The 144,179-nt window shown below is 36.9% G+C and overlaps 2 protein-coding genes across 9 annotated transcripts; both read right to left on the reverse strand.

The window, feature by feature from the left end:
* Nucleotides 1–3,581: 3,581 nt before the first annotated feature.
* On the reverse strand, nucleotides 3,582–71,148 carry ZNF143 (zinc finger protein 143). Of its 7 annotated transcripts, none has more exons than XM_079104281.1 (17): nucleotides 71,059–71,146; nucleotides 58,133–58,247; nucleotides 57,504–57,596; nucleotides 56,592–56,675; nucleotides 55,797–55,880; nucleotides 55,088–55,284; nucleotides 53,928–54,002; nucleotides 46,578–46,697; nucleotides 44,367–44,442; nucleotides 43,223–43,348; nucleotides 40,285–40,464; nucleotides 29,924–30,151; nucleotides 25,998–26,146; nucleotides 23,220–23,381; nucleotides 5,149–5,295; nucleotides 4,565–4,613; nucleotides 3,582–4,321 (listed from the first exon to the last, which is right to left on the reverse strand). In XM_079104281.1, exons 1-16 carry the CDS (start codon nucleotides 71,098–71,100, stop codon nucleotides 4,608–4,610), a joined length of 1,884 nt encoding a protein of 627 aa, XP_078960407.1. In that variant the 5' UTR covers nucleotides 71,101–71,146; the 3' UTR covers nucleotides 3,582–4,321; nucleotides 4,565–4,607. The 7 variants fall into 7 exon arrangements, with proteins under 7 accessions (XP_078960407.1, XP_078960409.1, XP_078960406.1 ...); XM_079104283.1 differs by lacking the exon at nucleotides 4,565–4,613 and adding an exon at nucleotides 64,873–64,930 and having other exon boundaries at nucleotides 58,133–58,251; nucleotides 71,059–71,132; XM_079104280.1 differs by lacking the exon at nucleotides 4,565–4,613 and having other exon boundaries at nucleotides 55,797–55,877.
* Nucleotides 71,149–78,226: 7,078 nt separating this feature from the next.
* Nucleotides 78,227–133,873, reverse strand: IPO7 (importin 7). Of its 2 annotated transcripts, XM_079104277.1 has the most exons (25): nucleotides 133,618–133,873; nucleotides 117,695–117,776; nucleotides 113,880–114,033; nucleotides 112,456–112,614; nucleotides 108,208–108,364; nucleotides 105,507–105,596; nucleotides 102,745–102,839; nucleotides 102,544–102,628; nucleotides 100,310–100,444; nucleotides 99,465–99,564; nucleotides 98,639–98,715; nucleotides 98,375–98,491; nucleotides 95,241–95,330; nucleotides 94,673–94,838; nucleotides 94,168–94,328; nucleotides 92,561–92,689; nucleotides 91,068–91,134; nucleotides 90,859–90,984; nucleotides 90,071–90,168; nucleotides 87,869–87,964; nucleotides 87,035–87,255; nucleotides 86,743–86,948; nucleotides 84,084–84,290; nucleotides 82,098–82,214; nucleotides 78,227–80,317 (listed from the first exon to the last, which is right to left on the reverse strand). In XM_079104277.1, exons 1-25 carry the CDS (start codon nucleotides 133,699–133,701, stop codon nucleotides 80,220–80,222), a joined length of 3,117 nt encoding a protein of 1,038 aa, XP_078960403.1. In that variant the 5' UTR covers nucleotides 133,702–133,873; the 3' UTR covers nucleotides 78,227–80,219. The 2 variants fall into 2 exon arrangements, with proteins under 2 accessions (XP_078960403.1, XP_078960404.1); XM_079104278.1 differs by lacking the exon at nucleotides 100,310–100,444.
* Nucleotides 133,874–144,179: the final 10,306 nt, after the last annotated feature.

The following is a 144,179-nucleotide window of genomic DNA, read 5'->3' on the forward strand; positions in this document are numbered from 1 at the left end:
CTTGTTAGCCTGACAACTGCCAGGATTCCCTTCCTGCCAGGATCCCCTTCTCTCCCCTTCCCACAGCCTGCCAACTTAGTCCACAGTAAACAGGTTCACCCAAGTATCTTTAAAGCTCAGAGTTGGGATGCACTTAGAGAAGGGGTAGGCCAGGGGCCCAGGGTAGGAACGGCCACCACCACAACTCACTCCACAGGGTTCCTGCAGAGGGTGGCAGCAGTTGTGGGGTGAGAGTAAGAAGTGGGAGGCCAACAGTGGGAAGGGAAGTATGGTGAGAAACCTTCCAGGAGTAAGACTTGTATGAGCCCAGGCTCCAAGCCCCCAGAGCATGCTCTACTATTGCACAGGGTTCCACAAAACAGATTCAAAGATAAGACTAGTAAGAATTTCAAGATGGGGCTGGGGTTGTGGTTTAGTGGTAGGGCGTTTGCCTAGCATGTGTGAGGATGGGTTCAATCTCAGCACCATATTTAAATAAATAAATAAATAAAATAAATATCCATCCACAGCTCAAAATATATTAAAAAAAAAAAAAGACGACTTTCAAGATGGCAGGCAGGTGCATTAAACCCTAAATGTAGGGCCCCTGTGAGTACAGGTTCTGATTCAAACTGTACTGACAACACACTCATGAAGCCAGCCCTCTTTCTTAGGGAAAAAAAGGTGTTTGGCTGCAATATTCTTTGACAGACTCTTTTATCCCCAGAGGAAACTGAAGTAGAGAAAATACTCTCAATGAAGGGGGTAGAAGCAGTTCATCTCTACTTTCCATATGTTCCCTTTTGCTCCTTGGCAACAGCCTTCAGCTATGCCCCTTGCTTTTCACCTCCTTGCTCACTGTTGAGTGCTCTGCTCATAGTTCACTGAGCATAGTTCTCTTATCTGAGAATATATTGGAATGTAAGTTGATAAACAAATCCAGTCAATTTCAACACTGAGGGCAGTTTCCCAAGTTGCTAACCTAGCCCAGGGCTGCCATACAGGGAGCCAGGCAGCGTGTGAGACTGGCCAAAGTTAGTTTCTGAAAGCCTGGGAGGTGGGCAGGGGGGAAGAAGAGATCTGGCTCTCTGGGCAGCTGCTACCTGTAAAGCAATATGGAGGCCATCATCCTCACTATATTTCTTAAGTTCTTACAAAGAGTGCAGACTGTTGACAATGAGCTTTTTCTTTGTAATGGCCTCAAGTTGTGCCTGGGGTAGGGTAGAGTGTTCTACTTGGACTGAAGGGTTTGCCTTAAGCATTGTCTGGATCATATTGCAGAGGGTTATGCTCCAACTGGCTCCATTTGCTCAAATGTACTCTTGATTCAAGTGCCTTTCTGGGATTTTTCAACTTTGGACTCCTTTCAACATCTCATATTTGAAGAGACCCCTCAAGAACCTCACTAGCAACTATCGGCACAGCAGTGGGAGTCTGGGGAAAATACACCATCTCCCTAACAGGTTGGAGACAACCAGTAGCATGTGATGCCCTTTTATTTGGGTGCAGTGGGATATAATCAAGTCCATCAACTATTCAACTCAGCCCTGCCCTATCTAACTGGCAAAGGGGCTGGAGTTTAAGCAAAGAAAGATCTAAGGGGCCAAAGGAGGCAGATAGCTTGGGTTTTAGTCTTAGGAAGCAAAGCACAATAGCCTGCCTAGGCCAGTTGAGCAGCTCCTGTCAGCAGTCAGTGACCAACCCTGGTGGGATGAGGCCCCACCCTGTGATTCACAGGTTGGGTCTGTCCCACCATGCCAGCCCTTGTTGGGACAGCCTTAGGGAGTAGTTCTGTGGGTGCTTAAATGTCTCCATCAAGAATGAAGGCTGTCAGCAACTTGGTGAGGTCCTAAGCAACTCAGCAAGACCCTATCTCTAAATAAAATATTAAAAAGGACTGGGAATGTGGCTCATTGGTTAAGTGCCCTTGGGTTGTTCAATCCTCCATGCCAAAAAAAAAAAAAAGAAAGAAAGGAAATCTGGATCTGTGGACAACTAGGACCTTTTCTTATGCTATTTATTTAGAAAGGGCTTTGAAGGGAAAGCAACCAATTCTTTCTCTGCCCAACCTTGAAGTTTTTCTCATATTAAATGACCGTCATGATCCCGTTTAGCAAGAGTTCAAAGGACTCAATCAAAGATAAAATTTACATTGAATAAAACAGCACAATGTTTTCCCCTTTGTGTTGTAGAGCTTAAAGTGAAACATAGCCACACTACAGTGCTCTAGCAAACAATGCTGGGTAAAAGACAGTGCAGGAGTGGCTAATGCAGGACTGTTCTTTACCTTTTCTTTTTACCTTGATGGACTGAATTTGACATAATAATTTTTAAGTGCTCAGGTCATTAGGAAATCAGAAATGGCCAAATTGCATCTGGATAATCTCTGCTACAAATAATCATTTGAGGAGGTAGTGTGGTATAGTGAAAAAAATTCTCTGGGTTTGGAGTCAAAAGCTTGGGTTGTCCAGTCATAGCTTAAAGGCCTGGGTAGGACAGTTAGCCTTGTGGGTGCTGTTTCCTCATGTATAAAATGGATAGTAAATCCCAAATATCTCACAAGAGGTTGGCTGCAGTGCCTCTTGTGAGATACACACCTGTAATTGCAGCTACTTGGGAGACCGAGACAGGAGAACTGCAAGTTTGAGGCCAGCCTCAGCAACTTAGCAAGACCCCATGTCAAAATAAAAAAAAACTAAAAGGGCTAGGAATGTATCTCAGTGACAGAGTGCCCATGGGTTCAATCCCCAGTATCCCAAAACAAAACACCCAAGTATCTCATGTGATTGTCATGAGTACAATATAGAAAATATAGAAAAGTACTTATTTTGTGTTTATACACAACATACCCTTAACCTATGTATACCAGGTTATGATCTGTTACATTTGTGGCACTTTGGTTTTTATGGTATTAGGGATTGAACCTAGGGGCACATTATCCCTAGTCCTAGAAGGACAACCCTAGTCCTTTATTTAAATTTTTTGAGAGAGGGTCTTGCTAAGTTGCTGAGACTGGCCTCAAAATTGCAATCCTCCTGCCTCAGTCTCCCAAGTTGCTAAGATTTCAGGTATGCACCACTGGACCCAGCTGTATTTCTGGTACTTTCTTCAATATTTCCCTACCCACACCAATTTAACAAAACAAATATAAAGGTAACATTTTAAAAATTGCTGTATTCAAAATTAATAATAAAATTAAGGGTAAACAGGTCTTAAAACAAAAGCACATAAGCAAAAAGAAATAATTTACACCAACCTATTAACCTAATTTTCAGAGTAAAGCCATTTCTAGTTACAGCACTGGGCACCAGTGTTCAAACTTTTTTTTTTTTTGGTACCAGGAACTGAACCCAGGGACACTTATAAAAATAAATTTTTATATTTTATTTAGAGACAGGGTCTTGCTGAGTTGCTTAGTGCCTTGCTAAGTTGCTAAGGCTGGCTTTGAACTCTTGATCCTCCTGCCTCAGCCTCCTGAGCTGCTGGGATTACAAGCATCCAATACTGTGCCTGGCTTCTGGTCAAACTTGACAATTCATTATTAAAAAAACAAAACAAAACAAAAAAAGAAAAATAGTAACAAAAGACTGAACACTAAGTAAAATCTTTAACAAAACCCAAATTTTGGATTTAATGTTTTAATTTTTAAATAACCAAACTTTATAATTTTATACATAATCCAATGTAATGCTAATAAAATTAGCATTTCAGCTCCAAGCGTTGGTATGTAACAGGGATAGTCTTCAAACCATGAGATACAAATAAAAATGAAAAAGAATATAGCAGAACAAAAACTGCAGACACTAACTCAGGGAAATACCTGAAGGCTTTACATCCTTTATTGACCATGATGGCTTTTGGAATTATGATTGTTTGACATGTAGAACCTTCGACATTTTAGATACAGCCTTTATTTTTTTTTTCACAGTAAGTTAAAAATCCATCGTAACACTCCGTAAGACTTCACTGGTCTTGCAAGTAGATTCTAGGAGTTTGTGATCTGATAAAAGAGTAACATGAAAATTTACTGTATTGCCCTAATTTCATACTTCCTTGTACACAATGAATCACTTTGGGAATCTATTCCAAGGGTTATATACACAAAAGTGTCAAGAATAAAATGTTCTCCACTCTTGCATAAAAATGTGTACAGTGTATTAGGAATGGAAAACTGGTTTTCCAGGGCCCAGGCTTCAGGGATTTCTGCTGCCAGAAGATGAAAGGCTCCTTCTGCTTTATTGCTTCTTTGTTCTGAGGATTAGTCATCCAACCCTGGCGTTTCCCCTTGTTGGATCCTAGATGCTATTCTAATGGCTTCTTCCAGAGATGGCTGTTCTCCAAGCTGAAACAGGAACATAACACATCAAACACTAACAACCTAAAAGCCACAGCCAAGAGAATGCTGAAAGGAAATGTTATATTCCACAAGTGAAATGTCTCTGTAGTTTTGGGGCTTGTTAAAAATATTATTCTGACCTAATCATTAAGAACACAAAACCAAATTTCTGCAGGGGAGAATAATACAGTTTCTTTATTTGGGATTTTGATAAACTGTTTATACATGCAAGGGACAAAAGGTAGTCACCTTGGCCAATCTGGAGATGGAGAACTTCTGGAGCTGTTAGCTTCTACACCTATAAATTAAAGAAAACCAACCTGGCATTTTCCTGAGTGCATTCTAACCCTTTATCAATTAAACATATGGAAGAAAATCATCCTTAAGGGGAGGGTATCTGCACCTAGCATCTAGGATTCTAGATTCTCTACTTGAATCCAGTGACTCTTCTCAGAGAATGGCTCCTTGCAGGTCTTCTGACATTCCCCACTCAATTTAGGCTCTGTATTTATACTAGGTTCATCTCCAAGAGTAGCTCTTAAGAGCTTTACAAAATACTGCCTAATTAGACTTTTATTTTGAGAGTAAAGATGGCTGGCTGGGTACACACAGGGACACATGCCTGAGATATTTTTCTTGCTATAAAATTTTCAAGAATATGCAGAGGGAGTAAAGAACAAAATGCTGGTCTTATTGAAATTTTTTAAAAGTAAGTTAGGTACCCAAATAAGTCTGTCCTGCTTTTGTGTGGGTTACATACAAAGCACAGTTCCTGAGTTGAGGGCTATTAGTAGCACTTCCGTCAGCTGAGAAGAGCTTGCCCTTGTACTCACCTGAACTGCAATCTGGGTGCCATTGGATGTTGCCACTAAGGTCAGAGGTCTTGTTTCTGTGGTTACTAAATGATGGCTGTGCTGCTGGTGCCCTATTTCTGATGAGGCTGTATGGAATGCTGCCAGGTCTTGAGCCACAATTGCAACCTTAAGTAAAACAAATAAGCAGTGCACACATGAAGAATTAAATCTATGACTCAAATAGGATAAAGTCTATTTAATGTGAGGGACTGTCTTCAAATTCAAAAGGAAACAGACTTGTGATCATAGACTTGTGAAGCCTATCACTAGAAGAGACCTTATACTATCCATTATGGACTCTTCTTTTTTATTTGAGGAAATTCAGGCTCAGAGAGAAGGGATGTATCTAAGTTTATGAAGCAAACCATTGGCAAAAGAGAGCAGAGGACACTGGAGAGGTAGACCTGCTATGCCAGGGATATGTGGTTGTACTTAGGATCTATTACCTGGAAGTGGTTGCTTGGAAAATTGTATTGGTAGACTACTTCACATTACAAATGATATTTACTTCTGAGTTTGGATCAGTGGTAGAGAATAGACTACTTTCTCCTGTTTACCTATTCCATTTAAAATTAGATTTCCATTTAACTAGGAAAAGTGGAAGGACCAGTAGCATTATTAATGAACCACATCATTTCTTATACTCATTTCCTATTTCATTCATTTATTTAATTTTGGTACTATGGATTGAACTCAGGGACACTTTGCCACTGAGCCACACTCCCAGATCATCTTACTTTTTATTTTGAGACAAGGTCTCTCTAAGTTGCTTAGGGCCTCACTAACTTGCTGAGGCTGGCTTCAAACTTGTGATCCTCCTGCCTAAACTTCCTGAGTCACTGGGATTACAGGTGTGTGCCTCTGTACCCAGCCTCATTTCCCATTTTAGACTCCACAGAAACTTTCTATATTCCTCCTGAAGCCTATAGCCAAATATGTTAACAGTGCTTTTGTGACTCTTACACCACAAATGAAGCTTTTCTCTTTTATTTTTTCAGTATAGGGGGCTAAACCAAGTAGTGATCCACCAATGAACTATGCCCCCAGCCCTTTGTATTTTTTATTTTGAGACAGGGTCTCTGCAAATGACCAAGGCTGACCCTGAATTTGTGATCCTCCTGCCTCAGCCTGCCAAGTAGCTGGAATTAAGGCACGCTCCACAGCACATGGCATAAACGTAACTTCTTTTTAAATTTTATTTATTTGGTGCTGGAGATTGAACCCAGGGATGATTTACTACTGAGTTACATCCCCAGCCCTATTTTAAATTCTGAGACAGGGTCTTATTGAGTTGTTTAGGGCCTAAGTTGCTGAGGCTGGCCTCAAACTTCAGATCCCTATACACCACTGTGTCTGGTTAATGTAGTTTTAAAAAATGTATATGATATAGAAAATGACAATTACTTTTGTTACATAATATTCTGAAATTTCTGGGCTGGGTATAGCTCATAACAGTATAACATTTGATTAGCATGCACTAGGCATTGGATTGATCCCTAGTACTGAAAATAAATAAAAGTTTTTTTCAGCCAAATTCAGAGGAAAAAACAAATTAAAACTTAAAATTGCTCAACCACAAGACTAGGATCCTAATTAGAATATACTCCATGTTGTATAAATATGTCAAAATATACTCTATTGTCATGTATATTCACAAAGAACAAATAACATTTCAAAAAATTAAAACTGCTGTTTTACTTGGCAATTAATCTACTAAAAATGGTAGATTTTTAAGCTATTAGATATTTAGCTTGCATCAAGTCTGCTAATGTTCAAAAAACACCCCAAAAAACCAAAACCAGATTTCAGTTCAACAATAGTAGTCGCATATACTGTTTGTTTTGTGCGGTGTACCTAGGGCCTTACACATGTTAGGTAAGTGCTCTACCACTAAGCAACAACCCCAGCTCCTGGAGTAGATTTCACTAGACTAAACCTCCTGAAGATAGTAATTATAAACTCTCTGACAAAAATATAAAAAAAAGCAAATTTGAAGGCATTGGAGAACCATAAAAAGCAGGGAAAAAAACTAGAGGGGATTCTCAAAAGAAGGGAACTGCCTGGGTTACATCTATATTTTAGATAGATTTTCCTCTGATGTACGAATCATCTTTTTAGCATTGAGTAACTTAGGGGCTCAGATAATGGAATCCAAGGCTGCCAGAATAGCTATCCATTGGAGGGATATATAAGAAAGGAGAGAACTAGAGATAGGACCCTCAAATCTACTCTTCTCAAATCCTTAAGATATATAAACCACAAATATGTGCAGTTTCCAGTAAAGTACCAATAAGCAGCTGCCAGGGGCCAAGAGATTTAAGTAACACTCATCAGAAGAAAGGCAAAATTTGCAATTTCAATCCTACCAAGTTGTGAGGGTTGGTAAACACCTCAGGCTTTTATATTGAAAAGCTGAAAGCTTAAAGCCCACACTCTTGAAGTAAAGATTATGTCAGGACTACATCGTGTACAACTGTAGAAATGAAAAGTTGCACCCTATTTGTGTACAGTGAATCAAATTGCAGTCTGTAAAAATAAAATAAAAATAAATAAATAAATAAAACAGCAATAAGTTAAAAAAAAAAAAAAAAAAAAAAGGCTCTGTCAGGACTAAAGATTCACTCTACGACCCAATAGCCAAACTGAAATAGACCTGCTTTCACAAAGTACAAAGTCCATGCTTGAAGATAAAGTGGTACAACATTAAGTATAAGAAGATTGATAATTTAGGATGAATATTGTAATTCCTAAATCAACCGCAAAAAAAGAAAAGAAAAACACAAGAGGATATAGGTAGGAAGTCTTTAGAGGAATTGAAGTACATATGCACCTAATAACTGAGTTCAAAAATCCTTAAAGAAGTGCTGGGAATGGGGCTCTGGTAGAGCACTTGCCTAGCATATATAAAGGGCCCTGAGTTCAATCCCCAGTACTGAAAAAAAAAAAAAAAAAAAAAAAAATTAAATCTTATAGAACATGCTGTAAGCACAACAGATTTAAAATAAAAAATCAAAGCAATATCTAGAAAAGTACCACATATTCAGAAATTAAAAAATATGTCTAAGTAATCCACTGTCAAAGAAGAAATGACCACAGAATAACATAATGTATCAAAATTTGTGAATTGAACCTAAAGCAAGTCTTAGAGGGAAATTTGTAGCTTTAAATTCTTATATTAGGAAAAACATTAAATAATTTTAGTGTTTATCTTATATCAACAGAAATAAAAGAGAGAGAAAAAATTAAACCAAAAGTAAATAGAGCCAGGTGCATGCCTGTAATCCTAGTAACTCGGGAGGATGAGGAGGAAGATCACAAGTTTGAGGCCAGTCTCAGCAAATTAGACAGACCCTCAGCAACTTGATGAGACCCTATCGCAAAAAAAAAAAAAAAAAGAAAAAAGAAAAGGATTGAGGATGTAGCTCAGTGGTAAAGTTCCCTTGGGTTCAATCCCTAATCTTCCTGGCCCCCGCAAAGTAAATAGAAGGCCCAGTGCAGTGGCATTTTTCTGCAATTCCAGTGTCTTGAGAAGCTGAGGCAGGAGGATCATAGAGTTCAAAGGCAGCCTCAGCAATTTAGTGAGGCCCTAAGCAACTCAGCAAGACCCTGTCTCTAAATAAAATATTTAAAAAGGGCTGGGGATGTGGCTCAGTGGTTAAGTACCCCTGGGTTCCATTCTTGGCAATAAATAAATAAATAAATGAATAAATAAATAAATGTAAAAAGTAAATGGAAGGAAATAATCAAAGTCTGAACAGAAATTAATGAAATAAGCCAGGTGCATGCCTGTAATCCCAAAGACTCAGGTGGCTGAGGCAGGAAGATTATAAATTTGAGGATACCCTTGGCAATTTAGCAAAACCCTATCTCAAAAAGTCTACAGGGTATTAGAACGATACTATCAATCACCGGTACAGCACTTCTGGTACCATTACCAACACACACACACATACACAAACAATTTTAAAAGAAAAATTTTAAAGATAAAGGTTTGTTCTGTGTAAGATTTTTTTCTGAGAATGATTAATAGTAAAATTCATGAATCCCTAGAAAGATGATCAAGAAAAAAGATACAAATTATCAGAATCAAGAATAGACAAGGGCTGGGTTGTGGCTCAGTGGTAGAGTGCTTGCCTAGCACGCATGAGACACTGGGTTCAATTCTTAGCACTGCATATAATTAAAATAAAATAAAGGTCCATTGACAATTAAAAAAAATATTTAAAAAAAGAATAGAAGAGCAACATCATTTCAGATCCTACAGACATTAAAGAATTAATAAGGAAATACTATGAATAATTTTGTGTCAAAAAATAAAACTGGTTTACTGGTTTGTATGTGCCACCACATCCAGCATGGCTATGCCATTTTACATTTTTACCAGTGATACTTTAAAGTTCCAATTTCTTTACATCTTTGCTAACTTTTTTTTTTTGGGGGGGGGTGTATAATAATTATTCTAATGGAGGTGAAGGAAGAGCTCACTGTAATTTTGATTTGCATTTCCCTAATGATTGATATTGAACATCTTTTTATGGGTTTATTGGCCTTTCTTGGGGGGTGGGGGAGTAACCAGGGATTGAACTCAGGGGCACTCAACTAATGAGCTACATCCCCAGCCCCTTTTTTATTTTATTAGAGACAGGGTCTCACTGAGTTGCTCAGTGCCTCACTTTTGCTGAAGCTGGCTTTGACCTCGAGATCCTCCTGCCTCAGCCTCCCGAGTCACTACTGGCCTTTTGTTTTAAATGTCTACTTAAGTCCTTTGTTCATTTTTAAGTTGGGGTTTTTATTGTTGTGCAAATCAGATCTATGATTTGCAAGTATTTTGGAGGTTATCTTTTCACTCTCTTGGTAATATCCTGTGATGCACAAAAACTTTTTTTTTTTTCTTCCTACAGTTAGGGATTGAATCATGTTTAGGCAAGTGCTCTGCTGCTGAGCCACACTTTGACAAAACCCAATTGTTTTATTCAGGTTTTTCCCTGCTGCGACCAAAAGACCCGACCAGAACAATTGCAGGAGAGGAAAAGTTCAGTTGAGGGCTCATGGTTTCAGAGGTCTTAGTCCATAGGAGGCGGATCCCATTACTCGGGGCTCTTCATGAAGGAAGAGTGTGGCAGAAGGAAACAGCTCACATAGAGATCAGAGGGCAGAGAAAGAGGTCTCTACTTGCCAGACACAAATAAATATCTCATAGCCATGCCCCCAATTAATCACTTTCTCCAGCCACACCCCACCAGCCTCCAGTTACCACTCAGTTAACCCCATCAAGGATTAATTCACTGATTAGTATAAGGCTATGTGCAGCCCAATCATATCTACTCCAAACCTTTGTGCACTGTCTGACGTGAGCTGTTGGGGGACACCTCATATCCAAACCATAACACCAATTTATCTAGTTTCTCCCCTTTTACTATCTATGCTTTTAGTGTCATGTGTAAGAAATCATTGCCTAGTCCAAGGTCATGAAGATTTTCATCTATTTTCTTCTAAGAGTTTTACAGTTTAAGCTCTTAAATTCAGATCTTTGATCCACCTCGAGATACTTTTTGTATATGGCATCAGGTAAGGGTACAGTTTCATTCTTTTGCATGTGGATATCCAGTCTTCCCAGTACCATTTGTTGAAAGACTGTCCTTACTCCTTTGAATGGTCAATTTTTAAGACAAAGGCAGCGGGTATAACTCAGTGGTAGAGTGTGTGCTTAGCATGCATAAGGCACTGTGTTTGCTCCTATGCACTGACCCCCAAAAATTAAGAATGAGAAACCCAATTGTGGGAGGGGAAGGGGGAAAGAAAGAGGAGGGGATTGAGTTAGGAAGGATTTCCCAGTGCATGCAGAGAAATAGCTGCAGCCAATTTAAGTATAAAAGCAATTCACAGGTTGAGTCCAAATATCCCAGAAGCTAACATTGCCCAAAGGCCTACCACTGCAGCAGAAGGAGTAGTGGCAGCATCTGGTCCTGAAGTGAAACCCCCATCCCTTGTATTATTTCCTGTTGCTGGAAGCTGCCTGGTTTCATTCCATCTTTCTAAGCCTTAAGTCCTGATTAGTTTCCAGACCCACAACCTACAGACAGTTTACATAAGAATGCTTGCCTTAGGGTCAGACTTGCAATTGTAATTGATACAAGGTATATTTACCTAAGCTGGGCTATAAACTCATCCTGGAATCTTTGAACCATGGAAATGACTGCAAACTGATTAGGTGGGACCATCCTGTCCACAAGATAGCCTGAAGGCTAGTATCTATGTTTTGTTTTGGTCTCTTTTAAAATATAAAGGTATAATTAGCATATAGTAAAAATGAATGAAAAAAAATGCAATAATGTTAGGTAGTCTGTTGAATTCTGACACTTAAATACATCTCTAAAACCACTACCTAAAACAAAATATGGAGTAATTTCTTCATATTCTACTTAATTTCCCTCCAAAATGGATTAATTCTGTCTATCCATAGATCATATAATTGTTCATATGTATCCTAGTGGAATTGCTATGTCATAGAGATGTTTGACTTTATTTTTTGGTACTCAAGATTCAACCCAAGAGAACTTTACCACTGAGTTATATCCTCAGCCCTTTTGATTTTTTATTTTGAGACAAGGTCTCACTAAGTTGCTGAGGCTGGCCTCTAACTTGCAATCCTCCTGCATCAGACTCCCAAATTACTGGAATTTCAGGTGTGCATGCCTGGCTAAATAGAATCATAAAATATGTGTTCTGGTTGGAGTTGCTGAATCATAAGTACAGGTTTTTTTTACTTTATAAGAAACTACCAAATGATTCTCAGAGATGGATGTTTTATTTTATACTCCCATTAGCTGCTTCACATCCTTGTCAACATTTGGTTTTAGATTTTAGCCACTGTGTTGGGTCTGAGATGGTATCTCATAGCAATTTTCATTTGTTCTTTCTTTCTTTCCTCCCTCCCTTCCTTCCTTCTCTGCTGGGGATCAAACCCAGGGTTTCTGCTAGACAAGCATTCTACTGATCTACATACCCTTAGCCCCTTATTTTGCATTTCTTTGATGACCAAAGATGTGAACTTTTTTTTTTTTTTCTTTTTTTTGTCTTATAGGCCATTCATAGACTATATCTTCTTTGGGGACAGGTCTATTCAAATAAACAACAGAAATGATAGAATGATCTATACATTTAAAAAGTTCATCTGGTGCACCCACACATGCCTGTAATCCCAGCGACCAGGGAGGCTGAGGCAGGAGGATCACAAGTTCAAAGCCAGCCTCAGTAACTTAAGAAGGCCCTAAGCAATTCAGTGAGACCCTGTCACTAAAATATAAAAAAAGGCTGGAGATGTGGCTTAGAGGTTAAGTGCCCCTGGGTTCAATCCCCAGTACCCCCCCCCAAATATATTTGTTGTTGTTCATTTTTAAAGGGCTGTCCATCTTTTTATTGTTGATTTGTGGCTGTTACATATTCTCAATGTAAGTCTGTTGTTAAACAGATGTATATATAGTGTGTCTTTTCCCTGTCTGAGAGATACCTAATCCTTACCTTACATTGTCTTCAGCGAGCAAAATTAACTCTAAATCCAATATATCTGGTTTTTTCCTTTCCTTTTCTTAGTGCCTCTTCTATTCTGTCCAAGAAATCTTTACCCTGATGTTCAAAAATATTTGCCTCTCTTCTGGAAGTTTTATGATTCTGAGTTTTGCATTTCAACGTAAATAAGACCTCTAACTTTGTTCTGTGTTTGAAGATTGTTTTTGCTAAGCCAGGCAAGGTGGTGCAAACCTGACGTCCCAGGAGGCTGAAGTGGAAGAATTGCTTAAGCCCAGGAGTTAAGAGAACTACCTGGGCAACATAGCAAGATTCTGTCTCCCTGTCTCCAAAAACAGACTGTTTTGACTTTTATAGCTTCTTTTTGCATTATCATGTGAATTTTCATATCAGCTCAGCTCATTCCAAGCCAGGTGGTATGGTGCACATCTGTAATCCCAGTGACTCAGGGTCGAAGCAGGAGATTGCAAGTCTGAGGCCAGCCTGGCCAACTTAGTGAGACCCTGTCTCAAAAGAAGTTAAAAAGGGGGTAAGGGTATAGCTTGGTGGTAGACTGCTTCTCAAGCATGCAGGAGGCCCTGGGTTAAATCTCTAGTACTGTGGGGATGTATTGTTAAGGTAGTTCTGGGGACCATGACACAGTCTTTGAAGATGAAGTCTTTGAGATCAGTAGATCTGAGCTGGCTCAGAGACATTTCTTGCATAGGGGGCTAGAGTTAACTAGCTGGGTGTGTATGGCTTTGTTCTACTGTTTCTCTTTTGGGTTTAGGCGTATATCTTATCTCACTGAACATAACCTCTATGTGGGCACAGACTGTCCCTTTCACCATTTTACTCCTTGTATGTAATGCAGCTGATGTGAAATAAATACCTGTTGAAAGACTAGGCCCAAGGATTCTTTCTATGCTCCCAAAAATCTTTCTCTGATAGATGAGTTCATTTCAATTTTTTTTTTTTTTTTTTTTGTACTAGGGATTGAACCCAAGTGTGCTTAATCACTGAGCCATATCCTCAGCCCTTTTTATATTTTATTTTGAGACAGGGTCTCACTGTTGCTTAGAACCTTGCAAAATTGCTGAGGCTGGTTTTGAATTCACAATCCTCCTGCCTTAGTCTCCCAAGTCTCTGGGATTACAGACATGCCTGATATCCATTTCAATCTTAATAGTAAGAAATGGGGAAACAAGATGGTGGAATAGAGGTACCCTTCATGTGACTCTACAAGTGAGAAGAGTCAAGACAACAAAGGAGAAATCATATTCTGAGGAGAGAAAAAAAGGAAGAACTTTGGGAACCAAAACAGTAGTGACAGGAAACCTAAACAACAAGGTTTAAGAGAATTGAAAAGATAGCTTAAAGAAAAGTTCAAAGCAATTTGCAACAACCCTAGTTCCCTGGCCAGGGATAAGGAACACAACACTTCAAACACAATGTAAGTTAGAGAATGCAAACAACCTGGATTATAACAGCAGACCAGCAGTCCTAACTGTAAGAACTGTGGTTCTTACAAGCTTTAAACCCATTTTTGAGATTCAGCCTGAAAGTGATTTCTCCTGCACAACAAGCTAGCTTACATTATATCATCACATCATTCAGCAAACTCTGAGTGCTATAACCAGGAGCCATATTGAGAAGGGTCATGTAGGGACTAAACTGCTCTAGGGATCAGCAAACTAGGAAAAATCAGAACTGAGTTCCTGCAGACACCCTTTGCTTTGACTGGGTGGGAGACAGTCATGCGAGACTGTCATGGTTTGGGAGAATGTCTGATGCAAACCTGAGAGGTTTAAAATCTGGAAGCACAGGCTGTGATGGGGAAGGGAATAGATGGCACAGCAGTTTGTGATTCTACCCTGTGATAAGGAGACCATCGCTTATGGTTTCCCAAGGAGGCCAGGTCCAAGAACTCAGAGACCAATGCTGGCAGAAAACTACAAGGCCAAGGTGGGCAAGCTGTTCAATTCCTGTGTCCCCACTGAGCACAGAACTGGGAGTCTGACTGCTTCCTCAACTCTTGGAGGCATTCCCGGAATATACAATAGTTTGGTTATTTGCTATAGCTTCAGATGCACAGACTAGAAACCTCTGGACTGATGTGGTCCACATGCCACTGAACCTCAGTCAGCAAGAAGGGCTCTTGGTAACCCCAATGTTCACCATGCCAATGAGTGCAACATACAGTTTCCAGAGGGAATACAGGCCTGGTGCAGTCAGCATTTCCTTAACCTGCCCTGTGAGAAACTTAGGGCACACCTGCATACTCCCAAAACTTGTTCTTATATGAGCCGAGAGGAACACAACAGGCTTCAGCTGCAGCACACTAGCCCCCATATCTGGTAGTCCAACATCAGAAGACCTGGAGAGAATTATCAACAATCCAAGCACCTCAGTTGGGAGGAATTTTTGACTCCCTCTGCCCTCATTTATCCTTTTATATTATTATTTAAGATTATTTCTCATTATTTTTTCTTACTTTATTTTATTTTAATGCTTTAATTGGATTTTTTTTCTTCAAAATTTTCTTCTTTCTTCTGTTTCCTCCTCTTTACTATTCTGTTATCCTTCTTTTTTTTCTTCTCCCCGCCCCCCCTGTTATACTAGAGATAAAATCCAGGACCTCACATAGGCTAGCCAAATGCTCTACTAATGAGCTACATCCCTGACTCTATTTTTCAAAAAAAAATTTTAGTTGTTGATAGGCCCTTATTTTATTCATTTATTTATATGCGGTGCTGAGAATTCAACCCAGTGACTCACACATGCTAGGCGAGTGCTCTACCACTGAGCCACAACCCAGTCCATATCCCTGACCCTTAAGTCTTTTTATATTTATTTATTTATTTATGCTACCAAGACTTGAATCCAGGGATGCTTAACCACTAAGCCACATCCCCAGCCCCTTTACTTTATCTAGAGACAGGGTCTCACTGAGTTGCTTAGGGGCTGGCTTTGAACATGCAATCCTTCTGCCTCAGCCTCCAGAGCCACTGGGATTACAGGCATGTGCCCTCACACCCAGCTTTATTTTGTGTTGACACTGTGTTTTGCCAAGTTGCCCAAGCTGGCCTCAAACTTGTGATCCTCCTGCCTCAGCCTCCTGAGTAGCTGGGTATACAGGTGTGTGCCACTATGCCTGGTCCTTTTTTATTGTTATCAGTGTTGTGATTCTTGTCTTATTTTTTACTGTGTTTCTATATATAGTTTATTTTTATGTTGTTGTTACTGTTGTTTGTTTTCTTCTTTCTGAGTGGTCCTGGGGGATTGAGTCTGGAACCCTGAGCACACTGGATGGGTGCTTTGTTACTGGGCTACACCCAAGCCCAGCTGGGAGAAATTGTACCTTACTCCAGCCATGACCTCACCCCAATCAAACCTTGGTAGATACTTCAACTTAAAGAAGACCTGGTCCCAAGAAGGCATGGCTAAGGGGGTCCTGAAGTCCTGCTTCTGGACAGTCATTGTCAGCAAAGAGAGTAAAACAACAATTGTGGATATCATATCCATAAGGGACCTCAACATAGGTTGCTCCATACACTGCTGACAACACTGTAGGAATAATCATAGAGTGTACACCCCATATACTCATTTTTCTACAACACACCTGTCTGAACTACCAGAGGAACCCTACTCCTGTGAGGCCTACAAAGAAAGTGAATCCCTCAGCCTCCAATACAGAACACACTGTGTCAAAACCCACTAATCACAGCCAAAGAAACCATAGAAAAACTACATTATAAAGTTCATTTGCAAACTCAAAACTACTCAACAAACTGATATGCCAGGGCTCACTGTCAAGGGAAGGATGCTCACTAAGAAGAGCCTCACATAAAATTAGAAGAGATATCTATCCCAATATATGCTTAAATCTCAACACAAAAAAATATGAAAAAACAAGGCAACATGACAACTCCAAATATTCATAACTCTAATAACTGATTCCAAAGATAATGAAAGGGATGAGATGCTGGAAAAAGAATTCAAAAGAATGATTTTTTAAACGATTGAATTAAAAGATGATACAAATAAGTAGCTGAATGAATTAAGAAAGATAGTGTAGGCATAAAAGAGCAATTCAATAAAGAACGAGAATTTCTGAAAAAGAACCAAAGAGAAATCTTAGAAACAGAGCTTAATAAGTCAAATAAAAAGCTTAGTTGAAAAATCTCACAAATAGACTAGATCAAGTAGAAGAAAGAATATCACAGCTTGAAGACAATAAGCTTTGATATTATCATATTCAGACAGTAATGAACAAAATAAGAATGAACAGAACATACAAGATTTATTGGACATCATTAAAAACTAAGCACACATATAAATGGAATAGGCAAGGGAGAAGTATAGGTTAAAGGCCTCAAAAACTGTAATGTGAAACAACAGCAGAAAAATTCCTAAATCTTGTGAAAGATATGGACATGGAGGGATAGAAGGCATTTAGAACCCCAAACAGACATGATCAGAAAAGAACTGCTTTATGACATATTATAGTTACAGTGCCAAAAGTATAGAATAAAGAAATAATATTAAAAGCTGCAAGAGAGAAGCACCAAATCGCATATAAAAGCAGACTTGTCAAAAGAGCAGCAGATTTCTCATCAGAACTGTAAAGAGTCGTAGGGCATAGAATCATGTATTTTAATCCCTGAAAGTAAATAACTGCCAACATAGATTACTACATCCAGCAAAGTTATCCCTCAGAATTGAAGAAGAAATAAAGATTTTCTAGGGTAAGTATATACACTACAGGAACTAAACCAACATTACAGAAGACACTTGAAAGAATCCTACACCCTAAATAGGAAGCAAGATAAACAATCACGAGCTAATAGGAAAGAATAAATGTCATTAGAAGAATAGAGCACTAAATGAGAATTAGAAAAAAAAATCAGACATTAGAAAAACAAAACGGGGCTGGGGAGATAGCTCAGTCGGTAGAGTGCTTGCCTTGTAAGCACAAGGCCCTGGGTTGGATCCCCAGCACCTCAAAAAAAAAAAAAAAAGAAAAAAAGAAAAACAAAACAAAATGACAGGAATTAGCATACACTTTTCAATAATAACCCTATATATAAATGGTCTTATTCTCCAATTAAAAGATGCAGACTAGCTGATCAAATTAAAAAAAGAAAGAAAGAAAGACCCACTGTGTGCTGTAATGACTCCCTGAAATCCCAGCTACTTGGGAAGCTAAGGCAGAATGATCAGTAGATTGAGGCCAACCCAGGAAGCTTATGGAGGCGCTCTCAAACTAAAAAATAAAAAGGGCAGGGGATATTGCTCAGTGGTAGAGAGGGCCCCTGTATTCAATCCCCAGTACTGACAACAAAACAAAACAAAACACATGATTAAATCAACAGATGCAGGAAAAGTCTCTGATAAACTCCAACATCCCTTTGTGATAAAAGCCCTGAATAAACTAGATAAAGGATGATACCTCAATATAATAAAGGCTGTATGTGACAGTCCCCCAGCCAACACCATACTTGAATGGGGAAAAAATGAAAGAAAGTATTTCCTCTATAATCAAGAATACGACAAAGGGCACATGCCTGTAAATTCAGCAACTTGAGAAGCTAAGGCAGGAAAATTGCAAGTTCAAGGCCAATCTCAGCAATTTAGGCCCTAAGAAACTCTGTAAGACCCTGCCTTAAAATAAAAAAGGGCTGGGAATGTAGCTCAGTGGTAACCTGGGTTCAAAAAAAAAAAAGAAAGAAAAGAAAAAGAATAAGCGTGTCCACTTTCACTACTCTTTTTTTTTTTTTTTTTTTTTTTTTTTTTTGTGGTGCTAGGGATTTAAACCCAGGGCTTTAGTGCTTGTGAGGGAAGCACTCTCCCAACTGAGCTATATCCCCAACCCCACTTTCACTACTCTTATTCAATATAGTACTTGATATTTTAGTTGGAGCAATCAGATGGGATTGCAAAAAAAGAAATGGGATACAAACAGAAAAGGAAGAAGTTAAATCATCCCTGTTTGCAGATGATAGAATTCTATACTTAGAAAATCCTAAGGACTCCACCAATGATTTTTACAACTGATAAATTCAGCAAAGTAGCAGTATACAAAACCAATATACAGGGCTGGGGTTGTAGTTCAGTGATAGAGCGCTTGCGTAAGCACGTGTGAAGCACTGGGTTTGATTCTTAGCACCGCATTAAAATAAATAAGTAAAATGAAGGTACTGTGTCCATCTACAACTACTAAAACAAACAAACAAAATACAATATACAAAAATCAGGCCAGGGCTGGGGAGATAGCTCAGTTGGTAAAGTGCTTGCCTTACAAGCACAGGGCCCTGGGTTCGATCCCCAGCACCACAAAAAAAAAAAAAAAAAAAAAAAAAAAAAAATTAGGCCAGATACAGGAGACCTAGACAGAAGGATCACAAATTTGAGGATGGCCTCAACAACTTAGTGAGGCTCTCAGCAACTTAGTGAGACCCTGTCTCAAAATAAAAATTAAATTAAAAAAGGGCTGGGGATGTGGTTCAGTGACAAAGTGCCCCTGGGTTAAATCCCCAGTACCCAAAACAAAAAACAAAAATCAGTAGTTTTTCTATACACCAATAATGAACTGTGAGAGAAAGAAATCAGGAAACTAATCCCATTCATATTAGCACCCCCACATCAAAATATAAAAATACCTAGAATAAACTTACCCAACAAAGTGAAATACTTCTACAATGAAAGTTATAAAACAAAGAAGAAAGAAATTGAAGAAGAAAGACACTAGAAGATGGAAAGACTTCCCATGTTCACGTACTGGGGAATTAATATTGTTAAAATGGCCATCATGTGGAGTTGGTAAGTATGCCCAGGCCAAATAGTCAGGCTGGATACGTGGGCAGTGACTCCAAAAGAGTGAATTTCTACTGCACATGCTTCAAATATGCTAATCTTAAGGGTCTAGATATACATTCTCTAATCACTGAACTTATCCAGGTGAATGAAGCACCCAAGATGGGCTGCTATACTTAAAAAGTACATGGTCTTATTAGCCCATACATGAGATTCCCTGGTCCCCTGCCACACTGAGATGATCTTTACTGAAAAGGAACAAATTGATCCTAAGCCAAAAGAGGCTGCACAAAAGAAAAAGAAATCCCAGAAGAAACAAAAATTCATGGCACTGGAATAAATTCAGCATAAAAGAAATGCAAATAAAAGTTAAAAAAAAAAGTCATACTATCAAAAGGTTGTCTACAGAATCAATGCAATCCCATCAAAATACCAAAGACATTTTTAACACACACACACACACACACACACAAAATCAACCCTAAAATTATATGGAAGGACAAAAGGCCTTGAACAACTAAAGAAATCCTGAACCAAAAGAAAAAAAACAATGTTGGAGATATATAATACCTTATTTCAAAATACACTATAGAGTCACAGTAACCAAAACAGCATAAAACAGACATGTGCCATCAGATGCATTGACATATACCTCAATACAGCGATTCAGGAGGCTGAGTGAGGTAGGAGGATTTCAAGTTTGAGTCCAGCCTCAGCAACTTAGTGAAGCCCTAAGCAACTTAGTAAAAGCCTGTCTCAAAATAAAAAATTAAAGGTTGGGAATGTAGTTTTGTGGTAAAGCACTCCTGGGTTCAGTCTTTGGATTCAATCCCAAGTATAAAACAAAACAAACAGAAAACAGACATGTAGATCAAAATACAAAAGGGAAGCAAAAATAAGCCCACATCCCAACCATCTGCTTCTCAAAAAAATTGCCAAAAGCACGTCAGAGAAAAGTCAGCCTCTTCAACAAATGGTGCTGGGAAAACTGGAAATCCACATGTAGAAGACTAAAACTAGATCTCTATCTTTCACCCTGTATAAAAACGAACACAAGGCTGGGCATGGTGGCGCACACCTGTAATTAAAGTGGCATAGGAGGCTGAGGCAGGAGGATCACAAGTTCAGAGCCAGTCTCAGCAACTTAGGGAGGCCCTAAGCAACTCATCAAGACCCTGTCTCTAAATTTTTTTTAAAAAAGGATCAAAGGCCTTAATGTAAGATCTGAATCTGATAATATTAGAAGAAAACATATGGAAAATGCTTCAAGATACTGGCACAGGCAATGACTTCCTGATTAGAACTCCAACAGGCCAGGAAATAAAAGCAAGAATTGGCAAATCAAATTATATCAAATTAAAAAGCTTCTGCAAAGGAGAAGAAACAATCAACAGAGTAAAGAAACAACCTATAGAATAGGAGAAAATCTTTGCTAGCTATTCATGTGATATAGGATTAATATCCAGAGTATATAAAAAATTCAAGAATAGCAAAAGAATAATCCAATCAATAAATACACAAATGATCTGAATAGACATTTTTCAAAAGGTGTACAAATGGCTATGTGAAAAAATGCTCAACATCTTTGGCCATCAGAGAAATGCAAATGAAAATATGCTGAAGCCAGCATAGTGATGCATGCTTGTAATCCCAGCAACTCAGGAGGTTGAGGTAGGAGGATCCTAAGTTTGAGGCTCGCAAGGCCCTTCAAAACAAAAAATCAAAAAGGCTGAGGATATGCTCAGTGGTAGAGCTCCCTGTGTTCAATCCCCAATACCACAAACAGAACAAAACAAAAAGTAACAAATGCTGGTGAGGATGTGAAGAAAAAGGAACCTTTATACACTGTTGGTGGGAATGTAAATTAGTACAGCCACTATTAAAAACACTAAGGAAATTCCTTAAATTAAAAACAAAACTACCATGATTCAGCTATACCACTCCTGGGGGTACACCTGAAGGAAATGGAGTCAGCATACAAAAAAGATCCCTGCATATCCATTTACTGTAGCCAACACATGGAATCAGCCTAGGTGCTGATCAATAGATGAATGAATAAAATAATATGGTATATATGCACAATGGAGTATTAAAAAATTCTCATAGAAAAGAATGAAATCCTGTCATTTGTAGCAAAATGGATAGAAATGGAGGCCATCATGTTAAATAAAATAAGCAAGACACAAAAGGACAAGTATTGTATGTCTTCTCTCATATGTGAAAACTAAAAAGAAAAAAATACATGATCTGAAAATAGAAGAGGTACTATTAAGGAAGAGAGGGAACCAGAGAGAAGAGGGAGAGAGGCGAAGACAGTGGAAGGTAGATATGATGAAAGCATGATATATGCACATACAGAAATGACACACTGAAACCCATGAATCTGTACAATTATAATGTGTTAATTATAATAAAAACAGAAAAAAATATGTATGTTGAGTTTATTTAATTCTTTTTGTGGCACTAGGGATTACACTCTACCACTACACTACAGCCCCACTGCCCCCACCTTTTTAAAGGATATTAACAATGCGAATCTTTTAAAAAATACCTTTATTTATTCATTTTTTTAAATGTGGTACTAAGTATAGAACCCAGTGCCTAAAGGCAAGCACTCTACCACTGAGCCACAAACCCAGCCCCCAGCCCCTTTTATTTTTATTTATTTATTTTTGGTAATAGATTTAAGAGCCTTATACTTCTAAAGAACGATCAAATGAAAGATCTAGAGATAAATATTGTATGGATATAATGGAATCCTAGTACTAAGACCACAAATAAGACTTGGCCCACATCTACTTCCAATGACTCAGATGTTTCTTTCAAATGAATTGATGATTAAATTTCCAAAGTTCTGAAATGGCCAACAGACTATAGAAAGACATTTAGGTACCTGCTCAAATCACCAGTTTCAACAAACTGCTAGCCTTGATTCAGGGCCAAATTATTTTTAATTCTGAGACAGGGTCTCACTGAATTTCCCTTAAACTTACAATCCTCCTGCCTCAGTGTCCTGAGTTGCTGGTGCACACCACCCAACCCAGCTTATTGTTAAGTTTAAAAAACAAGATGCAGAAAAGTATCATTTACTGTCATTTAAAAAAAAAGAAAGAAGGGAAGGCAACTATTTATTTGTATATGCTTAATAAATTACTAGAAGAACACGCAAGAGATTAATAAAAGTGAATTATTTATAGGGGCAAGAACTGAGTAGAAAAAAGGGAGGGATGGGAGAAGACTTTTCACTATAGATCTGTATATATATTTTTTGACCATTTTTTTTTTCTGGGGTAGTGCTGGAGGTAGAACCCAGGGCCTCATGCATACTAGGCAAGGGCTGTACCACTGAATTATATCCCCTGCCCCTATATATATAAGTTAATTTTTCAAATGAATTAATTTAAGTATATGATGATGATGATGGTAATAAGAAGAGCTACCAGTGAGGAACACTTAATATATAGCTGGGCTGAGTACTTTACATGCATTATCTCATTTAATCCTTATATCAACCTATGGGGCAGATGGAACTCACTCCTAATTAAAGATGAGCAAAAAATCAGACTCTGAGGGTTAATTAGGCAAGAAATTGCAAAATTGGATTCAATATGAAGTTTGTATGCCTAACCACCATCCTATATATTTGTGTAACAGATTTTTTTTCCATATGTGTAACAGTTTTAATATGGGTATATGTATTGACTGATATAACAGACAAAGGTAATTACCTGCTGCCCTTCTGAACCCTCGGCGGTGACCATAGCAACAGAGTGTGTTCCTGCTGAAGAGATGACTGCGTCATGAGCAGGTACTGTGATGGGTGTGCCATCCTGCGTTACCATTGTGATGGTGTTGCCAATGGCCTGCATGTCAGCTTGAGATATGTTGACCTGTAACACAGTGCCTTTTACAAATCAATGCTTCATGTTATATTTGGCAATCTTAGTTAAGGACTGGGCCTAACCTTACAAAAGTTTACTCTGTGGAAGCAAATAAACCTTTCGTAATTGAATAAATTCTTCTAGTCATCAGACAAATCAATCTTTTTCTTTTCTTTCTTTCCTTTTTTTTGGCATTAGAGGCACAGAGGCACTTTACCACCGAGCTACATCCCGAGCCCGTTTTATTTTTTATTCTTGAGACAGGGTCTCACTAAGTTGCTAGGACCTTGCTAAGTTGTTGGGGCTGGTTTTCACCTTGCAATCCTTCTGCCTCAGCCCTGAGTCACTGGGATTACAGGCATTTGCTACTGTGCCCAGCAGTGTTTCTTTTTTCTTTTCTTTTCTTTTTTTAATACCTTTATTTATTTATTTTTGTGTGGTGTGTGTCTCACATGTGCTAGGCAAGTGCTCTACCACTGAGCTACAAGCCCCCTCCCAGCCTACAGCAGTATTTCTTAAATGATCTCTTCCTCTCCATCCCTGTTGCTAATTAACAACCTTATTTTTCTCTCATCTGAATTTCTTCAGCAATCCAACTCCTTTCCAGGTATCCAGCATAACTATTTCCTTAACCATCCTCTACCTTAACACCTTTCTAAAACAAAGCAAATCAAGTCTCATTATTCTACCTGCTTAAATCCCCAGTTATTTCCTATTCCCCAATGTCCAGACTTCCTCTATGGCATTCTTTTTTTTTTTTTTTTTTTTTTTTGTGGTGCTAGGGATTGAACCCAGGGCTTTGTGCTTGCAAGGCAAGGCAAGCACTCTACCAACTGAGCTATATACGCAGCCCCTCTATGGCATTCTTGACCTTTCATGATCTAGCCTTTACCAACTTCCCCAGATCATCTTCCACTGCTTCCAAATCTGTATCTGACTCTCCAGTCACAAATGATTCCCAGTCCTAGACAGAGTCAATTCTATTTTATTTTCATGACTTTGTCCTTCCCTTCATTCTTAGCATGACAAGCTTATGAAAATTCTTCAAGAACCAACTGAATGATTATTCTCTATGACATTCTCCAAGATTCCTTACTTTCTACTCTAGGTTACCATACCACTTTATATGCCCATCAATTATATATCCCTCATTACGAGAAACTGTTCATTTTAGAAATGGCTCTCTCCTAGACTGTAATATTCCCTTTCCTGTACTCCCAGTATTGTGTACCAACATGTCTGGCATGGAGTAGATGGTCAATAATGTCTGTTGTTTGACTGACGGAAGGAATGGAAAGGAATGGAAATCTAATTACTGAAGGAAATGAGAAGGTTGAATCTAGAAGAAGTACAACATTGGGATGGGGAGGGAATATAGTTGTTTTGGAATTTAAGAGAGATTAGATTTATTCCGTATGGTCAAAAAGGAACCATGAATTGACAATACAGGGGTGGGTACCCTATAAATATTAGCATTATCGAACAATGGAACAGGCTGCCTCTTAACAAAGAGGCTAACCAAGCTCAGTAGAGGCTATTTCAGAGTTTCTGTAGAAGGGATTTCTCCTGTATAGGGAGGAAGGGTAGATTAAATGAGGTCCAGAGGTCCTCTGTATGTGATGATCTCATTCAAGAAAAAGTATTAGGGCTAATGAATTAAAACTAGGTTAAGTAAATATGTTTAATATTACATGCCAGTCCGTGGGCAGAGTACTGTGTAGAATTCACAATGTCAAAGTGGGGGTTGGGGGGACAAGCATGTGATGGTATGAATGCTTTGTATTATTCAATCCTGAATATGTTCTGCCACCTACCTAACATTGGTATGTTAATAGTTATCAAAACTGTTAAAAGGGCAGATTAATTATTGAAGGTAAAGGTCTAAGAGAGATGAATAAGGAGTAAGTTAACCATAGAAGAGATAGATAAAAAGCACATTATACCCCAATGTTCCTATTTCCCCAGGTACTAAGAAAACCTTAGCTAGAACTCAAAAATAAAATCAAAGTTGAATTATTTTAAGCTAGTAGCATCTAGAAAACAATGACAAGTTTGGCTTTCAGAGAACAGCCATTATACTGTGCATTTTCTGGGGGAAATCAAGATATCTGTTCTATTAATTCTGTGAAGCTAGTTGAGTAAACTTCCATGATTTCTGGAAAGGAGTTTGGAAATTTGTTTGCCTGTCACTTACTTCCCAGGATCTTTTAATGAGTCCATCATATCCTGCTCACCTCAGCCAACACTCTGCTGTTTTCTGAGTCTCATCTCTTGGACCTAATTAGCCACCAAATCTATCCCTTCTCGGATCTATGCGTCACATGGATCCATTACTTTTCAAGCCCTCAGTTTCCTTGTGGTTTTGACCTTAATCACCCCTCACCTTTGAGCTATACCAGTAACACACCATTCGGATTTTACAGGGACGTAAACATTCTCTCTCTACTAAACACACTGCATGTAATCTCTTTCAGCAGGAGATATGTTACTGCCTGCCTACAGGTTGAAATCCAACCTTTTGCTCCTTGACATTTCAAGCTTGCTTTAATGAGAACCTGGACTGTCTTTCAAACCCTGTTGAAGAGAAATATGATTTAACTTGATTAGCTTTTGGTAGATACTTACATGCTGGGTCCCATCCTGGGATATGAGTGTAACTTGTTGACTCAACCCAGACTGGGTTACTGTGGCTACTTGTGTGGATACAACATCATCTCCTTCTACACCTGTAACATATGTGATCTGGGACCCTTTAAGAACATCTTCACCTTGACCTGTTTGAAAATAAATAAATAAAATGACTTCATTGTAACCAACTAATTAAACTGTTAAGAAAACTGAGACTATTTTAAATATTAAAGAGAAAATTATATACAATTTATATATAGTGTATTCTAAATCATGACAAAGGTTTCTAGGACCTCCTTCTACTTCCTCCACCTGTACTTTTTCAAAGCCAAACCAAATCAAACCTTTCTCATCAAATTTAAGTGTTCTAATTTTTAGGAACCTCTTTTTAATTCTTAGTTGGAATAATTATGTGATACTGTGCATATGTGTTGGGGAAGGGAGGGGAGAAACTCTACAGAAAGACTAGCAAATAAATAATCATTCAATACAGCAAGAATGCACTAAGTTCTTGGAGTCACTTAAGTGGTCATACAAGTTGGGGAGCGGGGTGAGAATAGGAATGACATAACTTTGGACATAACTTTCCTATGTTTATATATGAACACACGACCAGGGGCTAGGATTGTGGCTCAGTGGTAGAGCACTTGCCTAGCACTTGTGAGGAACTGGTTTGATGTTTAGCACCACATAAAAATAAATAAAATAAATGTACTGTGTCCATCTACAACTAAAAATATTAAAATATATTATATATATATATATGTGTGTGTGTGTGTGTATATGAAGAAAGGACCAGTATAATTCCACATCATGTACAAGCACAAGAATGGGAAGTTATACTCCATGTATGTACAAAACATCAAAATACATTCTACTGTCATGTATAACTAAAAAGAACAAAACAAGCCATAAAAGTAATAAAAGAATCTTCATAAACATTAACCACAAAACGAGCATAGTTTGCAAACACAATCTACTGACTTAGTCTTTAACACAAGTGACTGATTGTAACTTATCAGTAAACAATGACATCATTGTGTAAAGCCAATGTAATGGCTGGGTGAGGTTAATCATTTAAGAAGTAATAGAAAAGGAACCTCCTCACTTCTTTTTATTTTATAAAGAACTAGCAAGTAAACAGCAGTTTTAAGTCATTACTACTATACTTGGCAACCAGGGAGATTACTGATCTCTATTCTTTCAACATTTCCACTTCACATGAAGCGAGAAAGAGAGCAAAAAAAATATTTTCCCTTCAAAGAAGTACTCTAGGGCTGGGGTTGTAGCTCAGTGGTACAGCACTCACCCAGCACATGGTAAGGCCCTGGGTTCGATTCTCAGCACCACATAAAAATAAATAAATAAATAACATAGAAGTATTGTGTCCATCTACAACTAAAAAAATATATAAATATATATATATATTTATATATATTTTTTTTAAGAAGTACTCTACAAGTCTTCCCAAAGTCAGTAGGTTGATGCATGCATGCATATGGCTATAGTCATCAAGGTGCCATTTCCATGATAGCATGACTTCATTCTTTTTTGTTCCTGTTCCACAGCTATTTATATATCATTATTCCAATCAGTTACAAAACCCAGGGAACCATGTGAAAGGAAACAATTCTAAACTTATTCTTAGAAAAGAATTCTCCCCTCCCCTCTTTCTCCTCTCTCTTTCCTTTCTTTCTTCCTTCCTTCTTTTCCTTCTTTCTTTTTGTACTATAGATTGAACCCAGGGGTGCTTTACCACTGAGCAACATCCCCAGCCCTTTTTTTTTTTTTTTAATTTTAAGACAGGGTCTCACTAAGTTGCTTAGGGCCTCCTCACTAAATTGTTGAAGGTGGCCTTAAACTTGCAATCCTTCTGCCTCAGCCTCCAGAGTTGCTGGTTTTACAGGCTTTAGCTACTGTGCCCCAACAGAGTTTAGGTTTTTTAAAAAAACTAAGTAATCACAAGTTCAAGGCGAGCCTCTGCAATTTAGGAGGTCCTGTCTCAAAATTTAAGAGGACTGGAGATGTAGCTCAGTGGTAGTACACCCCTGGATTCAATTCTCAGTACTGGAAAAAAAAAAACCAGGAATTTCTAATAATATGAAATATTAACATTTAAGAAAGATTTTAAAGACCAAGCATGGTGATACACGCCTGCAATTCCAGGGATTCAGGATTCTGAGACAGAATTGCAAGTTTGAGGATAGCTTTGGCAACTTATCTTGACCCTATCTCAAAAAATAAAAAGAAATGGGGTATAGTCAGTGGTAGAGCACCCCTAGGGTCCATTTCTGGTAGGGGGAGACGATGAAGAAAAGAAAGAGATTAAGGGCTTAAAAAGTGTAAGAGTCTTATAACTACATTTGACATCATTAAAACCTGCTTTCTAACTAGATTCAGCAGTGGTAGTATCTATTTACTTCTTTCTTCTTGGAACTTTTCAAGTATACAGTACATTACTATTAACTGTTGCCACCATGCTGTACAATAGATCTTTAGAACTTATTTCTCCTAACTAAAATTTTGCACCCTTTGACCAATATCTCCTTAAGTGTTATAACATCTAACTATGCATAATTGCAATGTTTTGGCTTGAAAATAACATAGGACTCAAGATTGAAGGAATTGTTTTCCTACTATCACCTGACAAATACATGAAAGGAAAAAATAGAATTTCAAGAAATCATTTGAACAGGTGATTTTTCTTTTTTTTTTTTTTTTGGGTGCCGGGGATTGAACCCAGGGCCTGTGTTTGCAAGGAAAACACTCTACCGACTGAGCTATCTCCCCAGCCCCCAGTGATTTTTCTTTCCTGATCTCTCCAAACAACTTTTTCAACCAAATATTTTTAAATTCTTTAAAAATGTGAAAAGATGTCTTCTAATTTTCAAATTTACTTATTTCATTTAGGAAGTACTAAATGAAATGGTAATACAACCTATGTTTTGCTTTGTGTTTGACAAAAACCCATTTTACCTCTTTTCCTCTGCTTAATTATTTAACTGAAATCCCTAAATGTAATTTTTTTTTTTTTTTTTTTTCTTTTTGGGTACCAGGGTTGAACTCAGAGGCACTCGACCACTAAGTCACATCCCCAGCCCTATTTTGTATTTTATTCAGAGACAGGTCTCACTGAGTTGCTTAGCATCTTGCCATTGCTCAGGCTGGCTCTGAACTAGCTATTCTCCTGTCTCAGTCTCCCAAGCCGCTGGGATTACAAGCATGTGCCACTGCAGACAGCTGAATGTAATTCTTTAAAATATTTTTTCAAAGTTTTTTTCTTATTGAAATGAGTTATTTTGTTTCTTGCAATATACCTAATAGCACCTGAATTAATAAAGAGTTATTTGGAGCACTTCTCTAATCTTACCATTAAGACCAAAATCCTTATTGAACCGAAATCATCTAGCTGCCCCTACTTCACTCTCCAGCCTCACTTCACATCATATTCCCAGGCAGAACCACCATCCTGACCAGGCTTCTTTCAGTTATCTTTAGTTTACTTTGCTCTTTCCAATCTCACTGCTTTTTGAATGCCCTCTACTTGAAAGTTCTCGTCTTTGCTGTTTCCCTTCCCTGCGACCCCTGCATCTCACCTAGTTAAGCCTACGAGAAGATCACCCTCCAGATCCTCTCCAAACACCATTTCCTCAGGGAAACCTACACCCTCCCAGATAAGACCAAGTTCTTCTCTTCACAACCCAGAGCTCTAGTACCTTTCTTCAATTGTACTTTTCACAATTACGAATTGTATGTTTGTATATATAAATGAAACTTTATATTATATTGTATATTTGTATATATATATATTTGTATATATAGATGAAATTTTATGATTTGAGAAAATGTTATGAATCATCAATTAAATTCATAGTTGTTTGATTCTCAAACTCAGAAACAGATATAATGGACAACAACCTCACCTGGGGGAGGCTCAAAGAAGGCTTCTTGCTCCTCCTCAATGGGCTCAGTGTCATTGTGGGCTGTCCGTTTGTGCATAGCCAGCGTGGAGATCTGCTTGTATGTCTTACCACAGTGATTACAGTTGTATGGTTTGGAGTGAGTGTGAACGACATGGTGTTTGTACAAACTAGAATATTCTGTAAACCTTTTGTCACACCCAGGAACTGTACAAACATATGGCTTTTCCCCTAAGAAAAGAAGAGCACACAAAAATGTCATATTTTACAGAGGTAGACAAACTTATTCCATTATGGGGTGGAGGACCTCTAAAAATAAACAGTTCCAAATCTGGGCTGGGGATCAGTAATGAAGTGCTTACCCAACATAGCAACATAAACACATAAAGCTTGCCAAATCCTTTCATATCCTGCCATAAGCTAGGCAGCACATAAGGGAAAAACTCTATAACTATGATTTTGACTTGGCTCAAAAGGTAGTCTACATCCTGAGTGTTGTCCTTGAGCATAAATCCCAATGTTCCCTTAATTTCAAGAGATGAGAAAATTAAGGATAAAGTTGTTACCCAGTTTAACTCTAACTTTGATGAAACTATAATTTATTGTTTCCTGTAACTAGATAGGTATTTATTAATACTATACTAATAATAACAAGTGCAAGTATTATTATAACTAATGCAGCTTACCCAAACTGTTTTATAAAGACAATGAAAAGGGATTTTCTAAAAAGTCTATGGACAAGTTGGACATGTCAATATTCAACTATATATCTAAATACATCTAAAAGGATATCTATGTTTTAACTTCACTAGACTTCATAGATATAATCAAAAGCTATTCTTTATTAACAAATAGCAAGTAGTCAGAACAAATGGAAGTATAACCTATTAATTCCTGTTTTATGAAACAATCTGAAAACACTATGAGCAGTACATATTTTTAGAACCTTTTATTATGGAAAATTCCAAACTTACACAAAGTAGAGAAACGGTATAACAAAACTCCATGTACCAATCACTCAGCTTCAACTATTAATTCATGACCTTTATTATTTCATTTATTTACTACATAATTCTCCCTTCTTTCTACTCAGGATTGTTCTGAAACAGTTCCAGATAAATTCCATATTATCAGTAAGTGTGTGGGATTATGTATTTGAAAGATGGGTTCTGTTATTTTTAAACAAAATGTAAATAAAACTAAAAATAATTACTTAATATCATAAAATATCTAGAAAATGCTAGTATGTGGTAGTATAGGGACCTAAAACTGAAAGCAAACTAGAAAAAATTAACCTAAATATCATTTAAATGAATACTTTTATCCACACTGAAAGGGCTGGGGCATGGGGTAAATAAATTATTTCCAAGTAACTTTTTTTTTTTCCCCTGTAGTGGTAGATGGACAGAATGCCTTTATTTGTTATATGGAGCTAAGGATCAAACCCAGTGCCTCACACGTGGTAGGCAAGCACTCTGCCACTGAGCCATGCCCCAGCACCTCAAGTAACTTTTACATATAGTATTTAATTAATATTTTATATATAATATTTAACTAATACCCTCAGCCTTGGGCTAGGTGGCAAGGATGAGGGGAAGAAGTGCAAACAAACCTTGAACTCTTCAGTAGGCTTGTGCATTGTAGTGGTATGAGTGAAGTGATACTAAAACTATTATAGCTATAATTAAAGACAGAAAATGAGTAAATATTTCAATGTTATAGAACCCAGGGTTCTCAGTGTGGAAGAGACACACAAATATGGAATCGGGAGGAAGAGCCCTGTGGGATGAACTAGAATTGGAAGTATTAGTGTAAACTCTTCATTTCTGATGTGCACACAAGCGTAGAGATGCATGTTCCAGTTAATTCTTATTTTATAACTTCCTTGTTTAACTGCATTTTTTTCCCATGACTTTAACCACAGTAATACCACCCACAGTAAAATCTCTCACTAAAATAATACAATGTCGGGCCTGGGGCTCTAACTCAGTAGCAGAGCACTTGCCTAGCATGTGTGAGGTACTGGGTTCGATCCTCAGCACCACATAAAAATAAACAAAATAAAGGAAGTCTGTCTATCTACAACTACAAAAAATTAAAATAAATAAATAAATTAAATAATACAATGTTAAGTTTTACACAGGAAACTAATGGGAGATGGTTTCCTGTCCTCTTTCCAACATCCATTTTCAAAGGAGGCAATATTAAGTTCTTATCTTGGTGGATGGTTATAGGGAAGATGTAGTGAGGGAAAGGGAAGTGGGAGTAGATTTCCTAGGCAGGAAAGTGGCAGCCAATTTCAACTTGGAAAATCAGCCTATTTTCAACTAAGAGCAGAAATCACCACTAGGTGACACCAAACAACAGCCAAAAAGTGAATGGAGCAGGATAGAGTAACAAAATCCCAGCAACTTGAGGCTGAGGTTGGAGGATGGAAAATTCAAGTTAGTGAGATGCTATTCAAAATAAAAATAAAAGAACTGGGGACTGGGGATGTAGCTCAGTGGTAAAGTACCTCTGGGGCCAATTCCCAGTACACCCACACCCAAAAAACAGAGAGGGAGAGGGAGGGAGGCAGGGAAGGAGAGGGAAGGAAGGAAGGAGAGAGAGAGAGAGAGATTTTGCTTGAGTTTTTGAGTTCCTTTCAGCTAGTTGCATGGCTTCACATGGGTCACCTGATAATTAACCTTCATGATGGATTGCATTTTATGTTTCTGGTGTGTGCTACAGGGGTGGAGGGTGGGTGATGGTGGATTCAAACCCAGGACTTCATGCATGTTAGACTCTACCACTGAGCTACATTCCAGCTCTATTCCTGAATATTTATACTCCATTTATAGCATTGGGCAAGGGCTGGGGATATAGCTCAGTTGGTAGAGTGTTTGCCTCGCAAGCACAAGGCTTTGACCATCAGTTCATCTTTTCTTTCAGCCCAGACCTACCTCTTAGGTCAGATCAATATTTATAACTGCTTACAGAAAACTCTACATCAGTGATTCTCAACTATGTCTACATACAAAACATCTATCCTGATGCCTGGGCCCATTCCAATATGATTAGGTCAGAATCAATACAGAGAGGATATAGGGAATTAGTCTCTTTTTAAAAGGAAAAATCTATTGTGCAGCCTCATTAGCACTGCTCTAACTAAACATTCCAAAGTCACTGGTCACTAGGGTCAAATTTAATGTATGCCTCTCTCTTATCAGATTTAATTTGCTGCTTGGCATGGTAGTGTATGCCCGTAATCCCAGCAACCTGGGAGGCTGAGGCAGGAGAATCACAAGTTCAAGGCCAGCCTTAGCAACTTAGTGGTAAAGCACTCCTGGGTTCAATTACCAGTAAGCCCCCACAAAAAGAAAATCTAACTTGCCTATAAAACACTGAATGACAAACTTTCACATAAACTATATTCCATTGCTTTAAGTGGGAAAAATGATGTTTTCCTGGCCCCTCCAAAAATCTCAGCCAATTTCTCCAAATATCACAGAAAGGCTTTTAGGTACCTGTTTTATAATGTACCAAGAATGTCTGCTTAAAAAGAAGTACTTAAAACATCAGTTATCTACACATACAGAGGGAAACCAATTCAGATCTCCGCTGATTTTTCAACCCAGACACTCAAAGCTAGGAGGTCCTGAAATAACATTTATCAAGTTCTGAAAGAAAATGGATGCCAACCAAAAATCATCTATCCAGCAAAATTAAGCTTCAGATTTGAAGATGAAATAAAAACCTTCCATGATAAACAAAAGTTAAAAGAATTCACAACTAGAAAGCTTCCAGTAGAGAACATTCTCAACAAAATATTCCATGAAGACGAAATGAAAAAAAAAAAGTGAAAACCAGCAAAAGGAGGAACTACACTGAAGGAATAGTCAATTAAAGGAGAAACTAATTCAATTTAAAAACTAGAAATAAGACAAAATAAGAGGGAATATAAATCATATCTCAATAACAACCTTGAATGTTAATAGCCTAACCTTATTAATCAAAAGACACAGATTGGCAGATTAGATTAAAACCAAGACCCAACAACATGCTGTCTCCAAGAGACTCACCTAATAGGCAAAGAAATCCAGACTGAAGGTGAAAGGATGGGAAAAAACATCACTCACATGGATCGTGTAAACAAGCAGGGATTTCTATCCTCATATCAGATAAAGTGGACTTCAAGTCAAAGTTAATCAGAAGGGACAAACAAGGCCATTTCACACTGCTTAAAGGAATTACACATTAATAAGACATAATGGTTGTAAATATTTATGGCCCAATGGAGTGTCTATGAACATCAAACAAATCCTTCTCAATTTCAAGAATCAATAGATCACAATACAATAATACTGGGTAACTTTAGCATGCCTCTGTCACCACTGGACAGATCCTCCAAACAAAAACTAAATAAAGAAGTTGTAGAAGTAAAAAATACAATTGATAATTTAGACGTAACAGACATACATAAAATATTTCATTCATCAGTGACTGAAAACACTATCTTCTCAGCAGCATATGGATCCTTCTCTAATACAAACCATGTTATATAAGTTATCACATATGTTGGCATAAAATTATAACATTACCATATGTAGGATTATTTTGATAGCCCTCTTTCCATTGATATTAATTTTTGTGTTCTTGCTTTTTCCTTGATTAGACTTGTTTGATTTTTATCAAATTTTTGCTGTATTATTTCTTCTGTTTCATATATTTCTACTCGTCTTAATTTTTTTCCTTCCTATTACATAATTTGAAAATAATTTGATTGTTAACCTAGCTTCTTTCTGATACAAGTACTTTAAGTTATAAATGTTCATCTGAGTACTGTTTCATCCCAGAGATCCTGATATTTTAAGCTTTTATTATCACTTAGTTCAAAGTACTTTTTATTTATTTTTCTTGTGCCTTCTTCCTTGACCTCCAAGATATTTATAAGTCTGCTATTTAATTCTGAAATAGTTGACATGTGGGGGTGGGGTTCTATATATCTTAAAGTGATTGATTTTTTTTTTTTTTTTTTTTTTGCAGTACTGGGGATCCAATTCAGGGCCTTGTGCTTGCAAGGCAAGCACTCTGCCAGCTGAGCTATCTCCCCAGCCCAAGATGATTGATTTCTAATGTAATCAATCATGCCTGCATGATTTGAAATTTTAAAAAAAGTAATGACAATGCTTTTTATATTGATTTTATTGGTTACATACATGTCAAAACTGATCAAATTGCATACTTCAAATATGTGCATTTGGGCTGGGGTTGTGGTTCAGTGGTAGAGTACTTGCCTGGCATGTGTGAGGCACTAGGTTTGATTCTCAGCACTGCATATAAATAAGTAAAATAAAGGTCCATTGATGACCAAAAAAAAAATTTAAAAAATACATATTTTATTGTACTTCAATTTTATCTCAATGAAGCTACAGGGGAAAAATAAGACATCAGTGGGTATATATTTAGATTTAATAAACAGTATAGTATCAGAGAGAAATTTTGTTTTCCTTATATATTTTATTATAATTTTAAAGTGAATACCTTAAAGATACAAAAGAAATGCAAATTATATTAGCAAAATGCAATTTTTTTCCCTCATACATAGCTTTCTTTTCTAGCCTTCTTCGATTTTCACAGGTTTTCCAATTTCTTAGACATTTTAACTTAATGTAGGGAAGCTGATAGCAATTATGCATAATACACTTACATGAAATATGATTATATTAGAAATGACTTCAGTGCTATGTTCTCTCACTCAGACTAACAGAAATAAAGACTTACATGAAACTTAAATTTTCCTCTTTTCATGGAAAAATCCATGTACAAATAAATTCATTATAGAGGGTGTTCAATTTGGATTTTAAATTTTAAGTAAAAATTGTGCAGATTATAGCAAATATAGAATAATGAGGGATACCTCCAGACTCCATTATCTTCCCTTTCCAACCTGTCCTTCCCCATTTTAGCATTATCACCTAACCTATTATTCAAGGTACAATCCCTCTTTTTTGTTCTCCATGATTAACTTGAACACTAAGTCCTTTGTCAGTATCTCCTCAATGTGTTTCATTTATACCCTTCTCCATCTCATTCATTTTATATATACAGTGCTAGGGATCAAATCCAGGGCCTCGAACATCCTGAGCACTGAGCTATATCCCCAGCCTTCATTTTGAATATTTTAACAGTCCTTAATTAGCCTCCTTGTTCATGGTCTCATTTCCCTTTAATATCTTTTTTTTTTTTTGGTACCTGAGATTGAACCCAAAGGCACTTTACCACTAAGCTACATATCTAGTTCATTTTATTTTTTTCTTTTGAGACAGCATCTTTTTAAGTTGCTTAGGGTGTCACTAAGTTGTTGAGGCTGGCCTCGAACTTGCAATCCTTCTACCTCAGCCTCCCTAATTGCTGGATTTACAGATGTATGCCACCATGCCAGGCCTTTTACTGTCTTTCTGTATGATTCCTTGAGGGCCTTCCCCCCACCCCCAAAAAAGAAGCAAATTTATTTTTTTAACTATTTTTATTAGTTGTTGATGAACCTTTATTTATTTTGTTGCAGTGCTGAGAATCGAACTCAGTGCTTCACACATGCTAGGCAAGTGCTCTACCACTAAGCCACAATTCCAGCCCACAAATTTGCTTTAAATTCTCATAAGACTTTCCCCCTGCCCATAACAGTACTCAAACTTGCCAATATACCCTTTTTAAAGGAAAGAGGTTCCCTAAAATTTTTTCCAAGGATCCTCAAGGGTCTGAGAAATGCTAACTGAAATTCCATTCTGTAAAAATATCTTCTAATTTTATAACACAGTAGTAAAAACAACACATTAAAAATTTTCACCAGATATAATAGTGTACATCTGTAATACTAGCAACTAAGGACGTTGAGGGAGAAGAATGTAAGGCGAGCATGGGCAACTTAGTGAGACCCTGTCTCAAAACAAAAACAGTTGAGTTGTAGTTCAGTGGTAGAGTACCCTGGATTCAATCCCCAGTACCACACACAAACACACACACACATACACACACACACAAGTTAATGAGAAAAATGTCAGATGAACCCCAATCAAGGGACATGCTACAAAATACTTGACCAGTAATCCTCAAAATTGTCAAGGTTACTAAAAATAAGGAAAGTCTGAGAAACTGTCATAACCTAGAGGAGACCAACCAGATATGACGACTAAATGTAATATAGTATCCTGGAACAGAAAGTGGACATTAGGGACAAACTAAGGAAATCTCTAACTAGAGTACAGCATTTAGTTAATAATCAAATAACCATATTGGTGCACTAATGGTAATAAAATATATCTTTTTTTGCCCTTTAAACATTTTTTAAATTTTTAAAATTTGTTTTAATTAGTTGTTCATGACAACAGAATTCATTTATACATTTTGATAAATCATACATAAATGGAGTATAATTTCTCATTTTTCTGATTGTACATATTATAGGATCACATTAGTAAAATATATATCTTAAAGATATTAATATTAGAAGAAACTGATATGGGGTTCATAAGAACTCTATGTACTACTTAGGCAATAATTTTATAAATCTAAAACTGCACTAGATTAAAAGGTATACTTAAAAATATTCTCATAGAATTATTATGCATCCTGCCCTACCCCCAGCATTTTGTCTTTCCATTTATATACCCAGTAAAAATATATTCACAAAATAGAGCATCAGAATTAAAAACTGCAGGCAGGCACAATGGCATACACCTATAGTCCCAGTTACTCAGTTCTATAAGGTGGAATGATTACTTGAGCCCAGAAGTTGTAGACCAGCCAGGGCAACACAGAAAGACCCTGCCTCGGAAAAAAAAAAAAAAAAAAAAAAGGTGTTATGGTACATGCCTGTAATCCAGCTACTAAGGAGGCTGAGGTGGGAGATCACACGTTCAAGACCAGCCCGAGTAATTTAATGAGACCCTGTTTCGATATAAAAATAAAACAGGTGGGGCATCTAGCTCAGTGGTAAAGCGTTTGCTAGTGTGCTTGAGGCCCTATGTTTGAGTCCTAGCACCACAAGGAAAAAAAAAAAAAAAACCTACTCTTATGCTATAAACAATACCATGAAGAAATTGAAAAGACAAACCACAGAATGGAAAAAAAAAAAAAAAAAAACCTGCAATTCTGTCTGATAAAGACTTGTATCCAGAATAATAAATAATCCTTATAACCCAATTTTAAAAAGCCAAAGAATTTGAAAAGATATTTCTCCAAAGAAGATATACAAATAGCCAATAAGCACATAAAAAGATGCTTAACATCATTAGCCATCAGGAAAATGCAAATTAAAAGACATCACACACACCAGGAAAGCTATAATCAAAAAAGATAACAACTATCAGGTGTGGACCAAATGGAAGCATCATACATTGCAGGTGAGACTGTAAAATGGCACAGCTACTTCAAGAAAACAGTTTGGCAGTTCCTCAAAAGTTAAAAAACAGAGTAACCATTTTGACCCAATAATTACACTCCTGGTTGGTTGTTTGTTTTTTATATTGGGAATTAAATCCAGGGGGTGCTCTACTGCCAAGTTACAGCCCCAGCACTTTTTTTTTCTTCTCTGTCTCTTCCCACCATTTCCCAGCCCTTTTAAATGTTTTATTTTGAAACAGGATCTCGCTAAGTTACTTAGGACTTCACTAAGTTCCTGAGGCTGGTCTTCAATTTAAAATCCTCTGCTTCAGTCTCCTGAGTGACTGGGATTACAAGCATGCATCACCATGTCTGGGAATCATATGCTTTAAATGGATAAATGTCTAGTATGTGAATTTTATCTCATTATAGTTGTTTATTAAAAAAGAAGTCAAATGTTTACAGCAGCTCAATTCACAGTTGCTAACCTATGGAACCCCAGGTGCCCTTCAACAGATGAATGGATAAAGAAACTATGGTATATATACACAATGGAATATTATTCAGCCTTAAGGAAGAATGAAATTATGGCATTTGCCGGTAAATGAATGGAAATGGAGAATATTATGCTAGGCGAAATAAGCCAATTCCAAAGAACCAAAGGTCAAATGTTTTCTCTGATATGCAGATGATAATTCACAATAAAGGGTGGAGTTGGGGAGAGAATAGAGGTATTCTGAACTAGACAGAGGGGAGTGATGGGAGGGGAGGGGGCATGGGGTTAGAAATGATAGCAGAATGAATCAGACATTATTACCCTATGTATGTGCATGTATGATTAGACAACCTGTGTAACTCTACATCATGTACAACCGTAAGAATGAGAAGTTATAGTCCATTTATGTATGATGTGTCAAAATGCACTCTACTCTCATGTATAACTAATTAGAAAAAATTTTTTAAAAATTTTAAAAATAAAAAAAAAAAAGAAGTCAAGCATGGTGCTGCACACCTATAACCCCAATGACTTGGGAGGCTTAGGCAGTAGAATCACAAGTTCAAAGACAGCCTGAGCAAACTAAGTGAGACCCTGTCTCACTCAAAAAAAAAAAAAAAAAAAAAAAGAGGGCTGGGAATGTTGTATACCGGTAGAGCACCCCTGGTTTCAATCCCCAGTACTGCGAAGAAAATGGTGACTGGTGACTGTATCCACAAATCATTCCTCTTTTTCTACCCCCACAAGCTCCACAAAGTTCAATTTAAGAAACATCCTTACCATGACATCACAACACACAAGTCCCCTGACTAGCCCTACCACTTCGCTTTGTATAAGTCTTTTACATGTACTTCTATGGCTCTAGTTATACAGATCCAATATTATGCTTTTTCATATATTTGTGCCTATATCCATTATATTTCCCCTGCAAGGAATAATCTACTTGGAAAACTGCAGGATTCAATCTAAAGTCAAGTTCCCCAGTAAAGTCTTTCAGAAACGTTTTTCCCATTCCTGCAGAAATGACTGTTCCTGCCTCTGCTCCCATAGCATCTTATTTACATTAAGTTAGAACAACTCCAGAATCCCTTAAAAGTTTGTTTCAGCAAGTCTGTGTCCACTATCTCTCCCCAACTAGACTGCACTTGATAATGTCTTATCTGTCTCTGAATCTATGGTGCCCGGTAAAAGAACTCACAATAGATGTCAATAATTGTTGGATAAATGAACATGCAAAAAAATGGTTAAGTTGAAAAATTTTAAAGTTGTTAACTTTTTTCTTCCCATGCCAACTGGTAGGAAGAAAGGAAGATATTAGGCTGGGGATATAGCTCAGTTGGTAGAGTGCTTGCCTTGAAAGCACAAGGCCTTGGGTTCAATCCCCGGCACCGCAAAAAAAAAAAAAAAAAAGAAAGGAAGATATTAGCTAAATATTATTTCTAGAAGCAGCAGGATTAAACTAAGCCTTCAAAGAAAAAAGGAGCAAAAGATCAGTGATTATTACCTGTGTGTATCCTCACATGATTTTTGTAATTGGTTGCACTGGCGAATGCCCTCCCACATCCTGGTTCTGTGCAATAATAAGGTCTTTCTCCTGTATGTGTCCTAATATGCACTTTTCTGATATTTGATGTTGTAAAGGATCGACCGCAGCCTTCAAAGGGACACTTAAAGGGTCTTTCTCCTGAAAATACAAAGGGAAATAAATTAAATAGTACAAAAATACATAGAAAATTGAAACTTAACTTTAACTTATCTTAAAAATTAACTTATCTTTAATTCTGCCTGGGATCAAGTTCAAGACTCAAGCCTTGTGTTGTTTCCCTTTCAGGCTTCCTCCTCACCCCCAGAAAAAGTATTTTCCACTCCAAACAAATTTGCCTAAGAAAAACTGCAGTATTCAAAACTCATCAGTGATTACATGACTCTCCAAGATGGAATTATTCAGTTGTGCGCATTAAAAATTGAGCTGAGAAAAGCACAGAAATGTCAGAAAAAATACGTAAGAAAAAAATAGGGTCAAGAATAAGGATTAAGTTAGAACAACCCCAGAATTCTCTAAAAGCTTACTTCCTGCTTTATTTATGCTATGATATCTGGCAGAAAAATAATTTTTAATCTTTTTAAATCTAATGCTTATCATGTTATATATATCAAAATACTTGCTAAACATATCACTATTCTAACAGTCCAAGTTTATAAATGAAAAGTCTACTCTGGCAATGACATTCCTTTCCTTCCTATTTGCTTTATACAACCTTGAAAACTCAAAAGTCCTTTGAATAGTCAAGCAGGAAATAGCCTTTGCCTTCAATATCTATGTGCCCTTTTCTATAAGGAACTCAAGCAAACAACTTCTGGAGCAGGAAAAAACCTCTATCTTTATAGACACACACAGATATTTCACTACACATATATATAGAGTAAGTCTGTTATTTTTCTTTTGGTCAAAGGAAATTATGGTTTCCCTGTTGGTAGAGACCATTCCAAAAGATTTCTGTCCTCAAGTATGAAATAATTAAAAAAGGAACAGGAATCTTTCTCTTTTCTTCAAATGAATTTTGTTCCATATGTTCATGAAAGGAGAAAAGAATTCATATTGGGCAAGTCCCTTCTCCTCTGAGTCTAGACAACCTCTAAAGTCTTCCCGGCAGTGACATGCTATGATAAGTGTCAACTGTTCTAGGAAAATGTTCATTGTACTATATATATATATATATATATATTACTATTCTGTAGCACCTGATTTGTTTTTGACTGAAATCACCTAAGTTCCTTGGTCCCTTATTCAACCCAACATTGTACCATGTTAAAACATTATGCCATTACAACATTTTAAATGATGAAAATGTCATGATTTGAAAACTGGTGTGTGGGGGCTGGTAGTATAGCTCAATAGTAGGGCTCATCTAGCATGCAAAAGGTCTTAGGTTCAATCTTTGGCACCATCATAAATAAATAAATAACATAACATAACATAACATAACATAACTTAAAACTAGTGTAAGACTAAATGGCTTGATGGATGAATCAAAAGAACCACAATTCCAAGTCAGGCAGTGATGGTCGCCTGTAAACCCAGCAATTTGGGAGGCTGACACAGGAGGATCCCAAGTTCAAAGTCAGTCTCAACAACTTAGTGAGTGAGGCCCTGTCTCAAATTAAAAAAAAAAAAAAAAAAAAAAAAGCCTGGTGATATGGCTAAGTGGTTAAATGTCCCTGAGCACAATTCCTGGTACAAAAAAACAAAAACGAAAACCATAATCCTGATATTTTTGCTCAATATTAATATTAGGACCTAAATTACTGGTTGTACATAGTTTTACTACAACAAATTGGCTTTATATTGCAAATCCAAACAGAATTTGTAGGAGCTTGGAAACACTTGCCTTCAATACAATGAATAAAAACAAGGTACAAGAATGAGATGCAAGCAGAGACCTACAACTATTCCTAAGCATTACAAAGTAAAGCAAATTTAGGATCATGTTTGTACTAAACCTTAACAGCTAGCAGAATCCTCCCTAGAAATTTGCTAAACTATATCAGAGTACTTAGAAGTGCAAAAATTGCAACATTTGGGGACACAATTATCACACCATGTTTAAAATACCTGTACTAAAAATCTCAAACTAAATTATTTTATGCTATATTACTAAATCAATAGCTTAAAATAGTATCTCTTCTCAACAGTTTCTGGGGGCTAGGGCTGTAGCTCAGTGGCAGGGAACTTGCCTAGCACATATGAGGCACTGGATTTGATCCCTAGCACTGCATAAATAAATAAACATATAAAATAAAGGCATATTGTCTATCTACAACTACAAAATAAATTTTAATAAAAAGTTTCTGAATTTTTTTCAGCTGTGATCCAAAACAAATAATTAAGCCAGGCATGGGCACATACCTAAAATCCCTAAAAAGTCTTGAACTTGTGATCCTCTTCCTCAGCCTTCAAGTCCCCAGGATTACAGGCATACACTGCTGCACCTGGCTACATGTCTTTCTTTCTGTGGTGCTATTAGGGGTTCAGGTTATTTATTTATTTTTTTTAGTAGCAGCTTACTGCAAGAGAATTGATACTAACTCAGGCAGAACCAGGTGCCTTCAGTTATGTTCTCAAGTTACTAACTAGGTGTGTGTAATCCTAGGAAAATAAGCTTGTTGCTCAGATAATTTCAGCAAACTGCAAGGGATGGTGGTCTAGGGCCATTGTTCATCTCTTTTGGAACACAGACCCTTTCCAGAATCTAAGAGAGTGTTGGGCCCTCATCCTGGTAAGAAGCATACAAACACAAACAGCAAACTGCATGAAATTTCAGAAATTTAAGAGAAGCCCTTGATACTGATTCCCTGAAACTTTTCCAGATACTCTTTCCCCAAATCCCCTCCCTGAAGATTAAGAATTCCTGGTCTAGATATGACAATATTTATAATGGTACCTGTATGAGTTCTAATATGTTTCTGTAGATCTCCTGACGTTTTGAAAGATTTGGTACAATTATCTTCTGAACACCGATATGGCTTTTCTCCTGTATGAGTTCTGACATGACTTTTTAATCCATAACCTTTAAGGAAAATTTAAAAGAAATTTAATTACATAAGGCCCCTTTAAACATGCACATTGAGATTAAGGTACTGAAAAACATAATAAATTGCAAGAATAAAATACTAGGCATATACAACAGAATAACTATTAAAAATGTTATTAGATGGCTCAGGACTATCACACTAAAAATTTAATAGTTTCATCTCCATTTAGAAGAGAGTGTGTAGTGCAGGCCATATAGCCCATCTAGAAGAGAGTGTGTGTTTCTTTTGTAAGAAGTGTCCCAACTGGGGCTGGAATTGAGGCTCAATGGTAGAGCACTTGCCTGGCATGTGTGAGGCCCTGGGTTGGATATTCAGCACCACATATAAATAAATAGAATAAAAAAGATCCATTGACAACTAAAAAAATAATTTTTAAAGTGTCCCAATTATATTAGATGATGTTCACAACTCATATCCCAAGAGTTTAAATTGGACTAAGACAAGAAACAAAAAATGAATGTCAGGAGGACTGGTACCAGTGTTGGCCCTGCCACATATGTCCCTGGGCAGGCTCTGTCCCACTGTTAAGTTCCAGTTCTTTGTGGTTCCCTAAGGTCTGTATTAATGTTAAATATTCAGTCAGCTTTTAAAGCTTGGCTTTTATTTTTCCTGCTAAAATAAAGCAGAAAGTGAAAAGCAGAAACAGGTCTGTGGAGGGAAAAAAGAACACAAAAAGGGGTCCAGAGCAATCAGGCTAAGGAGTTAAGAAAACCTTGGGGTTGGGGTTGTAGCTCAGTGGTAGAGCACTTGCCTAGCATGTGTGAGGCACTGGGTTTGATCCTCTGCACCACATAAAAATAAATAAATAAAATAAAGGTATTGTGTTCACCTGTAACTAAAAAAAAAAAAAAAAAAAAAAACTTAAAAAAAAACAAGTTAAGAAAACCTGATCATGTGCTCTGGACTCAAAGATGAGGGGTCAGTTTCTGCCTATGGCTTATCTCTGCTTGACCTCCATCAGAATCTAGAAACAAAGAAAATTTATGTTCTTACCTGTTGCAAATGCTTTCCCACAGCCTTGATGCTCACACTGATAAGGCCGGTCTCCTGTGTGTGACCGTTCATGGACCTGTTATTAAAATACAAGCATGATTCCACTTCCTCTATGCACTCCTCAGATGACTTCAGCATAGACCTATTTTTCCCCTATTGCTGAATGATTTTGTTGTAAACTTTTTTAAGAAATAAAAGACAACTTTTCCACAAAAACTATAGCCCAGGGCTAGGAATATAGCTCAGTGGTATAGTACTTGCTCAGCATGTGTGAGATCCTGGGCTAGATCCCCAGTACTGCAAAAAAGAAGACAAAGGACTGGGGTTGTGGCTCAGTAGCAGAGCACTTGCCTAGCGTGTGTGAGGCACTGGGTTCGATTCTCAGCACCACATATAAATAAATAAAATAAAGGTTCATTGACACCTAAAGAAAATTAAAAAAAAAAAAAAAAAAAAGGAGAAGAAGACAAAGAGAAGCAAACAAAAGACTATAAGGGGCTGGGGACATAGCTCAGTTGGTAGAGTGCTTGCCTTGCAAGCACAAGGCCCTGGTTTCAATCCCCAGCACCACAAAAAAAAAAAAAAAAAGACTGTAGCCCAATGATTCTCAGTAAAGATCTAATGTTACAAATTAACCCATTAAGTTCCATGCTTTCAGTTTGCTTTCAGTTTGCTTTCAGTTCTGTGAATATGTCAATGAAACTGATAGAGGTATATTAAATTAGGTTGGAAATAATAATTTAGAGCTCATATATTATGTTAATCAATATGACTATATTTTAATCATATTCTTATTACATAATTATATATTATGGACTACATTTCAATTTGTTTTGTTTTGTTTTGTAGTACTGGAGATTAAACCCAGGGTCATGTTCATGCTAGGCAAGCATTCTACCACTGAACCCTATCACTTTTTATTATGTGTTGAGACAAGGTCTTGCCAGTTGCCAAGGCTGGCCTCACACCTGCAATCCTCCTACTTCAGCCTTCCAAATAGCTGGGATCATGGGTGTGAACCACTATGCCCAGCTTAAGTTTTTCTATACATTCCACATCTAGGATGATGGGACAAAATGGGTCTAAAGTACTCATTTTAATAAGGAACAGGAACATCTGAGGTCTTAGTTTTTCCAGAGTGATTAAAGGTATCTGCATGACACATGCACGAAGAGAACTAGAACAGAGGGCAGGGAGCGGTAACTCAATGTAAAGAGTGTGGAGGTTGCTATTAGAGGAGTCTGGGTCTGAGGTAAGGTTCCATCACTGCCTGGTGGTGTGGCCATGAACATCTGCCTTCTCTAAGCCTTGAAGTCCTCTTGGTAAGGTGGGGACATAATAGTATCTGGTCCACAGTGGCCAACATTCAATGAACATTTACCACATATCAGGTCAATTTTCTTGGTTCTTTACATGAAAAGCATTAACTTATTTAATTCTTATAACCACTCTGTGAGAGTGGTTTTTCCCCAATTATAGTTGGGGAAAATGAAGGACCAAGAAGTCAATTACATGCTAAGGTTACACAGTTACACAATAACAAGTAATGAAGACGGACTCTAGAGTCACTATTCCAAATATGATAAGTGTACACTTCCTGACATAGTTATCGAATACATCTTCGATATTAATGAGTCATAGTATGTTCCATTGTGTTCACCTACAATTAAAATAAAATATTTGGCCCAACGGCTGGGGTTGTAGCTCAGTGGTAAAGCACTTTCCCAGCACATGTGAGGCCCTGGGTTCAATCCTCAGCATCACATGAAAATAAATAAAATAAAGGTATGTGTCTATCTACAACTAAAAAAAAAAAAAAAAAAAGATAAAAAAAATACTTTGTCCAAAACTTTAAAAGACAGAACAAATTACAGCAATTTTTGCTGGATTCTGGTGAATCACTATTATCAGAGTGATTATACATATCTCTCATATAATTATATAAATTTTCTATTTGACTAAATGCTTTGAAATATACAGAGTACCTCCCATGTGCCAGGTAATATGCAGGACATTAGGGATATAGAGATGAAGAAAACACAGTCCAGGCCCTTAAAGAACTAACAGTTTCTAGTGTCTGAAAAGGCTTTTGTGTGTCTGAATGTGAGCATATGTCAGTATTGTGATAAGCATTTGAATGCTATAAGCATATCACATTAGTATTTAAAGTACTAGGTATACATATTAACTAGATAAAACACTTATATGTACCTTGAGATGATGAGCTGTTGTATATAATTTTCCACATCCATCATATTTACATTGAAATGCCTTTTCTCCACTCTGTTGAGATTTAGCAGTTACTCTAGTTGCATGTCCTTGTAAGACAATCTAGATAAAAAAAAAAAATAGATTTAAATCATTCATACAGAAATCAAAAAGCTGAAATTACTAGTCTTACAATAAAAAAAGATAAAGCTGTAATGTGGGTTCCAGACTCAGATCTTCACTTTATAAAGAGTCTATCATTCTAAGTCAGTCATGTTCTGTTCCAAAGTTGAAGTAAGCAGTTCTGCAACAGTCAAAAGGAGAGCTACAGTTGAATGCATAGCTATTACATAAATCTATTTTTCCCCTCGAAAATCAACCCAAGTAGCATCTCCATTGTATGCAGGTATTCCTTGACACACTACTGTGTAAGTATGCTTTTTTTAAAGAACATATGCCTTAAAAACAATGTCAAATGCATTTTCGATTTCAAAAGTACTTCAAAAGCAATGAGAAAAGCTGGGCTAGTAACATACTCCTGTAATCTCAGCTACCTGGGAGGCTGAAGGAGGAAGATCCTAAGTTCAAGGCCAGTCTGGGTGATCCTGTCTCAAAATAAAAAATTAAAAGGGCTGGGGGTTTGGCTCATTGGTGGACACCTCTGGGTTCATCAGTAAGAAAGAAACAGACAGAGAGAGGTAGGGGGAGAAAGAAAAAAAAAAAGAAGGGAGGAAGGAAGAGAGAAGGTATGTGCAGGCATTAGGTCATTTAAGTCACCTATAGGAGATAATACAATCGATATCACATTCTGTACTTACATTCAGCACAAGATCATTTTTCTAGATATAATACTATAAGAATTCAAATAATAGCCCTGTGCTGTTAAAAGGCTTTTAAAAACTGCTGCCTATTTTAGAAATTATGATACCATAAAAATTGAAGAATGACTGTCTACTCCGTGGGTCACATAGTGTTAGTGTTGCAATAATCTTATCTGTGCAGAATGTCACTCAAGGTTCAAAAATTACTCTTTCAGAGGTTTTTTTTTATATTGTAAAAAATTCAAAATGAAGCCAGGGGCTGGGGTTGTGGCTCAATGGTAAAGCACTTGCCTAGTGTGCCTGAGGCCCTGGGTTCAATCCTTAGCACTACATAAAAAATAAAATAAAGATACTATGTCCATTTACAACTAAAACATTTTTTAAAAAAGTAATGAAGCCAAAATCATCACTGAGGTGATACTACAGACACTGCAGGCTCAAAAAGAAATCTGAAAATAAAAGACATAACAAGCACATGATCCTGATGACTTTTTCCTCAAAGATCTGTTAGACACTCTGGTTTTTGAGAAAAATATCTGATTTATATAAGAGATTCTGCCCTACCTCACCACTTGCAAATACATATGAAGTTTTTGGTAAATAAATTTTCATATTATATTTTTAACTGCTTGCTACTTTTTATCCTCATTCTTAAGAAAATAAATTTCATATCATCTGGTTTCTGGGGTAAGAACTGATCAATAAAAATTATTTTGGGTCTTGGGATGTAGCTCAGTGGTAGAACACTTGCCTAGCATGCATGAGGCCCTAGATTTGATACCTATTATCATAAAATTTTTTTAAAAATATATATTACTAAATAGTTAGATTCTAAAGTAATATGTTTCCTAATTTTCAGGTAACCTCAAATTTTTCTTTTTTCTTCAGTCCTGGGGATTAAAATCAGAACCTCATGCATGGAAGGGAAGCACTTTACCAATGAGTTACATCCCAGACTTTTTTTTTTTTCCCGGCTGACCTAGGAAGTGAACCTAGGGGTGCTCTACCACTGAGCTAAATCCCCAGCCCCTTTTTTAATTATTCTGAGACAGGGTCTAAGTTGCCAAGGCTGGCCTTGAACTTGCAATCTTTCCATCTGGGGTCTGGGGATGTAGCTCAATCTTAGAGCATACACAAGGCTCTGGGTTTGATCCCCAGTACGAGGCAAGGGGAACAAATAGATATCTAATAATTTTTTCTAATTTATACCATATGGATTTTCTAAACTTAAACCTTTATTTTAAAAAGTATATACAACAGCTATGTGTATGGTAAGATTATGAATCATTTTGGGCTTTCTTCTTTGAACTTCTAAAATTAAAAAAAATACACTAAAATATTAATATTGAATATTGGTGCTGGGGATTGGACCTAGGACATCATGCATATTAAGTACACACACTACCACTGAGATATACCTCTAGCCCTTTTAAAAAAATCCTAGAGATGATAAATATTTGAGGTGACGGATACATTAATTACTTTGATCTAATCACCACATGCTGTCTATCTATATAGAAATATCCCACTGTGCCCCCCCAAATAGGTATGACTGGTTTTTTTGGAGGGGTATTGGGGATTGAACCTTTGAGTACCCTAGCATTGAACTATATCCCCAGATCTCTTTATTTTTTGAGAAAGGGTTTCTCTAAGTTGAGGCTGGCCTCAAACTTGTGATCCTCCTCTTTCAGCCTCCAAAGTGACTGTGTGTATCGCTGTGCCTAGCCCCAAAATATGTCCAACTATTATGTCAACCTAAAAAATCCTTTGCCCCTAATAATCACTGATCTAATGAATACCTTTAAGAGATGAAAAAAAATGACTAAGAAAAGCAAGGTTTGGACTGGGGATGTGGTTCAATGGGAGAACATGTGCCTAGCAGGCATGAGGCCTGGGTTCAATCCTCAGCACTGCAAAAAAATTAAATAAATAAAGTTTCACTTGGCTCAAGGTCATATAGCTAAATAAAAATACATAAAATAAAACAAAAATAAAATATGATCCACATTTAAACTGCCTATACTAAACAGGTTTGGGTTAATTGTTTAACCCACAATTTGGGAAAATCAACCATCCACAGACTCGGCTGACCAAAGAAGACTGTACATCTATAAGCTGGCCAATGATCTATCAATGCTTATGGGGCCAGGCTTAAAAAGTTGGGCTGAGTGCCATGCTATGTGCCTCTGTAGTCCCAGCACTCAGAAAACTGAGGTTAAGAGGATCATATGAGCCCAGAAATTTGAGGCCAGCCTAGGATACATAGAGAGACCTGTTTAAAAAAAAAAAAAAAAGTAGTCTGGCTGAGTGTACAATTCTCTCTGGAATCTGACCTAAGAAATAAAGGGAAATCCTGAGTTGGTCACGGGTGGTGAACCTGAGAAAGCATGGTTATTATGAGTCATGTGCAAACTCAATGAAGACACAGAGAAAGTCTATCTGCAGAGAAAAGGGAGCAGAGATGCCATGGAAGAGACCAGCCCTTTGTGGGAGGTAGGAGAGAGAAGAAAGAGGAGTGAAATCAGCCTCCTGATTCCTTTGTAATTCTAGTTCCTGTGAGAAAGAGATGTTTAGCAGTTCCCATTCTGGGCTTCCTATAAGCTCTGATACATCCTTACAATTGCTCTCTTTTTTCCTTGAGCTAGCATGACTGGTCTTTGTGGGTCTTCCAACTATTACAGCTCTGAATAAAATACTGTCAAACCAAAGTACTTTGATCTCTCTCTCTCTCTCTCTCTCTCTTTTTTTTTTTGGTGAGGTGCTGGGATTGAACCCAGGACCTTTTGCTTGCCTTGCACTCTACCAACTGAGCTATATCCCCAGCCCTTACTTTGATCTCCAATGTAAATAAAAATTAGTTTTGAATGATAAAAGGGTGTGTAAAGTATCAACAATTATTAATGTCTATGTAATACTTACAGATTTATAAATAATAGTCTCATGTGTTACCCTAAAATATTAATCAAATGAAAATCTCACTTGGTTACCATAAACTCATGAGATAGGTAAAGCAAAGATTATTACTCTCACATAACAGATAAAAAAGTCTCAGATCCAGAAAAGTAATTTGGTCAAAGTCCCACTGCTACTATATAGCAGAGTAGAACTCAATCCAGATCTTTTAAAGTATATACTACTTTAATACTGTTTTCTATTTAATTAAGGGTGCTGCAGCATGAGGGCAATGACAATAGCTATAATCTGCCACAAAGGCTTCCCCGCAACCCCCCACCCCACCATTTTTACCATTCTTACAAGTGAACACACAGGTATTCTTAGAGATTACTTTATATTAGGGTTTTAAATTCAGCACTGTTGATATTTTCAGAGGGTAACTCCTTGTTGGTGGGGCTATCCATTGGTGGAACCTCTATACACGCAGTTTCAAGTAGTATTCCCCAAATTGTTGACAAACAAAATTGTCTCCAGACACTGCCAAATGTCCTGGGGCAAAACTGCCTCCACCTGAGAACTTCTGCTTTAAGTACTCAAGGCTTTCCCTTCTCCTGTGATTTTTCATGTCAGAGATGAGTTTAGTGGCGTCTTCATGTTACAGATTAGAAAAATTCTAAACTGTAAACCTCATAATAAAAAAAAATCTAGAACACAGAAACAAGACTATTTACAAAAAAATCTGTTGCTTTTTAGCTACCAATTTTTTTAAAGTTCAGGAAAATGCAGTGCTACAACTTCATAAGTAAAAATGTAGAAGGAGCACAAAGGGATGAGACTAGAAGCTACAGGTTCTGCTTATCTGCTGTGAATCCTTGGAACAGTTTGGCTTTTTAATACCACATACTGGGCCCTTGAGCTCAAATGTGATGCTTAATTGTTTTAAAGAAACAGGAAGTTTTGGTTTAGCACTAAAAAAGAGAAAAAGACTAAGTCGCAAATACAAGCCATGTATATAATTAAAAATTTTGTTGCCACAATGAAAGAGGGAAAAGAAACAGGTCAAGTTAATTTTATTTAACCCAATATAATAGGTCCAAAATAATATCCTTTCAACATGTAATAAATATGAAAAATTATTTGAGACATTTTACATTCTTTTTTTTCATACTAAGTCTTAAAAATCCACACCTTAATTCAAACTAGCCACCAAGTGCTCAATAGCTACATGTGGCTAGTAGTTACCTTATTGGACAGCACAGATCTAGTCTGCAAGAAAAAGGACAGAAAATTAGAGTAAAAAAAAAAAAATTCTATTTAATTGTCTTCTATTCTTTGTCTATTGTTACCAATAATAATGGTTTTATGTCTGCAGATATAAAGTAATGAAGTTGCCAGCCATGATTACACCTGTAATCCCAGCGGTTTGGTAGGGTGAGGCAGGAGGATCGAGAGTTCAAAGCCAGCCTCAGCAACTTAGCAAGGCCCTAAGTAACTCAGTGAGACCCTGTCTCTAAATAAAATATAAAAAAGGGTTGGGGATGTGGCTCTGTGGTTAAGCACCCCTGGGTTCAATCCCTGGTACCCCCCCAAAAAAAGTAATGAAGTTTTTTATGACATTTTGCCTTAGCAGTTCTCAATCCCTACATTTTTGGGTCCAGAAATTAACAACTGATGTTAACAGTCTTTTATAATAAAAGTATGTTAATAGGTTATGGAGCCTGATGATAAATTAATTTATTTTTTGACTAAGTCTCATTCTACATTAGTTTATTACAAGTACACTTGTAACTTCCTTCCTTTTAAAATATTCTATTGGTGCCTCGTATGGTGGCACATGCTTATAATCCCAGTGACTTGGGAGGCTGAGGCAGGAGGACTGCAAGTTCCAGGTCAACCTCAGCAATTTAGTGATGAAAAATAAAAAGGGCTGGGGATGTAGCTAAGTGGTAGAGTGCCCTGGTGAAAGAGAGAGCAAGGAAGGGAGGGAGGGAGAAAAGAGGGAAAGAAAGTGGAAGAAAGAAAGAGAGGAAAGAATGGGAAAAGTACAAAAAGGAATAAGGAAAAAGGGCGGGCGGGCTGCAGGTATAGCTTACTGGTACAATATCCTGGGTTAAATTTCCAGTACCATTCCCCGTGCCCCCCAAAAATCTTTTGGCAGCCTGGTGGTACAGGCCTGTAGTTGTGACTACTTGGGAAGTTGAAGTAGGAGGATCACAAGTTCAAAGCCAGCATGGGCAATTTAACAAGACCCTGTCTCAAAATAAAAAATAGAAAGAGGGATGTATATAGGTCAGTGATAGAGTGCCCTTGGGTTCAAACCCCAGTACTGTAAAAGAAAAAAATTCTAAAACTCTACTGCTTAAGTATCTTATTATTTGGTAGTTACCAGTAAGAAAACCTATTAGGCCACTGCAAGTCACTGACCTATATCTCTTGTATATATATTTACGTTATCTTTCCATTTCAGTAGAATTTCACTTAGATAGATACGACATAAATTTAAAAATATTAAAGTCTCATTTTATTCATAATAAGTGAAAATGAATTCCAAGACTTGAACCAAGTTTCAAAGCTCATGGGCTAAGTAAACATAAAACTGAATTTATATTATTGTTACAAATGGCACCATTTCAGCTATTAAACAGATAGACTGGCTATTTAATCATCAAACTTCTATCAGAGATGTCAGTAATTCTTGTTATTTTATCATTTACTAGTATTATAACTGACAAAATCTCTTGATAAGACCTAATTATCACTAAATGCTATTAAGTGGTGATGTTAATGCACAAGTTAATGCTTAAAAATGTGGCTCTGGCTGATCACAGTGGCACATACCTGTAATCCCACCTACCTGGAAGGCTGAGGCAGGAGGACTGAATGTTCAAAACCAGCCAGGGCAACCTTAGTGAGAACCTATCTCAAAATAACATTAAAAAGTGGTTGGGGATATAGCTTAGTGGCAGAGCACTTGCCAAGCACATGCAAGGTCTTGTGTTTAATTCCCACTAACAAAGGGACAAAAAAGATGGTTACTTGGGTGGTTACTAGGGTGTTATTTAGGCAAGGGGTAGCCAAAGTTTTGCTAAGTAGGAATAATAATAATTAGCTTGGCTGGACCTTTCCTTCAGAATTTGAAAAGAAAAATACAAAGGGAATCAGTTGGAAGTAGAAGAAACTTTTAAAACATACAAATGGCAAAGTAGCAAGGATTAGTCACAGTAATGAGTGAGTCACAGAGAAAGGACTAACAAAATTCCATGGATGGGACAGTATGCCTGGTCTCCATAACTGCCTTGGATTCAAGAACACAAGGCTCAGCTGGATTTCTAGGATATTTCTATTTCTGTAATGTCACTTTGAACTACTAACAAACCTTAGGGCCTGAGGTAATTTGAGAAAGTTGCTGCCTAACATATATACTGTTTTTCTGAAATGGTGCAATTTTCCTGGGAAAGTAGTGCATTCTCTATTGTTGCTTAGAAAATGTTGAGAGATTCTTTTACGTGAATGGTGTGAATCTGCATTGTGTACAACCATAGAAATGAAAAATTGTATACCATTTGTGTACAACGTATCAAAATGCAGTCTATAAAAATAAAAAAGATTTTAATTAAAAAAAGGGGGCTTTACATACCTGCATTTTTTTCTCTTGTTCATTTTCTCCAATTATTCCAGTACCTGTTACACTTTCACTTCCATCAATGGATACCTATAGGAATAAAATAAGGCTTAAAGAAGTTTTACCTTTTCTTTTCTGCAAAGTGGGAACAGACCCTGGAGTTTTATACCTACTAGGCAAACCCTCTTCTACTGAACTACACCCTTAGCCCCAAGTCTGACATTTTGATAATGGTTTTAGGTGGGGTGATCAGAACATGGGGTTCATTATTATTTTTGTGTGTCTGTAAATTTTCCAAATAAAAAGTGAAAAAAAAAAAAGTTAAGTTATATGAGAGAAATATGTTCAAGGCAGGAAAAATACCCATCCCCACCCACTTTAGTGCTGGGGTTTTGGTACACTGGTTGCTCAGGCTGGCCTAGAACTCTAAGACTCAAACATCTTGTCTCAGCCTCCCAAATAGCTGGAACTATAGCCGCACACGAATACACACTGATCAAAACTCAGCCCCCACCTCTTTTTTTTTGGTACTAGGGATTGAACTCAAAGGCACTTTACCACTGAGCCACATCTGCAGCCCTTTTTTATATTTTATTTAGAGACAGGGTCTCGCTGAGTTGCCTAGGGCCTTCCTAAGTTGCTGAGGTTGGCTTTGAGCTCATAATCCTCCTGCCTTAATCTCCTGAGCCACTGGGATTAGGCATGCACCACCAAGCTGGGCACATCTATACTTTACTACTACTTTTATAGCATTCATCCTTGGGTATCTTTTTGTGAATTATCTGCTAATCCATTTAATTTCTAAATCCTTACCCCATTCCCTTATTTTTCTTCCAATACATCTTTTTACATTTCACTTCATTTAAGATAAATGTGGTTCTCTTTAAGGCTAAATGATTTTGGTTCTGAATTGCTATTTTTGTTTTTGTTATTGTTTTTAAAAAAATTTTTTAGTTGTAGATGAACACAATACCTTTATTTTATTTATTCATTTTTTTTTTAATGTGGTGCCAGGGATCAAACCCAGTGCCTCATACGTGGGAGGCAAGAGTTCTACCACTGAGCCACAATCCCTGCCCTGAACTGCTAGCTTATTGATAAACTGTACTTATATTTTCTTTTCATGAAAAATAAAGAGGTTGTACCTGGGACAGTACTTAAGTAAAATACTATACCTTCGCTGCATACTGTTCCAAAGCACTGATGGTGTCAGGGTCAATTGTGGCATCCCCAGTGTGCAGTCCTGCCACTGTCCCATCGGCTTGAATTGCCAAGATGGTGTCAGACTGCGGGACTTGCACTGCATGGTGGATATAGGCTGTGGTGCCATCTTCCAGCTGAACAGCCTGTAATGCACTCTGGTCATAACTATCTGAAGGAATAGAAGAGAAGGGCCTTAAATTGAAGTTTTACCAACAGTTATATATTTAAAGGAAGAAGGGAATGAACTTTTACTGAGTAGTACTATGAACACCAGATGATGTGCTTTATGTTATTTCATTTGATCCTCACAAAACTTCTATGAAGCAGGTAGATTTACCACCTCCAGTATACAAACAGGGATCAGAATTTGAGAGAAGTAAAATCACTTTCTTTAGGAACAAGGAAATTTAAAAAACTTAACAAGTAACAGTCAAAATCAGTATTTAAAGAAACCAGGATTTGAATTCATGTATTATGAATTCAAAGTCCATGGTGTTTACTGTTCCAAATGGCTCCCGGCAGCTCAAACTATGAGAAAGTTTTCCCTTAAACTGTGTGCAAGTCTGGTGCCTTGAACTTCAAAGGACAAACACAATTTTTTCACATGACAACACTTCAGTAGATCTTATTTTTCCCATACTCTCACTTCTCTCTTACTTCATATGTTCAGAGTTAATGTACCTTTGGAGGTATGGTGAATAAATGCTGTGGTTCCATCTTCTAACTGCACTGCTTGACCATCCTCTAGACGCAAACTGTCCCCTGCTCAAGAACAATTGTTTACGTTTAGGTCCCATGTTTTCTAACGTTCCAATTAACTAACCTGGCAATGAGAATCAATTAGCCATTAAATGCATCATGACAACCAATAGCTGCTTTATGAGTCAGTAAAGCTGCTTTGAGAAAGCACTGAAAGAAATAGAATACTTATTTCAGGAATACATACCTAAAGGAGAGAGTTGAAAGTAGGGGCAAAAGAATATGAGTGACATGTAGGATTCAGTTCAAATAACAGACACGTTCACTAAGGACTGCTACTCACTAATTTCTAGAATGCAGTCTAGGAACTTCTTTTCCATTATCTTTGAGAGACAGTCTTGGTTAAGCTAAAATGATCTTTAAGACAGATGTAGTGGTACACATCTATAATCCTAGCTACTGATTAGGCTAAGGCAGGAGGATTGCAAGATTGAGACCAGCCTGGGCAACTTAGCAAGACCCTGTCTCAAAATTTTTAAAAAAGGGCTGGAGTTGTATCTTAGTGCTGGAGCAGCCCTGGGGTCAATCTTCAGTACTGGAGAAAACAACAACAAAACAAAAAGGTCTTTAGGTCCTATCTTTGGCACTACTGATCTCCCTTTTCAAAAGGCATACTAGAAATCAGGACCAAATTTAGGTAATGGGAGGGAGCTGGTGGCAGCAAATACTGCAATCAGAGATCAGGAGGGTTTCCTATGTTGTATTTTAAATACTTACTACTTTTAGGTATGGGCACATGTTGAACATAGGCAGCAGAACCATCTTCCAACTGAATGACTTGGCCATCAATGAGCTTCCCATCTGGAACAAGAGATTCAAGCCAATAAATTAGTACAAACAAAATTTTTTTAACTTTATACAATTTCAAAATGATATCAACTATAAAAACATACACTACTTAAGCTCATGTTCATCTTGATTCTTCCCTCAACGTTCTGAGGCAATTCAATAACACATCCAGTGATCCTATAGAAAGCAGAAAATCCTCCCTCAGCCATCCTTCCTCCCCTCCAATTTGCAATCAAACAAGTACAAGAGGAAGAGTGGCTCATCACAGCAAGCTACATGAATTGAACCTCTAGGTACTTTTCAGAGCCACTCAGAATCAGTGACCCTGACTATGGGGAAGCTGAACAGTAGGTCAGCATATATGAAGCCAACTGTCACTGTCACCCGGGGAAGTATGCAGACCCTTGTGTATGTACAAGTGTGCTCAGTAGGTTCCCATAAAAACAAAGAGTTTTAGAATTGGGCTATTTCCTGGAGCAAAGTAAACACTGACTCAGAGACAATGTTATAAAAGCAAAAACAAATGTCTACTCTTATGTTTAGTAAACACATTAATAAACTTAAGTTAAAAAAGAAAAATGATTTTGATAAAAATAGGAAATAGTTCAGACACACTCCTTTGTCCTCCTCTCTCCCATTAATTTTAATACCCTAGAATATCTTCCTATTCTCTCAAAGGGTGCCCCCAAATTATCAAGTTATCAAAATTTAAGTTAAAATTATTATAAGCAATCTAGTATCTTTATGAGAGACTGGGAAGGAGGTATAGTTACCAGGGGTTCCAACTCTATGGTTATGAATTGCTGGTACTAACCAACTGGCCATTTATGAAGTACATACCTTTAGAATTGTGTTGTATATAAGCAGTAGAGCCATCTGCAAGTGTTACTGCTTGCAAGCTTACACCTTCCATATTTTCTAAATTGTCACCATCTATTGTAAAACAAAATTATTTTCTTTAGATAACTAACATGTGCATGCAGATTAATTTTTTTTAATGAAGATTATATACAAGGCAGGTTGCTTTTTTTAGTTTTTAAAGAGAGCAAAGTGGAATTCCTTTTAGCATTTACAAAAAATATTTCCCTGCCCTATTTTACACAGCACCCACTTCAAGGAAAACATTTTCATAATAGCCAGGCATGGTGGCACACCCCTGTAATCCCAGCAACTCAGGAGGCTGAGGCAGGAGGATCACAAGTTCAAGGCCGGCCTTAGCAACTTAATGAGACCCTGTCTCAAAATAAAAATTAAAAAGGGCTGGGAATGTGATTCAGTGGTTAAGTACCCCTGGATTTAATCCCAGTACCAAACAAGAAACAAAAAAAGCAAAAAACCTCAGAAAGGCCTACGTTTATGTTACCTCTACCTAAATGAGGTACAGGTAAGTAAACATAGTGTTATAAGTATGTCTTTAAGATAAATGATATTACCAAACTCACGTGATCCCTTCAAATATGACTGCTCACCTGCCACAGTTACTGCCTCTGTGAGGCATAAGGTAACATGTTGAGCCTCCATTCCTCCTCCAGGAAACTCTGTCATCCCTTGAGAATCCCGATTTATTTGGGCTAACAACATTTTCTACCTTGAAGAAAAATACAGGCACTTGAGGATAAAGAATGACACACATGAAACAAAAGATAGAAATATATTTCTGAACCACAAAAAAAAGTAACAGTATTTGATATTTGATATAAGATGCAATCTCACTTAATATGCAGGGTAAGAGTATTAAACTACAAAAATATCTCTTAAACCTCAAGAAAGTAGCACTAATGACATGACTTAGTAAGGGCACACCTGCACCAAGCTAGAGGTAAGTACACCCTACTTTGCTTTCAGTGAGAGTTTGAGGAATGGCAGCAGAGAAAAAAGAAAGGTTCTGATATTCCAAACACAACTTCTGAAGTTGCTCTATTAAAAAGCATGTCCTTTGGCCAGGCCTGGTGGCACATGCCTGTAATCCCAGCAGTTCAGGAGGCTAAGGCAGGAGAATCACAAGTTCAAAGCCAGCCTCGGCAACTAAATGAGACCCTGTCTCTAAATAAAATATTTAAAAGGACTGGGATGTGGCTCAGTGGTTGAGTCCCTGGATTCAATCCCTGGTACCAAAAAAAAAAAAAAAAGCACGCTGTTTCAAAATTCACAATGGTAGATTGTACTTTATTTCCTCCAAGATGAATATTGTATGTGTTAACATTTTGTTGTTGTTGTTTTTTCTTTATTGGGGGCGGGGTACCAGGAATTGAACTTAGGGGCACTCAACCACTGAACCACATCCCCAGCCCTATTTTGTATTTTATTTAGAGACAGGTCTCACTGAGTTGCTTAGGGCCTTGCCTTTGCGGAGGCTGGTTTTGAACTCCTCATCCTCCTATCTTGGCATCCCAAGTCGCTGGGATTACAGGCGTATACCACAAAAACTGCTCATCTTGTCATGGGTGGGAAAAGCAAAGCACTGTTAGACAATTATAAAATTCCTGACACCCAACTCAACATTTCTAACAAAGCAGACCTTGTTCTATAATACTGAATGGGACACTACACATCTATAGCTGAAACATCCATCTTTAGTCAAAAATAACTGAGTAAGACTCATATTTACTTTCTGGATCCAATTGCCTTATTTGATAGTGTTAAATGAAACAGTCCTAAGGGGCCATGAAAATTTACTTTTCCAACATCCTCCAAATCCCTCACTGTTCAGCAAATTTGTTTCTTTGTTTCTTCAGGGTGACTATTTGAAATATCTTCCACTTGCTACAAACCTTTTGCTGAACTCCCTATCCTTCACCATCTTACTATCAGCAAATTAATGTTTCACAGAAAATACAGAAGTCATCCAAGGGGAACTCTCTACAAAGTAATTTATCACTTGACTATATTCCCACTAGCAATTTCTCCACACCCTAGCTAATACTTATTACAGTCCTTCATTATAGCCATTGTAGTGAGTATGAAGTAGTATTTCACTGTAGTTTTGATTTGCATTTCAACAATGGAGAATGATGGATAATAACTCAGAAGGCTGAGACAGAGGATTCAAAGTTAGAGGCCAGTCTCAGCAACTTTGCAAGACTGTTTCAAAGTAAGAAATAAAAAGAGCTGAGGATGTAGCTCAGTGGTAAAGCCCCCCAGGGTTCAATCCCCAGTACTAATAAATAAATAAATAAATACATAAATACATAAATAAATAAAATAATGCTGGACATCTTTTCATGTGCTTATTGACCTTTGGTACATCTATGTCTACACAGATTCTGTCTCTATTTAAAATCAAGCTATTTGTCTTGTATTATTGAATTGTAAGAGTTCTTTATATATTCTGGGTATTAATCCCTTATAAGATATATAAACTGTAATTATTTCCTCCCATTCTAGGGGTTATCCTGTTTAGGTTTTTTTGTTTTTGTTTTTGGTTCTGGGGATTGAACACAGGGGCACTTAACCACTGAGTGACATCCCTAGCTCTTTTTTGTATTTTATTTAGAGACAGGGTCTTGCTGAGTTGCTAAGTTCCTGGCTAAGTTGCTGAGGCTGGCTTTGAACTCACAATCCTCCTGCCTCAGTCTCCTGAGTCACTCCCAGCTCCTTTTTAGTTTCGAGGTAGAGTTGTAAAAAGTGAGAGTAAAAGAACTTCTTGAAGAATCTAGATTTTTTTGTTTGAGTGATATCCCTACTGAGTCAATCCCATTTTTCAAGCTACCATCTCAGTCTATCAGACTGCCCCCATTTTTAACAATCAGAGCATATTATAAAAGTTTTCAAATGTTTATTGGCAGTAGAATCTTTTTTTCAAATAAACATACACATAATCTTGAACCCTAAAAAAAAAGAGCTAAAAGTGGTATTTTATTATAAATGCATTTTAAGTGTAACCTTTTGTTTTCTTCTTTTTAAAAGTGTAATATTTTTAATTTTATTCATGAGAACCACTGCTTAGACGAACCAAAACTTTAAATCAAAACAAAGGTGATAATAGCAGGTTTATGCATTCAATTTATCACAGAGCCAAGAGAAGAAACAGAAAGGTAAAGCTGATTTGCACTGATTAATTCGGAGAACAATGACTTTTTAAAAATCCCCTAATATGCTTTAATACATAGATCTACTGGTATTAAAGAACAGTAGCAGGTAATATGTTTTAAGTTTAATGACTAATTATTTATAAGATATTCAGAGTAAAGTACTTGAATACTAGAGAGGACTGAAGCTGTATCTAACAAGCACCAGTTCATCCTCTCTGTGGAAAATAACTATTTGCATGAAACACAAAAGTAGAAAATATTTCTTTATATATTTAGACTCTTTAAAGCTTCATATTATCAACTTAAGCCTGAAAGTGAAAAACTGAACACAACTTCAGCATACTAGGAGATACACCAGTTGTGTTCTAAGCAGTTAAATATACTAGAAATGAATTTTAGCAGTCTTAATAACTGTAAATAAGATGCCAAGGTAAAGAAACCAGGCATTTGTTCCCATGAGACAATTTTGTTCCTACTTCAGTTTCTTGTTTAAACCAAAAAGAGTAACTTACCACCACAATCTTACCTTAAAAACTATAAATCTAAGTACATTTTATATGCAAGGATTTGCTCATAAGAGTTTCATCACAGGTGCACAATAAAAAGGCTCCAGGACCTGGGTTCAATACCAAGTACTAACAAAAACAAAAAACAAAAAAATTACACAAATATGGGCTGGGGTTGTGGCTCAGTGGTAAAGCACTTGCCTCACATGTATGAGACACGAGTTCGATCCACATCACCACATAAAAATAAAGATATTATGTCCATCTACAACTAAAAATATTTTTAAAATATATACATAATGGAATATTACTCAGCCATAAAGAAGAAAAAATTATGGCATTTGCTGGTAAATGGATGAAGTTGGAAAAATATCATGCTGAGTGAAATAGGCCAAGCCCAAAAAAACCAAAGGCCAAATGTTTTCTCTGAAAGTGAATGACGATACATAACGAGGGGCGGGTGGCAGGGGGTAAGAGAAGAATGAAGGAACTTTAGATGATGTAGAGGAAAATAGGGTGGGAGGGGGTGGGGATGGAAAGATGTAGAATGAACCAGTAATACCCTATGTATATTTATGATTACATGAGTGGTGTGAATCTATATTATGTACAACCATAGAAATGAAAAGTTGTACCCCATTTGTGTACAATGAATCAAAATGCAGTCTGTAAAAATAAAAATAAATAAAATCAAAATGGAGTCACGGTAAAGATGCATGTCACCAAGCTGAAACTAAGCTGACCTTGTGAGAAACTAAGATACCCAGATTTCCCAAACAGATCAGTTTCAATTGGCATGAAAATGATATTCCCTCTGCTTTAAACTTACACAAACAATGTAACTTGATGTTAATTGATCAGTTATTTTCCTATTGTCCTGGCACCCTGTCCCTGCTATTTATAAGGAAAGTAATTTTGAAATGACTAAACTGGTTTTTTGTTTCTATTTTCTTCAAACACTTCTGTCTATAAAGCCAACCTCCTTTGTTTGGACCACTGGAACACTTATTCTTCATTTCATTTTTTGATGAACATATAGTAATTGTACATATTAGTGAGGTTCAGTGTGATATTTCTATATATGCATAGAGCATACACAAATCAAATCAGGGTGATTTAACATTTACCACTCATCATTTCTTTATGTTTGAAGTCTTCAAGTTTCTCTTCTTTAATAAAATATATAATATTCTTAACTATATTCATCCCACTATAATATAGAACACCAGAACTTATTCCTTCTATCTGTTTTATAGTCATTATCTACCCTCCCTTTATCAACCTCACCCTTCCCAAAGCCTAGTAATTACTTTTCTATGCTCAGGTCAACTCTTTTTTTTAGTTATTGAAACATTTATTTTTTACGAAATTAAATGTTATTCTATTCTAGAATTGAAAATAAAGCCAGTCAATTGAGATCTTTAAACTAAAAAATATATATATAAATTAAAATGTATATATATAACATGAATATATACTGTGTGCGCATATACATGTATATAAATAATCCTGAGTGTATACTACTGTATATATAACTATGTGTATACATGTGCTTGTGTGTGTGTGTGTGTGTGTGTGTGTATTGTTTTCTTTCCAAATAAACACAACACATTCCATTAAAGTTTGCCAATTCATCTTTCTGCTCTAAAATAAAAGGTTTGCCATCTGGATTTGCCTATTTTCATCAAAGTAAGATACCCAGAATAAAAATTCTCAAGTCACCCTTAACTAAATTCTCATTTTTAAATTTAATTTTTTTTTATGGTACTAGAGAACCCAGGAACACTTAACCACTGAGTTACACCTCCAGTCTTTATTTTATTTTTTATTTTGAGATAGGGACTTGCTTAGTTGCTTAGGGCCTTGCTAAGTTGCTGAGGCTGGTTTTGAACTTGTAATCCTCCTGCCTCAGTCTCCAAAATGGTTGGGATTACAAGAGTGCACTGTGACCCTTGGCTTAAATCTTGATTATAAGACAGCAGTTGCCAACATCATGATATTTACTCTTCAGAACTTTTCCATCTCATATCTTAACTATTGGAATAATCTCTTTACTGTTCTTTTTGCACCATTCTCATCCTTCATACCCATAACAGTGCCAGCTATCTTACTCTATTCTATACACAACTAAAATTTTCCTTGTGTACAATATTGTAAAATAAATTTTAAAATTAAGAAAAATGATACTCAACAGTTTAACAGATCAAATATTTTCATTTTTTCTGGTTTTATTCTCTAGTTCTTGCTACCTATATATACATTTATTTTACAATGTTGTAATTAGAGCTATTTATTTTGTATTTACTTTTTAATTTTTAATAACAAACTACAGAAATGATCCCTGAAAGTAGTCTTCAGCTTTTTTCATTTCTATAAGTTCTACCAAGTTGACAACACTTCTTAATAATGATCACTTTTAATTCAAATTAGGTGTCCAGGTTATAGCTCAGTGGTGGACTAAGCACTTGGCATTCAAGGGATCTTGTGTTGTGTTCAATCCCCAGTACCAAATGAACACAAAAACAAACAAACACAGCATTTATTTCTCTTATAAGTCACTTAACATTTTTCTTACTACATATAAGGCACAGATGACTTTGTCATTAAAAACAATCTTTCAGTTAATAATGTTTATAAATACAGTGTTTTGGGAGGAGCAGAGTAGATTATATCCTTAACCTCCCAGAGCACATGCCTGAAGGCTGAAGCAGGACTGCAAGTTCAAGGCAGCTTCAACTCAGTTGCAGAGCACCCCTAGGTTCAATCCCTAGTACCACTTAAAAATATGTTCCCACAATTAAGTTTAGTGAATCAGAAAAATATCAGTATTTTTATAACAATCTGTGTTCATTACTTGTGTGTCTGGTGGGGGTTGTGTGTGTAAAGCTGGGGACTGGACCTAGAGCAAGTGTTCTACCACTAAGTTATATCCATGGCCCCTTTACATGTTTTTTATGTTTTGGTGCTTCACTATTGAGTTACATCCCCAGTCCTTTAATTTTTTTTAAATTTTGAGACAGGGTCTTGCTACGTTGCTAAGGCTGGCCTCAAACTGTGATCCTCCTGCCTCAGCCTCCCAAATTATTGCTGAGATTATAGTTGTGTGACTATAATCGGCCTGTCATTCCCCTGCCTTCTGTGGTGCTAGGGATTAAACCCAGGACCTTATTCATGCTAGGCAAATGCTCTACCACTGAGCAACTTTCCCAGTCTGCTTATCATTTTCTAAAAGGGTTGTGCCAACTGTTTTGCTACCAGCAACATGATGAATATGCTAGTTTGACCACATTTTTACTGGTACTGAATGTTCTGCTAGATCCTCTGATTTAATAGAGGAATGATTAAAGATAATCGAAGAAGGGAAGCATTAAAATGATAAATACAGAAACATATTTTTATTTGTCAAAGGTCTAACAATCTTTTTCCTAAGAATTGGTCTACAGAACTTTTCAGATTTGTCTTTTTGTAAAAATCCCTAGTATGACACATTATAGTTTGGGTTCCTTTAAAGTAGCGCAAAAAACTTAAGATCCTTGCAAAGGAATCCTAAAATAGAATTCTTCCAGATTTGAACATTTCTTCCCTCTAATATTTTACTCACACTGCTTATAGGTCTATGTCCAATTCATTAGCCTGACATTCAGGCTATTCTCCAATTTGGCACTTACTTACCTTTGTTATTTCATCTTCTATCATTCTCCTTCAGATCCTTAGCTAAACCGTAGGCAAACTATTAAAAAAGCATACACACACAAACACATATGTGTCGATGTTTATATGTGTCTATATACTATTTGAGTGTATATGCACCCACTGTACTTGACACCAACTATCAAAAATTTAAATGCAACTATTCAACTAAGTGATTCTTGGAATTTATCTAATAGTCATGAAAGTGTTCAAGGTTCACTGACGCATTATTTACAATAGCAAAAAATGCTCAATAATCTAAAAGTCCTCAAAAGAACATGTTAAATAAAGGACATCCACACATGAAACATGCAGCAATTAAAAAGAATGAGAGAGGGGCTGAGGATAGCTTGGAGGTACAGTGCTTGCCTAGTGTACACAAGATCCTGGGTTCAAGCCCCAACATCATAAAACACAGAAAAGAATGAGAATGATCTTTATGGAACTCTAAGGAACAAATCCAAGAGATATTTTAAGTCAGAAAAAGCAAGATGCAGAGTACACCTGGTATGACTGCATTCATGTTTTTAAAAATGTATGGAAGTATCAGCACAAGCTTGTGAATACATTTAAAAACTCACATAGTTTCCACCCAGGAATAGGACTAGGAAATGAGGGTAGAGTGGGGAAGGACCTTTTAATTTTTATTGTATATATTCCATAAGTTAGAAAAAACTACCATGCATTATGTTCATGGCTTATTATTTTAGTTTTAAAATAAAAGTGGCCACTTAAATTTTTTCTTAACTACACACAAAAACATTGAGTAAAGGAGCACTTAACTACCTTACGGACACAAAGAAAAGAACGTGTGAATTTTTTTTTTTAATAGATAGACACAGTACCTTTATTTATTTATTTTTATGTGGTGCTGAGGATTGAATCCGGTGCCTCACTTGTGCTAAGCAAGTGCTCTTCCAGAGCTACAACTCCAGCCCGTGAATTTGAATATAAATAAATAAGTAGATATTTTGGAGAAGTTGAAGACAGAAAGGGTAGTACAACACAGGGAAGTCTTTATTCCACATACCCTTATTAGCAATTCCATGGTGTCTTTCCCTCACTACCCAAATCTCAGTTATCATCAAGTGCTACAGCATTTGCAGTAATTTGGCTTATAGCCCCAGATCACTTTGAATCAATGGTCATGTTTTTATTGTCACAGCTTTTCATCTATACAGAATTATATCATTTGTTGGCCTTTATACATTCAAATCCTGCTCAGCTCTAGCTTTCTGAGCTTGTTTCCTATTTTGAAAAAAAGAAAGAATACAACACCCACCTGATACAGTCTGTTACATGTTACTTTTTTTTTTGTACTGGGGATTGAACCCAGGGGCACTTTACCACTGAGCTACACCCCTAGCCCTTTTTAAAATTTTGAGACAGGATCTCATTAATTTGCTGAGGATCTTGCTAAATTGCTGAGGCTGGTCTTGACCTTGGAATCTTCCTTCCTCAGCCTCCAATGCTGCTGGGATCACAGGTATGTGCCATTGCACCTGGCTGCTACTGTCTTGTTTTATGGTCTTTGTAGTTTTGAAAATTATGACTACATGTTCAATAAATTTCTGAATTTATCATAACTCATGTGTCAGAGGCCTCTACAACTGTCCTTCTCCATTATATATATACAGCTATACTGACCTTTTAGTTCCTAGAACACACCTAACTCTTCTTGGCTTTTGCACATATTGTGAGATGTCACCTCCTATCTAAAATAGGTGATATTTTAACAACTCATTATTCTCTATCACAGCACTCTCTTGCCCTCTTTCCTAGCTCTTAGAGATTTTGTAATCATAATCTTCAGTTGTATGATATCAGGGTTCCTTGGCTGTTGGTTGACCTATGAATTCCCAGTGCCTAGGAGAATGCCTAGCACATAATACATGCTTGCTAAATATGGGGATGAAAAAAAGGAATACAGTTTATAGCTGGTCATAGCTTGTAATAGCCTGAGGCAAGATTAAAGACTAGATCTTTATTCCTTTTCTTTTTCTGTGTCTCACTTTGTATGATATGCTGCCACGTGTATGTATTGTTTATAAAGTACCATGAATTTAAATGATTCCAACTTCTTGTAATCATTATATCCATACCATATAAAGAATATCTGTATTTTCAATGCTGAGTCAATATAGGGCCAAATGCATTTATCATTAATTTAAAGATGTATATAAATAACAATGTATACTATGCTATGTCATTTTATGTACAGATTTCAAAACACTATTGTCATTCTAGGGACAACAGATATATTTTAGAAGTTAAAGAGGAGGGCATTTGATAGCTTATTTTTTAAAAATCTGGCAGTTTATTGAGAAATTCAGTAGAAAGAATGGGTTTCTGAGCCAGTCACAGGTTAATGTCTCAGCTTACAACTGGATAAGTAACTCTACAATTCAGTTGGTTCACCTGCAAAACAGGGTAACTGTAGCAACTGTCTTAGGTTTGTAGTGAGTATTATAAATTTATGTACATATATAAAACACTAAAAAAATCACATAATTAAGTGCCTAGCCAGTGTTAAGTGGTGGACTGGAATTTTAAGTAGAAGAAATATAGTCAGGAATAGTATGTCTGTGTCTACATTTTAATGGACATATACTTCCACATGGCATAGAGTTGTCACTGCAGTTTTAAAATGAGATTAGGTTTATGAGAAAGTGTGAATTAAAGTATTCACTGTCTTCAAAAAAATTTTTTTCTAGCCAGGAATGGTGGTATAAGCCTGTAATTCTAGCGATTTGGGAGGCCGAGGCAGAAGAATCACAAGTTTGAGGCCAACCTCAGTAACTTAGTGAGGCCCTAAGCAACTCAGTTGAAATCCTGTCTCAAAATTATAAAAGGACTGAGGATGTGGCTCAGTAATTTTGTGTCCCTGGGTTAAATACACATAAAAATTCTTTTCTATTGAGGAGGGTTCTCAATCAAAATCCATCTTTATAAAGAATCATTTTTTTTTTTTTTTTTTTTTTTTTTTTTTTTTGCAGTACTGGGGATTGAACCCAGGGCTTTGTGCTTGCGAGGCAAACACTCTACCAACTGAGCTATATCCCCAGCCCAAGAATCATCTCAATTGACAATAAAGTTCATAATATTGCCTCACAAAGGCCATTCCTTAAAAATACAAATTAAGTACAGAAGGGAGCAATAACACATTCAACTTAACTCTTTCAAAAAAATTACTATGTCCTAACTGTGGGCAGTGATACACACCTGTAAGGCAGAAGGATCACAAAGTCAAGGCCAGCCTGGGCAATTTTAGTAAGACCCTGTCTCAAAATAAAACAAAACAATAAAAAGTGCTAGGGATGTAGCTCAGGGGTAGAGTGGCCCTGGGTTCAATCCCCAATACCTTGGAGGTGGGGGGTGGGAGCAGTGCATTAAGACCTGAAATAAAGCCAGGAGCAAAAAGATTCAGAACTGGGTTAAACTTTAGATTTAACCTCCATCCCCTACCAAAACCCAAAACCACTAGACAAAACCTCAAAGCTAAGTAATGAAATCCTTAGGACTGAGAAAGTTCTCCTCAAATGATCATAATATATATATATTTTTTTCACACACATTGTAAAAAATGAATAACAGCTAAAGTAATAGATTACTTTTTTCCACTCCAGCCAGCTCATCTTTCTATGAAGAACACAATAACTTTTTAAGCAATATCCCAATGCTTACCAGAAGGCTTAGGTTACTTTTCAAATCATGTATCTGATAAGGGATTTCTATTTAGAGTACACAAACAACTTTACAATTCAATAATGGAAAGACAAAGAAGTTGGGCATGGTGGTGGATGCCTGTAATACTTACTTAGGAGGCTTAGGAAGCTAAGGCAGGAAGATGGCAAATTCAAAACCAGCCTCAGCAATTTAACAAGGCCTTAAAAACTTGGTGACACCCTGTCTCAAAATAAAAAATGAAAAGGGCTGTGAATGTGGCTTTGTGATTAAGTGCCTCTAGGTTCAATTCCTGGTACCAAAAAAAAATTAAAAATAAAATAAATGAAAAGACAAAGAAACCAACTTTTTAATGGGGAAAGGATTCAAATAGAGTTCTCCAAAGATATACAACTGGCCAATAATGGATGTGAAAAAAATGCTCAATATCACTAGCCATCAGAGAAATGTAAATCAACCCACAATAGGTGCCACTTCATATCTACCAAGATGACTATAATAACAAGTGTTGGCAAGGATGTAGAGAAATTGGGACCTTTATATCTTGCTGGTAAGAATGTAAATGGTACAGCCACTTTGGAAAACAGCTTGACAGTTCTATAAAAGGTTTAACATAGAGTTATAAGATCCAGCTTATAGGTACATGTACCCAAAAGAAATAAACACCTATGTCCAAACCCAGTGTAGTGGTGCATGCAGGTAGTCCCAGCTGTTCAGGTAGATAAGGCAGGAGGATCACAAGTTTGAGGCCAGCCTGAGCAACTTAGGCCATTCTCAAAATAAAATTACAAAAAAGGGCTAAAGATGTATTTTGGTGGTAGAGTACATACCTGCCTACCATGCACAAGGCCGTAGTTTGAATCCCCAACACGGCAAACAATAACGTATGCACGTATATACACACACACACAAAAACACCTGCAAATCCCATGTCCACAGAAAAATTTGTACTCAAATGTTCACAGAAGCATTATCCATAATAGCCAAAAGATGGAAATAACCCAAATATCCATCAACAGATGAATGAATACAATGGACTATGTCCATTTGGCAATGAAAATAAATGAAGTACTAATACATGCTAAAACATGAATAAATCTGGCAAATACTATGCTAAGCCAGTCACAGAAGATCACATCCTCAATTATTCTGTTTACATGAAAAGGCCAGAAAGGGCAAACTTATAAATCTGGGGCGATGAGAGGAAATGGGGAGTAAGTTTCTTTTGGGAGTGAACATGTTTAAAAAATTATGGAGATGTATAAATGGGACAAGTGTACAACTCTGAATATAATAAAACTCACCTAAATGTACACTGTAAGTGGTTAAGTACAAGGTAGGTAGGTGGTGCATTATATCAATTTTTTTAAAAATAAGGGGTCATTTTTAGACAACCAATTTAGTGTCAACAGTGTAAACAGTCTGAATATGCCAGAATAAAACCATTTATGCATCTGACTGGTACTTTGGGGTGCTCTTGTCACATTTTTTTTTTACTTAAAATAAACTATGTACCGAGTTTTAAAAATTAGTATTACACTAATTTTTGTCAACCACTGAGAAACACGTTATTTTCTAGCAAAACGAAAGACAAAAAAAACCCACAACCTGATATCTACAATTTCTCACCATATCCCCACCTAACTATGCCAGTTGACACTTCCAAAGCAAAGGCAGAAGCTAACTTTAATGTGCTGGCAATTGTGCCCTTTTACAAAACGTTATAATGGGGAAATGTTTAAAAAAAAAAAAAAAAAAAAAAAAAAAAAGGAGGGAAGAAAAACGAATTAAAAACTCACAACAAAACATTACAAGGTGTTACAATGATTTGTTCACTGTAGTCAAAACTAGAGAAAGGGAGAATTGCTAATTTCTAAAACTCGATGTTGGGTTCTGCGATCTTTTAAAAAATAGTAATAAAGCAAGTGAAGAAAACAAGAAATCTCTCCACGATTCATCTCTCCACGATTCGAGTGGGAGGAAATTCTGGGTGCGATCCGCAGGCGGGGTCCCGAGCGGGATCTCGGCCAGCCGGGCCGCAGGCGCCCCTGGTGCGAACCGTGAGCCGGGCGTCCCAGCCGGCGGAGCTTCGCCTCGGCGCGCCTGGGGACTCTGCGCCGAGGTCAGGCCGAGAAACGCCGCCAGGCTCCGGAGAACTCCACCCTCCCCTCTCTCGCTCCCTCCCCTCGGCGGTCCCCTGAGGGGAACAGGCGGGGCGCGGCACGCCGAGACAAGGGGGGGTGGGGGTTGCGTCCTCAGCAAGAAAAGCTCCGCCGCCCCAGAGTGGCGGCCGCGGGTTATTAATAAACTCCGCTTCTGCCCAGCCGCCGCTACCGAGGCGGCCGTAGACTCCGCAAGGCCTGCGGCCGAGGCTGAGCAGTGGGAGCAGGAGCCCGGGCCCAAGCGGGCCCGCGCCGCCGCGCTGAGGGCGGCGGCCGGGCGGAGAATAATGCACACTGGGTAAAAACACATTTATATACGAACCTCCGAGAAAATTTTCCAACAATTCCTTCGTCCGACCACCATGCACCAGGACAGGAAACAGCCGCCCGGCCCCCAGGCCCCGCAACCCGCATAGCGTGTCTGAGGCCCGCCCCCAGTCTCCATTGGGCAGGCATTACGTCACTCACTGGACTTTCCCTGCGTGTAATTGGACCAAATTTAGCCTACCAGAAGGGAATCGCCCCCTGGACACGCCCCAACTCATGACGTTAAGCTAAGTTGGTCTTCCAGCCAGCTCCTGAGTGGCTCGCGCAAAGTGCGGAATCAAAGTTCTTGTGTCTGACTGGTTGATAGAACCGCTCATCCCAGACCAACACCACTTCGCTGACAAGTTAATTATGCAGATTCCGGGGCCCTAGCGGGAGACGCCATTTTGTAGCAAGGGAGGGAGGTTGGTCCTTGTGATTACCTGGGAGAGAGAAAGGGTGACGGGCGCCATTTTCCCCACAGGGGAGAGGAGTCAGCCTGGGATCTCCCGGTGGGCTTGCTGGAGCGAATTCTGGAGACCCGATGAGCTTTGTCTAGCACTTGCCGAATGTTGTACCTTTGGGAGGGAAGAGGACGGGAAACAGGACAGGATGGGAAACCTGCTGTCTCCCCGGGGGCTCTCATTGCTGACTGAGGCCCTTAGTCTTGGGCAAAGGCTGTTTTCCCAAGACCTGGTGTATGCCGGTGACTGGCTTCCAGGCCTGCCGGCGCTTCTCCAGTCGCCAGGGGCATCACCAGGCAGTGGGAGAGTGAGCCTTCTGCGCCGGAAACTCCCGTGGAGTTTGGCGACCGATCGGTGGTAGCCTGAGACTCCTCCGGGAGACTGGATACATTTGTCCATTCGTGTACTTTTGGCTCAAAAGTTCGAAGTCAACTGAATTGGTGTCGCTGCGTTCTTTTGATTCTTCTTAACCTTTTGTGTGTCGCTAACTGAAAAAGTCTAAAGGGGTGGGGGAAAGCATTCAATAGGGTGCCGTAAACCTGTTAATAGATACAAATTAATCGTTCCATGTGCGGCAGCTCTCACCCAACCCTTTTCTAAGTCATTAGAAATACTAGTCATTTCAGGAGTTATCCAGTAAATATTCATTAGCTTTGGAAACCACGGCGAGTAAAGATGAAATAAAGTGTGTAGACCCAGTATTATTAAGTCAGGCCTGCCAGATGTTAGAATTGCTGGCTTGAACAGATTTGGGTTCTTAAAGGGAGAGAGTAAGATGGTGTTTAGTTTCTTGCATTTCAGGTGATTGTGGAATAGATAGGGGATAAGTCAAAAAGATGTTAAAGATAGCCAGCCCTCAATATAGTTAGTGTTTTGGTGCCAATTCCCTTTTTCCTGGTTAGGCTTACCTTAACCGAGGCATAAATGCATAATTTGTACCTAAGCGTTTTTAGAAGGAAAATAGGATTTTATTTAAGCTTTAACACATTCTTTAGAAATTTAAAATATTTCTGATTACTTTCTAGCTTCTTGTAAGAAAAACGTGAGGTAACATTGGATTAGGTTATTTGAAAAGATGGTAAAGGATTTTGCTCATTTAGAAGTCAGTGGAGGACTGGGGTTGTGGCTCAGAGGTCGAGCGCTCGCCTTGCATGTGTGAGGCCCTGGGTTGGATCCTCAGCACTACATACAAATAAAGGTATTGTGTCCACCTACAACTAAAGCAAAATATTAAAAAATAATAATAAAAATAAATAAATAAATAAATTAAAAGCAATGGGGGTGCTGGGGCTATGGCTCAGTGTATGCCTAGGATATGTGAGGCACTGAGTTTGATCCTCGCACCACACAAATATAAATAAATAAAGGTATAAAACATACAGTAAGAAAAAAAAAAAAGTCAGTGGAGCCGGGCACAGTGGCCTAGGTGGCCCAGGCCTATAATCCTAGCAGCTAAAGAGGCTGAGACAGGAGGATGATTGCAAATTCCAGGCCAGCCTAAGGAACTTCATCAGGACTTAAGCAACTTAGACTCTCTCAAAATAAGAAAAATAAAGAGCTGGGGTTGTGGCTCAGTGGTAGAACACTTGCCCAGTATGTATGAGGCACTGGGTTCCATCTTCAGAACCACATAAAAAAAATAAAGCTATTGTGTCCATCTCCAATTAAAAAATTAAAGAGGGCTGGGGATATGACTGTGGTAAAGCACCCCTGGGTTCAATTCCCAGTACCAAAAAAAGTATATGGATAGATTCTCTTTTAACCAGATCTCAGCTGCAGGATAAGAGGTTCCAGGGGTAGTGGCACAAACCTGTAATCCCAGCTACACAAGAGGCTGTGGCAGCAGAATTTCAAGTTCAAGACCAGATTGAGCAATTTTGTGAGACCCTCAGCAATTTAGGGAACCCTCCCAAAAGCAAAAAAGGGCTGGAAATGTAGCTCAGTGGTGAAGTGCTGCTGTGTTTGGTTCCCAGTACCAAAAAAATAAAGGGCTGGGGATGTAGCTCTGTGGAAAACCATCACAGAGTTCAACCCCCAGTATACATTTCAAAACAAAATAGTCTCACTAAATTGCTGAGACTGGCCTCAAACTTGTGATCCTCCTTCCTCAGCCTCCCAAATCTCTGGGATTACAGGAGAGCACCACCACACCCCAGCAACTGATTTTTTAAAACCAAATCATTTGTTTGTCTCCATTAAGAACTGTAGCTATAGATGTATCACTTGCTATCCATTTAACAATGTCACTAGGAAGATACATAGTAATGTAGATGTACACAGGTAACAGTGCCTCTCAGACTTTTTTTAGTGCTCAGTAAATGTTAGTCTTTTTCCACTTATTGTTTGCAGCAGGGGTCCCTAAGTGTTTAATAACTCCTTTGACATTCTAATGAAATCTCTGAAAATATACTAAAAATTTGTACTTTTCATAGGGTTCAAGGATACAGTGTTGTCTTTGATTTGTGCCAGGCATGATGGCACACAACTGTAATCTCAGTGAATTGGAAGGGTGAGGTAAGAGAATCTCAAGTTTGAGGCCAGTCTGAATAAAATTATGAGTGCCTGTCTCAAAACAAGAGAGAATCCTGGGTATATAAAAGTTAATTTTCTGCCTCAGCTTTCACACACAAAGTGAAATTCTTATTTACATTTCATTTGTTAGGATTTAATTAGAACATTGTTTTAAGAAGCAGGTTCTCCACAAGTTGCCAAAGCCAATCTTGAATTTGTGACACTCTGCCATCCCCAGCCCTTTTTATTTTGAGACATGGTCTCCCTAAATTGCCAAAGCTGGTCTCAAATCCCGGGTCAGTCTCCCAAATAGGTAAGATTACAGGCATGTACCACCATGCTCTGTGGAATATTATCTAAAACTTCAAGGCCCCTGAAGATCTCAAGTGTGTGCCTCCCCCGCCCCTACCCCAATGCTAGGGATCAAACTAGGACCTGATGTGTACTAGGCAAGTGTGCTGCACTGATCCCACCCCATTATAGGCTTTTGTTTTTGTACTAGGGATTTAACCCATAGTGTTCTACCAGTGAGCCACATCCCCAGGCCTTTTGAGACAGGGTCACTAAATTACCCAGGCTGACCTTAAATTTGGGATCCTCCTACCTCAGCATTCCAGATTTCTGGGATTACAAATGTTTTGCCCTGCTAACTACTTCGTTCCTTTTTATTGCCAATATTTGTATGTATACAACACACTTATTTTTCAATTGATGGATATTTGGATTTTCTATCAATGGACATTTTATATTTTTTGTGGCAGGACAGTAATGGGTATTGAACTCATGGGTGCTTAACCACTGAAGCACATCTCCACATCTCCAGCCTTTTTTCTCTTTCTGGGGAGACAATATCTACTGTCATGTCTCAGCTAAATTGCTGAGAGCCTCCCTAAATTGCTGAGGCTGTCCTTGAACTTGTGATCCTCCTATCTCAGCCTCCAGTCACTGGGATTATAGGCATGTGCCACCACACCCAGCTACTATGGACATTTCTGTGCACATTTTCATTTCTCTTGGTATATTTACCTAACAGTACAATTGCAGGGTGATATGGTAACAGGTTTCCACCTTTTGAGGAACTGCCAAACTTTTCCACAACAGATGGGCATTTTACATGATAAGGATTCTACTTTCTCCACATACTTGCCAATATTTGTAATTGTCCATCTTTATTTATTTATTTTTTTCTTGGCAGTGTTGAGTATTTAACCTAGGGCACTCTGCAAAAGTTTTTCACATTGTAGATACTAGTCACTTGTGAGATACATAACTTGCTAGTTATTTTCTCATTCTCTTTCTTTTCACTTTTAAAAGTGTCTTTTGAGCCTTTTGCAGTGGTGCACACCTGTTATCTCTGCTGCTCAGAGGCAGAGGCAGGAGGATATTTTTGAGGCCATCCTGGGCAATTAATTTTGAAATACACTATCTCAAAATAAAACAAACAGGGCTGGATGTTGCTCAGCGGTAGTGTGCTTGCCTAGTATGTGCAAGGCCCTCAGTTCAATCCTAAGTACCATGCAAAACAAAACAAACACTACTTGTACCAGATTGATGAAGCCCAATTTTTTTCTTTTTTAGTATGTGGTTTGGATATAAGAAACCACTGCCCAATACAAAATCATGAAGATCTATGTGTGGTTCTTCCCAAGAATTTTGTAATTTGAAGCCTTCATTTAGATCTTTGAAACATCTTAGTTAATATTTGGGTATGATGTGAGTGATGTGGGCTGGAGATCTGTTGTTTTTTTTTTTTTTTCATTGTAGATAAAATGTGTCTGAGCCATTTGTCAAAGAGTATTCTTTTCCACATTGAATGATCTTGGCACCCTTGCTGGAAATTAACCATAGGCCTTAGGGTTTATTTTGACTCTCAAACTTTATTCTTTTGGACCATCCTTTCACCAATCACTATTGTGATTACTGAATCTACTTATTCCAAGACTGTTTTGTCTATTTCAACAGTGTTTTCTAGTTTTCAGTGTATAAGTTTTATCCTTTTTTTGTTGCATTTACTCATAAGTACTTTTCCATTGCTACTCTAAGTGGAATTTTTTTTTAGATTAGAGCTATTTAGAAAAACAACTAATTTTTGTTTATTAACCTTGTATCTTGCAACCTTAAAAACATTTTGTGTATGTCATTTCTTAGGATTTTCTTCATCACCTATGAATATAGTTTTACTTTCTTTTCAACCTGGATTCCCTTTACTTCCTCTTGTTTAATTGCCTTGGCTAGAACTTGATTTGCAGTGTTAAGTAGTAGTGGTAAAAGTGACCATCCTTGTCTTGCTCCTGAACAAGGGAAAATTATTAGTTTATTATCATTAAACACATTAACTTTGGGTTTTTGGTAGATGTCTTTTATCAAACTGGGGACGTTCCTTTTTCTTGTTTGGCCAGTTTTGTTTTGTTCTGGGTGCATTATATATAACAGTGGAGGTTCTTGTTACATGTTTGTTCATGTATACAATATAACAATATCATCTGGCTAATACCACAAGTCTTTGAAAAAAGAAACTTTAAAAGGCTTTGATAGGAGGCATTTAAATGTAAGCTTTAAATATTGAATGTAGTTTAACAAACTTCAATATATGCATGGGAGCATAATCTGTAACTGTGTAAAGGTGAATCATAACCTGTACTTTAAAAATCTGGTAGGGGTGATAACCCCATACAAAAATTACATAAGATATATTAATTCTTCCCACAGTGCTAACATGAAGGATTTCTACTGTTAATTTAGGTTCAATCCCTACTATCTTGCATAGGAAAAAACAAAAACAAACAAAACTTGTTCTCTTAAGAGCCTTATCTAGTTTGAAGATCTGATTTATTTAAATCATAATTCCTACTCCAAAAGAGATTAAATTATTCCAAGAGTACTTGACATATAAGGGAACATGCAACCTTTGTTCTTTGTTTTTTCAACTGCAAAGCCCAAGTATTATATCTCACTAAGGGTAAAAGCTGGAATTTAGTAGGGACATTGATGATAAATAACCACAGGTTACCTTTTACAAAATTTAGATTGTATAGAACAGAATTGACAACTTTACAGCAGATATGTTTTAATGTAACTTAGGTAATTCTTTTTGTAAGTACAGAATGCCTGTTATGCTCAAGTTATTATGTGTTCTTACTGAAGACATACTTTTAATCAAATTCATGCAGTTCTTCCTCCACTCCCACCTGGTGGAGCTACAACACCAGCTCTTATTTTTTTGGTACTGGGGATTGAACCCAGGGGTGCTTTACCACTGAGCTACATCCCCAGCTCTATTTCTTGAGACATGGTCTCACTAAGTTACTTAGTACCTCACTCATTTGCTGAGACTGGCCTCGAAATTGAGGCCCTCCAACACTGACCTCCCCAAATTGCTGGGATTACAGGTATGTGCCACTGAACCCATCACTCTATATTTTTGAGACAGGATTTTGCTAAGTTGCTGAGGTTGGTCTCAAACTTGTGATTCTATTGCTGTAGCCTCCCAAGTAGCTGGTATTAGTGTATATTATGGTAATTCTTAATGCCTTTTTCTTCATGCTTGCTTTGGAAAGAGGGTATATTTGGGCTGAATAGCAGCATATAGCCACAGGGCTCTGGTTTGGCCACCTCTAATCTATACTCTTGTCTCTTCTAGAGCAAATTACAGCAGTCACCATCTTAATATAGCAAAAACAAATTTATAGCTGGGCATGGTGGAGCATGCTTATAATCCCAGGGAGGTAGGAGGCTAAGAAAGGAGGATTGTAAGTTTGAGGCCAGCCTCAGCTATTTAGTAAGACTTGTCTCAAAATAAAAGGGGCCTAGTGATGTAGTTCAGTGGCAACAGTACCTCTGGGTTCACTGCCCAGTACATTGGGGGAGGACAGAGGCAAGAAAAGAGAAAAGAGTCTATTTATAACTACTTACAAGAGTTGTATCCTTGTATAGAAACTCAAACATATTAAGACACATGACCTATAAGAAACTGTAATTTGATATTAAGTTTAGAGAAATTATGAAAATTGAAGTGTATGTTTGATTCATTAAAGTTACCATTTGAATATTTAAGAATTTTAATTATAAGGTATAATTTGGAGTTAAAATCTATAAGTGGAGATTAGTTTGGAACAAATTAACAGGAGACAATAAAACTTGCTCTCAAAGACATGACAATACATTTTCTTGAAACAAACCCCCATCAAATGAGAATTTTCATTCTGTGCATGGGAATAACTAAAACCTTTATTAGACATGGTTTTCCAGTAACAATGTGAAAATTGGAATTATCAATTCAAAGAGCAGTGACGTCTGAAATTTTAAAAAGTAGACTAGGTATTAGGGGACCAAAAAAAAAAAAAAAAAAAAAACCGGTAAAGACAAATACTATTTAATATCTCCCCTCTGTACACAATGTTGCATATATACAACTACTCTGTTTTTTATTGATTTTATATAATAGTGAAAATCCCTTGAGCAATTAGGGTATACAGTTGATGTCCAACTTGGGGGCAGGGCAGTAGAAACATACTTGATTAACAGTTTTCACTCATGGACTTAAGACAATTTTTTCTATTTTTTGCCAAGATTTTAGTAGTAAATTCATAAATATAGGAAATAATTCACTCCTGTGTTAAATAGAAAACCAAACAGTGCCAACAGTAGTGGCTTAATTATTGGCATACAAGAAAAGTACAACACCAATAAGTTTCCTTAATTATGCGTTTAAATATGATATGCAATTCATTCTTACACTTGTAAATTTTTAATCTGTTTTAGACAACAGCATATAAGTTTTAAAGCCACTGAGATGTTGCTTTCAATCTGAAATATTGTGTATAAAAAAATAACCCAATGTATGACTCATCTGACAGATGTTTAAGATCAATAAAGGCTTATTTCAACAAGCAGTTAGAAGAGAGGGGAGCAAGCCAACTTCTCGACACTGTCTTGTTGCTGGCTCATTTTTCCAGTGGTATCAATAGTGGTTTTTGGAGGGAACCATGTGCCTTTAGTCTATCTAGTTAAAATCAGATACCACAATTATCAAGAGGGGTAGAGGAGGTGTGCACAGGGTAGTGGGCAGATGATGTCAAATATTAAGGATGTACTTAGCGTTCTTTCTTGGTACTGGATAAAAACAGGCCAATGAAGGGAAGAAATTATAAATAGGAACAAAACTGCAATCAAATCAAGACATAATAGCCGAATTAAGTTATTTTAATATTGCATATATAGATGTTTAGCCATACTCTAAGATCAACTCTTTAAGAGCAGAACTTTATATCCGATTTACATGCTTCAGATATCACCTTTCTTGTTTGTTACAGTAAGGTCTTGTATCCAAATATCCACTTGTACACTGAGAGCTTTAAGAAAAAACAGGACACAGAGGGAGTTGCCATTTTTAGCAGCAATGAAATATCACTAACCCCTTTTTACATACCGAATTCAAGTCACTATCAGAGGTGAGTGCACCACAAAGTCACCAGGTACAAAATTGCTAGTTCATTTTTAAATTAATAACTTGAAATTACCCCCGTCCCCCCACCCTATTACATCCCTTTTTATAAACAGCAAACATTTTTGCTTTTATACATAGGCTAGCAGGTTTGTTTCAATATGAAAGTGCTAATTCATTTACAGATTTTTAAATCAGTTATGTAGTGCTACAATAAATGTCCAATAATCTACATAGGAACAATCTTTGATGAATGAAAATGAAGACTGAATAAGGCTATCAGATTACCTTATCTTATTTACATATAAAGGATACCCAATGGTGAGGAAGAGACAGAAATCGGACAATACTCATAGGTGTAAAAATTACATCTACCTTTGAGCTTTATACTGTAAATGAGACATTTTAAATAGTCCTGTAGCCCATGCCTATTTTTTCCTCAGAAAAAGAAAAGCTGCCTTCATGACATCCCCTCTTGTTTCAGATTTCCACAGTGTCACTTGAAGCTTCAGAGTCAGGATCTTACTTTCTTCAAAAAATAAAGAAAATACCCCCCGTGTTAACCCCCCCTCCCCACAAAAATCCCTCTGGTTTCACTTCCAGTGCCAGGTTGCATGATCAGGTCCCACCTCCTGGGTTTTTTTGTCCATCTATTGATCAATTAGTTTAGAGTAGGTAACATGAACCAGTTCTGGAACCACTACTAGGAGGAACACAAGCTCTTCACTACAATCACACAGCAGGAAAGAAAGTGAGAACTCAATTCATCCCTGGTGCCGGGCCTCCAAAATTGAAAGAACTTGGCACAACTGGAGCACTGAATTTGTATCCTCCGTGCTTCTCAATCATTTTGGATTCTAGAACACAAATAAGTGAAAATTTAGTAGGGCATTCAATTATCTTACTACTTTGTGGAGGAAAAAGGAATTAACAATCAATTAACAAGAAAATAGTTTGCCATTAATAGCCAGGATGTTCCAAAATTGATAACTTTATTCTCCCTACACAGGTATAAGGGGAAAAGGGGCATGCACCATGTAGAGACAATAATCTGTTTTATGTTGTGGACTCCTTTAGTGAATTTTAATTTCCCATGGTTAAGGAAAAAAAATTTTTAAGGTATGGGGTACTGAACCCAGGAATGCTACATGATGGGAATATGGACCCATTCCTTTTATTTTCAGACAGGCTCTCACTACACTGCCTTGAACTTCAAATTCTCCTGCCACGGTCTCCCAAGTTGCTGCAATTATAGGTGTATACCATCATGCCTGGCCTCAAGAAAAAAAAAATCTTTAAACACACTCCATTGTGAGTCACATGTATCATTAAGGACCCATCTTGAAAAGGAGGGAAAAAACTATCAAATGCACGCGAATCCAAAATATAAAATACTTAAGAGCTGGGTGTAGTAGTGATACAATATAGTGGGACATTGTCTCAAAATAAAAAATAAAATAGGCTGGGAATGTAGCCCAGTATAAAGCAACTCTGGGTTTAATCAGTAGTATCTTAAATAAAACACAAATGGGCTGGGGATGTGACTCAGTGTCAAGTGCCCCTGAGTTCAATCCCTGGTACCCCGGGGTCAACGCCCCCAAAAAGCTGTCTGGGTATCAAAACCTAGAGAAAACTATTACAGTATATATAACTAAAATATACATTTGCTGGGCATGGTGGTATATGCCTGTAATGTGCAATTTGGGAAGCACAGTCAAGAAGATCACAAGTTGGAGGCCAGCCTCGGCAAATGACTGAGGCCCTAAGCAACTCAGCGAGACTCTCTCAAAATAAAAAATAAAACGGTATGGGGATATGGCTCAGTGGTTAAGTACCTCTGTGTTTCATCCCCAATACCAAAAAAAGAGTAAATCTTAAAAATGCACTCCAGGGCTGGAAGTATATACAGCTAGTGGTAAAGTGCTTTACCTAAACGAGTGAGGCTCTAGTTTTGTTGCATGTGTATGGGGAGGTAGTGGAAGGGAGAGGCATGCAAAATGCCTAGAATTTTCTTCAACATATTTCAGAGAAAATGTTAATTAATTACCTTTTTGTGTTTAGTACAGGGATAGAACCCAGTGGTACATAACTGAACCACACCTCAGCCCATTTCTTTTGAGATAGGGTCTTGCTAAATTGCTAAGGCTTGTCTTAGAAATGGTGATTGTCCTGCCTTAGCCTCCTAAGTCTCCAGGATTACAGGCATGTGCCAATATTCTCAACTAATTGATCACTTTAATGTTATATTTTTTAACAGAATGTTCTATTATCAATCCATCAGCAAGAACTTAAGCAATTTTATTAAAGCTACTACACACTGAAGGGAATCTTTAGTTACATTTAAAAATTAGTAAAGTGTAGCCAAATCCAAATTTTCTTCTAAATTAAATCTCACATATTAGATTATATTTTTTAATCACCAAAATAATTTTATTGATTGACTGAATGATTACACTGGGGTGAATCCAGGATCCTGCTTATGCCAGGCAAGTACTCATGTATAACCACTGAGTTATACACAGCCTGTGTACCATTATATAATATACTTTTTATATAATGTTAAATTCCTTCATAAGATTTTAAAGCTACATGAAGTCATTAATTACATCAAAGAGGGATTATGGTTGACTAACATACCGTGGGCTGCTCTTCTTTGATCAGCTAGAGTTGCTATGTCCTGTAACTGTTTTCTTTGTTCTTCATTAAGACCATGAGTCAGAGCTTGATACCACACAGGATTACGATTCTGAATAGCTACCAAAACAAAAACAAGTGGAAAAAAGCATTAATAAGAGGGACTGATAGCTTCTTTCTATTCTGTTTTGTCTACCCCCTAAATCCAATACTGAAATTCTCCCCAATAATATTGCTTTAAAAGTAACCTAAGAGTTACTTATGAAACAAAAGATATTGGGCAAAAAGTTAATTCTAGTTCATCTTTGTGCTTCAATACTATCTTAATTGTTCTTGTCGTAACTAGAGGAATTTCAATAATTAAATTAACCCAAGTCATTAAAATATTCACAGTTAAATGACTACAAAATGTATGTGCGGGAAAAGGGTGAATAATACAAAATAAAGGGTTTATTATCCTCCATTTGCCTACTCAAAAACTTCCTTAATAAACTTTGGGGTTTAAGTCACTGGTAGAGTACTTTCCTGGAATACATGAAACCCCATAGTTGACAGGCAGTAAAAGGAAAGAAAAAACAAAAGCATATGTACATAAAACATTCCCTTGGAAAGGTAACCTTGCAATTCTCAAGTTAAAATCACAATAGTCACACATTTTTATATCATAGTCTAAATAACAGTTAGTCTGTGAGAAACAGAACAAATTTTCTCCAAATGTCATAAAACCAAGTGTTAAATTTCATAATGTTCAACAAAAAAATATGCACTAAGTTGATATATAACGGTGGTAAGTTTAAGCAAGTATTTCCCTACTTCACACACACACATCTGCAAGCAAGATAATGTCTACAATAGGTTTTACCCCAAAAAAATTTCACTGCAGGGTAATGTGAAGAATATAAAGTGACAGCCACATGTATTAGGTGCAAGGTATTTTGTGGATTAAAACCTAATGCTAAATCATAAGGTTTTCTATTTGTTGTTTATTTCAACTGTGTAAAGACCCAGTATTAGAAACTATATTTTCAGAACTGACCTGTTGATACCTACAAAAAAACAAAGCACGTCTGGAGTTCTGGCAACTCAATTCTTGATGTCACATAATTAAGAAAAACTATCTGTGATCTTGCATCAAAAATGTTTTGTCATGGGCTTGGGAGGCTAAAAACCTTGGTTATCAGAGAATTTATTCCATGTCAAAGTTCCTATGTAAGAATGATAAATAATAGCAAATAAACCTGAGGGAGAAGGGGTTTCAAAGATAGTGGTAATATTTTTCTTTTTTCCCTCCTACCCCTGCTACTGGGGACTGAATTCAGGTTTGCTCTACAACTGAGCAACATCCCCAGCACTTCTTATTTTTATTTTGAGACTGTGTGTTGCTAATTTGCCCGGGCTGGCCTTAAACTTTGATCCTCCTGCTTTGGCCTCCTAAACAGCTGGGACTACAGAAGTATGCCACCAGCAATTTAATTTCATAAAATGGATGATGGACCACAGGCATTATACCTTGAAATTCAAGTAAAAGATGCTATTAGGTAAAAATAGCTGAGATTCTACAGCCACACATAACTGATGCATCTAGACTTCCAGAAGGCTGTGTCACTGCATCCAAATTAGGGGGGTTAAATTAGCTATTTGAAGCTTAAAATTTATTATATTTAATTTGCTAGTTCAATAACAGTAGAATAAATTGATTAAAATATGCAAAAATACATTAATACTGAATAAATATGAAAGAATAGCTGAGGAAAACTGAAAGACTAGGAATCAAAAGAAAGGGGAATTCTCACTTTTTGGAACTACACTATTTTCTAGAACATGTAGCTTTCAAAATTACAAACTAAATGTAAAAAATAACAGGATGAGGAAAGATTACTCAGCAGCTTGATGGCAACATTAGAAATAATTGTTACTATAACTAATACTCTCTTCTTTAAGCAACAGACTGTTTAATGAAATGGTTCTATACGTGATAAGCAGACTTACTTTGAAATATAGCTTTAAATATCTGATACTCATCAACAGGGTTGTCTTCATCATCAATGATTGTGGAATAGCCTTCCAGAGCAGTCTCCTCTGCATCATCTTCTTCCCAATCTTCATCGTCTCCATCTTCACCTGCTTGCTTAGCTAGAATCTCCAAATATTCTTGCCCATCTTCATCAATATCATCTTCATCACTCCCTAGTTCCTCTGTCAAATCATAAATATAACATTGAAATAATTTGCTACTCAACAAAGTGACAATGACCTTACCATTCTCAGGAAATTATAATTCCTTAATAAAGTCAAGGAAAAGTTTCAGGAATTGGTGTTTAAACACATGTATAGCAACAGATAGAATGGAAAATTAACATGGATGTCAAAGAAGCGCAACCATAACTTATTATTCTAACCACCACAGTTGAATTTTTTTGTGTGTATGTGGTGGTGGGGGGGAGGTGTGGGGGGATACTGGGGGATTGAACCCACTCTACCACTGAGCCACAGTTCCAGCCTGTTTTGTTTTTGTTCTTGTTTTGGGGAAAGGGGTCTTGCTAAGTTGCTGAGGCTGGCTTTGAACTTGCGATTCTGCTGCCTCAGCCTTTGAGCTGCTGGAATTACCAGTGTAAGCCACCTAGCCTTGGGTTTGAAGGAACACTTCCAGATTCACCCTTGGTATGCTCTTAGCCTTACAGTATATAAATCCAAACTAAATACCAATAATAAAATTATATAGTTGGGGTTGTGGTTGTAGCTCAGTGGTAGAGCAGTTGCCTAGCATGTGTGAGGCACTAGGTTCGAACCTCAGCACCACATTAAAAAAAATAAATAAATAAAGATATTTCGTCCATCTCCAACTAAAAAATTTTTATAAAAAACCACATAATATTCAAACAACATCACCCTATGTAAATTTATGATTACACAAATGGTACGCCTTTACTCCATGTACAAACAGAGAAACAACATGTATCCCATTTGTTTACACTAAAAAAAAAAAAAAAACCACATAATGTATATTTTTTAAACAGTTTGAGTTACAACCACAGAAACTTTTTTGAGGGGGCGAGGGGCAGTGCTAGAGATTCAACCAAGGGCCTCAAGCAAGGTACTATAACTGAGCCACATCTCCAGGCCCACCCATAGAAAATTTTGTGAGATTTAAAAAAAAAAAAGGGCTGGCTGAATTACCAAGCACAGTGGCACAAGTCTGTAATAACAGCAACTTGAGAGGCTAAAGCAGAAGGATCACAATTTTGAGGCCAGTCTCACTAACTTAGGGAGACCCTGTCTCAGATAAAAATAAAAAGGAGTAGGGATGTAGTTCAGTGGTAGTTCTAGTCCTAGTACTGCCAAGGTGGAAAAAAACACTGGCTAACTTAGTAAATGGCAAAAACAAAACAACAAGGAAAACACAAAACAACTTGCATTACCTATATAACCTTGAATCCATTACAGTAATTCTATTAACATTTGATCACTTATGCATTCTTTTATTCCAAAATGTCTTACATGTGAAATGTTTAGATAACAACTAATTAACAATTTTATATTGCAAACACTTAGGCTTAGCACTGATAAGATAATAACAGGATGGTTCTTTGCAATAAATTCAAACATTAAAAACTAGACACCTAGGACTGGGGAGATAGCTCAGTCAGTAGAGTGCCTGCCTTGCAAGCACAAGGCCCTGGGTTCGATCTCAGCACCGAAAAGAAAAAAAAAAACTAGACATCTTTTAATACTTATTGTAACAATATATATGTATGCCTTCATTAATATTGTTAAATCTTATTTTTCTTGTTGTTGTTGTTGGTTTTGTTTTGTTTTTGAGATTTGGTCTTATGTTTCCCAGGCTGCTTTTGACTCACGTGATCCCCTGCCTCAGCCTCCTGAGTGGCTGCAACTACTGAGAGGGGCTACTAAGCCTGTCTTAATTCTGTTAAATATTACTGAATGCCAAGTGCCAAGAACTGTTGTGTGTCACGAATTCTCTCACGTAACCTTCACAACATATTATTAATATACTTCCGATTATACTTATAAGATATAGTTAATGGTAGAAACATTTTATTATCTTAAGATGCCTCCTCAAGTCCTAAGGGAGTTCCCTCCTACATGAATCAATAACACCTTGAATCAACTCTATATAGTACTATTTGGCTTTTTAAGTTTTTCCCACTAGGATATAATACTTCTGGAGAATGGCATGACATTGATTTTTTTTTTTTTAATCTGTTGTGCCAAATACATACAGAGTAAACAGATCTTTTAGTGACTGCATACTATAATGCTTGGAATTGCCCTATTGTTGGAAACATAGATGATAATTGTGTCTTTATAGACTTTGCTATTCTTTTTTTTTTTTTTTAAGTTATAAATGGACAAAACACTTTTATTTTTTTATTTATTTATTTTTAGGCGGTGCCGAGAATCAAACCCAGTGCCTCATACCTGCTAGGCAAGCACTCTACCACAGAGCTACAGCCCCATCCCTAGACTTTGCTACTCTTCTAAGGAGATAAGTTGTTTCTTACGAATGAACATAAAAGCATCTGGCTAAGATCCTAGATTTCTTTGGGAGAAGGACTAGAAAAAAGGTATATACAGTGTTTTTTTAACTAGACATGTGTTGTCCTGAAATTCATCACAAATCCCTTACCAGTTTCATCGTCATCTTCAGCTTCATCATCATCATCACTGTCATTTTCATGTTCTGCATGGCAGGCATATGCTCTTTTTAATCCATTAAACAAAAGGATAAAAGCTGGCAAAATCTGTCCAGAAACCTGATTTAAAACTTGTGGTATCTGTTCCATATCAATAAGAGCACAGAGGCCAAGAACACACATCTTTCTGTCATGAAGCCTAAAAATAAAAATTAAAAAAATAAGTTCCCTCAATTTTCTTATATAAACAGAGTTCTTCATAAAGGTCCAATTCATGTCACTTACCCCAAGAAACAGTCAACATCATTAAGCCACTGTGTAATAAAATGATTTGTAACTGGTTCAACATTATTAGGGAAGCGAAGGTTTTCTAAGGTATTGAGTAGTAGGTGTGGATTATAATACAAAGCTGCAATTGCAACTTGCAGGCACATTGTTCGAAGTTCACTTGTCTTAACCTCTCTTGTCAGTCTCTCTAAAGCTGCCTCCACGAATAAGGGAATGCACTGTAAAGAAAGATTACAAGACAGTACACCACTGAAATTAATAGCATCCTAACTATTATACCCATATTATTAATTGTTGCCTTAACTAATCTAGCCCCACTGGATGACTAATATTTATCATTGAGGATTTTGCTAGGAAATCTAATTTTGAAGCATGACATGTTTTCACTAAGCTAGCAAAACTGTCACTATGATATCAATCACAGATTCACAATGTTCCTATATTTAAACTGACCACAGAAATTTAATTACTAAAGCTGTCAGAAATTTTCAGCAAAAACTTACCTGGCATAACAAAGTTTATATGAAACTTCAATACTCATATTTCCAACACATTAAATATATGATCGATATATGGTTAAATTTTACACCAACAATGTAAATACATGCTGTGGGACACAATAGTGTACCACAATATGTAGTAAAATGCCCAAAAAGGAGGAAAAAAAAATGGAAAAGAATGATTCCCTCTCTGAAGTTCCAAATAGAAGCATTAGAAGTTAGTCTTGGGCTGGTGATGAAATGAAGTTCAAAGGTAGACTCTCTCTTTGCCTAGCATACATGAGGCTCTAGATTCAATCTCAGCAACCTACACACAGTTAGCCTCACTGACCTGGTCAATGCCACGCCCTTTGCATTGTAGAATGATGACCTCTAACAATTTTGCTGCATGACATTCTGCATCTTCTCCAGCAACTCCTGTAAGAACCTGATCAACAAAGAATATAAATTCCATGAAGGTTTCATGAAAATGTTTAAATCAGAAATCATTACCTTTCCTTTGTAAAAAGCTCACATAGTGCTTACTATATTCTAATATGAATGATTACGATGCTCACTATACAGACTAAATAAAGAATGTGTAAGGATTTAGAGTTGTCTGTCAAACAGCCTAACCTTCTAATAGCCTGGTCTTAGTGATCAAAGCATCTATTCTGCTGGGCCCAGTGGCACACCTATAATCCAGTGGCTAACATGAGGCAGGAGAATTAAGAGTTCAAATCCAAGGCTGGGGTTGTGGCTGAGTGGTAGAGTGCTTGCCTACCATGTGTGAGGCACTGGGTTCAACTCTCAGCACCACATATAAATAAATGAATGAAATAAAGGCCTATTAACATTTTTAAGGCATTAAGGAACTCAGTGAGACACTGTCTCTAAATAAAATACAAAATAGAGCTGGGAATGTGGCTCAGTAGTTTGAGTGCCCCTAAATTCAATCCCCTGTACCAAAAACAAACAAACAAAAACCAAAAACCAAAAAACATCTATCCTGAAATGCCATTCTGGATTAAAGCAGCTACTAACCATAAACTTCTCACACAAATGTAGAAGTGAAAACACTTAAACTTTCTCAGGTTACTGGCCATTCTGTAAAGAACTACAAAAATACTATTTGTAGACAAACTGTCTCATAAAATACAAAATATCGAGTTGGAGTGCTGTGGGATGGTGGGAGAAGAAACATCCTACTGATGGCAACCCCAGACAAGAAATAAAGAACAAGGACATGACAGGCTACTTAATGGTAGAAAACTGTAAACATAAGGATAAGTATTCTGGAATAGCAAAATAGCCAGTATGGGTATATCTCTGTTCCCATAGTATTAACATAAACATAACTGGCACTAAATGAATAATATAACTAAAAAATTATTTATGAACAAGTGGTCAAAAGGGAAAGATATTAATGAAAGATAAACATATCTTAAACCTCCTGGGGCAAAGTATTTTCTCCCCCTTACTAAATGAGATTATCACTATGTTGTGGCCCAAACTGGTCTTGAATTCCTGGGCTCAACCAATCCTCTTGCTTCAGTCTCCTCAGTAGCTTGAATTACTTCCAGGTGCTTCCATACCCAGCAGCAAAATTAGTTTTTATTGCACTACTTCTCAAGAAAAACTGCTAGAAATTAAAATACTATGAATTGTTATCACCAGGCCCATTCAAATATCTCTCTCTCCCCAAACTGTAGGTAAAAAGGTATTAAAAAAAAAAAAAAAATAGTAGTAGCATAGTAGCATTCACCATGTTTCTCCTTCCATTTCTTGGGAGAAAGGTAAAAGATTTTCAAATCTTGCAATTTCCTAAATACTTCTAGCCTCCAGAAACCAAGTATTTTTCCTTCATACATCTCTATTCAACTCTAATAAATAAAACATCTACATTTATTCCTGATCCTTTTTAAAAAAATCTCAAGTTATTGATTCTTTCCTTCTTTAGTTTCCAGAGAACTAGATTAAAGTAAACTCCCAACGCTGTAAAAATCCAAACATTTATAACTACAAGTAAATGACAGAGACCAGATAGGAGACATGTGCATGCTAAAGCCACTACTGGGCAACCTAGAAACAAAGAGTTTTCAGTGAGTGAGGGTGACTGGGGTTTCAACTGAGGGATGCTTTACCAGTGACCTACAACAGTTGCCCCGCAAGCCCTTGTTATTTTTTATTTAAAGACAGGGTCTCACTAATTTGTTTAGGATCTTGCTAAGTTGCTGAAACCAGCACTGAACTTATGATCCTCTGGTCTCAGCCTCCCAAGCTGTGTGATTATACGAGTGCATCACCATGTCTGAGTGCTCATAAATTTTAAAGCCATTAATTCTGGGCTGGGGATATAGCTCAGTGGGTAGAGTGCTTGACTCACAAGCACAAGGCCCTGGGTTCAAATTCCCAGCACTGAAAAAAGAAAAAAAGCCATTAATTCTGTCAGACTCACATGTCCCCATGTTTATCAAAATGTGATATCACATGTATCCTCATAATTGTATAGGAACAAACTAGTAAGATCTAATATTATTTTTAAATGACCTACCTTTTTGCACATACTGTATATCATCTCAAGATACTTGGTATCAGATAGAAGTGTGTCGGTATCAACTGTTACATAATTATGCAGAAGAGGCATCATGTCTGTATTAATAAAAAGCATCAGTTACACATTTACTAATACAAATACTTTATTCTTCTTTGCTTCTGAAAATTTTTCTTAGAAAAAGGCAAGTCTGTGGGATCAGTTTATCTCTATAACTCATTTTTTTTTTTTTTTAAAAAACTCCCAGTACTGAGAATTTAACTTAAAGATGTTTTACCACTAAGCTAGGTCCCAAGCCCTCTTTATTTTGAGACAAGGTCTCCCAAGTTGGTCCAGGGTGACCTAAAATTTGCCAAGGCTAGCCTCAAACTTGCTACCCTCCTGACTCAGCTTTCTGAGTTTCCGGGAATACAAGTATACACCATAATACCCATTTTGTGTCATTCACTTTTAAATAAGATGTACTCAATTTTAATATAGAAAGGAAGCTACTTTTAAAATGAATTCCTTCATATTTGTATTAAAACATTAAGATCACACACAAACATATAATTATAAATAAAATAGTTATGGGGAGTATTAAAAAAGCAAATCTAAAATGACTAAGTCAAAATATAAAACAGAAATCAGTACTATGTGTTGTCCTTGAGCACTAACCACTACTGATAATTTATCCAAACAATGAAGTTGGAGCATTTAAAAGTATATAACCAAATGATAAGCTGTAAATGAATCAAAACAGGGGGAAGAGGTGAAACCCCCAGTATTTTCACGCAATTTAGACATACCTGTAAAGTAATCAAAGCCATCTTGCTGGAAGACCTCAAATACAAGGGGCAGTAGCTGCCACATCTGTGGAGACACTTGTTGACATGTCAAACTATGTGCCAAAGAGAAGATTTCTTCATAGAATTCTAAAAGAGAATACTGAGTCATTAGGAAAATGTTTACCAATGTGAATAGCACTAAATTCTCAGCACAATAAGAGGAATGATACCTAAGACATGCTGTTGTAAAACAGTACCAATGACCTGTAAGCAGATCCCCTCAAGCTGCTGGGTTATCTAAAAGAGAAGGGGGAAAATAATCATTGCAGCAAGCTGAATAAATTATTAAAATAATATACTGTAATCCACTACTTTTCTACATGAACCACACTGTTAAATCACTTTGTTCAGAAATAATATGCATATTATGAAATTATAAGCTAATCTAAGATTGAAATTTAATGAAACATCATTATAATGAGAAAAACATACATAATAATTTAGTCTACCTAAAACTGAAAGGTAAAATTTACACACTCGGGAAATGCAATACAACTACTCTGAAGACAACCTATAAGTTTTGAATTTTTTGGTCCTAGGGATTGAACCCAGGTGTACTTTAACCACTGAACCATATTCCGCAGTCCTTTTTATTTTATTTTTTTATTTTGAGACAAGTTCTCACTAAAGGTAACTGAAAAGTAACTGGCAGTCAATTATAGAGAAATAATCTTCTGCTTATGTTCAATTATAATAATAGGGAATACAAAATAGTTTATTGAAAATCTCAACCTGCAATGGGTAGAGATCTGAAAACACACAGCTTTGGATAAGATAATCTATACAAACATCTACACTAAAATTTATTCATCCAAATTTATGACAGTGATTAATTCTAGTGGAAGGATAGAAGGAGGGAAGAGCTTAGGAAGAAGTCCCCTGAAGGATTCAACTATATCTAACTGAAATTTGGGGGGCTATAGGTAAGCTCAGTGACAGAAAATATGCCTTGCATACACAAAGTCCTACATGCAATCCCCCTCACCCCAAAAAATGACAAAAAAAAAAAAAAGACAAAACCCCCCAAATCAGCTGAAATGACTCTTTTACTGAAAGTAAAATCTAAGGGTGATTAAAAAAAAAATGATTACATGCAATAAAATTTGTTAGTGATTAGGTAGTATCAGTTAGTTTTCTCTATGGTTTCTCTTTTTCTGTATGTTTGAAATAATTCAATTTTTAAAAATCCATGATTACAGTTCCCTTACTTTTCTAAATACAAGAAAAGCAAGGTAAGTAGGAAGATTGTGGTGATGCTTGCAAAACAATCTGAATGCACACAATCAGTAAAAATGGCTAATCACTTAAATATGCCTTAAGATGACAAATTTTATATTTATGTATTTTACCAAAACATCTTTTCTTTTTTTAATTGTAGATGGATACAATGCCCTTTTATTTATTTTTTTATGTGGTGCTGAGGATTGAACCCAGTTACTCATGCATGCTAGGCAAGTGCTCTACCACTGAGCTACACCCCCAGACCCATTTGTTTCTTTGATACTGGAGATTATAAGGAACAAAAGAAAACTAAAAATGTAAAGTCAAAATAGATGAGATGATTATAGAGTCATCTCAAGTTAGAGTCCTCCAAAAATCATTGTACGTTCAGTAATAAAATGACAATGTATAAAACCTGTGTCACAATGAATCATCTTCTTACCTCTTTATGATCTTCAACTACACTAAGAAGTGTATCAATTGTATTGAGAATTCCCATGGCAGTAACTGCTTTGTCATCACTTCCTTCTTCATCTGGACCAGTCTGGATTACTTGGTTAAATGTCATTGCCTAGAGCCAAAAGAATTCAACTTAGGTTTGTCAACTAAATACTATAAACATGCTTTGGCAATTAACACTATTTTAGTTTCTGGGTCCCCCCCACCCCCTGTCCCATCCCACCCCGCCCTGCCCCGCAACACTTTCATTTGTAAATATTCTCATTGGGATAGCAGAAGAAATCAATGTCTCCAAACTAATGAAAAATTAAGAGCTTGGGCTATGTAATGGTCCTGCTCCATCACTCACAGGGTGACCTCAAACAAGCTTACTTGAACTCTCTAGTCTTTGGCTGCCTGACATGTCAATTAGGGGATTTCACAGAAATACTGTGAGGATTAGAAGAGACAAGAGACCAAGTACAGTGATCCATGCTTGTAATCCAAACGACTCAGGAGGCTGAGGTAAGATGGTTGCAAGTTTAAGGACTGCCTGGCCAACTTACTAGCACCCTATCTCAAAAATGAAATAAAAGTCAGGCACAGGGGCTGGAGTTGTGGCTCAGTGATAGATCGCTTAGCTAGCTAGCATGTATGAGGCACTGGGTTTGATTCTCAGCACCACATATAAATAAAAAAATAAAATAAAGGTCTAACAACATCTAAAAATAGTTTTGTTTTTTAATTTCCTTAAAAAAAAAGAAAAAAGAAAAAAAAGCCAGACATAGTAGCACATGCTCATAATCCCAATGACTTAAGAGACTGATGCAGGAGGACCACAAGTTTGAGGCCAGCCTCAGCAACTTAGCGAGACTTTCAAAATAAAAAATAAAAAGGGCTGGGGATGTAGCTCAGTGGTAAGGTGCTCCCAAGTTCAATCCCAAGTACCAAAAAAATGAAATAAGATAAATTAAAAAAAAAAAAAAAAAAAATAGCTTAAGAGTAGAAAACCACTGGGTTCAATCCTGACAAAAACAGACAAGTTATAAATGTTCTCAATATTATGAATACTTTCATTAATTTTATTGGCTAAAGCTGTGCTCAAGGGTAAAAGTCTTGTAGCCCTAGCTACTTAGAAGGCTGAGGTAGAAGAATCACAAGTTCAAGGTTAGTCTGGTCAACTTAACAAGGATCTGTCTCAAAATAACAAATCAAATAAATAAACGAACAAATAAATAAGCAACTAAACACTGGATATTCTATGGTTGAGTGTCCTGGATTCAATCCCAGTACCATAAAAAAATTAAAAACTAAAGAGCACTGGGGAGGCCTAAGTATGAACCCAAGTCCATCATGTCTAGCACAGGCAAATTATTTAAACTTCTATATTTTATTTTGTATCTGTAAAATAGTAGAGTCCTTATACGAGTCTGTGTGAGAACTAAACAAGTAAAATATCTACCAAAGGGCTTAAAACTCAACATCCAATCTAGTAAGCTCAATGAAATATTTGTTACATACCTAAGTCAAGGCACTTGTGACACATTAACTGGAATCTACTGCGAGCTAAATTAAAATGCTTCCAAAAAATGATACATTCAAACAACATACCAAATGTTGTGTCATTTCTACAGCAATAGGAGTAACTTCTTCACTATATTCACAGATCATTTTCTGAATTACATTGGTAAGATCATCATTTTCTGTTTCTCTTATTATATGAAGAAGGGCCTGCATTACAGGTCTGATAAATGGTGTGATGTACTCTTTAGCTGTAAGAGGGGAAAAAAAAAAAAAAACCCTTCTTTTGTAAAACACTTAAATCTTTTAGAAACCTGATACAATATATATCAGAATTTAAAAAACATATCACAGATGAAGGAAGTCTGGAGATATATCTCAGTGATTGAGCACTTGCCCAGCATGGGGGGTGGGGGGGAGAAGAAGAAGAGGAAGGAAGAAAGAAGAAAGAAGAAGGAAGGAGGAAGAAGGAAGAAGAAGAAGAGGAAATAAAAAAAGGAAGAAGAAATAAAAAAAGGATATCAACTTCCTAAAAGTATGTATTGTATAACTAGGCACAAAGACATTCGGTATTTTTGACAAGCGAATCCTTTACCTTTTTCTTGATTGCTGATCAACACTTGAAGTGCAATGGCAGCTTCTACTTTCACAGGCATTTCCCTGTCATCAATCAGACATCTTCTTGTAAGCTCTAAGGCTGTCTGGAGATTCTGATCACTTTTGAACTTTACTTCACAAAAATAGTGAAGTACCCAGCAAGCCTTTTAAAAAAAACACAATGACTATAAATCTTACATTAAATTCTCCCAAGCTCATCTCTTTCTAGAGTTCACTGTGCGGGAATTTGGAGGCTGGCTAGTGGTAGATGTGTCCAAATAGACAACACTAGACCAGTACTATGATCCCAAGTTACTCTTTGGCTGCAAGACATTTGTGTGGATAGCAAGATCTGAATGCAAAACACAGACAGACACTGCTACCAGACACAGATGAAAACCATGCACACATTAACAGCAGCCATTTAAAGATTTATGTTAATCAGAAGTCTTACATGAAACATGGCTACTGAAGTGAACATTAAAAAGTTTAAATATAAAAACCCACAGTCATTTATTACAGGATATAAATATTATATTATAAAATATTATAGCATTGAAACATACCCTTGCTCTCATGTAGCCTAGATCACTGCTGAAGAGAGGGAATACGTGATTCTGCAACATGTATTCCATCTGATCCTTATAAATCTTTTTCTGTAAATATAAACAATTATTTGGATATAGTTCCCAAAACCATCATTTCAGCTTCTAAGTAGACAGACTAATGTTTAAAATGACTATTGATGTCACAACATACATTTACTTTAATCCTTTGACCCCCTAGGATCCAAAGCCCCAATACATTTTTGTATGTTTAAAATCACCTCATTAGAAAGTAATCAGAGGACTGGGAGTGTAGATCAGTGGTTAGAGTACTTTCCTAGCAAGTGCTGTGCTGGGTCCTGGATTCAATTCCTACTACCACAAAAAATAAAAATTTTAAAATGGTTACCAAGGCCTAACTTGCCCAACCCAACCCAAGATTTAAAAAGAAAAAGGCAAACAAGCTATTAGACCAAATTTTAATAAAAACAATGTTTAAAGACAGCATGGTTACTTTTTACTTTTTTCTCATGAAACTTTTATAATGAAAACAATCTCTTTGTAAAGTATCTAACATAATGTAGCTTGAGAAATATGTTGCTCTCAAACTAATAAAGTAGACATCTACTAAGCCAAGAGTGGTAGCACACACCTGTAATCCCAGCAATTTAAGAGACTGAGGCAGGAGGATCACAAGTTCAAGGCTAGTCTCAGCAATTTATCAAGGTTTAAGCAACTTATCAAGACCCTGTTTCAAAAAAATAAAAGGTTTGGGGATGTAGCTCAGTAAAGTGCCCTGGGTTCAATTCTCAAGAGCCAAACCGTCACCAGAAAAAGAGATACTTTCAGTATTTCCTAAATGGTTATTTAACAATGGTTTTAAGAGTTCCTTGAACTGCACATTAAATGAAAATTAAAAGATATTAGTGGGAAAGCTTATAAAATCTGAAAAATGGGGCTGGGGTTGTGGCTCAGTGGTAGAGCACTTGCCTAGCATGTGTGAGGCACTGGGTTTGATTCTCAACACCACATATACATAAATGAATAAAATAAAGGTCTATTGACATCTAAAAAAATAAATTTTTTTTAAAATCTGAAAAATGCCTGTGGATTATAATGTATCAACATTAATTTCTTGGATTTGATAATTACGCCATACAGAGATAAGATGTTACCATTAAGGAAGGTATATACACAGAAAAAGTAGAAAAACAAAAAATGAGATGAATTCAGTGCAGCAAGGTTTCTGGCAGTAGGAAAGTACAATTACTGAAGACTTACATCTTGAGTAAGTAGGATTTATTAACTTCAAAGTAAAAACATTGTAGATCTTATTTATGAAGTCAAATACAATGTATATAATAGAGTTCAGGTTTCTAAACACAAACTAATCCAGTTTGTTATTCTTTACACGAAATTTTTGGCAAAAATCATGACGTGCCTAGCCTGAAAGTGCAAACACATTCATGTTTGCAATTGCCCTAATGATCTATAAATTTTGGAAGAAAAATACTCTTTAACAATTATCCTGCAATATGTACCAAAAAAACTCAGCCTGATCTAGTAGCCACACAGGTAATCCCAGTGACTTGATAGGCTGAGGTAAGAAGATCACATATTCTAGCATGGGCAACTGAGTGAGACCCAATCTCCTCCAACAACAACAACAATAACAACAACAACAACAAAAACAGCTAGGGATATAGCCAGCGGCAATGCTTCCATGGGTTCAAACCCCCGTATGCCAGCAGCTAACAATGGGTATGTGGGACACAAAACCTTGTATGAAAACAAACACTTTCAACACAAACAAGTAGAGAAAATGTAGATAAATCAGATATCATATAAAAATCCTATCAAAACATTAAAGGACAGCATAAAGGGAGGTAGATGCAGTGGCCCACACCTATAAATTCATCTGCTCAGGAGACTGATAGAGGAGGATCCCAAGTTCCAGGCCAGCCTGGCAACTGACCAAGACTGTCTCAGGTTAAAAAGAAAAAAATGTTGGGGATGTAAGATCAGTAGTAGAGTGTCCATGGGTTCAATCCTTCACTTCACAAGGGTGGTGGAAAAAGGACATCATACAGGAAGTGAAAAGACAACCCAAGAAACGGAAGAACATATTTGCAAATCATATTTATATAAGAGTATATTTTTATAGTATCCATATTGATAAAATCTACACTCCAGCCTATAAACCAAAATCTATACTCTGGCCTATGAACCATTATTTTGTTTTTGTCTCTCAGTTGATTGTGAAAGCTAACAGAGCATTTACACAATTTAAAAGAAAAATTTTTTAAATAAAAGTATCTAGTATATAAAGATCTCTAAACAATCAATGATAAAAACAAATGACCAATTAAAAAGGGGGGAAGAAAAGGGAAAGATGATTTGAATAGATATTTCTCCAAGTTAGATATACAAATGTCCAGTAAAAATTCTCAACACTATTAGCAATCAGAGACATAGGAAGTCAAAATGGCAATGAGATGCCATTTCCCATTAACTAAAATGGCATAATAAAAAAGAAAATAAGTACTGGTGAGAATGAGGAGAAATTAAAACCCTCATACAGTGTGGTAGAAACATAAAACGGTACACCAACTTTGGAAGAGTCCTGTGGTTTCTCAAAGTATGACCACCAATTTAAACTCCTAGGTATATACCCAGAAGAAATGAAAACCTATGCGTTCCCATAAAAAACTGTACACGAATATTCATAGCACTCCTCATAATATCCAAAAGTGGAAACAAAGGAAATGTTCACCAACTCATGAATGAATCAATGAAATGCAAAATGTCAACAAATGTACCAACAAAAAGAAACACAAATGCTACATGATGAACCCTGTATATATACAAAAAGAAAAAAGGCACTCCAAAGGGCTATATGTTATATTTTCATTTATATGAAACGTCCAGAACAAATCCAGGCAATTGTTTACAAGGAGCAGCCATAGAGTTAGCAGGTTGGGAATGAAATGGGGAGATACTACTAATGTCCACAGGGTTTCTTTTGGGATTGATGAAAATGTTTGGAATTACCCAGGGGTAATTCCAAATGTGAGCTGTACCTCAATAAAACTGTGAATTTAAATAAACTACTTGCATAAGCACACACATTACCAAAAAAAAAAAAAAAAAGATACCTTCAGAAGTATTTCAGCTAAAGAGCCAATCATATGCAAGGCTCCATCTTTTTTTCGAGGATCAGCATTTGGTTCTGTAAGAATTTGGTAACAAAATCCCATAGTCTTCTGTAGTACCTAGATTGAGAGATCAGTAATACTTTATCTCAAAACTCCTTAAAAATACACTAACAAATGGCTCATACTACTAGCATTTAAAACTGAGTATATTTGAACAAATTTTAAGTAATGGAGCAAAAGTTATCTGCAAATTAAATAAATTACCTCTTTCCTCTTACTACAGGCTGTAAACAAAAGCGTCTGGGCAGCAGTGGTAGGAGAAATGAAATCTTCAAATACATCTGTAGAAAAATTTAAAATTACAACAGAAAACTGTAATTTTAATTTCATCAAAAACATTTTCATAAGTTATTTATAGATTAGGTTATGTAAAAAAGGCATTTAAAATTTGATATATCTTACATAAAGCGAATAAGAAAATGAATCCTAATCTTCAGACAACTTTGCAAACGCCTAAGTTCATGTCCTTTTTATATAAATTAAATGGTAACACACCAACTTTTAATAAAATTCTTTCATACAAAAAACAAACAAACAAACACTTCAAGAATTTTCAAAATAGGGTTGACCAAGGTACAGACTACAAAAAGTATAGAAGATTCTGGTAGGAGAAAGGACAAATACTCAACATTAGCCAAATTACAACTCTTTAGTTCCATGCAGGAACTATATGTTACTCCAGGTTTCAGTATGCATCTTTTTCATTCCTCCACATATGATGACTGACATGGGATCCAAAAGCACAGGTTAGACAGTGTTAAGGAGTAATCTTGACTAACAGTTCTGGCATAAGTCAGAAGTATATGCAATCATCTTAACTTAATAATTAACACTACTGTAATTCATGTCTGCTAAAAATTACAATAAAATGTCATAATTGATGAAAACCTTAAAAAGGCTTAAAAAGGAATAGAAAGAACAAACGTTTTTTAGTACCAAAGATGAGTTATAACACTACTTAGGTTAGCTACACATAATCACTTTAACCTTCACTGCTGACATATTATTTCTAAAAGTAAAAATTCCTTACCAAATTTCATGCGTATATATTCATAAGGATCTTCTTGCCAAAGTTCCTCATCAGCATCTGTATAGCACATCAATGGAAAAATAACATCTTGGATAATGCCCTGCAATTTAAAAATTAAGTAATAGCCTTTAGCTTTCAAATTTAAACTGACAAATTTCCTTGAAGTACTAAAACAAAAATAATTCTGTTTCTTTCTTTCTTCCTTTTTTTTTGTATCAGGGATTGAACCCAGAGACACTTAACCACTGAGTCACATCCCCAACACTTTTTTTTTTTTTTTTTCATTTTGAGACCGGGTCTTACTAAGTTGCTTAGGGCATCACTTATTTGCTGAGGATTGAACCCAGAGGTGCTTTACCACTGAACCACACCCCCAGTCCTTATTTATTTTGAGATAGGTTCTCACTAATTTCCAACTAGTCTTGAATTTAGGATCCTTCTTCCTTTGCCTTCCTGAAATTACAGGCACAATCCACAAACCTTGTCTGTGTTTTAAAGCTTAATCAAAACTTTAATAAAGCACTCCCAGATTAACTATGAGTTCTCACCTTCTCTATGAGAGGTGATTATAAAATAAGACCTTAAGTGTTATATAGGTACCCCATTAAGTATTCTGAAGTAATTCAATTTAAACTTTTAGTCTTTCAAATCCTACAGCTGTAAAAACAAAAAATTACTTATAGTAGGTAAGTCAATTATCCTGGAAACCAATCTCAAGTGTCACATTTCCTTTTAATATCAAAATAATCAACAGAACTAGACTAGGAAACAAAATTCAAACTTTATGGCAATTAATGTTATTTCTATTGTATTTGCTAAAAGCATTGCAGGTACAAAAGTATTACTTGTATATGAGGCTTCAGGTTCTTCCAGGTAAGGGCATGGGAAACTCCTTGATTTATATAATTTAATGTCTGTTGTAAAACTCGAGGAGCCATGTATTGCTTCTCCTTGTACTGATATAACACCTTCAATAAAACCTTTGGGGGAAAAAGAAGTTCCATCAAAAACCATAGTTCAAATAAAAATTTTAACTACTTATATGTCAATAAAATCATTTGACACTATTTCTTTTCCTTTGCAGTTCTGGGGATTGAACCCAGTGCCTCACATATACTAGAGAACTGTTCTAGCACTAAGCAACATCTCCAGCCCAATATAACATTTATCTTAATGCCCATCTCATCATCACAAAATAACAAATTCATTCATTTAATAAGTAGTAATTTTTGAAATTATGTGAAGAAATATGTTTACGCCCAAGACGGTTATTTCATAAACAAATTTAAGTAAGACTATGTCAAAGGTCTAGTTTCTGGCTAAGTATAAAATGAAAAACATAAGCTGCCTATTCAACTATCACGGTATTCTGAGATAGGCCTGTCTTAATGAGCATCTTCTAGGAAAACCTACCCAAAACACTCACCTACCTATTTAACTATTTAACTATCCATTTAACTATTTATCAAGATTTCTAGCTCTACTTGATATTTCACATCAATTTTCATTGTGATTCACAGACTTCTCTTGGTCCTTAAGACCCTGATCAGAGAGGATCCAGTAGATTAGAACAATTTCATAACAATCCAAAATGTCATGTGCCTTTCTTTTTAAACAGGGTTGACATTTGCTTCATGGTACTAAAGCTTATTTGATACCTCAAGAATCAAGGAAGTAGCACTAAACCACATACTTGTACAACAAGTTTTCCTTATGAATGTCCTTGACGAACCAGAAATATTATAACTACTAAATTATTGATTGAGAAAGTACACACAGAGGTCATTCATCTGCCACTTTACAAACTACAATGGTTGGAAGAATAGCACTTTGGGACTGAACAACAAACTAAAATAATTACTTATTCCATGAAACACTATTTTATGATTCAAAGAACTGATGAACAAATAATAGTTCAGACTTGAACATATGGCAGAATTTTCTCAAAAATAAACAAAATGAGCCTGTCACTTGAAAGAAAATAATTGACAACATTAGTTTAAATTTCCGTTTTCAAGCAAAAATTAGAATTCTAGACATCTTGGATTCACCACCATTAGCTTGATAGCTTTTTAATATTAAAAGGATACATCTGCTAAGACTAGTGGTGATATTAACAAGCATGGTTTTCTTTTTAAATTGTACAGTCAAATGTGTTGACACTTGCAAAGTCTGCATTAACCCAATGAATAAATACTCACCAAATACCAAGTCCAAGATGTTATAAAATCATGTGTAAATAAGAGACTCAGAATGCAATATACACTGAAATGCTTTAATGTAAAATGTTCAGTTTCAGTTTTTGTTGTTGTTGGTTTAGGTTCTGGGGACTGAACTCAGGGGTGCTTAACCACTGAGCTATGTTCCCAAACCTGTCTAAATTTTGAGACAGGGTCTCACTAAGTTGCCTTGCTAAATTACTGAAGAAACTATCATAGACAAATTCTAGTGGGATTTTCAAGATTTTTCCATAATTATCTGAAGTCATCTCCCTTTTTCAACTTCACACCTGTGAGGCCACTATGTTGTTTTTAATGTCAACCAGAGTTAAAACAGACTGAATACAGAAGCAGATGGGTAACCAGGTTCGTTTTAATAAACCACCCATTAAAGATATTATGAAAAAAATGTGTAAAAAACAATAGGCCCTTTTTCTGAAACATTTTCATTTTGGAAAAGTTACTTTTCCCTAAAGAAAAAATATTTTTTTACATTAAAATGTAATAATGGGTGTGTTTAGATCTTGCTGTTGGCACATGCTGTCTTGAATTTCTGAGCTCAAGTGACATTTGTGCCTTTGCCCCCCGAAGAGCAGGAACTATAGTGTGTGCCATCATGCCCCACTTAACTATTCAGTTTTGTTTTAATTCTTATATGACAAGATATCAGTAAGTAAAATCCTGTAAATGAATGTTCCTCAGTCATTTAAGATCATAAAGAAGTCCTGAGACCAAAAACATTCAAGAACTGCTGTAGGGTTCAAACACGCAGCCTTCAGATGAAAAAGAAACTAGAAATGAGGCAGAAATTAACTTTAAAATAATGTATTTCTACTTAGAAAAACTTATTTGAGACTTACTTGTTGGATACCAACAGCAAACGCCTTCAGAAATACTTCAGCAAATTCGTTATATTCCTTGGAAACATTGCCAGGGCTTCCATATCTAACAGAACATTAACATGCCCGTTATTTCTTTATAATCATTTGTATCTGCACTTATAAAAACAAAAAAGCTTTAAAAAAATAAATTGAAATCACTAAATACAGAGAAGAGCTTACCTTTCAAAAAGTCTTGCTAAAATATGTAAAGCCCACTTCTTACATTTCCACCACGGTAACTCAGGTCTATCATCTTCTTCAACTTGAAGGGTTTCCTTTAAAGAAATATTTACTTAATAACAGTAAGAGATTATACTATCTACAAGGAAAAGCTTGAGGGAAAACAGACTCAAAATGTGCATGTGGCTCTAATGCTGACCTTTTGTAATAGATCACACTTACAATTAAAATCAAAGATTTTAGTCATGATCTAAATAATAATATAAAGTCAAGGCAATGACAATAGCTTAATCAAAATCAGAACAGTTCATAATAGAAAGGCTAAAGAGAGCCCATTTCCAAAATCTAGTTTCAGATGTATCAGTAAAAACAATGCTGTATTATATAATATTCAAAATACTATTTGTAATGGTAAAAAAGTGTCAAGAACCTAAATATTCACTAATAAGGTAATGTTTAATTACAGCATTTTCATAAGACTGCTATCCAACCATTCAATGAATGAGCTGATACACTGATCTAATGAGGAACTAAAAAAGAAGAACAGAACCTCTCATATACCACCAGTGAGCACAATGCTATATCCACTTTGAAAGTCACTTTGGAAATTACTAATAAAGTTAAACCAACACCTACCCAAGACCCAGTTCCATTCTTTGGTATTTACATAAAAGAAAGAAAACATGTGATCATAAAAAGACTCAAACATGTTCATTGTGGCTCTATCTAAAATACATGTGAGAACCACCCTGATTACCTATCAACATGAGAACATATAATAAGTTGAGGTATATCTACCCGCAGGGACACTATTTCACAATAAATAATCTATACAATGTGAAAGAATCTCATCAACATATTAAGCAAAAGAAGAAACATAAGATTGCTTATATTAAGTAATATACAAGGCAAAATCTGTTCCATAATGAGAACAATGACAGCGATGACTAGAAAAGAGATGACAGAAGAAACATTCTGGGATGACTGGTACGTGGATCACACAATTGAAATAACCCACTATACTATTTACTTATAATCTGGCGAATGTTACTGAATATAAATTATACCACCAAAAGGTGCAAAATATGTATAAGACATTTTAGTTATATTTTGTACCAATTAAAAATACATACCAACCTAATTTCCTATGGAGAGAGAGAAATATTCTGTCTTCTGAGCTGATTACATTTTTTAAAGACAAATTGGGGCTAGAGTTGTGGCTCAGTGGTAGCGTGCTTCCCTGGCATGTGTGAGGCCCTGGGTTCAATTCTCAGCACCACAAATAAATAAAATAAAAAGATCCACTGACAACTAAAAATATTAAAACAAACAAATATCAGTAACACAGGAGGCTGAAGCAGGAGGACTGCAAGTTTAAGACTTGCCTCAGCAACTTACCCAGGTCCTAAAAACTCAGCAAGACCCTGTCTCAAAATGAAAAAAATGTATGTAACTCAGCAGTGGAGTGCCCCTGGGTTCAATTCCCAGTACTGCAAGAAACTGCCACACACATATAAAAAAAGGACTGGGGGGCTGGGGAGATAGCTCAATCAGAAAAGAAAGAAAGAAAGAACTGGGAATATAGTTCAGTGGCAAAGTGCATGCTTAGCATAGCTGGAGACCTTGAGTTCAATCCCAGTATGGGGGGGAGGGGGGGGGAGAGTAAACTGCAAAATAAGAACTTAGCTAGTCAATTAATAAATATTACACTGGCTAAGAAGTTACACGATCATTCCATATCTAGTTTAATATAAAAGCCAGAAGAATTATTTTGAGAACTAAATAAGCAAAGTATATAACAGCATCTAAAACATACTAGTATTCAGGAACATAAATCCCCTTTATAAAACTAGATTATATGGTGAGTGATATTGGCCAAATTATATTGTTATATTGTATGCCTGTATGAATATACAACAAATCTCACCATTATGTACAATTATAATGCACCAATAAAAAATGTGGAAAATAAAAACTCGATTATATAGAAACATGGTAATTTTAAAACTTGTGATAAAATGTAAAATATGACAACTCTACCAAAACCCACTGCATTATATGGTAAACAGATATATTTTATGGTATAAATTATAATAAAGTTAGATTTTTTTTAAATAATGTAAGTGCACTGTTTTGCCAACTAGTGAATGAAGTTTTTCCTCTGTCTATAGGTGTTTGACAAATTACTGGACTAAAATCCAGAATTAAGGATTGGGGGTGGGGGATGGAGGACAGTACAAAGGACTGAACCCAGGGTACTGAACTATATATCTCCAGCCCTTTTAAAAATTTTTTAATCTTGAAATAGGGTGTCCACTCAAATTGCCTTGGCTAGCCTCAAACTTGCCTTACTACTGCCTCAGCCTCACAAGTCACTGTAATTACAGGCTTGCATCACCACACCCAGCTAGCCCTTAATTCTTCATTTAGTTAAGAAGTGAGTTGGGCTGGGGATGTAGCTCAGTGGTAAACTGTTTGCCAAGCATGTACAGGGCCCTGAGTTCAAGTCCCAGTACCATAAAACAAAAGAGAAGTTAAGAAACAGTAGAATTAGGATGAAATAAATACACACAATCACTTAACCAATGATATATGAAATAACCCTTCACAATTTACTTGGTATAAAGAAATGAAATCTATGTATCTAGAGAAAATGCATCAAGAATTACAGAAGTTCATAAAGAATGTTACAGGAACTACCAGTGAAAATCCAAGAAATTATTAAATATTTATATTTTGTAATATAACACATAAAAACTTACATTAGGTACATCCCTGTTGACAACGGTCTTCAAAATTTCTATCCATTCTGTCAGGTTCTGTTGGTTTATCATCTCAAGTGGTAGTGTATACTTAAAAAAAAAAAAAAATCAGGAATTAATATTTTTGAATCTTACTAAATGAAATCCCACTTCCATTTATCTTTGCACGATACCTATGTTAAGACTTTCATTCAATCCAAATAATCACATGAGTTAATAAGTAAATTTCTTTGATTATTTATTTGTCTATAATGGAAAACACTGGTAATGACCATGGGCACACTTGTCTTGTTCCCAACTTACTGGGGTTACATCTTATCTTCACATATAAGGTTATGATACTCATTGTAAATTCCTAGTAAACACCTTTTTATCAAGTTAAGGAAATTTCTACTCTACAATTCTAACAGGGTTTTTTTGGTGTTTTTAAGCAGGAATGGTTACTAATTTTATCAAATGCTTTCCTCCGGCAACCCCAAAACTAATTACAGGTCTCAGATCTGTGTGTGTGTGTGTGTTTATATATATATATAAACACACACACACATTTTTTTTTTAGTAGATGGACACAATACCTTTATTTTATTTATTTTTATGTGGTACTGAGGATGGAACCCAATGCCTCTCATGTGCTAGGCAAGTGCTCTACCACTGAGTTACAACCCCAGTCCTAGGTCTTTCTCTTCATATGAGTTAATCACAAAAATTAATTTTTTATTGTTGATTCATTCTTGCATCCCTGGGATAAATCCTTTCAGTAGGCTGCTAAAATGAATATTCTATTTAGGATTTTAAGGCATGTATTTTCACAAGCGAAACATTTTGATATATGGATATGCTGGTCTAAGAATGAGTTGGGAAGACAACGTATTTATTTTGTTCTATGCTTTGACAATTGTCAAGGATTATTTTAATCTAAAATTGTGATCCTACCAGCTAGAAAAAATATGAAAAGTCTACAGATATTGTCCATTCAAATCACTTAACAGGAGAATTATGTAAGGAAGATCCAGACTAGGAGATAATGAGAATATCTTTAAAGACCTAGCAAGCTGGGTGTGGTGGTGTACGCCCGTAATCCCAGCTACTCAGGAACCTGAAACAGGAGGATCACAAGTTTGAAGTCAGGCCCTGCGACTTAGCAAGACCCCTTCTCAAAAATAAAAAATAAAAAGAACTGAGATGTAGTTCAAACCTGCAGTACTACCAAAACCAAAACAAAGTAAAAACAAGTACATCTTAGGAGAGGTATAATCACAAATCTTAATGGTATAACTTGAAACAAAAGGTCCTGATAAAATGCAACAAATCCTTCTATAGCAATATGGTACAAAAAAAGCAGAACCTGAGTTTTAAAAATGTTTTATAAATACATTCCACTAACAATACAGATTCAACCAATACCGTAGTGGGTATTTTGTGTTCCAGGAAGATTTAGAACAATATATAGCAATGATTTTTTTTTTTCTTTGCGGTGCTAGGGATTGAAGATAAATTTTTAAGTGTAGTCAAGAAATGTGCTTTCAGACTCATGAAATCTTTTTTATTACTGTTGTTGTTTTTGAGATGGAGTCTTGCTATTTTCCCCAAGGTGGTCTCGAATTCCTGGGCTTAAAGATCTTCCCACCTCAGCCTCCAGAGTGCAGGGACTACAGGCATGAACCCACACCAAGTTGGCTCAAATTCTTAAGGTAAAAGATGTATTTAATTAAAAAAAAAAAAAAAAAAAAAAACGGGACTGGGATTGTGGCTCAGTGGTAATGCACCTGGTATGAGGCACGGGTTCAATCCTTAGCACCGCATAAAAATAAATAAAGTAAATGTGTTGTGTCCATCTACAACTAAAAAATAAATGAGATAAGCCATCTCAAAAAGCCAAAGGACGAATGATATCACTAATAAGTGGAGGATGACACATAATGGGGGGGAGGGAAGGGTTAGTGTTAGGGTTAGAGTTAGGGTTAGGGAGGGGGGCAAGTATGGAGGAAGGAAGTACTGTATAGAGGGTAAAGAGGGGTGGGAGGGGTGGGGGGAAGGGAAGAAATAACGGAGTGAATCAAACAACATTACTCTATGTAAATTGATGATTACACAAATGGTATGCCTTTACGCCATGTACAGAGAAACAACATGTATCCCATTTGTTTACAATAAAAAAAAAAGAAAGAAAAAAAAAATTATGTAAAAAATCTTTTACGAATTTTAGATGGGAATGGTGGTGCCCCAGCTACTCAGAAGGCTGAAGCAAAAGGATCACTTTAGCCCATAAGTTCAAGATCAACTGGACAACATAGCAAGACTTTATGCGCCTGCCAAAAAATTAAAAGCCTAATATTGTAGCATTGAACACTTCTAAGAGAACTTAAGATTGCCCATTTACAATTAGGATTTATTAGGATTGTTTTATGTATGTTGTGAATTAGGCTTTTAATTCTGGCAACATACTATTTAACAAGCAAATCATTCATTGAATTTATTTTTTCAAAATGGAATCGTTATTCAGATACTCGAATTCTTTACTTTTTTAAAATTATTTTTAATTTCTTTCTTTTTATGTGGTGCTGAAGATTGAACCCAGTTCCTCACACAGGCTAGACAAACACTCTGTGACTAAGCTATAGCCTCAGCCCAAAATTCTTTAATTTTTAATGTGGTAAGTGTAGACTGACTTTATATATAAAAACTGCTTTATACAAATTACCTGAACAAGAGCATAGAAGATCTTGAATATTTGTTTCTGGATGAGGACAGATTGATCAGACTGATCAGAAAGAAGCTGGATAAAACGATCCTTTAGAACTGGCAGGAAATGTTGCATTGCTGCTACCAATGGACTCCGCTCTTCTGGTTTCTTGTACCTAAGGGCAGGAATACAAACTAATTCTGTAAGAATTTATTTCCACAACTTATACATACATAAAAACTACTCATTTTTTCACACAAATAGAAGTAAACTCTTTCTAACCCATTTAGAAAAAGAAATCCTATTCTGGAACAAAACCACAAACAAAAGCAACTTGAGTAAAACCTTGAATAATAGAGTATCTACTACAGACAGAACATGTATGATGAGGTCAATAATATTCAAGCCCCCCATTAGTATTCTCCCTTTTAGAATTGAGGGAAATGAGTCACTAAAGTTAAATATCTTTGTGAACCTAAGCAGGTGAGATCCAAATCACTACCTAGTTTCTAAGTGTGAAAACTGGTACGAATAAGGAACTACAATGATCTAACTTAAAACAGTAGTAGTGATGAATAATTAAAACCAATTAAAGGTTACCATCAGTAAGTTACTCACATACAAACACCATCAAGGCAGAAATAGCATGTATAAAGCAGAAAATATTTTATATCTAAAAGCACTGTTAATCCAGAAGATCTACCATCCATCTGGTAACAATGCATATCTCAACAAACTATTTACAATCTTCATTTATCCCATTTTGGGTCAACATTCACATATTTTTCAGTTACTGTAATATGCTGGACTACTGGGTACTACTGTGGAACGCAGTACCAGTGTTATTTAACAACTATGATGACCTTATTACCTTTCTAAAATCCAAAATATTCTGCATTCCACTTTGCTCTAGGGATTATGGGTAAAGAATTGCTAACCTAATTGAGACCTTTTTGCTATATATTGTCATTTTAACAAAATTTTTATATTTTGGTTTGTTTTTTTAAAAATCAAATAACCATTTTATGGGTTAAAATTATAGAAACAAAATGCCAGTTTCCATTACTAAGGAGACATTAGGCAAACTGGATTTGTAAAATATATATTACTGGTTATAGAAATCATCATTATAAAAGTCAAAGCTTGTCTTTTTGGAATAGATGATTATTTTAAATTGCTTTAAATTAATTCTCATCACAGGTCCTTGTTTTATTTGTCGGTACCCTTCTCTCAGAGAAAATCTATTTACAAATTGAATATCTGAGCCAGGTACCGTGGATCACACCTGTAATCCCAGTGACTTGTGAGGCTGAGGCAGGAGTATCAAGTTCAAGGCCAGTCTCAGCAGCTTAGCAAGATCCTGTCTCAAAAACTGTCTGGAGGTTTACTTCAGTGATAAATACCACTGGGTTCAATCCCAAATACCAAAAAGAACTGAGTATCTGAGTACATTTTTAACAAGTTGGGGCTGGGGTTGTGGCTCAGTGGTAGAGCACTTGCTTAGCACATGTGAGACACTGGGTTCAATCCTCAGCATGGCATTAAAAATTAGTAAATAAAATAAAGGTATTGTGTTGATCTACAATTTAAATTTTTTTTTTTTTTTTTTTAAAGTAAATGAGGATTCTCTTTATAAGCTATATTCTTTGTTTCTTACTGGGTGACTTGAGAACCAAGATAAATTTTCAGAGAAATGTTCAGTACTGGAGATGTATGTAACTCAGTGGTACAGTACTTGCCTAACATGTATGAGACCCTGGGTTTGGATCTCCAACAGAAAGAGAGAGACACATAAGAAAGAGGGGAAGAAAAAGAACATAGGAGGGAAGGCAGAAAGCTAGCAAAGAAAGATGCAGACTCAAGGTGCATGCCTGTAATCTCAGTGATCCCCACATCTAGGAGGGAGACTGAAAGATGGCAAATTTAAGACCAGCCTTGGAGGGGCTGCAGTTGGGGCTCAGTGGTAGAGTGCTTATCGAGCATGTGCGAGGCCCTGAGCTCAATACTTAGCATCACATATAAATAAATAAAACTAAAAGACCCATTGACAATTAAAAAGTTCACACTAATGCCTGGTAAGGCTATTAACAATACTGACATCTGGGGGAGGGCTGTAGCTCAGTGGTGGAGTACTTGACTAGCATGTGTGAGGCACTCGGTTCAATCATCAGCACCACATAAAAATAAATAAATGAAACAAAGGTATTGTGTCATCTACAACTAGACAAACAACAAAAAAAATAACAAAACTGACAACTCATCTTAGATGTTATTATAACAACCCAAGAAATTATATCCAGCATACATTTAAAATGACTGTCTATACCTTTGAGTCAATAAAACTAACATTTTATGAAAGAAAGTCATTTGCACTCTCTAGTCTGAGTATACAAACTATAATGATTATAGACAAAATTTTCTTTTAACAAAACAAAACTATGCTATGCAGCACTCTCCACTTATCCAACCCAAGTGATCATCTATAATAAGAGAATGTGAATGAATACTCATTCCATGTTAGAATTTCTTCTACCTCCCTCACTGTGCTAAATAGTGGTCTAGGAATTGGGAGGCAGTAGAAAGTAAATTTTAATACCAAACATATCATTTGCCAGGTCTGAAAATTCCTGAAAGTGTGAAAATGTGACACTGATACAAGTCTACTCTCACAAGACTGCAATGTGTCAAACTGGTGAACCATACCCATAGGAAATCCTTAAGTACTAACCTATCACTTTTTTTGTTCATAAAATTTCCAGTGCTTCCTCAGTATCTAAAAGATCATATCCATATTTTCTTTTGTGTCATATAAAACCTTATTTAACATGGTCCCAATTTACTAGTCCAAACAATTATTCCCAACCTTTCATCAGAAACTATGCATACCATTAAGTGATTTCCTTTCAACCCATTCAATGCAGTGTCTCATTTCCACCTTTGTGCCTTTCTTTGTTAATACTACTCACTTCAGTGTGACATGCCTTTCTCTTCAAATGCTCTTTTGTCCTCCTTCAACAGACAAGCAACTCCTGAGAATCTATGCTTCTGAAGGCCACCAAATTCAAAATATCTCCATGAATTTTCTCAGAACTACATCAGTCCACACAGATCCCTTCTGAATACCTTGTGTTCCATAAACACCGCCTGAAAAAAACCTGGACTTACAGTATATAAGCAGCCTCCTAAATCTCCCACTTAAAAATGCCTATCGCATTCCCTCCTGCTGATTTTAAGACAGGAGAGACTTGAGCCTCCTCAATGACACCTTCAGCTTATTATTGTTATTCTCTCTGATTTTAGTCACTCACTTACCAGAACTACAACAACTGGCACTCTGACAGAGGTTGGAGCAACAGCTGGAACATTCCTTAGCAGGAAGATGGGTAGCTAGTGGGAACACAAGAAAACACCAGCACCAGTGCTGTAAATGGTATATTTCTCTACTGCTCAGAACAAAAGCAGCAGTTTATCAGCTACTTTGAAATGGGAACCAAAAATGGTATTAGAGGCTAACTACAATAGCCTCTAAACTCCTAGATTTAGAGGGCTCACAAAGGAATCTGTGAAGCTGTTAGGACTGGAAATAAAGTCACCATTATAGAATTAAAAAAGCCTTCCTCATAATATTTCCACATCAAGACTTTCAAGTGCCTACCAATTTTATAACTGTTACCATTTGCTTAAAGGAAAACCTCTTCAACATTTGGCTTACCACTGTTAGTGCTATACCTTAACTGCTAAGGTGAGCTTTTTTTCTGATTCCTAAACCCAGATCTAAAATGATTCCTTAACCAGAAATCTTTCTTACTGATACTAATTACCTACATGATTTATAATATGCTCAAATATGCAAACAGTGAAATTGATAAGTGTAAATCCCTCAATACACATTGATTTGAAAGGATCACAAGAGCCAGGCATGGGGGCACAGACTGTCATCCCAGCTACTCAGGATTGAGGCAAGAGGATCCCAAGTTTGAGGCCAACTTGGGCAACTAATTGAGATTGTGCCTCAGAATAAAATAGGGCTATGACATAACTCAGTGGTAGAGTGCTTGCCTAGCATTTGCAAGGCTCTAGGTTCAACCCCTATTACCACAAAGAAAAAAAGAAAAAGAAAAAGACAATACTAAATTAAAATAAGCATTTAGTTTACTAATTCCATGATCTATTCCAAATGTAATTTTACATGTTCAAATTAGTATGTAAAATTTTAAAACTCTTCCTACTTCCTGAAACTCCATGGTAATTGAGAAAGACACTTACTCATAATTTTTCACCAGCTGATAAAGACAAAGGAGTATTCCTAGCCAACAAGCACTGTTATCAGACTGAAGATAAAAGCCAATCTTGTCCACAATGGCAGTCCAGCGGCTTGGATAATCATGCTTGATGATGTGATGAATGCATGTAGTGAGCTGTACCCTATAAGTCAAAAGTATACAGTAAGAAGGAAGAAATACTACCAGGTAAAATTTTGCTAACTCATACATGGGGAAATGAGTTATTCAGACAACACCTAATTTCAAATAATCTACCTGACATTTGGATATATACGCAATATGAAGAATACAAAATAACACAATAATTCAAAATAAGTTACTCAGCAAAAACTATTTCTACTAACTTATAAAAAAACAAAAAACAAAACGGGCTGGGGTTGTAGCTCAGTGGTAGAGCACTTGCCTAGCATGTGAGGCACTGGGTTCAATTCTTAGCATCGCATAAATAAAGGTCCACTGACAATTTGAAAAATATTTTTTAAAAAAACTGTTATAAATGTTAAGATTTTTAAAAATCTCTGAAAGTAATAAGTATCACTTAAGAACACCAACTATAGTTTTTAAAAATTTTGCAATATATAAATAAGACCTTTCAATGGGTGTAGCCCAGTGGTAGAGCATTTATCTAGCATGGGTCAGGACCTGGGTTCAAACCCCAGAATCTCAATAAAATAACAGCTTTCAAGTATCAAAAGACTACACAATATAAAGTATACGAACTGGGCGTGGTGGCAAACTCCCGTAATCCCAGTGATTTGGGAAGTTAAGGCAGGAGGATGTCAAGTTTGAGGCCAGCCTCAGCAATGCAGTTAGACCCTATCTCAAAAAAAAAAAAAAAAAAAAAAAAAAAAAAAGCACTGGGAATGTGGCTCAGTGGTTAAGCACCTCTGAGTTTAGTCCCCAGTACCAAAAAAAAATTAGTAAATACAGTGTGAGAGCACTTCATAGTTTTTGTTTGTTTTGCTTTGTTGGTATTAGGGACTAAACCCAGGGGTACTCAATCACTGAGCTACATCCCCAGTCCTTTTATGTACTTTATTTAGAGACATGGTCTAACTGAGTTCTTAGGGCCTTGCTAAGTTGCTGAGGTTGGCTTTTGAACTCACTCTCCTCCTGTATCAGCCTCCTGAGCTACTGGGATTACATATCTTGCACCACCATGCCCAGTCATTTTGTAGTTTTTATTACTCCCTTTCACCTGACAATAGAATGTTTTCCAAGTTTTAGGAGTGTAAATTTTAGCTGTTATAAGACAATTAATCAAAAAGACACTCTCCTAGAACAACATTTGTTGGGTAAGTTCTCTGCTATAAAAATGGTAGGTTTGAATGTTCTGAAAAGAACACCCCCCCCCCCAAAAAAAAAAAAAAAAAAAAAAAAAAAAAAAAAACCATGAAAATTACATACCTGATGAGCTCAGGAGAGTGAATAATGGCTTCTACAATATTTTCTCGAATGCAGTGTCTATCTTCTTCTGGAATAGTATAAGGGGATATATCCCCTGGTGCTGTTTCCCGATCAGGCCAGTACTGTGTTATCATGTTTTTCAAATAGATAACACCTATGGATAAGTTTGAGAAAAGAATGTTTACTATGAAAGCAATGTTAATGCCCCTTATTAAATGTCAATTCCTCAATTATTTCTTTCAAATTATTTTTAGTTACAAACAAAAAAATCATTTTGTGTTACACACAAAATACTACATTCAGGTTTTTTTTGGTGGTACTAGGGATTGAACTCAAGGGCACTTTACCACCGAGTTGTATCCCCAGTTCTTTATAATTTATTTTAAGACAGGGTCTCACTTAAGTTGCCCCAGCTGGCGTCAGTCTCCCAAGTAGCTGGAATTATAGGCATGTACCACTATATCCAGCTTTGTTTAATTATTTTAAAAGTTAATAATCAAAACACAAAATTAACACTCATAGCAATCACTAACAAATTAAACAGTCAATCTAAGAGAACCCTGCAAATAAACACTACAAGTAAAACTGTTACATGCCCCCCACCCCCGGGGAGGGGATACTAGGGATTGATCTGAGGGCATCAATGAACAATATCCCCAGGACCCCCCACCTTTTTTTTTTTTTTTTAATTTTGAGACAGGGTCTCATTAAGTTGCTTGGGCTCTTGCTAAATTGATGAGGCTGGCTTGAAACTTGTGATCCTCCTGCCTCTGCCTCCAGAGGGGCTAGGATTACAGGTTTGTGCCATCACGCCTGCTTTAATCAGTTTTCTACAGAATAGTTAAACTAATTTTACCGAAACAGTTTTCTAAACAAACCATTTCACACAAAAATAATTTCCAAAGCTAATCTCACAAAGGTGATAAAAAAATAAATGTTTATCATAGAAAAATTATAGTATATAAAGATTCTTAAATCTATAAATCTAAGTTTCAATCACACAGCACTTCATGTTACTTCATGGGAGAATCTGTTACGCTCAAAAATGATAGATTACAGATGCAGTAGTGCATGCCTACCCCAAGGACTTGAGAGGCTCAGGCAAGAGGATAACAAGTTTGAGGCCAGCCTAGACAACTTAGCAAAATCCTGTCTCAAAACAAAAATGTTTTTAAAAAAGGGCTATGGATATAGCACTTGCCTAGCATGCACAAAGCCCTGGATTCAACTGCTAGCACGGGGATTATTATTTCCTATCAACTATCATACACTGCTACCTTTGTACATTGCTATTTGATGAAGTCACCAAACCTATGGGAAAATTTAAGTGGCTAACAAGTTGTTGTTATTGTTGTTGCTGTTTTTTAACCCAGCCCTTGAGTGGGATGGTTAGTGGGGTATGAGTCACAAATGGAGAACAGATACAGAGCAAAGGGAAATTATTCAAAATTAATTAATTCCTAAATTCTGTAAAACATTAGTTCTTATAACTAGCAATTCTTAACAGAAATCCTGCACCCATTTGAACAAAGAAAACTGACATCACTAGCATTTTCTTAAAAATATTTTTTAGTTGCAGATGGACACAATACCTTTACTTTATTTATTTTTTAATGTGGTGCTGAGGATGGAACCCAGTGGTTCACACATGCCACACAAGGGCTCTACCACTAACCCACAACCCCAGCCCTATCACTAGCATTTTTATAGTCTAGTCTGCTTTACCTTGGGAATTAAATTAATACTCTATTTTATGGTACTTGAAAAATGAGTAGCACCCTTTAACAAGCACGGTGGCATACACTTGTAATCCCAATAACTCAGGAAGCTAGGGCAGAATGATCTCATATTCAAAGCAATCCTGGGTAAGATTGTGACTCTAAAATAAAAAGCGTTGGGGGTGTAGCTCAGTAGCAGAGTCCTTATCTAGCATACAGGAGTTTCAATGTTCAACCCATAATACCCAACAAAACAAAACAAAAAAACAAACAATTTCAAGATGAACTATACCTACAATAAAGAATGTTGACTACTGGCGTATTCCAGAGAGACACTACTAAAGAATTTTGATTCTTTATCTCCAAAGAAGAATAAAACTAAAATTAAGATCTAATAACAGCTCTTTCTTTCTAACAATGAATAAAGAATTGGAATATAAACTTATTTGATTGATATTTTCAAAGTTTTTTGTTCCAACAAAACAAACTAACAAACTATACTGCAAAGATCTCATGATTCAATCTATTCCATCCAGAATCTTTATGCTCCACTACAAAGACAAAACAAGTCAATCATCCAAAGTCTAGTAGATGAAACCACTATATGCTATACACTATAAAGTATATTCCAAGGATGAAATTTTAGGGCTGGAGAGATAGCTCAGTTGGTAGTGTGCTTGCCTCCCATGCACAAGGCCCTGGGTTCAATCGCCAGCACCACCAAAAAAAAAAAAAACAAAGGATGTAATTTTAAAATAAGGATTAGCCAGGTACAGTGATACACAGGTACAGTGAAATCAGCAACTCAGGAGACTGAGAAAGGAAAATCACAACTTCAAGGACACTCTGGGCAAATTAGCAAAACCTTGTCTCAATACAAAAAATAGTTTTTAAAGAGCTAGGGCCAGGCATGGTGGTGCATCCCAGAAATTTGGGAGGCTGAAGCAGGATGATTGCAAGTTTTTGAGGTCAACCCCAGCAATTTAGTGAAGCCCTAAGCATCTTACCAAGACCCTGTCTCAAAATTTAAGAAAGGACTGGGGATGCGGCTCAGTGGTTAAGCAACTCTCTGTTCAAGTCCCTGTATGGAGGACAGACAAACAAACAAAAGAAAATGAGCCTGGGAGTGTTGGCACACTTCTCTAATTCCAGAAGCTTGGGAAGCTGAGGCAGGAGGATCATAAGTTCAAAGCCAGCCTCAGCAAAAACAAGGCACTAAGCAACTCAGTGAGACCTTGTCTCTAAATAAAATACAAAACAGCGATGGGTGGCTGGGGTTGTGGCTCAGTGGTAGAGTGCTTACCTAGCATGTGTGAGGCACTGGGTTCAATTCTTGCCAACGCATACAAATAAAAAAATAAAAATAAAGGCTCATCCACAACCAAAAAAGATAGCGATGGAGATGTGGTTTATGGCTCAGAGGATGAGTGCCCAAGTTCAATCCCCAGTACACACCCCACAAAAAAAGCAAAGAAAATACTATTAAAATCATTGAAGAGACCATTTCCTATTAAATTAGAAATGGAAAACTTATTTCTGACCTTGTTACAACAAAATTATTATGATATATTGGTACAAAAAAGTTCCACAGTATCCCATTTGTTTACAATAAAAATAAATTTTAAAGATTTATTTCCTAATTGTGCTAATTATATAAATTGTGCTAATTATATAAAACCTTTTTATAAAAAACAAATAAATTACGTTTATTCATTACCTGAACACCTACAGTAGGTCAAGCAGTACTTTAGTCCCTGAGAATGTAACTGTTAGCAAAACACACTTAAATGAAACTAAATTCTCTTTCCTCCCCCCTCCACTTTTTTCCCCAGTACTGGGGATTGAATCTAGGGGCAATACTACCACCAGCTATCCCCCCAAGCCCTTTTTATTTTTTGAGACAAGGTCTCACTAAATTGCTTAAGCAATCCTTTAAACTCTGACACCAAATATCAAGATACTTGCTGTTTCTTGTAAACACTGAGGGCAAATTGGTTCTCAGGAAAATCACTGAAAGGCAATCCCAAGATATTTCTGCTATTCAATTTACAAACCTTTTAAACAGTATCTTCACATCAAGAAAATCAGGATACCTACCTGCCTGTCTTACAGGTAAATCCAGTTGTTCTGACATCGTAATTTGGAGCAATGTTGAAACAAAATTCAGAGACTTGTGTGCCTACAAACAAATGGGGGGAAAAAGGGGGAAAAAAATAAACATTTTAAGTTTCTGTAAATAAATACAATTTAAAATAACAGATCCAAGAAACTTTAATACTCTTCAATTGCTTGGCTCCTACAAAAAAGTCTTTGTAACCTGGTTCCACCCTTATGTCCCATCATTCTCCTATCCTGAACTTGAATAAATAATGACAAATTCTAAAAATGTTTGCATGCTTGCATTTGTCCTTCCATTTCTCCCAACTAGCATTCTTTTTTTTTTTTTTTTTTTTTTTTTGGGGGGGGGGGGGGGGGACTGGGAATTGAACTCAAGGACATTAACAACTGAGTCACATCCCCAGTTCTTTTTTGTATTTTATTTAGAGATAGGGTCTCACTGAGTTGCTTTAGCACCTCGCTAAATTGCTGAGGCTGTTTGAATTCGTGATCTCCTGTCTCAGCCCTCCAAGCCACTGGGTGCGCCACCATGCCTGGCCCAACTACTTTTTTTTTTTTTTTAAATACTTTTTAAAAATCTGTTTTAATTAGTTATACATGACAGTAGAATGCACTTTAATACATCATATATAATGGAGTATAATTTCTCATTCTTCCAGTTATACATGACGTGGAATACCACCAGGCATATAGTTATATAGGTACATGGGGTTAACACATTCTATTATCCTTCCTACCCCCCACCCTCTCTCCTCCCTCCACTCCCCTCTACCTCATCTAAAGTAACTCTATTCTTCCCTAGCATCACCCCTCATTGTGAATTAGCATCTGTATTATCAAGAAAACTTCCATTTTTGGTATTGGAAACTGGCTTATTTCCCTTAGCGTGATATTCCCAGCTCCATGCATTTACTGACAAATGCCATTCTTCTTTAAGGCTAATATTCCATCATGTGTCTGTGTGTGTGTCTGTGTATCTCACATTTTTTAATCCATTCATCTGTTGAAGGGCACCTAGGTTGTTTCCATAGTTTAGCTACTGTGAATTGAGCTGCTATAAACATTCTTAACCTACACTGGTAGACACAGCTTTTAAAAAAAAAAAAAAAAAAAAAAAAGGCTCTGTGATATCTATTTCTACTTTTCAGTAATAATTTTCTTGTATACATGTTGTTACGTTGCTAGACACATAATAAATCAATAAAAATGTATAGATTGAGATGATTCCAAGGGGCTAATAATGTTTACTTCCTGATCTGGTGGCTGTTTTATAAGGGTGTTGTTTGCAAAAACTGTATCCTTATGAACACTCTTCTATACCTATAATATTTCAATGGAAGGGGAAAAATCAATGGCTTTAACATAATAAAAGCAGAATAAAACATATGATCATACTTAATACATATATGGATAAGCAATGCAACATATACAGAAAAGACTGCAAATAAATACAGCAAAAATGCTAAAAGCAGTTATCACTGGGTGATAAGAGCTACTCCTCGTACATTTTCTATTTTCCAAGTTTTATATTACAGTATGAGCATTCTTGTATGATTTGTAGTTTAATTCCCCTCCATCCCAACACAATCATCACTTATAAATGTCATCTTTTTTCAGTCTAAGTTTTAGTATTTGTGTGTAGGTGTTCACTTGAAAAATACTGATTTTTATTTTAATTTCCTCTTTACAGACTTTCCCCTAAAACATTCTGGAAACACATCTCAAAGAGAAGTCTTTTTTAATATAAAAAAATTTTACTCCACATTAGCATCTATAGTGATACCCTCTTCAGCCAGTCTGAAAATTACATAGTTAGGTGTTCCTGGTACAGGACATTATGCAAGGAGCTGAGAGTACAGGGCTGAATATGACAACCAAGCTCCATGATCTCATGGAAAATTATACACTGTATGAAGGAATATAAAATAAACAGTTAATAAAAGAAGTAGCAGAAACTACAGAAGAATCAGAAGAAATCTCCTAATGTAGTGGAATAAGTAAGATCTGCAAACAAAGAATCAGAGAGATTAAGGGCAGATACTAACCTTTTCCATTATCTAACTAAATCTCAACACAGAAAACAACTATCACTTTCTTTATACACCTTTCATCAATGCCATTCATTACACCACTTTCATGGTCTTTCTCCTCAGGTTCCTTACTGATTTCCCATTCTATTTAATCTATAAATGCTAGAACTTACCAGGACTCAATCATATACCACCTTTTGCAGTCTCCAGCGATCTCATCCAATCCATGTCTTAAAATACTATTTACATGTATGAAAATTTTTTTTAAAAAAATATTTATCACTGTCAAAAAAGATAATGAAAATAAATAAATAAAAGTTAAAAATAAATAGATAAATAAACACTATCTATACAACCAGGCATGGTGGCACACACCTGTTAATCCTAGCGGCTCAGGAAGCTGAGGCAGGAGGATCGCAAGTTCAAAGCCAGGCTCAGCAAGTTAGTGAGGCCCTAAGCAACTTAGCAAGACCCTGTCTCTAAATAAAATATACCAAGGGCTGGGGATGTGGCTCAGTGGTTAAGCATCAAAGGGTTCAATACCCCACACCAAAAGAAAATAAAAAATAATATATATACGTGTGTGTGTGTGTGTGTGTGTGTGTATAAAATCTATATGTTAAATACATTATTTCCAATCCAGGTCATTATAAAAGACTTATCTATTAGACATCCCTATTTCATTGTCTTGCTGGAGTCTCTGACCTATTATGTTCAAAGCATCTTTTCCCCTATAAACTTCTGTATTATTCCTAAACAACCTCTCCTAACTTCCTTCATTACCATCCTCACAGCAATCCTCATACTTCCCTCTTCTTCATCACAATTTAACACATCAAGTCCTAATTCTAAAATGTACGTTTTTGAAATATACCCACCTTCTCCATTCCCATCAATATCAACCTAGTCCAGGGGACTACCTTTCTTTCTTTTTTGTGATGATGGCAATCAAACCCAGAACTGGAGCCTTGCACATGCTAGGCAAAGCTCTACCACTAAGCTATACCCCAAGCCCATAGGCCGTTTAAATTATGTGCATGCCCAACCATTCTCCATTTACCAGCCAACCTGATTTAAACATAATCCTCATGCTGAGGCATAAGGATTCCATGTTCAAAGTCAGCCTGGGCAATTTAGCAATACCCTGTCTTAAAATAAAACATAAAAAGCGCTGTCTGTGGATGTAGTTCAGTGGTAGAGCATCCCTGGGTTCAATTTGCAGTACTGCAAAAATAATTAATTAATTAAAAATAAAATTGTAAGTCAATCCCTTTTAAAAACTTTCTACTGCAACTTTAAACGACCTTAAAGAAGATACTTTGGGGCTGGGGTTATGGCTCAGTGGTAGAGTGCCTGACTAGCACACAGGAGACCCTGGATTTGATCCTCAGTATCACGTAAAAATAAAATAAAGGTATTGTGCCCACCTACAGCTAAAATTTATATATAAAAAAGTAAAATAAAATAAATAAAGATAGCTTGCCCCAATCTATTTCTTCAGTCTCATTTAAAACACTTTCACTGGGAATAGAAAAGACAGTAGAAAGAACGGGACCTATCTTTCCTATCCTTATATATGAATACACAACCAATTTAACTCCACATCATATACAACTACAATAATGGGATCCTAATTGGAACAAGTTATACTTATTCTATGTATGTATAGAATGTCAAAATACACCCTACTGTCATGGATATCTAGAATGAACAAATACAAAAATAAAATTAAACAATAAAAAGCTTTCTCCCCTGCCCTCACCATACCAGTATTCGTTGGGTTCTTTCAACAAGAAACATGTCACCCCATATCAGACTCTTTGTACATGCTGTGCGTCTCTACTTACAACATTCACTCTCCCTTGCTTCAGAGTTAACTGCTTCCCAAATTCCCACTCTGTGTTTCAGATTAAACATTATTGCCTTAAAGAAGCCTCTCCTACCTGACCACTCAAGTTAAAGTAAGGGTCCCTAGAATGCTCATAATTTTAACTGATTTTTTCTTCAGAACACTTATTACATACTTGTAACTACTATATTTGTTTTATCCCTTTTTCTATCATTAAATATACTCTAAGTTCCACCAAATAGGGAACATACTGTTTGTATACCTAATCCTAATTATGATACATGGCATTTCAAACAGTTAAACTATTTACTGAATAAACTCAAAGAACCAATAAATAAATGCCTTGGAAACAGATATGACTGCCTAGGGGCAGAGAACAGTGAGAAGGGTATTTTATAATTAAGAAATAGACAGATGAGACCACAAAGGACAACAGTATCCACACTATTACTAATATATTTTTCAGGCCATTGATAACATATATGTTCTCCTACATCAAACTGGGAGCTTCTGGAATGGACTGCTGCAATCATAGTCCTGGTTATAATTCTAAATGATGCCACTTCTTATATATTAAGCCTCGAGAAAGTTAAATCAGAAACTCTGTCTCAATTACAAAATGAGTACTAAAATCCACTACACAGGATATCTGTAAGAAGAAAATAGAATGACAGAAAATATTTTAGCAAATTATGAAGACATAATAGCCTGGGGATATAGCTTAGTGGTAGAGCACTTGCACATCATGTGCAAGGTCCAAGATTCAATATCCAGCACCACCAAAAACAACAAACCAGTAAAACACCGCATAAGAAATGCTATACAGTATGATCTAACATTAGAAAGGTGTAAACTGAATATAGCCAGGTTACTCATTAATTCTTTAAATCCATAAAACACAGCACGTGTGATTTTGTGTAGGTACACAATTTCTTTTGAGGTCCCAGTGCTGAAGTTTGTACTTCTGACTTGAAACACACTGCTTTCTATGATCAGAAGTCCTGATGAAGGCCAGACATGGTGGTGCATGCCTTGTAATCCCAGCAGCTTGGGAGGCTGAGGCAGGAGGACCACAAATTCAAAGTCGGTCTCCACAACTTAGTATGACTCTGTCTCTAATAAAAAATAAAAAGGGCTGGGGGATGTCGCTCAGTGGTTAAGCACCCCTGGGTTCAATTCCTGGTACCAAAAAAAGAAAAAAAAAAAAAAAAAGTCCCAGTGAGGTTGTTGGTTTATGATTAGTAGTCATGTTAAAACAACCCAAGTCATCAAAATCACCACAGTTTCTGTTTGTCATACAAGGTACATTATTTAAGTTAAAAGTAGCATATGCTACTCACTGTATCTTCCTACAGCATAACTGGAAATCTATAGATGTCGTATGAAAAACGAACCTTTATCAACCTCTAACTTCTTAAGATTTTAATATAAAAAATAAGTCAGACATTGTACCACCTTAGGGGTAAATAAAACAACTGAGGGTCCCGTCCCAGGTACTTAGGAGACTAAGGTAGAAGACCACTTGAGCTGAGGAATTCACTTGAGCAGTTTACAGCCAGCCTGGGCATGAAATAAAATAAAATCATAAAGGTACTTCAAGGAAACCAAGGCGAATATTTTTATCATCTTGGCAAGGAAAAAACCTGATTCCAAAGGCAGAAAGACATAAAAAATAGCTTAGGATTAAGCAGATAAAATGTAAACTTGGGGGCTGGGCTATTGTAGAGGACTTGACCCTGGATCAAACATTAGTATCACCCCCCCCAAAAAAAAAAAAAAAAGAAAAAAAGAGGAACTTTTTATAAACTTCCCCATTGGTGCAAACAAAGTTAAAAAGGAAAATATCTGCAACATCTGAGTAAGAGAATTCATTATGCCACCCAAAAAATAAGCAACAAATATGTGCAAAATTTCAGTCAGGCCAGTCAGGTTAGTGGTGAAGGTCTGCTGGGTTTAAAAAAAAAAAAAAAAAAAACCAGCAGGGGCCATGGTGTACAACTATAATCCCAGTGACTCAGGAGGCCGAGGTAGGAGGATGGCAAGTTAAAGGACAGCCTCAAAAACTTAGCAAGAACCTGTCTTTAATAAAAAATAAAAAGGGCTGGGGATGCACGTCAGTGGTAACAATTGGTACAAGTAGACAAAAGTCAATCCTATGCCAAAACAATATATGAAATATAACAAAGCATTGGTAAGAATATAAAAAGATGGAATGTTCATACAATGCTAATAGGTAAAGAAAACGGTATAACCATTTTGGAAAACTGGTAGTTCTAACATGCACCTACCTTACAACCTAGCAATTTCATCCTTATAAAATACATATAAATGACTCCTTATATCCACAATACTTATCCATTAACAAGTGAAAGGATGAAAAAACCATGGAACATTCATATAACGAAATACTATACAGTAATTAAAAAATAAGTAAAACCAACCTACAAAATCAACCAACAGACTCATCTTCAAAACATATTGAGGACTGGGGATAAAGATCAATGAGAGTATTTGCCTAAGTGTAGAGATCTTGGATTCAATCTCTGGCGGGTATATGTGCAATCACACACACAGTTGAAAAAGTCAAACTCCTTAAATACATACCATGTGATTCTATTAATATAAAATTCAAGGACAGGCAAATCTACATAGGAACAATAGTCAGAATAATAGTAACCTGAGGAAGGAAAGGTACTAAATGAGAAGAGTATCAAGGAAACTTTCTAGGCTAATGAAAATATTATATACATGTTCATCTGGGTGAGGACTATCCTGGTAATATAACTAGACAAAAAGTGAATGAACTATATATACTTATTTTAGCTTTGTACTACATGCAAATTACTATTTGATTAATAAAAATCAAAACTATTCTTCCATGGACATTAACAGCACTAATGATAACCCAAAAGTAGAAACAACCTACATGTACACCTGTTGAAAAGACAAGTAAAAGGTGGCAGATCAATATATACAAGAGAATAATTATCCATAGTAAAAAGAGAGAAATACTTATCATGCTACCATGTTAAAGGATCTTCAAGATTTACACTATGTGAAAGAAGTCAGTCACAAAAGACTGATAGGATTTCAATTATATGAAATGTCCAGAACAGGCAAATCTGTATGGACAGAAAACCAGGAGGTTACCTAAGGCTGGAGTGTGCGTTGGGCTGGGGTAGCAGGAAACAATGAGAAGTGACTGACAGTGGGTACACATTTTCTTTTGGGGGTGAGGAAAGTGTTCTAAAGAGTGTGGTGATATTTGCATAATTCTGTGAACATACTAAAAACCACAGAATTGCATACTTTAAATGGGTGAATTCAATAGTCTTTAAAAAAAATCAATTGAACTATGAAAATAAGCACTTCTTACTTTATTAATGCTATACACTGCCTTAAAAAAAACAGGTAGAAATTCAAAAGTGCAATGATAAAAACTATGTCTTTCAAGCAACTGAGCTAGTCTAATAGTAAAAAGAAAAATTTCTGTAAGTGGGGATAGCATAAATGAACTCAATCTAGGATATCTATTGACCTTTTCCATACAAATTTCCATCTATTTGAAATTCCTAAGGCAGAAGAAGCCTTGCATTCTCCCAAAGAAGTTAAAAAGAAGTAATACTAAATATTGGACAATCAAAAAGAAAATTGAAACAGAAAGTAGATTAGTGATTGCCTGAGATTGGGATGGGCAAAAAACAGCAAAATGGTATAAGCGATATTATTGGGGCAATGGTTGTACACCTATAAACTAATTGTGGCAGGTATGATGGCACAACACCTGTGATCTCAGCTACTCAGAAGGCTGTGGCAAAAGGATCACAAGTTCAAGGCCAGCCTCAGTAATTTACTGAAGCCCTGTCTCAAAACAAAAAACAAAAAAGACTGGAAATGCAGCTCAGTGGTACAGCACTTTCCTAGCACACTTAAGGCCCCGGGGTACAACCCCCAGAACTGGGGTAGCAGTGGCATGAATCACTGACTGTCACTTAAAACAGGTGAACTTTATGGTATACAAATCACACAACAAAGTAAGTCTTAAAATGGAGGAAAAGGTCAAAGATCTGTATTTAAAAGACATGCATTAACTCTCCAAATTAGGAAAAAACATTCTAAGCATTGATTTATCTCTAACAACTTACTTTTTTTAATTTCTTTTTTGTTTAGTTGTCAATGAACCCTTATTTTATTTATTTATACATGGTGCTATGAATCTAATCCAGTGCCTCACACATGCCAGGCAAGCACTCTACCACTGTGCCACGACCCCAATCTAATCTCACAATTTTCTGACAGTCCTGTACAGCAAACTATCACGTAGTAAAAAGAATTCTCTTCATATTTTTATGGCAATTTGTAAAAATACCACTAACATCAATCTTTATCACAAAACTATAAATCTTACAAAATTATGGTATTCTCAACAGTTTAGCAAATACTGACATAAACCTAAAGATGCTACAACAGACCTTTTATGTGAGTCAAAGTCTAAATGTAACTTCTGTAGGCTGACACTAATTACAAGACTGATCTTCTCTTCAAGCTCTTGGATTCTAGCAGTCAGAGTACCAGAGTTCCAAAGCAAGAGACCAGTAGTCATACATCATTATTAATTAGGGCATATACACATAAAACTAATACTCAAGTTTAAAGGCTGCTAGCCTTAACATAAAACCACCTGTCTAAACTTTGTACCTTCTCATTATCTGTCATCAATCCAGATAATTTCAATATTCGCCCTAATTCATCTCATCAAAATTCTTTCATAGTCCCAACACCACCATTCATCTCCTTTAACTCTACAATTCTTACTAGTATTACAATTGCCAGAAACTTTAATGTTACACTGAAAGGAACTGTAATTGAACAAACCAATTAAATCTCAAGTTAAACTCTAAAAGGCTTAGAAACGCAGAGAAAAGATTTTAAATAGGAAAAGGAGTTATGTTAAAGAGATTATTAGAACTAAAGCAAATGATGAAAGATTAAATATGAATAGGTAAACTGTGACATAAAGATCTAATTAAGCCAGACCCAGTGGCCCACACCTATAATCCTAACAACTCAGGAGGCTGAAGCAAGAGGATCCCAAATTCAAATCTAGCCTCAGCAACTCTGTGAGGCCCTGAACAACTCAAGTGAGACCCTCTCTAATGAAATATAAAAAAGGGCTGGGGATGTGGCTGGGTGGTTAAGCACCCCTGGGCTTAATTCCTGGTAAAAAAAAAAATCTAATTAATTGTGAACTTCTAAAAAGATTTTACATGACTAGATCTATACTGTATGACACGGTATGAAGCAGTAGGAAGGATCTAATTCAAGAACTGATGACTATAAAACATGATGAATGGAAAAACCATTATTTTAACAGGTAGTAGTAATAGGTCAGAAATACCTACCCACCCCCATTTCTACTCCACAGCCAGTTTCCCCACAGCTTACTCTGCCTTCCCAACTCTCCCATAGGTCTAAATTTACGGAAGGGGGAAAAAATGAAAACCATAAAACCCACCAAGTTCTCTGATTCTGCTCCCTTTTTAACTTATCATTTATCCTATCCTACCCCTTTACTATCATTCCACTCATTAATCCTGTCATCAGAACTTGTTCCCCATTCCCCTACCCCTGAAAAGTCTTCAGTTCATTTTAATTTCTCAAATACCAATACCCTAGGCTATGGGGGATTAAGCTCAGTACAGCGACTGCTTAACATGCACAATGCCCTGGACTGGATCCCCATCACCACAAAAACAAACAAAAAAAATCCCAGAAATTACCAACGCCCTTTTCTTCTAATATTTTTTTAAATATTGCGAAAATAATTCATGCTCACTGGTAGAAAAATTATGAAAATCATATAAGAAAAACAAAACTAAATTAACTATAACTATAGAAAAGACAGTACAATGAATCGGGCATAACTTTCCCATGTTCATATACAAATACATGACCAGAGAAACTCCACATCATTTACAACTACAAGAATGGTAAGTCTGGCTGCAGTCGTGGCTCAGTGGTAGAGCACGTGCCTACCATGTGTGAGGCACTGGGTTCAATTCTCAGCACCACATATAAATGAATAAAAAATAAAGTCTATTGACAACTAAAAGAATATTAAAAAAAAAAAAGAATGGGAAATTATACTTCATGTATGTATAATGTGAAAATACATTCTACTGTCATGTATAACTAAAAAGTACAAATAAAAACTTAGAAAAATAAATTAATTAACACAAGAGTCCTTCTCACTTGAAATTTTTTTCTTTGTATATCTCCTACCTTTATGCACAATTCCCCAATCTCCTTTTTCCTGCTTCTCAAAGTCCCCCAAATGGGCATAGCCCAAACTTTGGCACTCTAGTCCACCCAACACCCTCTGGTGCATACTTTCCTCCTCTCTATACTAACCTACAGAAGAAAATGACTTTTCATTGTGGTTTTCTCTTCTAAACTTCAGTTCTACATTCCAACTGCCTGCTAGACTATTTCTCAATGATGTTTATCAGCTCCTCAAACCAGATGTAAATTTTAACTCATGAAGAGACTCTCTTTCTCCCAAAGTCAGCTTCCCTCTGGACCCACATTTTCCAATGGAATCACCTAATTTCAATATCTTGAAAGTTACTTATCTTTAAGACTGTAACATTTATACTTTCTCTTTACTGAAATGCAACCAGAGAGACTTCAATTAGCGACTGTACCATTTATAAGGAAGATCATTTATAAGGGAGGCTTAAGGACACCGACAATAGACTTTTACATAAAATACAAGAACTATGGAATTTCTTACCTTTCCTTTTACTAAATAATTTGACAAAGACAAATACTATGACAAATACTATGTCTAATTTTACATGAAATATGAAGCATGATGAAGTTATCATACGGGAAAAAGGAGGACCAGGCTGAGACCCACCATATTCTCCTGCCTTCATCAAACAAAAACTTCATTATAAATTACTTAGGGATCAAAATTTAAAAATACCACTTAATCAGACTCATCATTAATATGTCACTGACAGAAACAATGAAATTATATATCCATCTACTACATCCGAAAAAGATTATTTTACTACAAATACAGAACCAAATGTGGTGGGACATGTTTATAATCCCAGTGACTTGGGAAGATAAGGCTGGAAGATCACAAGTTCAAGACCAGCCTGAGCAACTTAGCCAAGACCTGTCTCAAAATTTAAAAAGTTTTGAAAAGGGAGGAGTAGGGATATAACTAGGTGGTAAAGCACTCTTGGGTTTAATCCCCACTACTAAATAAATGTATATATGTGTGTATATAATCTTTCACATTTATCTTTAATATCTTCAACATATTGTCACTGAGTAATTTCCTAAAAGCCAAAGTATCCATATTCCAAACAGTATCTACTTTTCAACATTCCTAGTTAAGGAATGTCAGCTACTCAACCTACAAACTCTGGTTTTTCAAAAATATACACTATTAGAAAGGCGCAATCTCACACAACTGTAGTAATTCCATCAGCTTGAGAGGCTGAGGCCCTAAGCAACTTGGCAAGACTCTGCCTCAAAATAAAAATTTTAAAGGGTTGGGGATGTGGCTCAATGGTTAAGCACATTTGGGTTCAATATATACACACACACACACACACACAATATATTCAAATATTTTAATTTCTAGATGTGCCACACTGTCCTACAAACATGCCACTATTTTGCACTTGATTTTATCTTCTAATAGAACAAAAATCAAATTAGCACGTATAAATAAGGTCCACCACAGCACTAATAGTCACCATTTGTAAACACAAAATAAAGAAATGTATCAAAACCAAGTTCACTTGCTTTTTCACAAAAAGCATGAAAGAAAGCACTTTTGCCTATATAACCATCTTATGTATGGCACATTAAGCTTAGGAACTGAAGGTTTGAATAGCATCTATAGATAAGTCTTCAAATTCCACTTAGGGCATTTTTCTTGGCTACAAATGTGACAGAGAAGGGCTATTAATGCTGATAGCATGTCCTCCTTTACCAAAGTCAGATTTAATAATGTTCTCACTTAAAACATACACATAGCTCCACTACAGTGCTGACTGAAGGTAAGAAGTCATTTCTAACTCTTTGCTCACTGCCTAGCATACAGATAGTTGGTGTTTAATGAACCAGACTAGGAGCCATTATTCAGAATATATATTTCAAAAGATTTTTTTCGTGGCATTACACATAAAAACTTCAGTTTATGGCTTTGCATGGTGGCTGGTGCACACGTGCAACCCCAGTGACTTGGGAGGTTGAGGAAGGAGGATTCCAAGGTCAAAGCCAGGGCAACTTAGTAGGACCCTGTCCCAAAGTAAAAGATAAGGAAAAGATAAGGGGTGGGGTAGCTTGGTGGCAGACTGCCCTGGATTCAAATTCAAAACCCCAATACTCTGGCAGCCACGGCAGTGATGATGCTGATGATGAGGACGACCACCACCAAAACCACCAAGGAGGAGGAGGAAGAGGAAGAAGAGGAAATAGAGGGAGGATGTGCACAGGTTATGTACAAAGTCTACCTTTTATGAGGGATTTGAGCATTCTTGGTATTCTGGTACCAATGGAACCAATCCTTCAAGAATACCTAGAGAGGACTGTTCAGAACATTCCAGTACTTAAAACTTCTAAAGGGCTTTCAATGGAATTTCCAACTTGAACCTTTCAATTGTTTTCTTCAATAATACAGGCAAAGCGTGCCACAAGAAGATATTTAGAACTGGGATGTGACAATGAGTTCCAAAACTGTAACAGTGGTCCAAAAAGGAAAAACAGCCATCAAAACATAAAACATACTATAGCATAAGTCATAGTAAGTAAAAGTAGCTTGATAATATCTGCTAAAAATGGAGGCTTTAGTGCAGTCTCTAACAATCTATGAACTATAAATAACCCAAATCCTTGAGGTGAAAGCAGTATAACAGAGCTAAACCCTATACTATTATCTATTATAATATTAAGTAAGTAAATGAAGTCTAACACTGGCAAATCAAAGAATAATAGTAACAAAATATAACTCCCATCCTCCTGAAACTTAAAAATTATGGTCAGAAAAACAGAAATAAAATGTATGATATATCAGTGCTAAGGAGGAAAACAAACATACAGGGAGACAGGGAGTATGGTAGCCAGGGAACTCCTTGGTGATAAGGAAATAGAAGAAGTAAGAGAACAAGTCAGGGAGACAAGTGAATGAAAGGACTTCCAAGCAAATGTAACAGCTAAGTGCAAAGGCTCTATGGCCAGAGCACTGTTTTGTTATCATACTATCTACACTATAAATACTGTGAAAACATTTGCAATTTTTACAGTCAGTGATTACTTCACTTAGTGAAGGAATGATTCAGTCACATGTCAAAGATCTTTTTCTTTTAACTAAATGAGTCAAAATTCAGCTTCAGTCGAATAATAAGACATGTAGAATGATCAGTCATCTCCAAAGCCAAAGCCTCTCAAGAATAAAATGTTACTTCCTCATTCTGATTATATTCAAGATTCAAGACTCAACTGGAATCTTTTTCCTAAATCAAGTTTTAGTCACAAAAAAGTCAAAGCAAAAAGCATTCAAATATAAGGGAGGAAGGAAGTAGTGCATTAAAATGGAATAAAGACTAGAAATGAGTAAATATTCTAGAAGAAAAGTAATCTCAGCAACTCGGGAGGTTGAGGTAGGATGATTATAAATTTGAGGCCAGTCTCAGCAATTTAGCAAGACCCTGTCTCAAAACAAAAAAAAATAATGAAATAAAAAGGGTTAAGGATATAGCTCTGTGGTAGAGCACCCCAGGGTTCAATCTCCAGTACTACAAAATAATATGTAAGTTAATAAACATGCAAATAAATAAATGCTTTTTAAAAAGGTACCTTAGGAAAAGTACAATGAAATTTCATTGTAATAACTGAAAGACATATGAAATGTAAATAGCTAACAATCACAGAAACAGAAGATAGAAAACTTTTTCTGATAGAAAAGATCAACAGTGTCCACTGTTCAATATTATTACAAAATAGCAACTCAATGGTTAAGTACAAAAGGCTTTGAATACTATTGATTATTCATCTTCCAAAAACTAGCTTGTGAAATACTTACCGTAGGTCTTTCATGTTAGTGCATAAACTAGACATGAAATATTTGCCCCCAAAATGAATCTTATGTGCACAAATATGGCATAATGAATTCCACTAGTATGTATAATTATAATGTGACAATAAAAATTTTAACTTAATTTTTAAAAGAATAAATGGTTTTTAGACTTGCAGAAAGTATTATTTATTCAATTTTTGTGCAAGAAAATCAACTCAAGTAATGGTTTTTAAATTAATTCATTACGAGTAGGTATATTTAGTCAAAGTAATGTACTATTAGAGCAATAGTCACAGTAGAAATTACTAACGTTTTGCCTTTTTAGGCTCACACCTGCGTAAGTACTTCATAAGCAAAATAATGTTCATCAAAACGTGTGTCTATCAAAGCACAAGTTAAAACAAAAAGTGATCCATAACTGCCCCATAGTTTAGTAATATTTCAAAAGGAGAATTTGTTTCAACTCACTTTTATACCAAAAGAAATCTAAACTCCTCCCAAGGTGACTTTGAGAATGCAACTGTTAAGCATAGTATGATGATATTCTTAACATAGAAAAGATTGAACTTTTTATTTTGAAATAATGTTATTTAATTCATGTAAACTGTGAATAGTCTTCTTGAACTGTTTCTTGATGGCAGAAAGCTCTAGTACAGCAATGTATAAGAAGTCGTTCAATTGGTAGTATTCCTGCTGCTTCTGATAAATCAAAAAGTAATGTTTTAAATGTCAGCTAAGAGCATAGAATAACTGAATTTCTTTAAAGTGGAGTTTCTTTTTAAGTTCAAAAATGTATGCTAAATGACTAAAAATGACAGATTCAACAACATATCAAAATACAGTTATTAACTGGCACAGAAGTTACTATGGCCCTTTGAGGAAGACTTTAAAATACAATCATTAACATCTAAAACTGTACCAGTTAAGAAACAAGTAATGATGAACACGTACAATAAAATACCCAAATAGTAATGCTTTCCAAGGAGCGCTATCCAAAAAAAAAAAATACAGGGAAAAAAAGAAACTAAACCTCAGCAAATGCAGCATCTGAAATGATCTAGGAGTTCAGCCCGCTTCAAGGCACTCAGATTTACATTATATCACTTGACCGTCACAGCAACCCTGTGTCCTAATTTTATGAATGGAAAAAACTCAGGATCAAGAGGTTAAGCAACTTGCCCAAGGTCACTCAAGAAATCAGTGGTGCAGCTACACCTAGAAGGGTGCACTTCACCTGACCCTTCCACTACATCACCCCGCCTCTCGACTGTGGCATTATGACAGAAAAGCAAGGATCAGACTCACATATGTAAACCCGCACTACTCCTGCCCTGCCAAGGAGGCGCAGGCTTGCCTCTTAAAGCTTTTCCTAGCAGCTCGCCAGAAAGAAGTTGTGCCCAAGAGGCAGGCCACTGATCAGCCCAGCTAAGTGACAAGGCTGACATGCAGAGCCCCCCATGAACCAGTCTGCATTCCCAGAAGCCCCTCCAGACTCGGCGCCGACGAGACTGGTCTCGGAAACGTCTGAAAACCTTCCAGTGAGTTTCGCCCCCTCCTGGACGCAAGGAAAGAGCTGGATATGAGCCAGAGGGCGGCCAGCCACCGGAGCCAGCCATGTGTCCAGCCCGTCACGCCCGCCTCGCCCGGGCCGGCTCCTCACGCCTAGACCGCAGCCAGAGGCCCAGCTCGGGATCCGACGCAAAGGCAGCCTTGGCGGCAGCCACCTCTACCACATCAGCCTGAGGCGTCCCGGGGTGGCGCTGCCGTCAGGTCTCCACCCTACCCCTCCAGATGGGCCCCTTGGCGACACCGTCGGCGCTTCTGGCCAGGCCTGGAGGACTCGGCCTGCCAGAGTCAGTCAGCCAGCCAGTCAGCCCGACCGACCGCCAGTCCATCGCCGCCGCCGCTAGCCGGGCGTCCTTACTTCATTGAGCTGGCGCTCCGCGGCCTCGCGCAGGGCTGGGTCCATGGTGCCCCGCAGGGCCTCGATAATGGTGTTGGGGTCCATCGCAGCGCGGACTCGGTCAAACCCGGAGCACGGGTGCTACTGGGCCAGGAATAGCGCCACTCACTGCGCACATGGACCCGCCGCGCTCCGCAGCGGCAACCGGCGCGAAAGGAAAGAGAAGCGCCAAGGCCCCGGATAGAACCTCTTCGCCTCGGCGTGGAGGCGGGAGATGCTCCGGCCACTTCCTGTCGGCGCGCCCGCGGAGGCCTTTGGGAAATGTAGTCCGCAGATGCAACCCACGTGGCTGGCTCTCCACGGATGAGTCCTGCTATTCAAAAAGGAAAAATGTTTAAGCCACAGAAGTAAAATTAAGACAATTAAGACAATGAGTTACAAAATACCTAGGTAATCTGATACAATGTGTGATGCAATCCTTGATAGTAGCTGTATAATCAAGGAATTTTTTTGGTGGGAGTCGGGTACTAGGGATTGAACTTCACCACTGAGCTACGTTCCCAGTTTTATTTATTTACTTATTTAATTTTGAGACAGGGACTCGCTAAATTGCTGAGGCTAGCCACCAACTTGCGATCCTACTGCCTCAGCCTCCTTAGTCAGTGATGTTACAAGTGTGTGCCACCACACCCGTCTGAATGAAGTTTTTCGAAAAGCAATTTGAGATGTATTTCCGTGTCAAAAAAAAATGTTTATATTCTGTGACCCAGTAATCCCATTTATGTGACTTTTTATCCTAAGGAAATACTATAATACAAAATGTTAAGTAAGCTTTATGGGCGAATGCTATTTTTCACATTACATATTTGTAATTACAAAATACCGAAATAATGGCTTCTATTGAGTGTACATATGTTTGCTAGGACTTTCTATAAAATCACCTCTAAACGCAGGGCAAAAGCGTAGGCCCTATTAAAATTCACCTTCTTTCATCAAAGAAGTAGTTTCAGAAAGGTTAAATAACTTCTACAAGATCACTTAACTAGAGGTTCAACTAGGCTTTCAAACTAAGATCTGCTTTCAAGGTTTTCTTTCTCTCCACTGAATAAACTACCTCTTAAGAAACATGTACAACAATATGAAAATGGTTGAGCAAATTAAAAGAATCCATTTAATTAAATATGTCAGTCATTAAAAATTGGAAATATTGCTGAATGCAGTGGCACACACTTGTAGCCTCAGCTACCCAGCAGATTGAGGCAGGAGAATTTCTTGAGCACAGAAGATGTTCAGTAGCCTGGGCAACATGGGGGAGAACTACACTTTCCCAGATTACAAATATATACCTTGTAGCACCATGAAAGCATTCATGTAAGGATTTAACTTTGTAACACTAACAAAGACTGGGAAGCAAGGTTGGCAAATAGAAAGAATTGGTTTTCTAAGAGATTTGGGGTAACTTCCTTTCATACAGTAAAATTATGTAAACAGATTCCAGTACAATTTGTTAAGTGATCATTTGTTGGTTTTAATTTACAAAAAAGGAGGAGGGTACACAAAATCCTTTGCCAGGAACCTGAGGGTGTAACTCAGTGTTAGAGTGTGTGCCTAGCATATGGGAGGCACTGGGTTCAATTTCCAGTGCTGCACACACAAACACAAAAAAGTAAAAGCCACCAGGTGAAGAGGCACCACACACTTGTAATCCGGGATACTTGTGAATGGGAGGTAGGAGAGTGGCAGGTTCAAGGACATTCTGGGCAACTTAGTGAGAACCCATCTCAAAATGAAAATAAAAAGGACAGGGGATGTAGCTCAATGGTAAAGTGCCCCTGGATTCAATCCCAGTTTTAAAAAAATAAATAAGCAAAAGCCTTTCCCTGGAGTAATGGACTTTGTAATATTAATTCCTGTTATGTGCCAGCCACTTTGCCTAAAGTAAGGTATAATTATTCCTCATTTACAAATGAAGAACCCAAGGCTCAGATAGGCTACTTAGATTGTGAGAAATCAGGAAATCTTCATAATAATCACCTGTAGAAGTCTCTAGCATTGAACTGAAACAATCTGTTTAAGAATTTTCTTCTACCTACCCCACTTCAATATCAGAGCCTTGAAAAAAAGGATTGTTACAATTACCTTTGCATCCTCCATTCCTACCACAAGGTTCAAATAACTAGAAGAATTCAGTAAATACTTTAGTGAACACACACAGAAAGGAATGAATGCACTTTTTTTTCCTTTTTTCTTTTTGGTTCTGGGGATTGAACTCAGGATCTTGCACATTTGGGACAGTGCATTCTACCAACTGAGTTATATCCCCAGCCCATGGGTAGACTTTATATGGTTGAGCCAGAATCTAAACATCTTCATGATTCCAAAGCCAGTCTATCCATCCTTCCTTCCTTCCTTCCTTCCTTCCTTCCTTCCTTCCTTCGTGGTCCTGGGGATTGAGCCCAGGGGTGCTTTACCACTGAGCTGCATCCCCAGTCATTTTTTTTTTTTTTTTATACATGGAGTAACAGCATACCATTTGCATAATCATACATTTACATAGGGTAATGATGTTTGATTCATTCTGTTATTTTTTCCTCCCCCCCACCCCTCCCACCCCTCTTTTCCCTCTATACAGTAGTTCCTTCCTCCATACTTGCCCCCCTCCCACCCCTCATTATGTGTCATCATCCGCTTATCAGCGAGATCATTCATCCTTTGGTTTTTTGAGATTGGCTTATCTCACTTAGCATGATATTCTCCAATTTCATCCATTTGCCTGCAAATGCCATAATTTTATTATTCTTTATAGCTGAGTAATATTCCATTGTATATATATACTACAGTTTCTTTATCTGTTCATCAATTGAAGGACATCTAGGTTGGTTCCGTAGTCTGGCTATTGTGAATTAAGCAGCTATGAACATTGATGTGGCTGTATCTCTGTAGTATGCTGATTTTAAGTCCTTTGGGAATAGGCCAAGGAGTGGGATAGCTGGCTCAAATGGTGGGTGCATTCCAAGTTTTCTAAGGAATCTCCACACTGCTTTCCAGAGTGGCTGCACTAATTTGCAGCCCCACCAGCAATGTATGAGTGTACCTTTTTCCCCACATCCTCTCCAACACCTATTGTTGCTTGTATTCTTGATAATCGCCGTTCTAATTGGGGTGAAATGGAATCTTAGTGTAGTTTTGATTTGCATTTCTCTTATTACTAAAGAAGGTGAACATTTTTTCATGTTTGTTGATTGCTTGTAGATCTTCTTCTGCGAAGTGTCTGTTCATATCCTTAGCCCATTTGTTGATTAGGTTATTTGTATTCTTCGTGTAGAGTGTTTTGAGTTCTTTATATATTCTGAAAATATATAAAGTCATTTTTATTTTTTGTTTTGATAGGATATCACTAAGCTGGTCTCAAATTTTGATCCTCTGCCTCATACTCCTGAGTCGCTGGGATTACAGGTGCATACCACTTTGCCTGGTTCTCTTTGTACTATTACATATCTATTTTAGATTCCAGAAATGACTTATATACTCTGGAACTGTGAAGATTACAGCATAGTGTGCAGTGTATGCAAAAGCAACTGGAATGTAGATGGTGGTCCAAAAATATTAATATATTTCCCTGAAACTTAAAAGGAGAAGGGGGACTGAAAAAAAAAAAAAAAAAAAAAGTATGTTTTTAAAGCTATAGTGCCAGGAACTGGGAGACAACAAGGCTTGCAAATGTATAACTGGACTATGACCTGTGTCTCATACTTCAGAAAGAAAAGAACACATTGGGTGCGTGACCCTATCTAGGAATCCAGAGTTCCTTTCTATACAAAAATAGTTTGGATGGGGCTGGGGTTATGGCTCAGTGACAGAGTGCTCACCTAGCATAAATGAGGCACTAGGTTTGATCCTCAGCACCACATAAAAATAAATAAAGGTATTGGGTCCACCTAAAAACTACATATTAAAAAAAAAAAAAAGTAGTTTGGACCCAGGACCATTCAGGAGCTAGGTGACAGAGTAAATTGTATACCCAACTTATTTGTAGATTTAGTTTTATTTTATAAAGCTAGTGATATAGAAAATATGACTTATATGACTGGAATTATTTTCTGCTCAGATACTGGGGATGTAACTCAAGGTCTTGCATATGCTAAGAAAGTCCTCTTCAACTCAATCACATCTCCATCCCCATTTATTGAGACACGGTGTCACTAAAACTGAGGCTGGCCTCAAACTTGAGATCCTTCTACCTCAGCTTCCTGAGTAGCTGGGATTATAGTATGCACTGTGTACCCACACTCTTGTCTGATGTCTAAAAACAGTTATTTGATATATTTTGTTCAGTTTCTAGTTCTTTACAGTGAGAGATGTTTGCTGTTACTCTGCCATAGTTGGAAACAGAAGACTTTTTCATTACAATGGGAAGGTAGATGCTCTTTATATTTTTATTTTATTTATTATTATTTTATGGTGCTGGAGATTGAACCCAGGGTCTTACACATGCTAGGCAAGCACTGTACCACTAAGTACATTCCCAGCTGGATATTCTTTTTATCACCCTAAATATTTAGGGTAACCATGAGGGTCAAAAGAGAAATCATAAATCAAGTTCAGTTTTTATTTATTTTTTTGGTACCAGGGATTAAATCCAGGGGCACTTAACCACTGAGTCACATCACCAACCCTTTTTCACATTTTATGTAGAGATGGGGTCTCACCAAGTTGTTTAGGATCTTGCTAAGTTGTCGAGGCTGGTTTTAAACATGGAATCCTCCTGCCTTCACCTTCTGAGCATCTGTGATTACAGGCATGTGCCTGGCTAAGTTTATTCTTTTAATTCACATTAGGAAAGTTTCCTTTTACCTGCCCACTCATATTGTGGGAGAGATATGCTATCTACTTTGCTTAGTCATTTGATACAGAAAGATGGCAAACAGGAAGATTTAAGGAACAGAAGTCAAAATATGTGAGGTAGCTTTGTCTCCAGGACTCAGAAGACTCTAATCTGAGATCAGAGTACCGCATCACCAGAAAGGAGAACTGTGATTGGGGATTTGGCAGCCTTCGTTTTCTAGGAAGGTAATTGCTATTGTTTGTGTATGGTTCAAGGTGGCAGAACCTTTAAGAGGCGGGCCCTATTGGGAGCTAATTAGGTCATCAGAGGCACCACTCTTAGAAGAGATTAGTGTAGTTTCCTCGGACCCAAGTTGTTTATCATGAAAACAGGTTGTTATAAAGTGAGTGATCCCACCGAATGGCCTCTTATATACATGTCTGATTCCCTTTGCTTTCTCCACTATATTGTGATACAGCCTGGGGGGTCACATCAGGAGTACAGTGCCATGCTATCTGTATCCTCAAGGCTCCAGTTTCGTGAGCTAAGTAGATGTCTTTAATAAAATATTCCGCCTCAGGTGATGCAAAGGTTCTGTATCATACCTACATTGATGTAAATATCCTGATTGTGTTATTGTACTATAATCTTGGGTACATGGGAGTTCTTCATTTATTTATTTATTTAGGTACCAGGATTGAACCCAGGGGTACTTCACCACTGAGCAACATCCCCAGTCCTTTGCAGTTTTTATTTTGAGAAAGGTTCTTGCTAAGTTGCTTAGAGCCTCACTAAATTGCTGAGGTGGCATTTAACTTGTGATCCTCCTGCCTCAGCCTCCCAAACTGCTGGGATTACAGGCATATTTCACTTCGCCCAGTTGGGAGTTCTCTATTTTTTTTTTTTTTTTTTTTTTTTTTTTTTAATGGTGCTAGAGATTGAACCCAGGGCTTGCATATGCTAAGCAACCACTACCACTAAACTACTCTCCCAGCCCTCTGTATTATTTCTTACAACTGCATATGAATCTATAATCTCAAAATAACAAGATTAAAACTGTGTCTTTGGTGTAATTATTTTTTTAAGACTGGTCTCACTATGTTGCCCAGGCTGACCTCAAACTTGTGATCCTCCTGGCTCAGCCTCTGAGTAGCTGGGACTACAGGTGCACAAAAACCTTCCTGACTAAAAAAGGTTAATTAAAAAATCAGTAATCCAAGCTACTCAGCTGAATTCTGAATGACAACAGGAACAAGAGAGGTAGCCAGTCGGTCAGTTGCAGGGATGCACACCTGTAATCCCAGTGGCTGGGGAGGCTGAGGCCGGAGGATCACAAGTTCAAAGCCAGCCTCAGCAACTTAGCAAGTCCCTAAGTAACTCGGGGAGACCCTGACTCAAAATAAAAAATAAAAAAAGGCTGGAGGGGTGGGCGGGGTGCGGGGCTGGAGTTGTGGCTCAGAGGTAGAGTTCTTGCCCAGCACATGTTAGGCACTGGGTTTGATCCTTAGCACCACATAAAAAAAATAAAATAAAATAAAATAAAATTGTTACAAAAAAAAAAAAAAAAAAAAAAAACAGTTTTAAAGGTGGGGACGGCTGGAATGTGGCTCAGTGGTTAAGCACCTCTGAGTTCAATCCCCAGTACCAAAAAAAGAAAAGAAAAACCAGAGAGGTACTTGCTTCAGAGCCAGTCCAAGTAAGAGAAGCTGTCTTACTACTTAATTCATATGACTCAGTAGATGTTATAGTGACAGAGGTATTAATGGAAGGTTAAACTGCGATATGGTGTTTCTTGCAAGGTCCAAAAACAAAGACAGCCAGGTACAGTAGCTTGCCTGTAATTCCAGAGACTAAGGAGGCTGAGGCAGGAGGATCACAAATTTGAAGACAACCTCACCAATTTAGAAAGGCCCTCAGCAACTTAGCAAGAGCCTGTCTCAAAAACAAAAAAATAAAAGGACTGAGGATGTAACTCAATGGTAGAGGTCTCTTGGGTTCAATCCCCAGTACTTAAAAACAAAAAATGTACAGCATATCTCTAGGGTTCTAGACCCAAAGCTGGCAAACTATGACCCATGATTCAAATTCAGGTTGAGCTTCTGTTGTTGTTTGGTTTTGGTTATGGTCGTATCCCTGGCCCTTCTTTATATTTTATTTAGAGCCAGGGCCTCGTTGAGTTGCTGAAGCAAGCTTTGAACTTGTGATCCTCCTGCCTCAGCCTCCCGAGTTGCTGGGATTGTAGGTGTGCAGAACCACACTTGGCAGTTTTGTTGTTCTTTTTGATATTTTTGTTTCTTACAGCCCACAAACTAAAAATGGTGTTTACATTTTTAAGGAATGCAAAAAAAAATATGCAACAGAAACTATATGTTCTACAAATATAAAATATTTACTATCTGGTCCTTTACGTAACTGTTCAAGAAACAGCATCTAGTATGTAACTATGACTCAGTGGAACCTACATACTTTACTATAGTACACCAGAGACAATGCAGCCAAAGCTCCCAATCATGTACCTCACCTTCGGAGTCAGTCATCCATGGACTAAGTCTCTGAAACCATGAGCCAAAATAAACTTTTCCTCCACTAAGTCATTCTGGTCAGGTATTTTGGTCACACCAATGAAGAGGACTAACATAGTCTATCATGCCACATGATGAAGAATTTCCTTTTACAATGGAAATGCTACATTTGGAATTGGGTCCAAGCCAGGACCAGAAGACATGTGTAAATTTCAAATGACCCAAACTCCTATGTTGCTAATGTTAATTGCAACCCCAATTCCTTCAATTCACATCAGTGATGGGGGCAGGAAACAGGCCTGATTCACAGAGGAGTCAGATATTATATTGGCATTAATATAGAATGGATTAAGGACTGGCGTTGTAGCTTAGTGGTAGAGTGCTTGCCGAGCATGTGTGAGACACTGGGTTTGATCCTCAGTACCACATAAAAATAAATAAAGTAAAGGCATTAGATCCATATACAACTAAAAAATATATTAAATAAATAAACATATGTATATATATATATACACATATATATATATATATATATATATACACAGAGAGAGAGAGAGAGAGAGAGAGAGAGAGAGAGAGAGAGAGAGAGAATGGATTAAGCTGGGCACAGTGGCACACACACCTGTAATCCCAAGAGCTCAGGAGGCTGAGGCAGGAGGATCATGAGTTCAAAGCCAGCCTTAGCAACTTAGCAAGAGCCTAAGAAATTCAGCAATACCTTGTCTCTAAATAAAATATTTAAAAAGGGCTGGGGATGTGACTCAGTGGTTAAGTGCCCCTGGGTTCAATCCCTAGTATAACAACAAAAGGATGGATCATACCATACCACTGCTTCAACTGGGGGGTGGCCATAAAGGACAATGATCAAGAAATATTCTCCCAGAGGGCAGAGTGAGAATAGTATAATTGGTCATTCAATTTGTTATTTTTTTAATTTTTGTTTTTGCTTTTTATACAGAGGATTGAACCCATGGACATCCCAAATCAGGGGTGTAGCACTCTACTATTGACCTATATCCCCAGCCTTCTTCATTTTTATTTTGAGACATGGTCTCAATGCGTTGTCAAGGCTGACCTCAAACTTATGATCCTCCTGCCTCAGCCATACGAGTAGCTGGGATCACAGGTATGCACCATTGGCCCTGGCTATTGTTCATTTGATTTGTATGGAGAGAGAAGTGGTCTGAGACATGGATATAATATGGACACACAGTGATGTATGTATTATCTGGTTAATCAGGATCATGGAAGAAGTTTGAAAGATGAGACAAAAAGGGCCTGGGGAAGAGGTAAATTGACAAATTTAAAGAAACACTCACAGAGTGTGTAGAATTCTGTGTCTCATGATAATGTCTACTACTACAGAACGAACATCACAAAGGATACACTGAGTCCAGGAAGACAGGATGACTTGCTCTAGGGATGTGAGTCACTCTCTTCTTGGCCATCCCACTGCTTAATGAGTCTATTAAGGGAGTGGTCATGATAGTAGGGGTGGAGGCTATGCATGGGCCCAACATTATGTGTTCCTTTGAACTAATGTTGATCTGGCACTGATGAATGCCCAAACTTCAGCATAAGAGACCATTGCTGAGCCCTCAATATTACTCCATCATTGGAGGGTCCAGTCAACTACCTGGTGTCAGACTGATTATATCAAACCCATTCCTTCCTTCAGTGAGTAGCTAGTATGGAAACTACACCAGAAGAGCTGTTGTACTCACAACACAAGGCTTCTGCCAGTGCCGCCACTATCTTAGTATTTATAGAATCAATCTCTCTCTCTCTCTCTCTCTCTCTCTCTCTCTCTCTCTCTCTCTCTCTCTCCCCCTCTCTCATTGTAGTGCTGGGGATCTAACCCAGGGCCTTTTCTAAGCAAGCACTCTACCACTGAGCCCAGTTGTTTGTTTTGAAATAGAGTCTTGTAATATTACCCTGAACTTGCTATCCTCCTGCCTTAGTCTACCAAGTAGCTGGGATTACGCAAAATCATGCTCTCTTGGCATTAGAATAGGGACTCTTGGACTGGGGATATAATTCAGTTGGTAGAGTGCTTGCCTAGCATGCACAAGTCATGGAGTTCCTTCCCCAGCACTGCAAAAAAGAAAGAGAGAGGGACTCTATGACTAAGAAAGCAAAACCGTAAGAGGATGGCCACAAAATCTATTGATATTTCCATTTTCCCACCATCCCAAAGCTGTTTTTGAGAGATCATTGTAGTGGCCTGTTATCTCACTCTATCCATCAACTTGGACATAGCACCCTGTGTTTGGGAAACTATCCTCTAGGATGTGTTTACGTGCCAAACTAATACTGATACGTAATCTATATCTGGGAACAAGTGGTGAATGTAGGATATTCTCAATTCACTTGGGACATAGCTCAAATTCAAAGCTACAATTTTTCACCTTGGTCACTTTCCACTTATACCGATGAAACAGCAGGAAAAAAAAAAAAAAAAAGTGTTGCTATAAGAGTCAATATAACCAACACTCATTAACATAATGCCTCTGTGTCCAGTGACAATGGTGAATAACCAATTGCAGCAACCATCACTCAATCAAGAGGAAGAAACTGGGCTGAGATCTCTTATGTAAGCAAGCAACTCAGATTATCCAAAGTGTTAAGGATAAAGGAACTCTGCTAAAAGTTCAATTAAAAGATTGTAAGTGCATCTGTGTGGATCAGGGTGTAGACTGTATTGTTCTACTCTTGTGCTGTATTGAGTAAAAAAGTCCTTTGTCTCTGGCCTATAAGTCTCACATCTTCTGTCAGAATCCATAAAACTGTAAATGAAACTGTGACTTGCTTTTACCTGTATTTGCAAGCTAAACATTGACATATTCATGTGCAAACTCTGTGCATCACCAGGCCTCTCTTCAGGCCTATCATTTCCTACCCCAGGGCTTCCCTGATGCTATATCATAGTATACTTATAGAAACATGTTTGGTTCTTCTCATGCCCAAGCTGGAAGTATGGGGAGGTTAATTAATACTCTGTGAGACAACCCTTGACCATCGGAGAATGAGAATTGATTCTTTCTTCTCTCTAGTCCTGAGATAATTTTATGAATCTTCTCAAATCCCACATAATCAAGCTCCAGTCTCTCTTAGTAGCGAACAGCCTTTTCTTGTACTGGCTCTTTCTCCTTCTTAATTTCACAGCATCTATACCTCATTCCTCCCCTCTGGAATTATACTTCCGACTACAAATTATCTCAGGTTCTACTTTTAGA

The sequence above is a fragment of the Sciurus vulgaris genome, assembly GCF_902686455.1.
Source record: "Sciurus vulgaris genome assembly, chromosome: 11".
In the NCBI taxonomy this organism is placed as follows: domain Eukaryota; kingdom Metazoa; phylum Chordata; class Mammalia; order Rodentia; family Sciuridae; genus Sciurus; species Sciurus vulgaris.

Bases quoted from the DNA above. Each gene is read 5' to 3' on its own strand.
- ZNF143 (XM_079104279.1), bottom strand. From the start codon at position 71,100: ATGGTGGTCGGACGAAGGAATTGTTGGAAAATTTTCTCGGAG. The intron at 57,597-58,132 runs GTGAGCAGTCAT...GTTTTACAATAG, and splicing joins AGAGGCAGTAACTGTGGCAG to ATGGTGACAATTTAGAAAAT. The intron at 55,881-56,591 runs GTAAGTATTTAA...ATTGTTCTTGAG, and splicing joins TGTGCCCATACCTAAAAGTA to CAGGGGACAGTTTGCGTCTA.
- IPO7 (XM_079104277.1), bottom strand. From the start codon at position 133,701: ATGGACCCCAACACCATTATCGAGGCCCTGCGGGGCACCATGGACCCA. The intron at 112,615-113,879 runs GTATGTAATTTT...TTTGACTTATAG, and splicing joins CACTCTCCTGAGCTCATCAG to GGTACAGCTCACTACATGCA. The intron at 80,318-82,097 runs GTATGTTAGTCA...TTTGTGTTCTAG, and splicing joins TCAAAGAAGAGCAGCCCACG to AATCCAAAATGATTGAGAAG.